Source organism: Armigeres subalbatus, chromosome 1 (assembly GCF_024139115.2).
Source record: "Armigeres subalbatus isolate Guangzhou_Male chromosome 1, GZ_Asu_2, whole genome shotgun sequence".
NCBI classification, from domain to species: domain Eukaryota; kingdom Metazoa; phylum Arthropoda; class Insecta; order Diptera; family Culicidae; genus Armigeres; species Armigeres subalbatus.
Window position 1 is genome coordinate 299,806,251 of NC_085139.1, and position 138,686 is coordinate 299,944,936.

Here is a 138,686-nt window from a genome sequence, read left to right on the forward strand (position 1 = left end):
GTCTTCGACGTGTCCGATCTCTTCAGCCTTCAGCCATAAGTCGTGTAGCCTTCGGGCAATCGGATTATATTTCATCGGTTACCTATCTGAAAACTGAATACTAATACATGCTTTTTAGTCTAGTTTGAGACGTCGACCTAAACAGTTGGTTTTTCACCCCACCATTGAAGAAGGGAAACCCCGTATAACTTGATGTCATAAAAGTGGCGACGATCATTAGAAAGGACAGTTATTCCGTGTGCAGCTGAAGTGATTTTTCTACCGTGGAGTTGGCCAGTTAGGAGCCGTACACTAGTTACGTAAGCAATTTTTCTAGGTTTTTCAAACCCCTTTCCCCCCCTATTAAAACTTTTCCCATACACGCAAAAAAAAATGTTGCGGTCGAAACTACCATTCCGAGGGTTAATTTAAGAATACGCACCGACGATTTTTAAGCAGACAACAAACCCGTTTGATTTTATCATTATTTATTTTATTCATTCAGACTAAGGCCGAAGTGGCCTGTGCGGTATATAAGAGTCTTCTCCGTTCGGCTCGGTCCATGGCTACACGTTGCCAACCACGTAGTCTACGGAGGGTCCGCAAGTCATCTTCCACCTGATCGATCCACCTTGCAGCGACACCTCGCCTTCTTGTGCTCGTAGGATCGTTGTCGAGAACCATTTTCACTGGATTACTGTCCGACATTTTGGCTACGTGCCCGGCTCTCCGCAGTCTCCCGATTTTCTCGGTGTGAACGATGGATGGTTCTCCCAGCAGCTCATGCAACTCGTGGTTCATTCGCCTCCTCCACGTACCGCCCGTCATCTGCACCCCACCATAGATGGTACGCAGCACTTTCTTTTCGAAAACTCCAAGTGCGCGTGGTCCTCCACGAGCATCGTCCAGGTCTCGTGTCCGTAGAGTACGTACGATTTCCAGCCACTATGCGTCTCCGAATTTCTCTCCTGGTGTCATTTTCGGCAGTCACCAGTGAGTCCAAGTACACAAATTCTTCTACCACCTTGACCACCAAACTCGCGGTGGGTGGCTCACATTGTCTTCTCTTGAACCTCTTCCTATCATGTACTTCGTCTTCGACGTGTTGATGACTAGTCCGATCCGCTTAGCTTCCCTCTTCAGTCTGATGTAGGCTTCCTCCATCTTCTCAAAGCTACGTGCCATAATATCTATGTCGTCGGCGAAGCCAAATAGCTGGACAGACTTATTGAAAATTGTACCACTCTTGTTAATCCATGCTCTTCGTATTACCCCTTCCAAAGCGATGTTGAATAGCAGACACGAAAGACCATCACCTTGCCGTAACCCTCTGCGAGTTTCGAAGGGACTCGAGAATGCCCATGAAACTCGAACTACGCACATCACCCGATCCATCGTCGCTTTGATCAACCGTGTCAGTTTATCCGGAAAACCGTGTTCGTGCATTAGCTGCCATAGCTGGTCCCGATCGATTGTATCATATGCAGCTTTGAAGTCGATGAATAGATGATGTGTGGGCACGTTGTATTCGCGGCATTTCTGCAGTACTTGGCGAATGGCGAACACCTGAGCGTTCTCCCATAAAACCCGCCTGGTACTGCCCCACGAGCTCCCTTACAGTTGGTGCTAGTCGACGGCATAAAATTTGGGAGAGTACCTTGTAGGCGGCGTTCAGCAATGTGATTGCGCGGTAGTTGCTACAATCCAGCTTATCGCCCTTTTTGTAGATGGGACACACGACACCTTCCATCCACTCCTGCGGCAAAACTTCCTGCTCCCAAATCTTGGTAATGACCCAGTGCAGCGCTCTAGCCAGTGCCTCACCATCGTGTTTAAATAGCTCTCCTGGTAGTTGGTCAACCCCAGGGGCTTTTTTGTTCTTCAGCCGGCGAATCTCCTCCCGAATTTCCTGGAGATCCGGAGCCGGTAACATTATGTCCTGCGCGCGTTCTCCCAGGTCCATCACCATACCACCATCTTCGTCTGCCACATCGCCATTCAGGTGTTCTTCGTAGTGCTGCCGCCACCTCCGGATCACCTCACGCTCGTTCGTAAGAAGGTTCCCGTTTATGTCCTTACACATATCAAGCTGTGGCACGTGGCCTTTACGTGAACGGTTTAACTTCTCATAGAACTTTCGTGTGTTATTAGCGCGGTACAGTTGCTCCGTCTCTTCACGGTCTCGATCTTCCTGCTGGCGCTTTTTCCTCCGGAAAATCGAGTTTTGCCTGTTCCGCGCCTGTTTATATCGTGCCTCGTTCGCCCTCGTGCGGTGTTCCAGCAATCTCGCCCATGCTGCATTCTTCTTTTCCACTAACTGCTCACATTCGCCGTCATACCAGTCGTTTCTCTGATCCGGGGGCACCGTGCCAAGTGCAGCGGTTGCGGTGCTACCAATGGCGGATCGAATATCTCTCCAGCCATCTTCAAGACTTCGACGCGTGTTGTACACCGTCGAGAGTTTTTAGCGCAGGCGTATACTGCAACGAGGTAGTGGTCGGATTTAATATTCGCACTGCGGTAAGTGCGGACGTTCGTGATGTCGGAGAAGAATTTACCGTCGATTAGAACGTGGTCGATTTGGTTTTCCGTTTCTTGGTTAGGTGATCTCCATGTAGCCTTGTGGATATTTTTGCTAGGAAAGAAGGTGCTTCGGACTACCATTCCGCGGGAGGCTGCAAAGTTTATGCATCGTTGGCCGTTGTCATTCGATACGGTGTGCAGACTATCCGGTCCGATGACCGGTCTATACATTTCCTCCCTTCCTACCTGTGCGTTCATGTCACCGATGACGATTTTGACGCCCCGCTGTGGGAATCCATCATATGTCTGCTCCAGCTGTGCATAGAACGCTTCTTTCTCGTCGTCGGGTCTCCCTTCATGTGGGCAGTGCACGTTGATGATGCTATAGTTGAAGAAACGGCCTTTAATCCTCAGGTTGCACATCCTTGCGTTGATTGGCTGCCACCCAATTACGCGTTGGCGCATCTTTCCCAGCACTATGAAGCCGGTTCCCAGCTCGTTGGTGGTGCCACAGCTTTGGTAGAAGGTAGCCGCTCGATGCCCGCTTTTCCACACTTTCTGTCCTGTCCAGCAAATCTCCTGCAACGCCACGACGTCGAAGTTGCGGGGATGTAATTCATCGTAGATCATCCTGTCGCAACCTGCGAAACCTAGCGACTTTCAGTTCCATGTTCCAAGCTTCCAATCGTGATCCTTTATTCGTCGCCTAGGTCTTTGCCGATTATATCGAGTCACATTATCTCTTATGTTGTTCGTAATAATTGGTTTTCCAGGCGGCTTATTGGGCCTGCGCAAACCTCCTGTCTCGTCGGAGGGCCGTCGTGTCAGGGCTGTTTAGCGTCCCACCTAACACCAGGACTTGGGCTTGTGCGCTTTTAGCGGCACACGGTCGCTTTGGTGGGGCCTACTTGCGGATACATGCAGCTTTTTATAGGAATTTAACAGGGCCCACTGTCAAACCCCACCACATCCTACACTGAGATCAAAGCACCGTTTTATTTTATGTGCGTTAATCATATAAAGGATGCCCAACTGCCTTTAGCACGATTTTATGTACATCATTTGAATATTATTTGATGACAATGGTTTTTAAAAACCTTGCATAAACAGTATAGTGAGAATTTATTTATAACATATTTGACCTGCCAATAATTTTTATGTGCAACCATTCATAGTTGATAACCATCAATGCTGGCACATCAAATTTAAAAGTGCACAATAAAAGAGAAAAAGGCTTTGAGCAACAAAATGGTCGTGGTGGTTGATGGCAGATCCGTGGGAAATTCATTTAACGCAAACAAAATATTATGTCAGGTAAGCGAAGTTAATTCTCCATTCAAAAAAATCTTCTATATGAACTGTTCTTCAACCATTAGGATCACGGAGAAAAAAATATAGTAGAAACAAACAAATCTCAGTTTATTTCAACCAAAATCCCGGGTTGAATATAGCCCAACCATAATTTCAGTTTGAATTAACCTGAACTGATAGTTGAACCAACTTATTTTTCTAATTTGCATTTCTTGAGCTTCTTTAATTAATTTTAACAAAGTTTTAGTTGAAACAACCATAAATTTGGTTGTTTCATTTTGACAGCTCTATCAACAAACAAAAGTGTGGGTTGAATCAAATGTAAATATTAGATTGATTTCGACAAAAACTAGTTTGGGACAATGTAATATGTTAGCTTGTATTAACCATCGATTTGGTTGTTAGATTTCAAGAAAGAGTTTCGTTTCCGTATTAATTAGAAAAAAAAACTGAAAAATGAGATCAAGATTGAAATAATTTATTTGTATTGCAATGCAATTATGCAAAATAGGATTGTTTTTCTAATATATTTTCTAATATAATCAAGTAGTCCCTCGTAGATGTCGACTCCTTGGCATATGTATCTCCTACGCCAATGACGAATTGTTCCAACTTCCAGAATATGTTTCCGAACGTTTATCAGCATAGCTCCAACGTACTCGCCAAGTTCGAGAGCTTCTGCTGTCTGAATCCATCTAGAACGTATAGAATTTGTCAGATAAGAAAATGGTCTTCATTTTTAACTGCACTTACCTTATTGCAAGAATATCTAAGGTCCCGGAAATAACTCTGTAGCCATAGTAACACAAACATTGTTTTCTAAACGAAAACATACCTATTTAATATTAAAATTGCGGAAATCTGTATGCGAAGGAAGTATGCAAAACCAAGTGCAAAACAATAAAGTTTAACGACACCGAACTCACAAAAAAACAACCTGCAATATTATTTATTTCCAAGCCAAAGCAAAGGTTGTTTTTCTGTACAACAAAAATTCGATTTGCTTTAACTTGATAATTTTGTTGAATCTACCTAAAATTTTAGATTGATTATTGCAAATGAAATGTAATAAAAACAACCTCACTTATGGCAGAAACAAGCAAAAGTTAAGTTGGTATGAAATAAAATGTTAGTTTGAAACAACCACAATAGATGTTATATTGACGTTAAATTATAGTTGAAAATAACCTACGAAGTACATTTATAATGAAATAAAATTTTAGTTTGAAATTTAACCAACACGTTGGTTGTTTCAAACTAGACTGTTTTATCTCCGTGATGCAGTCAAACAAAATGTGGTACTCGGATGTATGCATGGGATAAAAAGTGGTTAGCGAAGCAGATCCCGTAGCTGCCGTGACGCAGATCCCGCACTTTAGCATGATTCGAACAAGCTTCATCCAGATAGCGTAAGTATTGGACACTGCTTCATGTTCCGATTTTGATGCCAGCAACTAGCAACAATTTATTGTTAACGTTGTCCCCATCCATTTGTATTTTTCTTATCGATATTTCGTATCAGGTTATGGAATCAATCAAACAACGATGCTGTTCAAAATTGTGTAGGAATGTTTTTGATTTAGTGATGAGAAAAACATTTTTCTTAAGATGGTCTAGTAGCCGCTGCTGGCATCATTTGCCGAAAACTGTTCGGTGACACGTTTGTAATATCTTGTCTCAGCCTAGAATATTTTTTTCCCTAAAGATACCTGACCAATGTTAATATCTTCTTCTTCTTATAGGCATTACATCCCCCACTGGATATTTCCGCCTTGTAGCTTAGTGTTGAATTCCAGCACTTCCACAATGATGTACTGCAAGGATTCTAACCCAAGGAATCATTTTTGCATTCGTATACATATAATGAAGCTAACATGATGATACTTTTTTGCTCAGGGAAATCTAGAAAACTTCCTAGACCGGACCAGGAATCGAACCCAGCCGCCTTCCCGATGGTTATAGCCTGTTTGCAATAAATGACATTTATTCTCATATATTTTGTGTTTATTATACTTGCAACTATTTCAGATTAAGAATATTTATCTATTTGGTTTTGAAAGAAAGTTTTATGAATACCTCGGAAAATACTATTCATCGCTGCACATAAAATATATTGGAGAGATGGTTTAAATAACATTAATCATGCATCTATTTTATTGCGTTGCACATAAAACTGAAGAGTCGAAAAATCTGGAGTTTTATGTGCAGGAACAATAATGTTTATTTGCGAAGCTTGATTGCAAAAATCTATGTGCAGTGCACATAATATATACATGGTAAATCAGCTCAGTGTAGGCAAGCCCCACAACTCGCAGATGGCCTGGGGAGGGATCGTCAAGCCCTTGGACATAGTCCCTGCTGCTCTGGCAAACATCTTCAAGTCGTCCATAAAGAAGGTGTGGGTAATGTTTGTACTCCTTTCCCCACTCTTGAAATGATAGCCATAGTTGTATTGGTTGAGTGCTCTGCTAAGAGGGTTCATGGCAAGGCAAAACTATACACGGAAGAAAAAAAGTACCCAACGTTGAGTTTATTTTTTCTATTCTCTTTCATCCGCTCTTTCTTTTGTTATCAAAAACAAAAGAGCGAAACAATCCAACGACGCCAGTTCAATACGAGAAGCCAACTTTTAAGTTCATTGCCTGAACTCAAAATTGAGTAAATTAAACCTCCAGTTGGGTAAATAAATTTTCCGTTGGGTACTTTTTTAACATGGGAGTAAAGGCAAACTACTGCGACCCCATTTAATCAATTTTGGCTTCCCGTACGGATGTTCGAGGTTGGGTGAATTGAACTCACTTTTGAGTAGTTTATTTCTTCCGTGTAGAGCAGCGGTTCTCAACCTGGGGTGCATGTACCCCTGGGGGTACCTTCGCTGTTCCCAGGGGATACCTTGGACAAAAATGCGTAATGGCGTATGTATTACAGTTTGATCCGAAACCTATTGATAAAGTTTTGATTATTTTTATGCTCAAAATTTGTATTGCACATTTTGGCAAGGCGATTAGTAAAGCAAAGACTTCTGAATCCTTACCACCCCAACCACCAAATGAAGGAAAGGCACTGTGTAAGAAACAAAAGATCAAAAGGTCAAAACGTCGAATGAATTTTAAAATGTATGTATATGGTATTATGGTAAGAATATGCTTCTGAACTAAAATCTTGATTCTAAAGGGTTCGGAAAGCTATATTTGAGAAGCATGAAGGCCTTTCTCCGAAAAGCTCGGAAGCCTCCTTTCAAGAGAATCGGAAGCCTCGTTTCAAGAGACTCGGAAGCCTCCTTTCAAGAGGACCTTTCAGGACCGCTTTTCATATATCTTTATATGAGGGGGTACCTCAATGAGCGCAAAAGTTCGAAGGGGTACCTCTCAAGGAAAAGGTTGAGAACCGCTGGTGTAGAGGACTAAAGGTATCGCCTTGGAATATGCCCTCCTGATGCTGAGAGTCCTGGACCATAGCACCTTTTCCTGGACCATAGCGTACTGCATTAGCCTGATGACGTTACCGTCTATCTTATACAACTGCAGTATCTTAAGAAGATACGAGTAGAGTCGGTACTGAGTCGTATGCCTTTTTATAGTCCATATACGCCATGCTCAGGTTTCTTTGCTGCATCAATGATGACCTGATCCTTGCAACCTCGTGTGTTGCGTCGACAACCTTTTTGTTCCGCGGTCATCAGGTTGTTGACGTCGCAATGATTCTGCACCCTCCTCGCTATTACCGGTGACAGCACTTTGTACGGACTCGAAAGGCACGTTATTGGTCTGTACTTGGATAGGTTCAGAGTGTTCCGATCCTTCGGCAGAAGATAAGTGACACCCCTAGTGATAAATTCCGGTAGCTGCCCGGGGTTATTTAGTACCATGTTGAAGCATGCCGCCATCCGCCCGTGGACCGTTGTGAGTTTTTTATACCAGAAGTTATGCACAAAATCGGGTCCTGGTGCAGCCCAACTCCTGGTATACCGGGTAGCCTCCCGTATGTTTTGGGCGGTCACGTTGATAGCGGTCATGTCTCCAATTCCACCACAATATCGCTCTTCTTCTGCCATCCACACTTCATCGCCGTTGTGTATGACGGGGTTCTCCCATAGACTGGACCAAAACTGCGTGACTTCTCCAATCTCCGGAAGCCCCTCGCCAATGTCGGCTTTGTCGTTTCGGATGTTGTTGTAGAACTCCCTTTCGTTGATGTTGAACATTCGATTTTGCTCCTTCCTCTTCGAACAATCTCCATAACGTTGCAGTCGTTTAGCAAGAGCACTCAACCGCTGTACATGGGTGTCAAGGATCTCAGTTATGTTCGCCTCGGTGGCAAGTACTGTGCGGTTTCCAAGTACTGTGGCAAAATATCCATTAAAATGGGTAGTGGCACTTTTTCAAGAAAATGGGTGAATTTTTCACGGTGGGAATAATATCAACAATAACATAGTACCCATTAATGGGTAAAGTCATCTAACCGTGTAATCAACCCAATTGGGTTGTTTAGCAAAAAAAATATGAGGATTTTTATAGTTTAACATAAAAAGCATGCTGGTTTCCAACATATTTTTATTTTGTTTGTAAACCTTTTATTTACATTTTTATACAGCAAACAATAGACGAATCCAAGTAAAAAAAAGAAGAAGACACACGACGGTGTTAACTTTGACAGATCCTACAGCACAGCATAGGAAGATCATTTTAAAATGCTTATAATAAATTCTAGACAAAATGTAATTAAAATCTGATTGAAGTATAATACGGAAAAAGTTCCGAACTGTATGATAGATACATTTTTGGAAAATATTCAAAAAATTGAGATAAGCTTCCGAATGTGTAATTCCTGTAATTCAGAACTTTTTCCGTACCCTACATTAATCAGTTTTAAATTACAATTTGTCTAGAATTTATTATAAGCATTTTAAAATGATCTTCCTATGCTGTGCTGTAGGATCTGTCAAAGTTAACACCGTCGTGTGTCTTCTTCTTATTTTTACTTGGATTCGTCTATAAGCCATTTCAATCGATAGAATGACACTACACTGAGAAAAATTTTATAGTAGAAACTACCATTTTAGGGGTAATATTGAGAACAGTACCGACGTTTTTCAACTGAAGTGTCAATCGTCTTAAAATAACTAAAATATGCTCTATTTTACGATAAAAATAGTATATTCCACCGCTTACATGGTTATTCTTACTAAAAATATAGTAAAAATGTGTGGTAAAATTAACTATTTTGTTTGAGTCTATGCTAAATAACAATTTTTGTGGTAAAATTGAAAATAATATTAGTCAGATTTACTACATTTATGATGAAATTAAGCGATTTGTCCCTTCGGTTGAAAAACGTCGGTACTGTTCTTAATTTTACCACAAAATTGTAATTTCTACTACAAAGTTTTTTTTCAGTGTAACATTCATAGAATGACAGTTGGCCCATGCAGCCTAAGAACAAATTTTCTATCCCATATAAATTTAAAATGCAAATTAAAAATAGTTCCGGGGCTCAAAAAATTCTGAAAAAAATGGGGTTAGGCTCAGTTTTTTATGCAGATTCAGAATATGTTAAAACATATATACCCCTAAAGGTATTTTATGAGACGTTTCGTGGCGGCCCGATTATTTACATTTAATGTTTTGTTTTGGTATGATTCTGCGTGAACATTTCGTTAGGTCCAAACACAAAATAATTGTTCTAACGTTTTACTTTCAATGCATGTTTTCTTCAGTATTTTATGCTAACAATGTAATAATATGAATAATCTAGCAACACGTATAGGAAATCGTATGAAAAGCTTTGTTCTTAAGGGTTCATTCACAAATTACATAACGCAAAATTTGGCCATTTTCAACCCCCACCCACCCCCTCGTAACGTTTTTTGTATGAAAGGGTTTTGAAAATTGTATGGGCCGTAACGCTCTGGCAGGTACCCTCCCACCCTCTAAAGCGTTATGTAATTTGTGAACGGGCCCTAAGCTCTAGAAACCGAAAAGAAAAATAGGTAGAATTGGGTTGTTTAGCTCAAAAAAATATCGAGTTTTTTGCAGTTTAATATAAAGAGCATGCTTTTCTGATCTCCGACATATTTTTATTTTGTTTGTAAACCTTTTATTTACATTTTTATACTGCAAACAATAAGCCGATATTGATATCGATAGAATGACACTAACATTCATAGAATGACAGTTGGCCCATGCAGCATAAGAACAAATTTTTAGTTCCATATAAATTTAAAATGCAAATTAAAAATAGATCCGGGGCTCCGAAAATTCTGAAAAATTGGGGTTAGGCTCAGTTTTTTATGCAGATTCAGAATATGTTAAAACATTTATACCCCTAAACAACCCAATTGGGTTGTTTAGCTCAGAAAAATATCTAGTTTTTTGCAGTTTAACATAAAGAGCATGCTTTCCTGATCTCCAACATATTTTTATTTTGTTTGTAAACTTTTTATTTACATTTTTGTACAGCAAACAATAATCCATTTCAATCGATAGAATGACACTAACATTCATAGAATGACAGTTGGCCCATGCAGCATAAGAACAAATTTTAAGTCCCATATAAATTTAAAATGCAAATTAAAAATAGTTCCGGGGCTCCAAAAATTCTGAAAATCTGGAATTAGGCTCAGATTTTTATGCAGATTCAGAATATGTAAAAACATATATACCCCTAAACAACCCAATTGATGATCCGACCCATTGGAATGTTCAGCGCGAATTGGGTTGTTTAGCAAAGAAAAATATGAGGTTTTTTATAGTTTAACATAAAGAGCATGCTTTGCTGATCTCCAACATATTTTTATTTTGTTTGTAAACCTTTTATTTACATTTTTATACAGCAATCAATAAGCCATTTCAATCGATAGAATGACACTAACATTCATAGAATGACAGTTAGCCCATGCAGCATAAGAACAAATGTTTAGTCCCATATAAATTTAAAATGCAAATTAAAAATAGTTCCGGGGCTCCAAAAAATCTGAAAAATTGGGGTTAGGCTCAGTTTTTTATGCAGATTCAGAATATGTAAAAACATATATACCCCTAAACAACCCAATTGATGATCCGACCCATTGGAATGTTCAGCGCGAATTGGGTTGTTTAGCTCAGAAAAATATCGAATTTTTGGCAGTTTAACATAAAGAGCATGCTTTTCTGATCTCCAACATATTTTTATTTTGTTTGTAAACCTTTTATTTACATTTTTATACAGCAAACAATAATCCATTTCAATCGATAGAATGACACTAACATTCATAGAATGACAGTTGGCCCATGCATGCATTCTCCATAAGAACACATTTTTAGCCCCATATAAATTTAAAAAGCAAATTAAAAATAGTTCCGGGGCTCCAAAAATTCTGAAAAATTGGGGTTGGGCTCAGTTTTTTATGTAGATTCAGAATATGTAAAAACATATATACCCCTAAACAACCCAATTATATATGTTTTTACATATTCTGAATCTGCATTAAAAACTGAGCCTAACCCCAATTTTTCAGAATTTTTGGAGCCCCGGAACTATTTTTAATTTGCATTTTAAATTTATATGGGACTAAAAATTTGTTCTTATGCTGCATGGGCTAACTGTCATTCTATGAATGTTAGTGTCATTCTATCGATTAAAATGGCTTATTGTTTGCTGTATAGAAATGTAAATAAAAGGTTTACAAACAAAATAAAAATATGTTGGAGATCAGGAAAGCATGCTCTTTATGTTAAACTGCCAAAAATTCGATATTTTTCTGAGCTAAACAACCCAATTGGGTTGTTTAGGGGTATATATGTTTTTACATATTCTGAATCTGCATAAAAAACTGAGCCTAACCCCAATTTTTCAGATTTTTTGGAGCCCCGGAACTATTTTTAATTTGCATTTTAAATTTATATGGGACTAAACATTTGTTCTTATGCTGCATGGGCTAACTGTCATTCTATGAATGTTAGTGTCATTCTATCGATTGAAATGGCTTATTGCTTGCTGTATAAAAATGTAAATAAAAGGTTTACAAACAAAATAAAAATATGTTGGAGATCAGAAAAGCATGCTCTTTATGTTAAACTATAAAAAACCTCATATTTTTCTTTGCTAAACAACCCAATTGTCAAAGTAGATAAACACGAGAAAAACAGCTGATTCAATCTGTCTCATAAAATGCCTTATTGAACTCAAATTTTGGGTTGATTTATCTGTTCGTGTACTTCCTTTCCGTGCCTGAAATTGAGGTGTGCTTCATGGGCAACTGAGCAACTGACCTTTGATGATGATGATCAAAATTCAAAACAATCGTCATGAATTTGAATTTCATAACACACAAGTGAGAAAGGTGTCCACTCGGTCCACTCGTTTTATTTGTTAACTGCGTTTAATATAATATTTAAAAAGGTTCTGTAATTGTAATTTATTAATCATACTGTACCCGGTCGGTTACACCCTATTTCAGGTCAAGGAATTCTAAATCGTGAAAAGTTATAAAAGTATGATTTTAGAATCCATCGGCGAAGCGAAAAAATGTTGAGATTAGCATCGATAAAACCCCAACTCGCCGGACGACTGTCCAGCTCAGCTCTGAGGACACTTTCCTCGACTGGAAACAACCGCCCCACCTCTCAAATTACATTTATAGTCAAAACGACCACCGGTTTCCAGCAGTTAAGCCGTGTCCAAATATGCCAGCTGAGGGATGAATACCGTGCTGTTTTCCAGCTGTTCTCTCGTTCCTACGGAGTGCCTCACCATATTCTGAGTCGCAGCCTGCATAGTTCGGTGCGACGATTCCAACAAAATCGAGATGAAGGCAGTTCCTCCTCTGGATCCGGTCCGAATGGCAAAAAACCGAAGAATGACGACGACAAGGAGAAGATGATGTCGGTTGTAACGAAGACCCTGTTCTGGATGGTGACCGTCTACATGCTGGTGGGATTCCTAACGATGGTTGTTCCGAACAAGAACCGACCGGAGACAACCACTCGGTACGTAAGCTGGCATGAATTTGTGCACCACATGCTTGCGGTGGGGGAGGTGAAAGAAGTAGTTATTCATCCCGATATGGAAATGGTGACCATTCTGCTGCATGACGGGGCGATTATTAAGGGACGGAAGGCACATTCGAACATTTTCCACATGGCTGTGGCCGATGTGAACAAATTTGAGGAGAAGCTGAGACTGGTGGAAAAGCGACTGGGGATTAAGGATGGCGTTTCGGTTCAGTTTGAGCGTAGTGGGGACGTCAGCGGGCGGATCCTGTTCACGTTGATTGCGACGGGAGTGATCATTGCGCTGCTTAGCCGGATGAGGGGCATCCGAGGTCCGATCAGCATGGACTCGTTTGTAAGTATTCTGTTTGGCAGAATGGCCACTGAAATGTCAAATATTTCAATTGTTAACATTTGGGACTCGTATTTTTTCAGACGCAAATGGGTCGCGCCAAATTCACCCTTGTAGATCCTATAGAGGGGGGACGCGGCGTGTTTTTCAAGGATGTTGCCGGACTGCAGGAAGCTAAGCAGGAAGTCATGGAATTTGTTGACTATCTGAAAGCTCCGGAACGCTATCAACGATTAGGAGCAAAGGTTCCGAAGGGGGCGCTTTTACTAGGTCCACCCGGATGTGGCAAAACTTTGTTGGCTAAGGCAGTGGCCACAGAAGCGGCCGTACCGTTTCTCAGCATGAACGGTTCGGAGTTTATCGAAATGATTGGTGGATTGGGAGCGGCTCGAGTGCGAGACCTTTTCAAGGAAGCGCGGAAACGATCACCTTGTATTATCTACATTGACGAAATCGACGCCATCGGAAGGCAGCGAGACGGTGGTGGGAGCTTCGGTGGTGTCAGTTCCGGAGAATCCGAGCAAACATTGAACCAATTGTTAGTCGAAATGGATGGAATGGCCTCCAAGGAAGGTGTGCTGATGTTGGCCAGTACTAATCGAGCGGACATTCTGGACAAGGCCTTGCTTCGACCGGGACGTTTCGATCGACACATCCTCATCGACTTACCGAACCTCATTGAGCGGAGGGAAATCTTCGAAAAACATCTGTCAGGAATCGCTCTGGAGGCATCTCCGGAGAAATACTCCGCTCGTTTGGCAACTCTAACGCCGGGATTTTCCGGTGCGGACATAGCCAACGTGTGCAACGAAGCTGCTCTTCATGCTGCACGATCTAGTCAAAAGACGGTTATGACAAAAAATTTGGAATATGCCGTCGAGCGGTTGGTAGGCGGAACAGAGAAACGTTCGCATGCGCTGTCCCCGGTGGAACGGAGAGTGATTGCGTTCCACGAATCCGGCCATGCGCTGGTCGGTTGGCTGCTTCCGAACTCGGACGTGCTGCTCAAGGTGACAATTGTTCCAAGGACGAGTTTGGCGCTCGGCTTCGCTCAGTATACGCCGAAGGAGCAGAAACTGTACAGTAAGGAGCAACTGTTCGATAAAATGTGTATGGCCTTAGGAGGGCGCGCGGCAGAGAATATTACCTTCAACAGGATAACCACTGGGGCCCAGAATGATTTGGAGAAGGTCACCAAGATGGCATACGCACAGGTTAGTTACTTCATATTAATTGTATTCTTTTTTTCAGGCGCTACATTCCACTTTGCGAAACATTTCGTGAACAGCTTAATATTCTTTGATCTCAAAATTCACTTTCTTATCATGAGTTTCACGTCTATCCTTGAAACAACTAAAATTTCTAAAAAACTTTACTATTTTAAGGTACATTGTCCTCTATGGATTAGTTGTAAACTGCCGTCGGACGCATAAATGTCACATGTTACAAACGATAAAAATGAGAAAAACGCATTTAAAGTTTCAAAATACATTTATGCTGTTATAGCATAATTTCCCTTTTTTATTGACTTAAATGCAATAAACTATAGAAGAATACTCATATTTATTGTACCTTATTCAAACATTGTCAAAAACAACTATTTTTCCGCTTTTTTCAAATCAGAGCCCGCATGTGACACTTATGCTGCGAAATTCACTGTCCAGGCGAAAAATTTACACATATTCGTCACACCGTGAACTGAGAGATAGTTGTTATTGTTAACTTGTTTTTACATTTCGCTAGCGAGGATTGTATTTCTTTGGAGTGATTTTTCGCTGTCGGTAGAAGTGGAACCGGAAATGGAATATTTGATTCAATACGGACAATCCAGTGGCGCGGAATCGGAAGAAGTTTTTCCTCGGGTTCGAGTTCAAAAAATGACACAGGTGAGCATTTTCCATTTGCGCAGCCGGAAAACGTTCCATTACCGGGACCAGAGGTCGAGAAATTGATTCTCAGCGGCAGTGGCGTAGTTTCCTTGCCGGGAACGAAGACATGCACTACATCTTCAACGTACAAAGAAATCACGACTGTCTTTCCGAGATGGTAATGACCAAATGCTGCCAGAGGTAGCAGTTTTTACCGTGGATTTTGAAGAAGTAAGTTCTCAATTATTTAAACGTTATGGTTTCCACGGTTGGATTGCTTCAAGAGCATAATTTTCTCGTGAAGGTTGCTGATCTTTGCGTCTGAACAGAGCTTTGCGTCTGTTACACACGCCCATACACACGAGCATTCTCGTTGTTTGCGAGTATTTGGTCCGAGTCGGTTAATGGTCGCACAGCCAATGGAATCCTCAGCTGATTTTTTCAAAGTTATTATGAAGTACGCTGACCTGAAGCACCCGCCCTTCTCATAATTCCGGATGACGTCCGCACCTCCACTTGTCTAACACGACCGACCACGGCTGCAATCACTTTGGCAACTCTACCTCGTATCCATTCATTGCGCTTCTTCTCACCGACAAGCACAACTAGATCTCCAGGTTTCACTGGTTTTCCGTCATTAAACCACTTGGTTCGTCGAGTCAGATCAGGCAGATATTCCCGCGTTCAACGTCTCCAAAAATAATCCAGCATACACTGTGCCAGCTCGTAATCGTATTTTAAGCCCATTCTGTCTTCTGTAAATGTTTTGGGTGGTTGCTTAACACCACTAGAGCTGAGCAATAAAAAGTGGTGGGGGGTAATTGCTTCTTGGTCCTCTGTATCCAACGGCACATATGTCAACGGGCGAGAATTGACAATGGACTCAGCTTCAACTATTACGGTAGCTAAGGTTTCTTCGGTTGGCTTCCTGTATGCTGGCATAGTTTCAAGTGCAGTTTTAACCGACCGAACCATGCGTTCCCAGATCCCTCCCATATGAGGGGCTTTGGGAGGATTGAAAACCCATTTGGTGTTTGCATTGGTAAATGTTTCGGCGATTTCGTTTTGATTCAGTTGTTGTAGCAATTCGTTATTTGCACCACGAAAATTAGTTCCATTATCGGAATAAAATTCCAATGGCGCACCCCGTCTGGCAATGAATCACCTGATTGCCATTTTGCATGATGCCGTAGACAACGAGTCATTCAAAACTGTGTTTTTGTTGGCATGCAGGTAAAGACGATGGTAATAGTCTAAAACCAATGCTGTTACGGCGTGATCCTTTGGAAGTATCACTGGAAATTTGGTGTCCTTCATCAGAGTAGGTGCGTTTCCAATGCGCCCATCCACGCGAATGATTCCATTCTCATCTACAAACGGTGATAACTTATATAGCTGACTTGATTTCTCCAGGACATCTGTTTCACGCGTAAGCGTTGTCACTTCATCTGGAAATCCAAAATTAGCAGAATAGCAAAGTTCTTCTTGGGACAGGGGTCCCTTCATTCCTGCTTCTTTCTTACACTTTTTCTTGCAGTTGGTAACAAAACGATAGACATATCCAACCGTTCGCCAAATGCGTTCCCACTTTGAAAACCTTTTGCAATCGATTACTTCACTTGCATCTTTCACCTGGTGGACAAAGCAAATTCTTAATTCTTCCTGGGACTCTTTGGTAGACTGTGCTATTTTTTCCATTGGCCATGATTTGGGGTTGGTCTGTTGTAAAAAATCCGGCCCTGTAAACCATCGGCTCTCTGGGTTAAAAGATGATACCTTGGTCCACTTCGTTGCATCGTCAGCCGCATTGCACGTAGTTGGTACATATCGCGATTCCTGAACTTCGGATTTGTTTAAGATTTCTCCGATACGAAAGGCCACAAATTGTCGATATCTTCTGCTATCCGAACGCCATGCCAATACCGTTTGCGAATCACTCCAGAAATACTTTTGTTTATTTGCAATGTATGGCTCTCACATATACTTTTAGCCAATCTCACGCCCAAAACTGCGGCTTGTAACTCTAGCCTTGGGATCGATATTGCTTTCAGAGGGGATACTTTAGATTTTTCTTCAACCAAGGTGCATTGCACTGTGCCTTCCACAACAGCTCTGAAGTAGGCGACGCAAGCGTAGGCCAATTCACTCGCATCCACGAACACATGTAGTTCAATTTCTGTTGGTTGCTTAGCTTAGGACACTATTCTTAGTGGATCGAAAACACTCATTACGCATCGTAACAATTCTCTTTTTGTTGGAACTTTATCGCCAAAGACAATATCTTGAAGATCCGGTCTAACTTCCTTAGAAAACGTTAACGTATCCGTGTTGGGGATCCAGATTATTCCCAATACTCTTTCTTTATTTGTAGTTTTGTCGAAGCTCAATTTTCTCTCCATTTCAGCACAAGTTTCCCCGACTCGTTCGAGCACATCCAGACTGTTAGACATCCAATTCCTCATATGGAACCCTCCTGCAGCGTGGACTCTTTTCACTTGAAGAATAAGATCTACCGCTTCATCGACGGTATCACAGCTCTCGGGAAAATACTAGTGTTTTCAGCTGCATTTTTATTTATGATACACTGGGCTGAACTGGGGGAGCAGTACGAACCAAAAGTTGCAACGTCCATAATGTATGTTTTTGGATGTTCCTTAGGAGAGTTTCGGAAAAGGAAGCACTGCGCTGACTTGTCCTGATCCATAATGTAGAACTGGTGATACATTTCTTGAATGTCTCCTACCTCAGCTACACATTTTTGTCGAAAACGAGCCATGACAGCAGGTAACGGCTTCAGGAAATCGGGCCCTTTTAACAGCATACTGTTCAAGCTAACACCATCAACGGAAGCACTAGCATCCCAAATCAAGCGAATTTTGTTAGGCTTCTTTGGATTGATAACAACTCCTAAGGGCAGGTACCAAGTGCGCTTTGGATCCATTTCTGCTAACTCGCTTGACGTAGCTTTATGCGCATAACCCTTGCGTTGATAATCTCCTATTTGTTTACGCACATTATCGTAGAGAAACTCATTATTATTCAATCTTTTTTCCAGGCACTGTAATCTACGAAAAGCCATCTTGAAACTTTGGGGGAAATTGATATCGTCATAGCGCCAGAGTAGCCCAGTTGAGAATCGACTCTCGACGCGTACCGTTGTTGCATTCAAAATGCTTTTTGCACGCTTTTCTTTTCTGATTCCGGTCGGAAGCTTTCTACACCGCTCGCATCTGCAGCAAAATATGTTTTGACCAGCTCATGTAATTTCTCATCGGCTTGACAGTCACACAATGACAGAGCATGATAGTTGACGAAGCTTTGATCCTTACTGCCGCCTCCAAATAACGACCATCGAGACGGGACTTGACTGCGATAGGTTCACCGATCTGGCCTTCTCTGCATGGCCACTAAGAGATAAGCGTTATTCGATCCAATTAACACTCGAGGAGTGACGTTTGTATAATCCATTATTGGCAATCCATTTAAATGCGCAAATTGCTTGAACAACTTACTGGTATGTACTGACTGCTTGGGTAGTGCCAATTCTGCAACTGTTCTAACATCAACTAATGGATACTTTTCCGTTGTGTTGTAGCCCGAGATTTGAAGGTTAACTCTACGAGAATTTATCTCCGATCTTGACATGTTTGCAGTCCAAATCAAGCATACGGGATCTAAATCACCGCTTATACGCAACTCATTAACCAGATTTTCTTCAATTAATGTAGCCGATGATCCATCATCCAACATGGCATACGTATCAACCACCGAGCAGGGTCCGTGTAGTCTTACGGGAATGATGCGGAAAAGGGTACTGTTCAACAGTCGGTAATGGGTGATCACTTCCGCTGATACACTTCCTTGGTGTTTAGGAGATGATACAGAATGCAATAATTCATGATGTGTTTTTGTACAACTATTCGTTCCACATATGATTCCACTGGGACAGTTCCCTTGCCCTTCGATTTTTCCATGTCGACCCAAACACTGGCGGCATAGTTTTAACTTATGCACCATCCTCCAACGCTCCTGCACATTGAGCCTCTGGAATGCTTGACAATGTGCGACACCATGTTTTTCATTCTTACATCCCACACAGAATAGAAATTTCTTAGCTGCAGCATCGTTGTCTTGTGATCCCATGTCGTGTTTAACGCCATGCACGTTAGCAAACGGCTTGTTTTTAGGAAGTTGATGATCTCGCATCGCTCTGAACTCGGGAAACACTTGCATCGTGACTGAGTTGGCTTCCAGGACAAGTATCTCCATAAAATCTCCAAATGTCCGTAGATTAACAGTAGAATATTGCTTCCGATATCTTGCCCAGTCCATCTTGTATCCAGCGGGTAGCTTGTCAATCAGCTCTTGCAATAGAACAGGATTGCACATATGCGATGGCAGCTCTGCTGCTTCGAGGTGATCACATAAAATTTGCACCGCCATACCAAATGCTATCAACATATCCAGACGTTCCGACTTGGGAGATGGCACGTCACGAACCTTCCTCAGCAGCATGCTTACTACGAGTTCGGGTTTCCCAAACAGCATTTGTAAAGTTTTTACTATCGATGGTACAGCCGATGGAATCAGCAGGCGGCTCCGTACAGTTTCTAATGCAGGACTTCGAAGACTACGTTGTAATCGCTTGAGATTTTCCACTTCAGTAAAGCCACATGCTTCTGTCGTCATCTTATAGCAGCTCAAGAACACGGGCCATTCTTCCGGGTTACCATCAAACACTGGTAAGTCCTTGGGCATTACCTGACGAGCAGCGATTTTATCGCGAGTCAATTCCACTGAATGTCTAGGGACATCTTCTTGATGGGCCTGTCTCCTCTTATCAAAGCTGAAATCCTGTCGTTCTACATTGTTACCAGTTGATGGTTGACGAACGTTCTGCGGCGTATTAACTCCTACATAGTAGGGACCGTTGCTCCTATCGGCTAGACTCAGCTTCGACACACGACTAATGACCGGGTGGAAGTCCTGTTGTACTAGCTTACCTCCTCCTGGAGGCCCACGATCGAAATTCGAATTAAACGCTCGTTGCGCTAAATTACCCCCGATTGTTTCAGTGTTAGTTCCTGCATAATGCGGAGCAAATCTCCTGTCGGTTAGGCTCAACTTCGACACACGATCCACATTCGAGTGGAAGTCCTGTTGCTCTAACTTACCTCCGGATGGAGGAAACGAAAGATAATTTGTATGTTCACTAACACTACTCAAATTCGATCGTTTATCTGATTCCCTGATAATCTGTGCTACAGACCCAACTGTTTCTTTATTAACGCAACCCAAAAACGATCCCTTACCTGCAACGCCTTGATGCTGATCACAAGGCTCCGTCATTTTTTGGGGTATCGGCTGTGGTTCCTGATGACGTGTGATTTGACGCTCGAGGCCGATTGGATCCGTCAAACGAAACTCCTCCAATTCGTCCAGCTTAGCGGCCGACTGATGCTCCAGACCAGCTTCTCCTCCACTAACCTGCACTTGTTTCGAGATCCATTCTTCGACCTTGCTTACACTGCTCCTCACACTTACATGGCTTCGATTCTCTCTTTCCTCCAGTTCTTCCAACTCCAGGTCATGCTTCTGCGATAAGTGCGTTGCTTCTAGGTAGTTCGATGTTTCGTAGCCGTTGTTCTTCCTCTTCCTCTAACAACTTCAAACGAGCTTCACGGATTGAACGTTGCACATCTTCATGCTTCATCCTCATCGCTTTTGCTTCTTCCAGTTGTTGCATTTTCAATAGAAGCTTTTCCGTTCGTGTGGAGGACGAGGTGCTTCGCACACTTCTTTCTCGTTTTCTCTCGGGAAAAACGGGCTGGCATGAAGCACAGATGAACTCTTCGGATTGCACCGTAGTAGGGTTGATCGATGGACACGAGTAATGCAACCATTTATCGCACTTATCGCATGCCACCATGTCTTCCGCACTGTCCGGTTTGTCACATCCTGCGCAGCTATACTCCTCCGGAACCTGACTTCCTCTTGCTTCCATTTTTTTGGAGACGACGTTCAGTGCAAAATAAAGTCTTTGAAGATTGTTGGAATTTCAGAAACTCTTTTAGTCAAACTCGTTATTGTAGTTGGAGTTGCTTCAAAGCTGCATTTCATTAAAAAGGTTAACATTAGTAGTTACATAAACATTACGCTACAAATAAAATCTTACATTTTAGTTCCTCCTTCCATACAGTCTATTTTAATCGTCCTCAAGCACTGAAAACTTAACTGCGACTTCTCATGTATACAAAGATCGATTTGAACAAAATAAAAAATGGCGAATTTTCTTCATTTCCTGTTCACCTCGCTCTTGGTAACGTAGCAATGGGCGACCTCGCAAACAAATGTTCATTGGGCATATGCATTATCATTTCGTTACAACACAGAGCCTGTTGATGTTGTAAACAAATAAACAAACTCATATGGACTTCAAGGATTTATACATGTAGAGAATTGAAAAAAAAAACATGTTTGGAATTTTTCGAGGAAATGGTCTGGAAAGTCAAGGAATTTTATTCTTAAATTTGAGTCGACACCCTGTATGACCTTTCAGAACATTGTTCAAAAACCCAGATTAATCCACCTAGCATCGGTGGTGCCTTTCTCGCATTTGGTTAAGACACCAACCTTATATGGGGTTTATATGGTCCAATGTACCATTTTCTTCATAACTTTTAAACGCAATGACCGATCGTTATAAAATTCAATAGTGATCAACAAGGCTTTGTCCCCTGCCGAATGAAACTTGTTGCGAGAAAATCGGTTAAGGATTACTATACGAAAAGTTGACTAATGTTTTTTATAGCTTTTGTGCACACACATACACACATACATACACACGGACAGACAGACATGTGCTCAGCTCGTCGAGCTGAGTCGATTGGTATATAATACTATGGGTATCAAAGCCTTCTATAAAAAGTTCGTTTTCGGAGTGAAATGATAGCCTTTCGGTACAACTTAGTTGTATGAGAAAGGCAAAAAAAAAGTATTCATTGTTAAAAATATGCAGATAACGGTATCCGTCAGTATCTATTCTTTAGTCGGAATAATATGCCCCTATAGTTCGACCCTGGAACTTCGTTTAGATTTTGCTTTATGATTTTTAGTTCACATACAGGCTCCCCCAGACCTAAGCGATTTCATCGCCGCGACGGCGACAACTAGTCGCCGCGATTCTATCGTTGGGTCGCTGCAGGCAATGTTCTATTTACGCTTCCATACCAACGGCGACAGAATAGCTGTCGCCAAGCAATAGAATCGCGTCGCGACTAGCACGTCGCATGTGTTTGGGGGATCCTCAAGTCATAATTCCGTTGCTTTCTATAATATGAACAATATTTTGAGAGAAAAATGCATTGCATGGGTAATGTTAAGCTTCTTTTTCTTCATTGGCATTAGATCCGCCACTGGGATATTGCCGCCTCGCAGCTTAGTGCTCTTTAAGCTCTTTCACAGAGTAAAATCAGCAGTGATTCAAATCGTTCGGGGCTGTCATGTGTCTGAATGTGTCATTTTACGTACGGATCAATCCACTTTGCATTTACCGCGCCTTCCTCAGCAGCAACATAATCAATTCATTTAATGAAAAAAAAATCAAACATGAATAGAACACTGCTGAGGAAACCTGTGAGTTTGTTCTATTTTGGCTCTTATTCAAACTAGAATAGTGTTCGAAAATTTGCAACCAAACTGAATCACTACTGATTTCACTCTTATTAACTATGAGGTTTCTAAATATTTATAGACCGGACCAGGAATCAAACCCAGCCACCCCCTCAGTATGGTCTTGTTTTGTAGCCGTGTATTCTATCGCACAGCTAAAGCAATGTTTAGCTGGCGTATTAAAACAAGTTTTAATTTTAGAGACATCATGTATGAAATACTTAAATTCCACTATCTTTCACATAGGACATCTTCAAATATTTGTTCAACATAAGGCATCTAAGGCACATTAATACATTATTGAAAAAGCTGCTATAGTTTTATCCTTGGGGGCTGTCCACATAGACCGAAATTTCACTTTTTCAAACCCCTCCCCCCGTCCCTCCTAGTAGACTTTCTAAGACTTTTCTGAAACTGCTCCCCCCCTTGAAGTCTACGTAGACTTTTCCAAATTTTACAAAACATCAAATGTGATTGGAAAAATATGGAAATCAACTATCAAATCAAAAAACACTTTTGCATCGGCGCGCCACTGCCTAAAATATGTCATTTTGAGGTGAACTAACCTAGGGCTAAAAACCTTACTAGTAAAGATTGAAAAAAAAAATTGTCACGCATCTAGCCTATAATTCTGAACGCCGGTTCAAATTTGTGAAAACCGAAAAAAAAATCAGAATTTCGAGAAATTTCGTGTTGAAATTCCGAGAATGTCAAGTCTACATTCTAATAAGTTTTGCGTGGAAATTTAGTGAAAATTTCCCAATTGATAACCTTGAAACTTGTCATAAAACGAGTTTTTCCAATCCCATTTAATTCCACCACTTAATTGTACCTTGACAGATACGTATTTCGACCTCAACTTCAGTGTCGTCAGTGTCGAGTCAAGTACGAGACTTTTGGTATACCCCCCCCCCCCGTCCCCCTGCGTAGACTATCGTATCGAAACCACTCCCCCCTTCAAGAGTGTACGTGGTTTATGAACACAGCCCCTTGACAGATTAGCATCATTTTTCACATCGGAATTAAAAGCTGTTGAATTTTATATCAGTCGACGTTGGCGGTAATCCGCCAGGAAATTAGATTCAAAGCATATGAAATGAACTCTTCGGGTTCTTTTTTTTATTCCTTTATTTATTTGACAGGCACTCTGTGTTACTTAACCGCTACTGTGCCGAGATCTACTGTGCAGTATTCTGCAGCCAGAATCCACACAGAATCTATTTTTAGATTTTTCCGTTATTAATTCTTGTTGTCGTTGCTGGTCCATGTCCATCATTGTGTTCGTTTTGTCCATGTCGTGTATTCAATGATCGTTGCATTGTCCGGTTGCCATTTATCCGGGTAACGTTGGAGGAATGCCTCCGAGAAGAACAAGTTGTCAGTCGTCATCAGGCAGCCGTGACGGTGAGGCGTGCACTTCAATACGCCACCGCATTGGCTGCGCATCCGTCGACTGACGAGGGTTTTTTTTTTGGTGGTGGGGCTGGGAATCGAACCCATGACCATTCGCTTGAAAGGCGAACGTGTAGCCAACTACGCTACGGGACCCCCTGTCTTCGGGTTCTATTCAGTGTAAAATTGTCGATTCCTGTGCATCATATTGCTCAATGAGTAATGCTCATGTTTCGTTAGAATGTTGCAAATGAAACTTCGAAACAACAGTAAACAAAGTTAGGCACCCTTATTTAGCGCCAATAGGTTTCTAATGATGTACAAATTCACAACATATTAATTCCATTTCTTCATAACCTTCTTTTTTCCAGATAAAATACTTTGGCATGAACAAAACGGTCGGTCCTATCTCGTTCTCCGATGAGTCAGAATCCAATCCGTACGCCGGGAAGCCGTACTCGAAGCAACTGTCCAACATATTCGACGTCGAGGCCCGCCAAATGATCACCGAAGCGTACGACAGAACGGAAAAAATCCTCCAGGACAATGCCGACAAATTGCGCACCCTGGCTGAGGCGTTGCTCGAAAAGGAAACTCTCAACTATGACCAGGTGGTGGAGCTGATTGGGCCTCCACTGTATGACGACGCCAAGCGAAAGATCGAGCCGGTAGAATTTGAAGACAGCTTGAAAAAGCTGGCCAACGGCGGAGATGAACCCAAATGAATAAAATGTAAATAATTAGAACTGTGTCGTGTTGATTATTGATTAAAACAAATGATTATACTTACCCAAAAGATTCAAGGTGATTGGAAATTCTTTCAAATTGATGACATCCGAAAGCCATTTTGCATGCAACATTTATTATGTGAATCGACTTCTAGTTACTAGAGTTCATACTGTAAGTATGCATAGAGATAATATCTCTTACAAGCAGAAAAATCTTAAATTTACACAATAAGTGTGGCGGTATAGCCATCGTCTGAAGAATTACAACTTAGATCCTTATAATACGAACAAAAGTTTAAAAATGGTAGGTCACAATTGTTTTGCTTAACTTAGTTACAAAAAAAATGTATAATTTACTCCCTAAAGTCTCGACGATAGATGTACTCGTCATCATCCCGGTCTCGAGAGACTGCTCGACGGACATCTCGTTCGATTCGCGCCGGAAAACGGCTCGAATAATCATAATGCGGATAGCGCACGTACGATTCGTATCGGTCGTAACGAGATGGTCGCGGTGGATAATCATACCGTTCGTAGGCAGCAGCCCGCGCGTAACGTTCCCGTTCCTCGTAACGATCATACTCGGAGGGACGAGCAATGGCCCGACGATAATCTGGCAGAGGGGACGGCGAACGCCTAACGCGCTGCCGTTCGACCGAAGGGGACCGGCGACGTTTGCGGTCCCGATTCGGGGACAAAGAGCGCGACTTTCTCGAGTTGGAACGCGACCGATGCGAACGGGACACCGAAGGTGAAGGCGATCGTCGTTTGACCGCACGAGACCCACGGGAAGACGACCGTGAACGTCTCGAACGGGAAGGGCGAGATTCGGGAGAGCGGCCCCGGAAGGGAAGCGGCGAACGGGAGCGCCTTCTTGAGCGAACCGGCGAACGAGAACGCGACCGTAGTCTATTACTAGGCTCATCAACGTCTTCGCCTTTTTCTTGTTTAATTTTAACATCCAGCTCTTTGTGGCGTTTCGTTTCCTGCTCATAAAATGCCCGCTTTTCGGCGGGTGTCTTCAGGGTAGCCTTTCGAATGATTTTAGCCTGGGCGCAGTATTCTTGCGGATTATAGGCGGGGATACGTAAATCGTCCCAGCACTCGTCGTCATCGTCGCGCACCTTCTGCGGTGCGATCGGATCTTCCTGATTGTAAATCAGTTCCGGTTCCTGCGCTTCCGACGAGTTGTGCGTTGCCGCAGCCGTCGTGATGCAGTATTTGTACATATCAAAGTTGGCTCTGTCTTCGCAGTTGGCTGTGTGCATTTTGAGCTCGGGCTCCGCCACCTTGTGGGCATGATTGAAAGGGCACGTCACAAATTCAATATTGGGATGCATCTTACGGCACTTGAACAAATGCCTGGCCATGGCCGTGGCCTGCACTCGGTGCGATTTGTTGTATGGACATTCCAATAACGTTCCATATCCCATGGGGGTAGCCATTTTCTTTCTTTCAAAAATTTCAGTTCAACGTTTGTTTTGAACGAATTTGCAGCAGTCGCCAATGGCTAAAATATAAGCAAACTGCTAGGAAAAACGAAACCCAAAATTAGATCTTTAAGAACCCCCAGATTTACAGCAAAATTTCACCGAGACGCAAAATAATCATAAAAAATTACCTGACTGTATAATATGGCGTAGTTGGATTTCCTTGCTTCTCTCTGCAGGCAACACGCTTACCTTCCTCACATTCACTGCAACAAAACGAACAAAACAGACAACGAAAACGCGTCACGAACTTTCTGGAGACGAATGTCAACTGAACATGAACTAACAAAAGTGAAGAAGTGTGCGAAGAAAACATCGACGTTGAAAACACCGAAACTTGACAAACTTGTCAAATATTAGCTCAGTTGCCCATGCAGCTAATTACAAGAAACGGGATGTTTACACACTTAGCTGACACGCTTATAGTTCAGTTCACCCAAATATGGGTGAACAGTACCTATAATTTCGAAAAAGTGCACATACGTATTTATGGGTGAAGTTTCATTTACCCATATTTGGGTACAGGTGGTTCAAGGAAATATTGGTAACGTTTACCTATTTATGGGTGAATTGTTATGGGTGAAATTTACTTAAATATGGGTGATATTTTTTTGTTTTCGGTTTTGAAAATCCTGTTGGATCAAACTTATATTATTATATGAATATTAAGCAAAACTTTTTATTTTCAGTATAAATATAAAGTAAAATAGGGTAAAGTGCCCTATAGTGGACCCCCAACCAATAGTGGACCCTCCAGCCATTTTTGCATTATTGCAGCACAATGTAAACATTTCGCTATGAAATTCCATCGGGAGAACCTACCTTACAGTCCTATGATTTGATTACATGCATTGGAAATGTTATGGAAAGTAAAATTTGATGATTTTTTACAATTCTATAAAAAATAAACACGAGAGTGTCCACTATAGGAATATTTTGGGGGGTCCATAATAGGGAACTAGAACGTCCCGAAACGGAACATGAAAATCAAATGAAGTGTCGACTATAGGGAAGCAAAATCCTATTATGGACCCCCAGGGTGTCTACTATAGGGCGAATTCAGTCAGACTTTAAAATGTTAATTTCAAGGAACAACGTCGTGTATTTGAGTGTTTCATGTATGTATCGTGAAGAGGAGGTGCAGATATTGTTATTAGCTATCAAGCATAATTAATATGTTGAAAATGTCTACTCCTTATGACAGGAAGAGCAAAATTCCGCTACTAGGGGGTCCACTATTGGGCATTTTACCCTATTTTATTGGTTCAAACATTTTGATAAAACATTTTACATAAATAAAATAATCATGTTGCTCTATTACTGCATTATCAACAGCAGGAACAGATGGCAGTTATCTTGGACGACCCGAAACATCCCTCAGCAGCGGCTTTGTGTCAGTATGGTGAAATGCACGTTAATCTCAGCAAGCATTGGTACACTAATTAGCGGGCAACAAATGCACTAATAACTAATGATAAAATTTTACGGCATGTCATTGCGGAACTGGTGACAGCTTGTTCCGGACAAATATTCCGTGTATAGTAGAAAATCGAAAATTTGTTTTCAATAAAATGAAATATCTGCAGTTATCAGACGTCGCAACTCATTTCTGATGAGTGCGCATGATAGTACATCCATGCGTGCATGATGCGCACTACTAATGAAATATTTCAAATTGTCGCGACTCGCGTCGCAGCGCGAGTGCTCAATCGCGCGGTCCGGTTTGGTGGCGGCCCGACAATATGTTGTTGGTTGCGACAAACCGCAAAAAGATCTGGAAAATATTGAAAGTCAAAATTAAATCTTACTTTTTGTCAATAAAGTATTAAATTTCACTAAACTTACCAAATAATCTGCAGTCCGGGTGTTAATTCCACCAGCCGCACCAGTTGACAGCAAAACAAATAAGTTCTTGTATCCTGTAAACAATTTCGGGCAAACTTGAAGAGCCGAGCCAACCGACGACGAGGCCATCATTCGTATTATTGTTTTCCTCCCACTCAATACGGAGGAGACTGCTTTCGCAATGAGATGATCTATTGTTGGCTCCGGTCTTTGTGTTCAAAGCTTCAGGCCAATCATACCGATGACAACGTCCATGATGATGACGATGACGGGGATTTGCCGGAAAAATAGAATCAAAATAATCTGGCGGCTGGAGACTTATTTTTTCCTATTCGAGCTTAGCTGAATTAATAAAAAGCAACAACATCCCCTTTCGTGCTCAGGTTGCTCCGTCGGCTCCGTCGTTTCGATTTTTCCTTCTCTTTTGCCACTTATGCTACGTTTAGACAAGGCAAGTGAATTGAGCAAGTCGCTTGAATCGAACGCGAACTGAACGTGTAAACACCTTGATTCAATTCACTTGAACGAAAAGAAAGTTGAACATGTTCAACTTTTGGCAAGTCAATTGAATTCAACTGAGTTGTTCAATTCACTTGCCCTGTCAAAACGTAGCATTAGTTCGATCTGTTGCTGTTCTTTTCGCCATCGCGGTCACTTCAAAGCTGACGATCGCAAACAACAAGGCAAGGAAACATCCGGTTTTTGCGTTCGCTTGGAGCTTTTTTGAAACGCGTTCATCTTGGTGTAGGGAATAAGACAATAATGTTGACAGTATAATAATGCATTAAAGTAAAATAATATTAAAAAGAAAATAAATAAAATATAACCCAAATTTGTTATGTAATGTATTAGAGTGCAGGAGCGAATAATTGATTGAGCGGAGAGGAAAGAAGAGCGAAAAACTGCGATTGGGTTCGATGTTGGACGACGCTTGGGAAGAGGAAAGTCAGTTTTGTGACAGAAGTCATAGTGATCGGTTTCGTGGGTTTCGTGTGTGAAAAAAAAGAAACATAATTTGAAAAAATATACACAATATTGAAGTAAACTATAATTATGATTGTGTCTTCATTTTAAATAAAAGAAAACCCGACAATGGCATAGTCGGTAAAGTGAATTTGCGCTCCCTAATTGTGGTGTTTTTTTGTAAATAAAGTGATTGTAAGTGATTGTGTCTGACGGCCATTTTTTTGGTTTCTTTCGGCTGATGCCCCAGCAAATATGGCTTTGTTGTTGCCGCATTTTCCAGGCATTTTCCAAGTAAGTTTCCTTGTTTTCTTTTCTGAACGGTATGTGAGTTACCCGGTTGCCTAGTGACGTGGCTTAAGATGTGCGTACAGGGTTGTTGAAGATTCTGATAGAAAATGACAACAGCACAGGGCTGTTGAAGAATGTTATTGTTATGAATAAAAATTGATTATTAGCTTAAATTACGTAAAATCTTTAATAAATCTAATGAGAACGTTGTATTGGACATAAGATTGGTATTGCATTCAACTTCTTGGTGGCGCTAGTTTGTATGAAAACGCCATTTGGGTAATAAAGCTCGGAATTTATGAGATTTTGAAAGTCGACATCTATAATAAAGTTATTCGGAAAGTCGTAAACGTTGTATTGGAGATTGGTTTGGTATTGAAACTAGCCACTAGGAGGCGCTAGTTTGAATGAAAAAAACAATTTGGGTAACATAGATTGGAAATAATGAGATTTTGAAAGTTGATATTTACAATAAGCTGTTGGGAAGGTCGAAAACGTTGTATTGAAGATTAGTTTGGTATGAATTCACAATATTTTGATAAAAACGTTGTATTGGAGATTGGTTTGGTATCCAATCTCAGAGTGAATTGGGTTGTTTAGCTCAGAAAAATATCGAATTTTTGGCAGTTTAACATAAAGAGCATGCTTTTCTGATCTCCAACATATTTTTATTTTGTTTGTAAACCTTTTATTTACATTTCTATACACCAAACAATAAGCCATTTTAATCGATAGAATGACACTAACATTCATAGAATGACAGTTAGCCCATGCAGCATAAGAACAAATTTTTAGTCCCATATAAATTTAAAATGCAAATTAAAAATAGTTCCGGGGCTCCAAAAATTCTGAAAAATTGGAGTTAGGCTCAGTTTTTAATGCAGATTCAGAATATGTAAAAACATATATACCCCTAAACAACCCAATTGGTGCGTCTCTGAGTGGACGTTCGATCCGGGTGGATCACATGGATGAAATCCAATCTCAGAGTGAATTGGTGCGTCTCTGAGAGGACGTTTGACCCGGATGGATCTTATAGAAGCAAATGAACAAGATCAGCTGTTGCTTTGAGTACAGTGTTAGAAAGTGTAAACTGAGATGAACTTAGAATATTGTTAGATATTTTCTGGTTTTGATGCAAGAGTGATTTTTAAGAGCCTGGTAAGCTCTACCCATGATTGCATGAACAAGATCAGCTATTGCCTTGAGTAAAGTGTTAGAAAGTGTAAACTGAGATGAACTGAGAATATTGTTAGAAATTTTCTGGTTTTGATGCAAGAGTGATTTTGAAGAACCTGGTAGGCTCTACCCATGATTGCATGAACAAGATCAGCTATTGCCTTGAGTACAGTGTTAGAACCAGGCTGGTAAGCTCTACCCATGATTGCATGAACAAGATCAGCTATTGCCTTGAGTACAGTGTTAGAAAGTGTAAACAGAGATGAACTTTTTGATGCAAGAGTGATTTTGAAGAACCTGGTAGGCTCTACCCATAATTGCATGAACAAGATCAGCTATTGCCTTGAGTAAAGTGTTAGAAAGTGTAAACTGAGATGAACTGAGAATATTGTTAGAAATTTTCTGGTTTTGATGCAAGAGTGATTTTGAAGAACCTGGTAGGCTCTACACAGAAAGAAAAACCATTTGTCAAATTAAAAAAACCGTTGGTTAAAATAAAAAGTTGCGTTGGTTCTTTTTCGTAGAGAGTCGCGAACATTCAGAATAAAAGTTGACAAACTTTTGTTTCGAACGAGGCTTCGAAAGTTGTTGTCTACTCTGGAATTAAAAGTTTCAACTTTCAAAACAATGTAGCAGAAATGTCAGATACGCTGTAAAATTAAAAGTTTAATATTTTTAGATTGAACTATGGCAGTTTTGCAAGCAGTTTTGATTCTTGTAAATAAAAAAACAAATCAGGCATATCTACATTTTGAAAAGTCTGTAAGTCCAAAAACGACTCTTTTGCAAGCTCTTTTGTCTTTGAAATATAGAAGTTAATTTTAGACTCACAAACTATTCAAAATCTATGCATGACAATATTGGATTTTAAAATGGAACGAATATTTTTATTTACATCTGGACATAGTAGAAATTTTACAGGAACAGATTAAACCGGATTATCTTTTTGTCACTATCATGCATTAATTGCGCTTGATGTTCACGGTGATCTACATTATTCCTATATAATACAGGATATCGTCGGTTCCTCCTGGCCGTTCTCACGTCACGCCCACCACTACATTTCAATCTCCATCACTTTAGCCTGTAAACGGTTGCGGTATATTTTTTTTAATTTATAATGGTTAAAGAGAATTTAAATTACGCGTATACCTGTTTAAGGAATTTCCGGGCTCAAAGAACAATTGCCCCAACCTCATGTTTGTCCGGATTTCTGGGAAGAAGCATCAGAAGCATGGAGTTTCTGCAATGATAAACAAAACAATATGAGGTAAAACCAAGGGTAAAACCTTCTCGAAACTGAACCTCGGACAGCAGCACATTCAGCAAGATGTATGTTTACTTACCTTATAAAAAATGGCTCGATAGGATGAATCGAAACCGAATCGTCTGCCTTTTTATCGGAGGCACAACGAAGTAGATTTGAAGACATTTTTAACGAGTTTTCGCGCGGTGATAAACTTGTTATTAAATATTTACTGTTGATGTGAATGTCAACAGAAGACCGAGACAGTCTCGTTGCATTGTGGACCTACAGCAAATCAGTTGATGGTCAAAATTGTATTTACTCGTGCACATTATACATTTCAAATTGTTTTATGTATATTTATATAAAGGTATTATAGACTTGATTATAGCATTAAAAAAATTATGATGCTTTGAATCGAACAATGAGCTATACTGCCGTTCTACGCATAATTGTCCCATGTTACCTTTGATGAAAAAATTCAAACTCGAGTCAATTTGTCCCACTGAAAAAATGAAGTTGTTGTTTGATGATAATGAAACTGAAAATCGTTTAAATAAGTAGTGATTCGTTTTATGTCCTGGAAAAGTGTTGCATACGCTCATAACATCCCAAAAACATTTGTTAAATTTCGAGATCCAATCGATTCCGAAATTAGTGGGACAAATTGACTCGAGTTTGGATTTTTTCATCAAAGGTAACATGGGACAATTATGCGTAGACGGCAGTATAGTTGAAATACATATTAGAGTAAATATTGTTTTCTTATTTCTTATGAGTTTTTTTGTGTTGAGCCATCCCATAGTGATCCAAAGTTGAGTTTTTTTCTTTGTTCTATGCCAGCCATGCAAGCTAATTTGACAGTTCTCCAATTCTCAAGTTGAAAGAGAAAACTTTTAAATTCACACTTTCAACAAGGGAAGAATACTTTCAAATCAAATACAATACTTTGGTTGAAAGCGGTTTGACTTTTATTTTAAAGAAAAATACTCACTCTTCAGTTACAAAGTACAACATTTTTAATTATAACAATATTCGTTTTTTCTGTGTAGCCATGATTGCACGAACAAGATCAGCAATTGCCGAGGGGCGATTCACTGTTATCGGATTTTGAATCGAAAATACATTAATAAAAAAAATACAAATATTGCACAAAAATACAAATATTGCACCAAAATACAAATAATGCACGGAAATATATTATTACACGAAAAACACATTTTAATGCAAATAGTGTAACGAAATGTTTCAATACATAAAAATATGGGTGAAATCGTTCTTATCTATTATTACACTGAAAGAAATGTCATAGTAAAGCCCCAAACGCAATACAACGGAACGGCGACGGAAACGGAAAATTTGACAGTTAGCCCATATATTTTCTGTCAAATTTGCCGTTTCCGTCGCCGTTCCGTTGTATTGCGTTTGGGGCTTAACGCCTACCATATCAAGGGTAAAACTGAATGCATTTCACCACTTGATTTCGGCAGAACGCGAACCCTATTTGAAACTACTATGTTTGAAGTCAACTTTACTATGCTTCGCTAAGCGAGGGATTATAGCATGGTTGACCATATATGTTGTTGATTTTACTATGTAAGTTATAACATGAACATGGTAATCTTAACTGCAAGGAAGCGTCTTCATAATATAGTGATTCATTTTTCAAAATAATAAACAACAGGAAATGTCTTGTATTACAAAAAAAACTCATTTTATTAATCGAAGTTCATTATGTTCATTGGTTATGGTTTATGTTAATGATTTTATATTGAGTCACAGTTTACAGGAATCATTCAGTAGGAGGTTTAAACATATTTCCACAGACAACATATTTTATTATCTGCCTGCCCCGGGATTCAATCCGTAAACCCAAAATAAGATCTTCCGCTGCCAGGATTTTTCGCATATTTGAATATCAATATTCCTACTAAATGCAGCGAAAAATATCAATCCTACTGGTGTAAACTGCCGGTCGTAGCAAAATTTCAGAGCCGTCATCTTTGGGAGCAGCAAAATTAACAGCCTCCAGTGCAGATTGGAGCTAGTTCCAGTTAGTTTTCTCACACACTCGTAATCTAAATAAAATAAACGAGAATTATTGTTTTTTTTTGTCATAAAAATGTCTGGATAAAACTACTTACTGCGATTTATATATAATAAATGTACAAGAAATGATGATGATCAGAGTGGAAGAGGTCTTGCAGCAAAATGTGGCGAACGAAATAAACACAGATTAAATTGTACTATGCTACAGTGACTGCAATCATGAATGTTCATGGTAGAATGGTAGAATAAAAATCCAGTTTACAAAATGTGTGGTTGGGATTACCATATGGTTCATGTTAGTTGGATCGTTGTCATTCCATAGTAATGCCCACTATATGATGGTCGTTTTTATATGATATCAAGATTACCTTCACAATATGCTGGCATGGTAAAGCTAAACATGTTTATGTTGTTGCATTTACTATAAGATTATTATCAGTGTACGCAAGAAAATTAACATTCGTAAAAATTATATAGCTATTCGGATTTAAATACACAGGTACAGTAAAAAGCGGGAAAATACACCCCACGAAAAAAACAAAACAACAACATGAAGGACAACAGCTGCTGCTGCTTTCCGCATTGAACGAAAGAGGATAAATAAACCTTCGAAATACGTTTCAGGAACAGCCATTCTCGTTTCAGTTTTGGGCTAGAAAAATATTAGGACATTCGATGATTATATGTAAGATCCTAAACTTAGTTTGACGAAGTTTGACAGCAGATACCTGAAATATCCACTGCAAATGGATCGTTTAAAAAATCGGTGCTTAGCAGGAAGAAAAATATATGTTTTCCATATTGGTTCTGTTGTCAAGGTTTTTGGAGTATTTTTAGGACTTGGATTATCCGAAAATAATGGCTTATCAGATGTTTCACTCTAAGATCGGTTTAAATAATCGTTTATTTTTATAATAATTTATGTTCAATAGCTATATATGAAATCAACCATGCTATGTATTTTCACTTGATCTGCTATAATTCCGCACAAGTAAAATTAAGGTTTGCAGGAAGGACTTTGGTCCCGGTTGTATTTTAAAAGGAGCCGGATTTCAAATTTCCCTTGTCGCATTCCCACCAATCCCGCTCCTTTAGTATTCACAATATTCATGGAATGAAAATTGCTCGTAAAATCCGTGGACATTATTTCCGATGTGTGAATCTACCTTCAATAATAAATAATACATCCAACTGACATCAATGTCTTGAAATATAAATTTCATCTTCATAGTATTATCCTACTTGTATTTGAATGAAATGACAAACAAAATGCAGAAAAAATGCATATATGTTCAACGAAAAACACGCTATAATTGGATTAATTTTTTTTCGGCTCCAATTGAAACATCAAACATAAACACTGAAACGTCAAAATTGAGGTCAAAATATTCAAATATTCGATTTTAATCCGTATTTGTGAAAAAATACGCTAATATTACCTTAATACACAAATAATTACATTAATTCAATTTAATGCATTATTTCATCCAATACGTAGAAATACACAGAAAATACATCAATACATCATTCAATACGTCGGACTGAATCAAAAATACACAAGTGAATCGCCCCTCGGCAATTGCCTTGAGTAAAGTGTTAGAAAGTGTAACAGAGATGAACTGAGAATATTGTTAGAAATTTTGTTTTGATGCAAGAGTGATTTTGAAGAACCTGGTAAGCTCTAGTCATGATTGCACGAACAAGACCAGCTATTGCCTTGAGTACAGTGTTAGAAAGTGTAAACAAAGATGAACTGAGAGTATTGTTGGAAATTTTCTGGTTTTGATGCAAGATTGATTTTGAAGAACCTGGTAGGCTCTACCCATGATTGCATGAACAAGATCAGCAATTGCCTTGAGTAAAGTGTTAGAAAGTGTAACAGAGATGAACTGAGAATATTGTTAGAAATTTTCTGGTTTTGATGCAAGAGTGATTTTGAAGAACCTGGTAGGCTCTAGCCATGATTGCATGAACAAGATCAGCTATTGCCTTGAGTAAAGTGTTAGAAAGTGTCAACAGAGATAAACTGAGAATATTGTTAGAAATTTTCTGGTTTTGATGCAAGAGTGATTTTGAAGAACCTACACTCAAACCAAACTGCTGATATATTCTATGTGCACAAAGCGCATAGTTTATAAAATGGGGCGAGAATTTTCATTCTATGTGCGACTAATAAAACATATGAGTTGTAATTATAAAGTATATTATGCCTAAAATAGATTTGAAGTTTACCAACATAAAAAGCATGAGCAAAGTAAACAATGTTTGGGCGGGAGCGACAGTCTTGAAGAACATTAAATTCAGCACAATTAGAATTATGAAGTACGGGAGAAACTACTCGTGGAAATTATTATATTTTACTATTATATCCATTACTCAGCTTTCCGTAATTGTACTACAGGCAGCACCCGCATAGGAATACGATGTCATCAATTGGGCTTCGGTGAGAATTCGGCGGAATCAGCAGTTTTCATCTCGCGACAGTTCGGTAGGAAGTAATCGTAAGTTGAAGTTAATATTTTTGTGAGCCAAAACACTTCAACTCTTTATATTGCAGAACAGCATAGTTCAAATCAACCTGAAGCCAAATATGAAAAACTAAAAAAAAGGAGCTAGGACGAGAATCCGAACTGAGATACATCGAGCGACATATAATATTTCATGAAATCGTCCGATCAATTTGCCCGGGCCGGTGAAATGGAAGGGCTCAGAAGACCAGCAGAAGAAAAGGATTTTATTTGAGTCGTGAAACCTCCATTGAAACGATTGGCTCTTATGTCGTACACTGTCGTACATATTCGGATCATCGTCGCCCCCTCATTGAACAATCAAAAATCACCGCTCACCATATTATCCGCATTCGTTCGGCTCCTGAAGCATGGCAAGATATAGGTGTCAAAGAGGTTAAAAAAATGAATAAATTAACACTTTAATCAAATGTCTATTTCCAACATGATTTAATTAATTATCTGCTCCAAATCCGAATAAAGCAATGCCCGAGGCAGGGCCATTCTCGGGGCCATTACACTATATTATTTTCATTACTCTAATAAATGTAAACCATTTGAGCGTTTTAATATGGATCAAAAGGCTGCACATAAAATCCATCTTGACGATATCGGTAATAATTCATTAGCATTGCACATACTTTTCATGTCCGAATGCAACTGGTCATTTTTTAAGTGCAGGGCATATAATTGTAATGTGCGTTTTTATTTGAGTGTAGTAGGCTCTATCCATTACTGCACGAACAAGATCAGCTATTTCCTTGAGTAAAGCGTTAGGAAGTGTAAACTGAGATGAACTGAGAATATTGTTAGAAATTTTCTGGTTTTGATGCAAGAGTGATTTTGAAGAACCTGGTAGGCTCTACCCATGATTGCATGAACAAGATCAGCTGTTGCCTTGAGTAAAGTGTTAGAAAGTGTAAACTGAGATGAACTGAGCATATGATTGGAATTCCCACGATAGAGGACAGTAACTGTTTTTGAACACGTTTGATAAAAGTGGATATTATGAGGAAATCCAATCTCAGAATGGATTGGTGCGTCTCTGAGTGGACGTTCGATCCGGGTGGATCACATGGAAGAAATCCAATCTCAGAGTGAATTGGTGCGTCTCTGAGGGGACTTTGACCCGGATGGATCTTATAGAAGCAAATGAACAAGATCAGCTTTTGCTTTGAGTACAGTGTTAGAAAGTGTAAACTGAGATGAACTCAAAATATTGTTAGAAATTTTCTGGTTTTGATGCAAGAGTGATTTTGAAGAACCTGGTAGGCTCTAGCCATAACTGCATGAACAAGATCAGCTGTTGCCTTGAGTAAAGTGTTAGAAAGTGTAAACTAAGATGAATTGAGCATATGGTTGGGATTTCCACGATAGGGGACAGTAATTGTTTTTGAAAACGTTTGATAAGAGTGGATGTTATGAAGAAATCCAATCTCAGAGTGGATTGGTGCGTCTCTGAGAGGACGTTTGGCCCGGATGTATCTTATAGAAGCAAATGAACAAGATCAGCTGGTGCCTTGAGTAAAGTGTTAGAAAGTGTAAACTGAGATGAACTGAGAATATTGTTGAAAATTCTCTGGTTTTGATGCAAGATTGATTGTCTAGAGCCTTGTAAGCTCTTCCAATGACTGCAAGAACAAGATCGCCTGAAAAAAACAGCCCATGCTAGCAAAGACAAGATCAGCAGTTTGTTCCGAATAGAGATAGAACTTGTAGCGCTTGAAGTGGATCGTAGTCTGATAGAACATTCAATGCTTAATGTGGTAAGTAGTTTAATAAACATTTTCTGTTTTTGATGCTGGATGGATGTTCTTGAGCCTGGAAATGAGCTGGATGGACGTTCTTGAGCCAATGAAAGCGAACACAAGATCAGCAGTGGGTTAGGGATAGAACTCGTTGTACTTGAAGTGGATCGTAGTCTGGTAGAACATGTAATGCTTCAAGTGGTGAATAGTTAGATAAACAACTCAACCCATGAAAGAGAAGACTAGTTGAAGTACGTTGAAGTACGTACTATGTTAAATCGTGCCATGGTAAGTCTCGTTCCATATAAATACTGTTATTATTAAAAATAATGATATTTTTCTTTCCAGATGTATTCTGTTACAGCTCCCGTAACGCACGTTAGTTCATCAGATAACTAGTTGACTAGTAGTAAATTGGGTTGTTTAGGGGTATATATGTTTTTACATATTCTGAATCTGCATTAAAAACTGAGCCTAACTCCAATTTTTCAGAATTTTTGGAGCCCCGGAACTATTTTTAATTTGCATTTTAAATTTATATGGGACTAAAAATTTGTTCTTATGCTGCATGGGCTAACTGTCATTCTATGAATGTTAGTGTCATTCTATCGATTAAAATGGCTTATTGTTTGGTGTATAGAAATGTAAATAAAAGGTTTACAAACAAAATAAAAATATGTTGGAGATCAGAAAAGCATGCTCTTTATGTTAAACTGCCAAAAATTCGATATTTTTCTGAGCTAAACAACCCAATTGTTCCTATAACAACTATAACTATAACAAAAACAACATTGAAAATATACAGATAATTTCTATAATGATATATATTGATTATTTAATATTAACAATAATTAAGAGTAGAGGAGGTGAAGGATGTAGGGAATAAGACAATAATGTTGACAGTATAATAATGCATTAAAGTAAAATAATATTAAAAAGAAAATAAATAAAATATAACCCAAATTTGTTATGTAATGTATTAGAGTGCAGGAGCGAATAATTGATTGAGCGGAGAGGAAAGAAGAGCGAAAAACTGCGATTGCAATTTTCACAAAAAAATCTTGATAATTGGGTTGTTTAGCAAAGGAAAATATGAGGTTTTTTATAGTTTAACATAAAGAGCATGCTCTCCTGATCTCCAACATATTTTTATTTTGTTTGTAAACCTTTTATTTACATTTTTATACAGCAAACAATAAGCCATTTCAATCGATAGAATGACACTAAAATTCATAGAATGACAGTTGGCCCATGCAGCATAAAAACAAATTTTTAGCTCCATATAAATTTAAAATGCGAATTAAAAATAGTTCCGGGGCTCCAAAAATTCTGAAAAATTGGGGTTAGTCTCAGTTTTTTATGCAGATTCAGAATATGTAAAAACATATATACCCCTAAACAACCCAATACGGTGCTTCGGAGGGCTTTTTAGCCGTAGTAGTCGCTAATGATTTAGCGAACTTCTGCATTCCATGGGCCCCACGCCCTTTGGCCGAGGGCTCTTGGTCCGCTGCCTTTGAAGTTTTTGGGATGCACTGTAACCATGGTACTGCATATATTTGCACCACCTTGGCAACCAACTGTGAAAGAAATTGAAATTCTAATAACTATGAAAATTTTAATAATCTATATTAACTAACAATAATTGGGTTGTTTAGGGGTATATATGTTTTTACATATTCTGAATCTGCATAAAAAACTGAGCTTAACACCAATTTTTCAGAATTTTTGGAGCACCGGAACTATTTTTAATTTGCATTTTAAATTTATATGGGGCTAATAATTTGTTCTTATGCTGCATGGGCCAACTGTCATTCTATGAATGTTAGTGTCATTCTATCGATTAAAATGGCTTATTGTTTGCTATACAAAAATGAAAATAAAAGGTTTACAAACAAAATAAAAATATGTTGGAGATCAGAAAAGCATGCTCTTTATGTTAAACTATAAAAAACCCCATTTTTTTCTTTGCTAAACAACCCAATTGGGTTGTTTAGGGGTATATATGTTTTTACATATTCTGAATCTGCATAAAAAACTGAGCTTAACACCAATTTTTCAGAATTTTTGGAGCACCGGAACTATTTTTAATTTGCATTTTAAATTTATATGGGGCTAATAATTTGTTCTTATGCTGCATGGGCCAACTGTCATTCTATGAATGTTAGTGTCATTCTATCGATTAAAATGGCTTATTGTTTGCTATACAAAAATGAAAATAAAAGGTTTACAAACAAAATAAAAATATGTTGGAGATCAGAAAAGCATGCTCTTTATGTTAAACTATAAAAAACCCCATTTTTTTCTTTGCTAAACAACCCAATTGGTCCTCGATTCAGTCCATTAGAGGCGATTTTCGGCAATGTATCAGGTTTCGTATTGCAAGCGATTACAATTGCTGAGGTGCTCAAATTTCTTTCAACCCCCTTGCTGCATCGGAATATTGGTAATAAACCAGATGAGACGGCGACCACTTCTGTACGTGGTTCATCCGTGAATTACAGAAGAAGAGATTGGATCAGTCTCAGGTCAGGCATCCTACGATTGTCTTCTCAAGCCTGGATGTGTTTGCTGCAGTGCTGTGGTGGTGCTGTTGCAACGGATGGGGAAAGTTCGTCCTGTAAAGAGAGTAAAACAAACTGGGATGAACATTTTCTTCTAATCAGCAATATAATCTTACTTACCGTTTATATCCAACGGCCCGGAAGCAATCCGTATTAGCAATATTAGTCTTTCCAGATAAACTTTGCATTTCGATCAGCTTTCCATAAAATCTGAATGCCTGCACAAGTCTTAAATCCGATGACTGTCGTTAGTGCACGGAAACCGGAAGACATTGGTAAATGCTGTAATGGCTCACACTAATAACGGGGGAAAGCGATGGTCATCGCGACTATGACGGGAAGCGATGGCGTAAAAAGAATATCTTGTTTGCGATTCTGGAGCGACAAAACTTTGGATGATTCGAAAATGTTTTTTTTTGTTCCGGCTTGCTGTTCCATCGACGAGACCGATTGCAAGGAGTTTATCCTGGTGCTACTGATGGTCAGAACGGGAAACAAGTTGGTTGCCGTCTAGAAGCTTCCACAAAAAAAGATACAAGGCCAGTATTAGCGAAATATAACAAACAACAACAATATAGTTACCTTATTTCCCCTATTTTACGAACTATGCATCTTAGTTTGCGACCGGGACTGCGTGAAAGAATGAAAACCAGGGCGAAATTTCAAAACTTGTTGGACGACGTCGCGACAGTCATGAATCCGGATTTGTTTATGTTTATTTTTTCAACCATATATGGGTAAATGCGATTACTCAAATATGGGTAAAGTCGATTTGTTCGAAATGTCAGTAAATTTTACTGATATTTTAGGTATGTTTTACCAATATTATAGGTAAAATTAAATTTACCCTTATACACGGAAGCTGACAAGTACCCATTTAATGGGTTTCATATACCCATTTTTTGCTTCAATACCGACATGTCAAATAATGGGTGATTTTTTATCAACACAAAATGATTATTTTCACCTCATTATAGAGAATGTCCTCTGATAATAAACAATGGGTAAATCGTACCCTTCTAAAAGTTCAAAAATAAAAGCAGCCATTTTGCATGCCTTCTGCTGTAGAAAAACAAATCTCTTTAATATCGGCACAAAAAACTAGTTTAATGTTCAATTATGGAGGAATTGCAACGCTGGGCTGTCAGAATAAGGTATGTGTAATTATTGGCAGCTGAAATAGCTGAATAAAAGATTTTTTGCCCATTACAGAAACACAATACGGATGATGCAAAAAGTGGCGGATCAGAACACTTCACCTGCAGCAAGTATTTTCGGAGCTGCTATCTGAGGAGACAGCATATAATCCAGAATACCGACGGAACCATAGAGATGCAGGGGATCCATAGAGTGCAGGATAAAGTGTTTAAAACACCGCTGTGCGATTTTACCAAGAAAGAAAATCAAACAATTGATGTGGAAAAATGTAAGGTTTTTTTTATCCGGATGCTGTATAAATCACTATCATGTTTAGATTAAATAAAAAGCCATGTTCCGATAAACTGTTATGTTTTGTATTTACTTAAAATTTCCTTCAAAATATTGAATAAATTGCAATTTTGAAAGGCCATTTTCAAAAAATAATGGGTAAATTTCATACATTTTCTGCCATGGAACGTGGCGTAAAATTTACTCATTTTTTGAAATTCAATGAGATTACCCATTAATGAGTAAATGCGATTTACCCATTAAATGAGTTATGCCGCTTTTCTTCGAAATGGGTACGGAAGTAACCATTAATGGGTAAATGGAGGCATCCGTGTATGCGTAGAACAAGTACCCATAAATAGGTAAACCAATCTAAGCGTGTTCATCTCTTTTTTATCCCCCATGCAGCCCATGCAGCTTGCTCATGCCCAGTTGCGAATGCGATTTCCTTTAAATTCCCTTTTTACAAATTTGACGTTTAGTGCAACGGCGTGATTGTTTTTATTCTGCGCATCGATTTTTAGTTCACGTATTTTTGAAAATTATAGCTTATGATGTGTAATTTTGGATAAAAATTCTGCTATTAAAGCTCTCTAGAACTAGCAAAATTTAGTGAACATAAAGTTGTCAATCCTCTTCGGAACTCAACCGTAAAACAGCGATTAGAAGAAGGTACGTTCCTTTGCGACTGACCCAAATCCCTAATGATCCATTTAAAAATGGCTGCTGTTGAGCAATCATTGCTTTCGAAGTGCATTTAAATGAAAACAAAACAACGATCCCCCTGTCGAGTCATACTGTTTATTACGGTAATCTAAACATGTAGAAATAAATAGCTTTCCATCGCGAACTGCTAGACGAGCGTTCGAAACATGGTCGTGTAGATAATAAAAAATCTAAATCGGATATAAAAATTCACACACAAACATCCTTTTCTCATCCTTGTCCTTGCCCACAACTTTCCGACGCACTGCGACCGCTTGCAACCAAACGGGTAGCATTTGCGTGCACCAGTGCAAGTGCACGATTCTTCTGCGAGCTTAGGTATGGCATTGTTCACCTCTTTCTGACCTTTTGGTTTCACGTCGATGCCCCGAATCTTGAAATGTACTCAAAGCAATATCTTTTTAGGAATGTCCCTGCTTTCTTGTTTTATGTTCATCTAACTCAACTAATAAATAACTTTGTTTTTTTTTTCTTGAATCCTTTTTTGCCCAATCCTGGTGATTTGTACTGTCGATTTCTGCTTCATTGATGTAGTCTAGTGGTGTGTTGTTTCACTACTCGTGTTTCTTTTCGCGATACAAATTTGATTTGATTGTGACGTTCGCTCGTTTGCTGCATCACTTGGTGCGCGCAAATCGATGCACGCAACGCTCAAAGGCGGATTGCCTTGTAGTTCAAACCTAAGCTTAATCATATTGTTGCTCACTTCAACTAGGACAACGACGGAACGGGCTTCAGGATGAGGCGTCTTCGATCCATCGTCGACTGGGGGTTGCGGGAACGTGTGGCCGAATAGATCTGCAAGGGGTACGGTAGATGGGAGGGGAGGATTTTAGTGATGATGAAGCATGTATTGCATTACGAAAGCTATTCATTATATAAATTGCATATATCCACCACCGAAGCTATATGTATCAAAGATTGATTGCGTAAAGTGATTTTATTCATTAGGAATTGGAAAAAAATAAAGTATGCATCGTAACCTTAACACCTTAGTATTTAAATAATGTGTAATTGGAAGTGCTGCGCGAGTGGAGATTCTCCGTTTGCTTGTAAAATACATTGACTTTGTATAACGGTAGAATTGATGTAGACGTTTTCAATTAGACTTAAAATAATTTGAAAACGTTTGAAGTACAATTGAACCGTTTTTTGAGAAACTACATATGTAACATTTTTGGTTTAAATGAGATTTTTATCAGACAATGTGAGCCACCCACCGCGAGTTTGCATCGGTGGTGACGAAATCGAGGTGGTAGAAGAATTTGTGTACTTGGGCTCACTGGTGACTGCCGAAAATGACACCAGCAGAGAAATTCGGAGACGCATAGTGGCTGGAAATCGTACGTACTTTGGACTCCGCAAGACGCTCCGATCGAATAGAGTTCGCCGCCGTACCAAACTGACAATCTACAAAACGCTAATTAGACCGGTAGTCCTCTACGGACACGAGACCTGGACGATGCTTGTGGAGGACCAACGCGCACTTGGAGTTTTCGAAAGGAAAGTGCTGCGTACCATCTATGGTGGGGTGCAGATGGCGGACGGTACGTGGAGGAGGCGAATGAACCACGAATTGCATCAGCTGTTGGGAGAACCATCCATCGTTCACACCGCGAAAATCGGACGACTGCGATGGGCCGGGCACGTAGCCAGAATGTCGGACAGTAACCCGGTGAAAATGGTTCTCGACAACGATCCGACGGGCACAAGAAGGTGAGGTGCGCAGCGGGCAAGGTGGATCGTTCAGGTGGAAGATGACTTGCGGACCCTCCGTAGACTGCGTGGTTGGCGACGTGTAGCCATGGACCGAGCCGAATGGAGAAGACTCTTATATACCGCACAGGCCACTTCGGCCTTAGTCTGATTAAATAATAAATAATAATCTAATCAGATAACACTGAATCAACAATTTGACGCCACAATACACGGTTCGAGGCCGCATCTCTCCATCCTCGAATACGCCCCACGCTGGCCAAGTCGTTTTGAACCTGGTCTGCCCATCTCGCTCGCTGCGCTCCACGTCGTCTCGTCCCTGCCGGATCGGAAGCAAACACCATCTTTGCAGGGTTGCTGTCCGGCATTCTTGCAACATGTCCTGCCCATCGTACCCTTCCGGCTTTAGCTACCTTCTGGATACTGGGTTCGCTGTAGAGCTGGGCGAGCTCATGGTTCATTCTTCGCCGCCACACAGCGTCTTCTTGCACACCGCCACTAAGCACTCGTCTCTCGAATACTCCGAGTGCTTGCAAGTCCTCCTCGAGCATTGTCCATGTTTCATGTCCGTAGAGGACAATCGGTCTTATTAGCGTCTTGTACATGACACATTTGGTGCGGTGGCGAATCTTTTTTGATCGCAGTTTCTTCTGGAGCCTGTAGTAGGCCCGACTTCCACAAATTATGCGCCTTCGTATTTCACGACTGACATTGTTATCAGCCGTTAGCAAGGATCCGAGGTAGACAAATTCCTCGACCACCTCGAAGGTATCCCCGTCTATCGTAACACTGCTTCCCATGCGGGCCCTGTCGCCCTCGGTTCCGCCCACAAGCATATACTTTGAGGCATTCACCACCAGTCCAACTTTGTTGCTTCACGTTTCAGGCGGGTGTACAATTCTGCCACCTTTGCAAATGTTCGGCCGACAATGTCCATGTCATCCGCGAAACAAATAAATTGACTGGATCTGTTGAAAATTGTACCCCGGCTGCTACGCCCCACTATAGGATTTCGGGCGGTCATTAATCGAAAATGTCATGTCTTCCGAATTATTTTAAAATATTTTCTCTCCATTGTCAATACTCTAATTAAGAGAAATTCTGAATTTGAAGTCTCTAGGTGCACTAGTTCCAAAGATATAAGGTGTCAAAGTCAGAAATGGGTAAAAAAGTTAACAAATTTCCTGAAAAAATATTTTACTTTCAACTATTTATTCTTAATGTTTTTTCTTTAATGTTAATACATCATTACAAAGGTAATTGTATAAGCTTTAAAATGGTATGCAAAAACTAATGGTTACATTGTGAAAAAAAAATGAAAAAAATGCGGAAACAATATTTTTTTCCAAAAACGACGCTATTTTCAACTTTGATAGTGAAGAACTTTTTTTCCTCAGAAATCCCCGGGTTCTTTTATGATGCACATCAAGGACGAAGCTTCGACTAAAATTTCCCGAAATAATTTCTTGCCAGTATTTGCAATTAACAGAGTTAAATCACTTTGATTTTTTTTTTTTTACTGTGTTTTGCCTCTCTCGTACTCCAAGGTTAATGCTCATTCCAAAAACGAATGTTTGATAGAAGGCCCGGAGATCCGTAGTGGTATATATCAACTAACTCAGCTCGAAGAATTGAGGTGATGTCTGTATGTGTGTGCATGCGCGTCTGTATGTATGTGCGCAAATCGCCATTTAGACGCTTATTTGTGTACGATTTTCTCGCAACAAGTTTCATTCGACGGGAAATCTAGTCCCATCGTTTCCTATTGAAAATGGGCCAGACTGAACTATGGGCTCAAAGGGTATGGTCAAAATACATGTATTGGTAATAACTTCGACTTTATTTATAACAATTTTTTAACTTTTCAAAGGAGTGAATGAATAAAACCCCCAATACAATGCAGCACAACGGTAACGGTAACGGAATTTATATATTTCCTGTCAAATTTTACTGGTTCCGTCGCCATTCCGCTGAATTGCGTTTGGGGCTTGAGTGGTTTGAGTCATTTCCCTAAACCTATTTTTCTGAGCTATTCATTAGCTACTGATGGAGAACTAAATATGAGGTTTCATAGCATGTAAATATTTATAAATCTCATGGAATCAATAATTCCCGACATGTTTATTGCAAAAGTAAAGACGAACAATATCTTAGTTAGTACGGAGAGTATGAAATTCTTGCTAGTGTTCATGAATGTCTGGCTAAAGGTAGGGAAATATTTATTCACTCATCTACACTTTGAGGTTCACTGGCTGAACAACCAGCGGAAAGTCAATATAAAAAAGAAGAAATTTAGAACTCATAATGCAAGAAAATGATCAAGAGAGGCAAATGTTGACATTTTTCTTCGTGCCTTACATGAATCAGATCTATTTTAAGCTCGATTTGGATAACGAGGAGACATTGGAAAAAAAATTCACTTAGTTATTCTTATGCCATGCGTAATTTTGTAATATTTGAAGATTTTTAAAGTTCTTTATCCTCTGATACTTTAGATGAATTCATGTCATCTTCCATCGTTGATGGAATTGAAGAAAATATCATTAAAGATTTAAACCTTCACACAGAAAAGAATGATGCTATATATAACTTGTAGAAATCATGAAAACAAATCAAAAATAATTTAAATAGTGTTGTTATTCAAATTGAAAGAAATTTGCTTTTCGGAACAATGGAGCATTGTGGAATGAATGAATGTTCACATTTTTGAGAATATATTATTCTCATTTATTTTTGAATAACTTGTACAAATGTCATGGGATTGCGATTTCTAATTTGCTAATACCCTTTTTCAAAAGTTATTTCCAATTCTGATTCTTTAAGAAAATTGTTTAACTATTTTTTAGTGGAATGTTTTCACTGTCATAAGACGAGTTTAGTAAAATTCCATTTTATTCCACCAACTCGTATTAGTTCTACATATACGTATTTCGACCTGTTAGGACGTCTTCAGTGTCTCGTACTTTACTCGTTCTTGACTTCTGATTCTTTGATTAACATTTAATGCTTTAGGATCCTTCAGAACCTAGTACTTTGTCAAACAGATTGTTCTAAATACAAATTGTGAGGCATGAGAGTAAGAACAAAAAAATATCACTGAATGTCATGAAATTAATGTCTTTTAACATTAATTCGGTTCTCTCGCCGCCAACTTCAGATTTAGAGCAATGAAAAGTTATTAGATTTATTGGTAGGGGAGGCGTTTTGTTACTTTCTTCCCACAAAAATGATTACCTTCCGCAAAAAATATACAAAAATATATAGACGACAGTCCACAAATGAGGATGGAGAAGGGGGAGGGTTCATGATGTCCATAAATTGCTGTACTTAGTTTTTGTACAACCCCCTTCCTTCTCCTCAAGAAAACATATAAAATTAAACTTCCTAAATTGGATTGCTTTGTCACGTTAATCGAATTTATGAAAAAAAATATTACGTAATTCATAGACGATCCCTAAAGGGGGGGGGGTGTTAGAAATTATATATTCATGCTATTTCGACCATACACAGCTAAAGCAAAGTGGAAAATCACTTGAAAAGTCCAATTTTATTTTTGACCGCTCGCTTGTATGGGGATCCCCCATAGTGCGCAATGTTGAACAACAGGCACAAAAGTCCATCACCTTGTCTTAGTCTCCGGCGCGATTCGAACGAACTGGAGTGTTCGCCCGAAATCTTCACACAGTTTTGCACACCATCCACCGTTGCTTTGATCAGTCTGGTAAGCTTCCCAGGGAAGCTGTTCTCGTCCATAATTTTCCATAGCTCTATGCGGTCTATACTGTCGTATGCCGCCTTGAAATCAACGAACAGATGGAGCGTTGGGACCTGGTATTCACGGCATTTCTGAAGGATTTGCCGTACAGTAAAGATCTGGTCCGTTGTCGGGCGGCCGTCAACGAAGCCGGCTTGATAACTTCCCATGAACTCATTCACTAATGGTGACAGACGACGGAAGATGATCTGGGATATCACTTTGTAGGCGGCATTAAGGATGGTGATCGCTCGAAAGTTCTCACACTCCAGCTTGTCGCCTTTCTTGTAGATGGGGCATATAACCCCTTCCTTCCACTCCTCCGGTAGCTGTTCAGTTTCCCAGATTCTGACTATCAATTTGTGCAGGCAAGTGGCTAGCTTTTCCGGGCCCATCTTGATGAGCTCAGCTCCGATACCATCCTTACCAGCTGATTTATTGATCTTTAGCTGTTGAATGGCATCCTTAACTTCCCTCAAGGTGGAGGCTAGTTGGCTTCCATCGTCCGCTGAACTGTAGTTATCTCCTCCGCTGCCTTGACTTTCACTGCCTGTACTCTCAGCGCCATTCAAATGTTCTTCGTTGTGCTGCTTCCACCTTTCGATCACCACACGTTCGTCCGTCAAGATGCTCCCATCCTTATCCCGGCACATTTCGGCTCGCGGCACGAAGCCTTTGCGGGATGCGTTGAGCTTCTGATAGAACTTGCGTGTATCGTGAGAACGGCACAGCTGTTCCATCTCCTCGCACTCCGCTTCTTCCAGGCGGCGTTTCTTCTCCTGAAAAAGGCGGGTCTGCTGTCTCCGCTTCCGTCTATAACGTTCTACGTTCTGCCGGGTACCTTGCTGCAGCGCGACCGCTCGCGCTGCGTCCTTCTCCTCCAGCATCTGTCTGCACTCTTCGTCGAACCAATCGTTCCGTCGACTTCGACCCACATACCCAACGTTGTTCTCCGCTGCGTCGTTAATGGCTGCTTTAACTGTATTCCAGCAGTCCTCAAGAGGGCCCCATCGAGCTCACCCTCTTCCGGCAACGATGCCTCGAGATGCTGCGCGTATGCAGTGGCGACATCAGGTTGCTTCAGTCGCTCTAGGTCTAGGCTTCAACTTGCATAACACTGGAACTCGCGTGTTGTAAAAAGTACAACAGTCCTAAAATCCGTCATAATGGAGCCAATTCAAATGTGTTTATTTGTTTATTTGTTTACAACATCAACAGGCTCTGTGTGGCCCCAATGATGGTCTTAAAATATAAAGTAATCACAATCAATTCAAAAAAGTCACAGTAGTAAAATTGCTATCTAAGTGTGTTAAAAAAAAAGACAAAAACCTCCGACGTAACATATTACGCGATAAATGGAAGTCAAACAATGTTGCAACTCTGTTGAATACGCGTTGCAAGCCACCTAAGCATTCCGCTATTGCGGAGTGTCCTTGGTCGAACATTCAAATTTATCTGCTCCAGAATACCTTCGCAGTCGATTCGTCCCTGTAGTATATCGGCGATCGTCATCGCCCGGGTGGTATCTCTCCTAGCACGAAGAAGCTCCAGATCAATTAGCTGGCATCGGCCCTCATAGATCGGTAGGCAAAACGGATCCCTCCATGGCAACTTCCGAAGTGCAAATCGCAGGAACCGACGTTGGACCGATTCGATACGTTCGGCGCCATTGTTGTACGCTGGGCTCCAAACTGCAGAGCAGTACTCTAGGGTAGAACACACAAGAGAACAGTAGATGGCTTTCAAATGTCCTAGAAGTCTTATCGACAGCATACGAGAAGTACTGCTTAAATGTTAGCTCTGAGTCCAGGACTACACCAAGGTCCTTGATGTGATTCGTGCGTTCGAGTGTCGTGTCAAGTAGATTTTAGTCGAAAATTATCGGTTGTTTCTTTCGAGTGAACGTTATGACGGAGCACTTGGCTGGGTTTACGACCATACGGTTTAGAGAACACCAGCTGGCAAAATGAGTTACCTGCCGTTGTAAATTAAGACAGTCAGTAGTTGAACTAATTCAGTCGAGGGCTTTCGATGACTAGATGGACGTCATTGAAGTAGAGCAGGAATATTAGTGGCCCTATGGCTTCCTTGCGGTATTCCAGATGTTGCTTAGAAACTATTCGATTTGCAGTCATCTAGAGTTACCATCAGTTGAGTTTGGCAACAGCGATAGCATGGTTCAACTTGTAAAATGCGGCAGACAGATCAGTGCAATGAGCTACACTTTACTAAGGTGGCGCAGGTCAGCACTGCGTTCCACTAGTTGTCTCTTTTATTCTCCTGCTGTTCTTATGCAATGTAAATAGTGACGTCACTATTTGCGTTGCATAAGAACAACGGGAGTGTAAAAGAGAAAACTAGTGGAACGCAGCTCTGATCTGCGCCACCTTAGTAAAGTCTAGTCCCTTGAGATCGGTGTAGGTAACATCGGTTTGCATCCTTCTGAGCGTGCTGTTGGTGATGTACGAAGTAAGGCATAGCAAATTGCTAGTGGTAGAACGACCGGCGGAAAAGCCGTGTTGGTCGGGGCTGAGATGTTGCTTGCAGTGCGAATGTAATGGTTCCATGACAACGAGTTCGAACAGCTTAGAAACGGCGCTTAATGACATGATTCCAAGCGTGATTCCTAGATATTGTCTGATTTTCTCGAAATTGCAATCTGACAATAATTGTCTACGTTGCGACTTTACTTTAAAATACTTTTCAATATAAGATCTAAAACGAACAAAACCACAATCTTCAATGTTTGGCTCCGGCCCAATATCGATGCTATAGACCAATGCCAGTGGCGTAGCCAGGGGGGTGGTTTTGGACATAAAACCCCCCTAGAGACAAATTTTTTAGAAGAAATTTTTTTTGGCGAAAAAAAAAGTTCAGAAAACCCCCCGAGACCAATTTTTTGGCTACGCCACTGACCAATGCAAACTCTACCTTAACCTTACTTATTTTGACAGTTCACAGATCTTGTTTACAAGGTGTTAGAAGAAAAATCGATTAGGGGAAAATTAAAATTCATACATTCAAAACTGCTGTGATCCGAATATTTCAGTGATATTCTTTGCATTAAAAGTATGAAATCAATCGCAATGAATTTCTACATGCGAATAAAATGACGAAACAATTTTATCGGAAGCTTCGTCGTAGACTAAGTCCTGGTGAAAAAATTTCGTGTTGTATACAGGACACGACCGCTCGATGTAAACTACGTAAATCCAAATATAGTACACTGAACCAATTATTCCACTCTATACAGAATAGAAGGAACTATCCCATCGACACGTAATACCCAGCTTTAGCAGCATCTCCCACTCTGCGAGGAAGTAGGGACCCTACTGTCTAGCAGCTGTGCCACCCTATTCATACACGCCAGATCAACAATTGATAATACCCTAAAAGTAGGCAATTGGGTTGTTTAGCAAAGAAAAATATGAGGTTTTTATAGTTTAACATAAAGAGCATGCTTTTCTGATCTCCAACATATTTTTATTTTGTTTGTAAACTTTTCATTTACATTTTTGTACAGCGAACAATAATCCATTTTAATCGATAGAATGACACTAACATTCATAAAATGACGGTTGGCCCATGCAGCATAAGAACAAATTTTTAGTCCGATAAAAATTGGGTTGTTTAGGGGTATATATGTTTTTACATATTCTGAATCTGCATAACAAACTGAGCCTAACCCCAATTTTTCAGAATTTTTGGAGCCCCGGAACTATTTTTAATTTGCATTTTAAATTTATATGGGACTAAAAATTTGTTCTTATGCTGCATGGGCTAACTGTCATTCTATGAATGTTAGTGTCATTCTATCGATTGAAATGGCTTATTGTTTGCTGTATAAAAATGTAAATAAAAGGTTTACAAACAAAATAAAAATATGTTGGAGATCAAAAAAGCATGCTCTTTATGTTAAACTATAAAAAACCACATATTTTTCTTTGCTAAACAACCCAATTGAAAATGCGAATTAAAAATAGTTCCGGGGTTCCAAAAATTTGGAAAAATTGGGGATAGGCTCAGTTTTTCCTGCAGATTCAGACTATGTAAAAATATATATACCCCTAAACAACCCAATTACCAAGGATTGGAACGCGCTGCATAGGAGATGTATGATGCATGAAAGAACTAAAATTTTCAATAGTTTAGTTTCAATACTTCTGGCAAATTGGTGGAGAGTTTGCGAATCGATTGATATATAAATCTTTGAAATCCCTTGAAAGATAAAGTACCTAATAATGTTACAGATCTTACATGATTTCGTGATGGGCCCCAATTTTGAAATTTTAATTTAAACATTCTGTATCCGAGTCTTCCTCTTAGACGTAGTTTACGTCAAAAGCTCTGTGAACTGTCAACCTACGTCATCATGCACTGGTCTTTTTGCACCACCCAGGTTAGGGGAACCGAATGCATGCTGTCATCAGAGGAAACGTAGAATCTCAATAATTTAAAATAATTTTAGAAATTACGAACTGAGATTTTTGTGGAAATGATTTATTACATTGGGTTAGAAATTCAATAAGCATCAAAAGTAGTACCTTCTCCGGTATCAATTCAAAAAAAATATCACTAACAATCAAACAAATTTAATATATGTATAAATGTAGATAACTAAAACGTTTAATTTCGTACTCCAAATCATTTTCAAATAAATGTTTTGAAATTTAAAAAATTATTTCATTTAGCTGTCAAAGCCCATAATATAAACATCTCTCTTGTAGTAGCGCGCTTTGTTATTCATTTATATTCTATTCCTTGGCTCCGTTATTGGCTTATTGGGAAAACTTTCCACTTTCCAGCGGTAAGCCCGCAACCGGCACTGGTGAGGATGCTGGGCCGGTGGGAAAAGTTAATATTATTATTCGCAAGAATTAAGAGAAAAACAAATTGCGCATAACCCCATCACAACAAATCGACATATTTGTAACATTTGTAACATTTTTTACCACAGATAAGCAAGATAGTGAAGCCTATTTTACTGTTGTGGGGTTAGATGCAGTAAATTTAGCTTTCTGAACGATTCACAGGCTTTCTACAAAATCAATAAAAATGCGAGTGTTACAAATATGCGATAATGGGCAGAGTGTTGGGAAACTCGTTAGTGCCGTACCTGAACTCATTTCGTACCTTACTGATGTGGAATGGTGCCAGTGCAAATAAAGCGGATAGAACTGTCTTCCAGGAGTACATGTCATCGGATTTCTATATCAATTATCCAGAGTCTTCAACAAGTCACCCACTAGGGAGAAGAAGGTCATCAACACTAGATCTCACCCTGTCAAACAATCTAATCCAAATCAGTAAGTTCCGATCGTTCATACTGAACTGTCGTCGGATCATCTTCCAGTTACCTTCAGCATAACCATCGACACTCCAATAATGGCGTCTCCAGGTCGCAGTTCTCGTTCCCGGTTCTACAAACAAGCAAATTGGAGTCTTTTCTCCAGGATGATCAAAGAGAATGTCGACCTAAATTCCCTGCTTATCAACAACCTAGTTACCCACAACAAAATAGACGAAGCTATCACCAGCGATGCCATATTGCTTCAACATCAATTCCGTAGATTAACTCAAAAAATTTGGCCAGCCCTATTTTGGCGCTCATCCACAATACAAGATAACAATAAGACCACAAAACTTCAACATTTATAGTTACTGGTCTTGTTATATCCTAATTTTCATGAAAATCCAAAAACGAAAGCGATTACTAGGCGCCCTATACAGATTTCCACACTCGTCATAAAGGCAATTGGCAGATGCTATACATATTTTTGACAGTAACTGTTTCCAACGCTGAGATTATCATTTTCTCATTTTATTACTCCAACAACTCCAATTATAAAGCTGATTACTTGTCTCTTTAGTGCTAATAGGCTTGAGCATTCTTGAATATCAACCCTACATGGGTACAATTCCGAGAAAAGTTTTCCTATTTTAAAGACGGAAATGCTCCGATGACAATCCGTAACTACGAAATAAGCAAGGATAGCGTTGGGCCGAGCCCAACACAATTCGCAAAGGTGTATAAGAGTAAGACTGTACAGATAGAAAAAACTAGGTCCTTTCTACTGATTACACCAGTTGGAGTGAATCCAGTTGGGCTATATAACTGGTAGTTTAGTTTTCTCAAATTTAAGCAGATCTCTCTTCAGTTTAGGCAGATGATGTTTCAATCACTTAGGAGATCATCTTGAGTCTTGACCATTGTAAATTAGTACTGGCGGTGCCAGAGTTGTGATAATGTTCGTTCATCCATATTTGGTGCAAAACTTCCTTGAAAAAAATCTTTAATATATTCATTCTGGTGTTATTTCATAAATGTATCAAGAAATGGTTCGGAAAGTCTTCCAGGAAATATTTAAAATGATTCTATATGCAATACTCCCAGGAATTGATTCGGTAAGCCATACACATATTTCTATCTTCAACTTTTTGTAAGGAATTCCTTCAGAATTTAGATATTTCATTAAAAATTATTCCAGGAATTCATTTTAAAATTCCAACATGATTTCTTTTGAAATATTCTCCGCAAATGAATTCAGAAATTGTTATCGGAAGCTCACTAACTTCCGGAAAATTTCTTCTGAAATTTCTATAGGAAAACCAAATTCTGCAAGGAATTCTTCTGGAAATTCGTTCAGAAGTTCTAAGTATTTTTTAACGAAAATCTTCCAAAAAGTCCTTTTGTAACTTTTTCAGAAATTCCTACATGAATTCCTTAAGAAATAATTTCATTATTTCCCAGAGCAATCGCTACAGCGAAATTTATCTTTTTTTGAAATTTATCCAGCTGAATTCTCTCCAAATAGAAATGATTTTTTTTAGAAATGGATGAAAAAATGTTAAGACGAAATTCTAGGATTTTTGTAAAACAATTCTCGAAATTCTTAACCTTCCGGGACTCGCATGGTCCTGTAGCGGTCACGCAGTTCCGCCTCTGTTGTAAACGACATGCGAGCTTTTTTCGGAGGTGTTGTATTTTGTACAACGATGCGAGTCCTGGAAGGTTGAATTTCTTCAAGAATTCTTTGGATATTCAGCTAAGTAACGGGCTTGGTGGTCATATGGCTACCGCTTCTGCCTCATACGCAGGAGGTCGTAGGTTCAATCCCAGGCCCGTTCCATTCCTCCTACTTTGTATCTTTTCATATATTTCTCATGTTCTAGCAATCGCTAGATCTAGAAATGGGCTTTCATACCGTTTCCATCTTCTATCTCTATAAGGTACACTGGGGGAAGTGGAAAAGGAAAAATCGATAGTGCATGTTTGAATTAGTGTAAAACCAGTTTAAATGATCTAAATGGGTTCAATCAAAATGGGCTATCAAAAACAGTCAATTTTGCACCAACTGTGCGGTAATTCCTACCATTTTGGTCGCTTGAAATTTGTGGAAAGAGATTTAAAAATAAGGAGTTGTTTTTCCACTTAACCCAGTGGGATGGGGTAAGTGGAAAACCCATTTTACCTTGATCTTCAATTGTGATGAGTAGTTACATATAACTAAAATAACTAAAATTGCTCTGAGTATCTTTTGTGGAATGATTTCATTACCTTAAAGGAATAAATACTCAAGGAATTCTCGTAATAGCTAGGGAGGGCTGGTTTTGCGTTCTCGAACACTAAGTGAACGTAAAATCTATATGTTCGCCCCAAAGATGAACTTTTTATAGGAAAAATGGGACTTACAGGGTTATAAACTAATCAACTTAGTTTAACGAATTGAGATGATGTCTGTATGTGTGTATTTGTATGTATGTGTGTGCGCAAAGCACGTTCAAAATTATCAGCTATTCTTAAGCACTTGTCCTTAACCAATTTGTTCGCAAAAAAATTGCATTCAACGGCGATACTTGTTATGAATAAAAATTAATGCGAATTATAGAATATAATTACCTATCAGTGCTATTTTTAACTTTTTTATACATTTTTTTTCATATGTAAAACATGTGAAAGGCATCAATACCGATAGGTGGATTAATCAGGCATTTTCTCATTTATATTAGTCCAATCACCACTGGAATCACAATGATAACAAAGAAGGAACATATTAAGATTCACAGCTATCGAAATAAACCCTGGAGGGAAGAAAAAATTTGCGTTATTAGAGCATTATCCACTTCCCCCGCAGTGTTTGATACCAGGGGTAAGTGTAAAATCTTTGAATTATTTGCCTTCATGGTACAAACCACTACAAATTGAATGGGATTAGTTTAATTGTATTGTAATAGTAACCTGTGATATAAATTCACTTGAAAAAGGGACAATTGGTGCAAATAAGAATTGATTTTATGAATGCAAAAATCAACTTTTCGCGAAACCTTAAATTACAGTTCAAGCGTTAACCGTGTTAGTGTATGTATTATACAAATTTCAACATAGTATTAGTGTGAGCATCAAAGTATATTCTTGCATTATGTTATGATGCGGTAAAAACTGTAAAGTATGTACAATTCCATTTTTTCGAGTCGATTTTTACACTTACCCCTTTTTTCCACTTCCCCCAGTGTACCTTACATACAACTTGATTAGTTGTAGCAGGAGACTGTTAGAATTCGAAATGAGCCAAAAAGCTCGTTTCGGCATCTAATTAGAATATATACCACCCTTTCATTACTATCACATTGGCAACCCGTTAACAAAGACGAACCTTTGCCATAAAACCTAACCCCAGATTCCAATACAATTCCGCAGGAACTCGTGGCGAGTGCAGAGGTGTTCTCGGCTTGCAGTGAGCGAGTGACTGCATCATCAATTCCTTCCCATCCCTGTGCAATTGGGATTGTTCTGATCGATCACGGAGTAGCAACTACGAAATGCACGGTCATCATGTTCATGCTCATGCTCATGCTCAATTCTTTGGATATTCAGCTAAGAGTTCTCCTCCAGAGATTTATTTGGAGAATCCTCACGAATTTACTCAAACAAAATCCTGAGTATTCTTGAGAAGTTTCTCCAGATATTCATTTGAAAGTTTAATAATTTGGAAAATCTTTTGGAACTTTCTTCAGAACTGCCTCCAACATATTTATTTTAGAAAACCTTAGGGAGTTTTATATGGATTTCTTAGAATTTTCAGAAGATTTCCCGTAGAATCTTTCGAAGAATCTTCTGGAGAAATTCACAAAGGATCTTGAAAGGATGGAAGAATGTTCAATGGAAATTATTTGAAACTCCTGGTGGAGCTCCCGAAAGTATTTCTGAAGGAATTTACAAATGATTTTTAGAAAGATTTTCCAAAGAAAAATCCGAACGGATTTTCTAAAAGTATTCCTAAAGGAATTTCTGAGAAAATTTCTAAAGAAACTTTGGATGAAGTTTCTAAAAAAAATTCTTGTGGAGCTTCCAGATGAAATCCTGAAGGTATTTTTGAAAGAATTTACGATGGAAGATCTAATGGAATGCCTAGTTTCTCCAGATATTTCTTCGAGAATTACGTCAGGATTTCCTCCAGTAAAATTTCATTTTTTCATTTATGTGTTCTATATTTATAGCACTAGGTAGTTAGAATTTAATGAGGTAAAAATCATTAATGAATTAAAAATCACAGATACTCCAATTGAAATTAAAAGTGCACTTTTGAATAAAATCCGTAGATTTCCGCAGAAATTTTCAAATTTCCGTAGTTTTTACCTACGGATCCGTAGATCCGTAGAAAGCACTCAATTCCGTAAATCTACGGAAATTTCCGTAGATCTGGCATCGCTGGCTATCACCGGTAATAACAATCGTTCCTCGGAAAACTGTTTTTCCCGAATCAATAAAGCCTGCTGATCCGTCTGAGAAACGTAAGACGACACTAGTAGTTACGTAACAGATATTTCAGTTACCAGATAAAGATTATCGCTTCGGTTCGCTTTGTTCTACTGACCGAAACATGTGTGGTACCTAACTGTCAAATCGTATGTATTTTTTCTTCATTGGCATTTAGATTCCCTATCCTCGCCAGGAAAAGATGTTCAGGACAGCGACGACAGCGACAATGTTTATCTTGTAACTAAAATATCTTTTAGTTACGCACTCGAGACCTGATGCTAGCAACAATTGTGTCTAAACTCAACCAACGATTCGTACTAAATCGATTCAAAAATTTTGGGGACATGCTGCGAACGTTGTTCAACGGTTGTAAACAAATCTGGAAGCTGTGCAAAAATCTCCGCAATAACGTGAAGCACAGCCCTCCCTTGAAAGTTGACGGCAGTTTACTAGTAACACCTGCACAGAAAGTTGGACCATTAGCTGCTACTTTCGCCGCAGCACACAACAATCAACTGAATGGTGACTCCGCGACGACAGTAGAAGTGAATGAAACAATTTCAAGAATATCTGACATTATCGAACCTAGTGTGCATTGGATTAACTAGCCCCAATGCCTAGGGGGGGCTATAGCCCCTTCATCTATTTTCTCTATTTTGAGCTTCTTTACAAAAAATCCCGAACATTTTACCTCACTAGATGATTATAGTAATGTGATTAATACGGTCCAACCACCTAAGGCAATTGCAGATCAATCACACTCATTCATATTCTCTTTTCTCAAGCACATGCTTTCTGTTGTAGCTCACAGTAGAGTAGAGTGGGGCAAGAGTGCGCGTGGGGTAAGAGTACGTTTTCGATTTTTTGAAGTAATAAAAAAAGATAAACTAGCAGCACTGCATCAGTTTGACAGGTATTCAGGCCAACTATTATCATGTGTTATTGTAAACGATTTGAAAAAAAACAACAAGGGAGATATGGAGTTAGATAACTTTTTGGTCATTTTGCTAAAAATAATTGGATTTCCGCAACTAGTAGATTGTATGTCATACCCCAGAAACCCATTGCCCAGAAAATGATTCCCCAGAAATGAATTCCCCTGAATGCACTACTCCCCAGAAAACCATTCCCCAGAATACCACAATCCCCAGAAAGACATTCCCCAGAATGCCCCTATCCCCCGAAAGACATTTCCCAGAATGCCTCCATCCTCCGAAAGACATTCCCCAGAATGTCCTAATCCCCAGAATGCACCATTTCCTAGCTTAGTCTAAATACTTCGTAATTGCTTCATCCCGGGCAAATGCGTATTTTTAAAGAAGAAGTCATGTACTCTTTTGCCTTATTCCGGGCAAATGCATACTTTTAAAGAAGGAGTCATTTACTCTTCTGCCTTTTTCCTGGCAAATGCGTACGTTTGAAGAAGTAGTTATCTACTCGTTTGCCTTTTTCCGGGCAAACGCATACTTTTAAAGAAGAAGTCATCTGATATTTTGCATTATCCCGGGCAAATGCGTACTTTTAAAGAAGGAGTCATCTACTCTTTTGCATTATCCCGGGCAAATGCGTACTTTAAAAAAATGAGTGATTAACTCTTTTACCTTTTCCGAGCAAATGCATACTTCTGAAGAAGTATCCGAGTAAAGATGGAGAGCAAATCGATAACTAATTTTGTTGTTGTGAAATCGCCTAATTTTGATAACTCAGCATGATATCCTTTTGGTCGTTTTAACGGTTAAAATAACAAAATGTATAGCAGAAAAATCTTACTGTGACATCAAATTGAAAACTATTTCTGCTGTCGATGAGAGCAAATCGAAAACTGATATTGATATTGGTTTTGGATAACGAAATAAGTAATCAGTTTAATATCAGTTCATATTATTCAGAAATCAACATCAAATTGATACCTAAATAAGTTATCAATCATAAATATCAAAGTTTATGTTTATGATGTGTTGTTTATGTTTATGTTTATGATGTTTATGTTTATGATTAAGTTTATGATTTCAATTTGATGTCGATATCAAAATATGTTTTCTTTTTGCTCTCATTATGATGTCAGGCTTTGCTCGGGTAGTTATCTACTCGTTTGCCTTTTTCCGGACAAACGCATACTTTTAAAAAAGGAGTCATCTACTCTTTTGTCTTATTCCAGGTAAATACATACTTCTAAAAATGGAAATCATATATTCTTACGACCCATTGCATTTCATACTCTTTTCAACGATTATGCCAAACGGCTTTATGCCAAACGGCATTATGCCATATGGGCTTCCCCCAATATGAACAACCCCCCAATATGAGTATAATTGATTATATGCTCCTTCGTATTATATGTGAGCCCTAACAAACATATCAAATGGGCTCCATTCCGGGCAAATGCGCGCTTTAAAATAAGGCAGCATATGTCGTTTTGCCTTATTCCGGGCAAATGCGTACTTCAATATAAGTATTTTTGCATAGAAATATAGTATCTAGTATTTTTAATTTATAGAAATGACAGCGAAAAACATAGTTTCTTAGACTGATACCTTTTTCTGGGGAACGGGTCATTCTGGGTTTTTGGTTTCTGGGGAATGGGTCATTCGGGATTTTTTTTCTGGGGAATGGGTCATTCTGGGGATTTCTTTTCCGGGAAATGGTGCATTCTGGGGAATATCATTCTGGAGAATTGGTCGTTCTGGGAAATGGAATTCTGGGAAATACCATTCTGGGGAACTGATTCTGGGGATTGGTATTCTGGGCATTGACATACAACCCTTTATGGTACAGAACACCAATCCAATCCTCCTTTCCAAGAAGTCAAAACCATTACTTGAATAATTTTTGGGGCTGTGGGGTAAAAGAACGCAGGAACCGGTGGGGCAAGAGTACGCATATAAATCTTCAAGTTATGATGTCAAACCCGTATCTCCAGCCGAAATAAGACTTCTTCCAAAGCGTAAAGATCCACAACTAAGAAAATAGGGACAGAATTCGAAATTATCACAAGTTTTCAGGATAAGTTGAAGTAATTCGGTGTTAGAAAGGACTTGGCGAACAAAGCACTGAAGCGAAATAATGAAATTGTATTAGGACTTGTTGTGCACCTAAACATAGTGCGAAAACACAATTTCATCTAAATGATAATTTCATTTAATTAAAAGAAACATTCATAAATTACGCAACGTTTAGCTGGGAGGGGTTGTGAGATGTGTGACGATCCATCTAATTTTTAGAGGATTCATACAAATAGTGTATGATAGGGGGAGGGGTGATGAAATAGCCAATTTTTACGTTACGTGATTGGTAGACTTTCTTTAAGGAAAATGCCTTTGTATATGCGACGCGAAACCTGATATATATTTTTACCTCTGTAGTTTTTTTGTATATATAAAAAACAATGGTTTTCCGTATGAAAGTGCACATGTTTAGGACCCCCACCCCCTTTAAGAGTTACGTAATCTTTAAACATTCCCTAATATGTGCTCATTAAACATCAATTAAATGTTATTAACTCTAATTTGTGTTAATATATACTTAAAGCACATGATTGGATAAATGCGTACTCTTACCCCACCCGATGCGCACTTTTACCCCACCGGTGGGGTAAGAGTGCGTTTTTCACTTGTCTTGTAATAAGGGTTCTACTAAAACGAATCTCAATAATTTCAATATTTTTTCCACTTGGTAACATAGAGGAAGAGTATATGAATCATCGACACTGATTTGATATGCAGAAGCTTGCTTCATAAGGGCCACATGATCGATTGAAAACTAAGTGCGTACTCTTGCCCCACTCTACTCTATCGAACTGTGTTTGTTTACCAGCCGATGACTGCTACATCGACTCTAATTGATAGCATATGGCATATGGCCGCATACTCGGATGTGACGGATCAACGTCAGGTTCCTACCGGTTCCTACGATTCTGAAACAAATCTTCGAACGATTCCGGAGGAATTACGAAGCAAATTAACGAGAGATTCCAAAAATTCTACAAATGGTTTATCATCATCCTGCACGAATGAAGCCAATTACCTAGGAATTGTATACGATTCCAAACTCACCTTCAGCAAACACGTAGATTATGTTACAAAAAAAAAAACTGGATAAAGCTCTTTGTTCTCGCTCATCAATCGTCGCTCTAAGCTGAGCACAAAAAAAAAACAAAATACTTAGTTTACAATGTTCTGAAAACTCAGATGTGAATATGTGGAAAATTTTGATTTAAACAATGAATCGGAGGTAACCATGGTAACATGGTAACCATGGCACTTTCCCTTCGATGGGACTCGAACCCACGACTCTCAGTAAGCTAGACTGATGCTTTAATCAACTAAGCTACGAAGGACCTCCGTCGCATCCGAGATTCCCTAATTGGACGCATAGTCGAGTCACTCACATTCCATTTGACAAGCCAGCCCTTCCACTTGTGTATAGTACAATATGTTCACATTAGAGGAGCGTGAGTATTTGGAATGTCTGGCGGCTACACACATTCTTCATCAGCAATTGTACTGATCAAGTGAGGTTGTGTGCGCTGTTTGCCAATTGGTCGACAAGCTCAGACCCGACCGCATTCAAAATACTTGTTAAATGTATACTTAGACCCATTATGGTTTATGGCTCACCTGTGTGGGGTGGTTGTGCGAAGTCCCATCGAAAACGCCTTCAGGTGAAACAAAATAAGTTGTTAAAAATGATACATAACTTTTACCCATTTTACCCAACTGAAGAACTACACCGTGCCAATGGAGTAGTAACTATCGACGGGTTCATCAACAAAACATCAAGGAGTTTTTGGAACTCCAGTCAGATGTCAGCAAAACCTCTCATCGAATCCCTCCATGCTGTGATATTAGATTGAGTTAATCATCAGATCTAGGGTGCCTCCTTATCCGAGCGATAAGATGCGTGGCTTTAAGGCAAGACCATCCTGAGGGTGGCTGGGTTCGATTCCCGGTGCCGGTCTAGGAAATTTTCGGTTTGGAAATTGTACTTCCCTGGGCATAAAAGTATCATCGTGTTAGCCTCATGATGTACGAATGCAAAAATGGCAACTTGTCTTAGAAACCTCGCGGTTAATGACTGTGGAAGTGCTTAATGAACACTAAGCAGCAATTTTCCAGTAGAAGGTGCAATGCCAATAAGAAGAAGAAGGGTTTTTTAGACAACTTTTTCCCTAATTTGTCCAATTACAAATGTAAATAAAAATGCTCAAGACAGAAATTGCGTTGCACGCAGCTTGAAAGGTGAATCAAGTCTCTGCGATTGTAACACTAAGTGTCCGTATCATTGATCTGATAACATTCAATAAACCAACCAATAATTAAAATTATTGGAAGAATTGTATCTCATATTTTGCTGTGGAAAATTTTCCGTGATTTTACTTTTCTTTTGATAACAGCGTTCATTCTCCTTCTAGCGTATTAGCGAGATCCGGACTATGAGTCGTCGTGTATCAATAAAATAGTAAACGACTTAAAGCCTATTCAGGCTACATATTTGCTTTATCACTTAATAAAGAGTATCTTGATGTCTACGTTTCATATCGAGATGCTCTTTATCAAGTTATAAAGCTGGTAGTCTGAATAGACATATTTTATGCGTATCCCTAAGTTATGCATATTTATTATCTTTTGAAGGCACCTCAACAAACAAGCAACAAAAATGAAGCAAAGCTCTGGTTTTTGTAAAATCAATAAAATCAGCATTTGAGACTAAGACGTGCGAAAGCGAAATATTCCCAGCACGTTTAGCACAAAATCACCGCACTTAACTGAATAAATCATTAGTCCCGCGGCGAGAGCCCCCTCCATTAAATAAAGGAGGATTTTCCTACTATATGATTAGTCACCGAGATAATTTTGAGTTAGAAGCACATACTAATTAGAAAGAAGACAGGGACACGATTATTACACACATATAAAGCCACATAAAGCATAGGAGAAGAAAAAGACGTCCACTGCCAATGAATGATGATAATCAATATACTCACGGAATAGGAACCCAACGCGTGCCGACGCAACCCCTATTAAAACCAATTGTAGCGATGCGACCTCCCTATATCGTACTCAAAACCTGGCCGGACGAACATGACTAACATACACAGCAAACAACACGCACCCGATGCCGTTCCGGTTATTTTATGTTTAATGCGCAAACCGAAGTTATGAAGGTTTAGGATTTCTTCTGAATAAATTCCAGTCTCAGTCACTCGCTTCGAGCACGAGCGATTCGTTTCGCATTAATGTATTGATTTGGCACATTGATTGTCTTAAATAGTAAGAGTTGTATGCTCTCTTTCTTAGGAATTAAGTGTCTAACTAACTACTCTACTAAACAGTGATGAGAATAAAAGTAATGCGTTCGATTGGGTTTCTTTTGGCGTGCATGTTGTGTTAATGTATGCTGTAGAAGTCGTACTGCAAGGTTGAAAAAAAAACATGGGGGAGAGAAGAGAACAAAAACGAAATCGTCCGGTTAGTTTGATGGAGGTTCACCTTCGGTGTCCCAGTCCCCTGAAGGGGTGTCCCACCCGGTTAAAGGGAGGGAGCATAGACTAGATCAATCAATCACATCCGTTCGTCAAGTTCCACCAGAATCCCGACTAAGTTTTGGCTGCGATCTTTACCTGTAGGCACTTGCAGAAGTTGTGATCGTAGTATGACCCGCTGGTACAGTCCGTCGGATCCAGACATTCGCACAGACACGTTTCCGGGTTCCACTGCTTGAGTTCATTCTGCTGCAGACACTTGGATCGATCGTCCAAGTTCTTGCACTCGCACCGACAGTTGCGGGCGTTGTACTTCTGCAGGGCAGTGCAGTGTTCTTCCTTGACACGGCACTGACAAGCGCAGCCCACGTGCTCCTCGATCACAGCCAGATCGCGGTTCTTGAAACGGGTCTTGGTGCCGGATACGTATTCGAGGACGTTGACCTAAAAGAATGTTAGTGTGTGAGATGAAGAAACTGGTTGAAACATTCAAGAACATACCGAGAAGGACCTCAGTCGAGTTGACGTTGGTTGACAGGACAGACGTTTCGATACGCAGCACCCGCTGCAGCGATCCACTCGAGTACATGAGGGACTGTAGATTAGACGAGGATCGGTGTTGTTCTCCGGTCGAAGACTCACGATCGTTGCCTGCGTGTTGCATCCGGCTGGCTTAGGCACTTCCCCGCCAGATCGTTCACCATATCCTGAAATTAGAATAATAAAAAATCGTAAACAATTTTTGCACTTATTAAATATTTAATTTTTTTATATTTATTGATCCAACATTTCAGATGAGTGGCCCTCGCGAAGTTCTACTCCAGTTCCTGAAGCTGTGTGCGGACGGAATCCACCAATTGGATGGCCACCTGGCGTCGAATGCCATCCTGGAGTGGACGGGAGTCACCGTAAAGGGGAAATCGCGAATCGTCAAATTTATGCGGCACAAGCAACAGGACGGGATGGTGCAAAAATTCGAAAATGCCGATCTGGTGCAGCCCTTCGAAGAACGGGATACGCACATATCTACGTAAGTAGTTCGAGCTTGAGCACTTCCAAGACCAACTCTTAAACAGCTATTCTACTCGATGTGACGATGGCCCACGGTCGAATTTAGGGAACAAATACATAACTCCTAAATATCTCAGTTGGCAAAGCAATTCTAGATGGGCCATTCATGGTTTGACAATTGTTTTCTATTAATTAAATGATTGAACATCGTATAAATTTAATTGCAATATATAAAATTTCGTGGAAAAATCTCTTAATATTTTAGGGAGATTTTAAACAGAGAAAAGGAAAACATTAGGAGATTTTGAACGCATGGCGCTTTAGCACCAAGTAGAGTAACCATTTCTGCTATTTCTATTATTTTGTTTTTTCTTTTCTTTTGTCACAGTATGTGCACACCGCTGGAAAACTTGATCACACCATCCACAGAAGATGATTCTTCCCATTCGGCGATAACCAAATCCTACAAAGAACCTTCCTCCCCGAACATGAATCTGAGCTTTGAGACGCCCCCTCGACTACATTCGATCGCAACGGAGCCGCCTCCCCTGACCGCAGGCCGCCAGTTCCTTCCACTTTCCTCCAGTGATGAAGAAGACACATCACCGCCTCATCTCACGCCAGAAAGTCCCGCACCGCCAAGCGAACCCCGACAAAACATCTATTCCGAGCTACAGTACCTGGAAGCGATTGGCACCGTACGAACGTGCTATGAATCAAAGCACCGTGGCACCCGTACCTCTCATCACATTCCCCGAGAAGAAACCTCTCCATCAGACGACGCAAACTCATCGAGCGCCACAAACCCCGATTCCGTCGATCCCACCCTCAAGCGAACCAAACTCAAACTCTCCTACCGATATCACCTACAGACCACCGAACCGCAGTTCGCTCTCATCATCTACGAAGACCTGACGACACGTTCCAGTAAAGTGCGACGCAACTTGTTTTCCGATGCCATCGATTCCGATTGGGCGGAACCTTCCTCCCCGGCCAACAACCCGCCGGCATCGGCTAGCGGTGCTTCTCCGGAAGCGCGTCCCCTACCGGACACCCCTCCGCCGGCGCCATCTCCGCCACCCGGAGAAATAACGCCCCCTCAGACCCCTCTGGAACCACCAGGAACCCCCCATCGACAACGCCGTATTCCACCGGTTGGATTTCGAACCTCACCTCGACGATCGCGGGCGATCATGAATTTCACCATAGCCGCCGATGAGCCCAACGGAAGCAGTTCTACTAATGGCGGGGGCAACAACAACAACAACAACCTACAAACGTGGCCTCGCAAGACGCACCCCGACGGAGGAAGCCCTGGTGGTGCTTCTGCTGCCAAACACCGAAAGCTTGGCACCGGAACGACAACCGTACGAAAACCGTTGCGGTTCTGATTGGTTTCTACCTGGATAGCGCCATAGCGCATTCGTTTCAGTATCAATTTGTTTAATGTTAATATATTTTGTAAATATATTTTAATGTATATTTTTCGATGCAATGGATTCAATGTCTGTGAAAGAAATTCTAAGGGCCGCTCACCATTACTGAAGATACGATGATCGATGGAGTCCTCCTCGACCAGTCCCTGATTGAACACGTCGTCGCTGGTACTGATATTGCCCAACTGCAGGGCGAGCTCCAGTGGGATCTGGAAAACAAAGCGGAGAAGAACAAAACGTTTGGGGATTAGTTGAGGATTAGCTAATAGTTGAATGACTAACACGCATTTGGTTCACATTGTCTGCGGGACGATTGTGTCGATTCATAAACAATTAAACAGTTGAAATGGGGAGGGTATTTCCAGGTGGGTTCACCTTGCAATGAGGCACTACGCTAGAGCAATTAATCCAAATGTAATTCTATTTAGTAATGTAGTAATCCTACTTAAGTATGGTACCAGTAACAATATCACTTGTTCGAGTTTCATTGTTGCAAAAAGTGAGAAGAAAAAGGAAATTAACGCTTTAGTAATGAAGAATTTGTTTTGTAAATTGTATTCAGCAGGTAGCTAGAGCATTGTTGAAAGTGATGGAGAATTCGGGATAGATTTGAATGAGTCGATTCTATATCAGGATTATCTATTTAGGAACAGCATACAAATTATCGAATCTCTTACGCGATTCAAATCAAGCACGAGACAAATCCCATCAGACTCATGGTCTCCTGAATCGTTCTTGATTTGACTCGCGATTTGCATCATTGCGTGCTTTTACGTGTTCTCCTTTGCTGTATGCAATGAATTAACGCGGATAGTAAAGCTATCTGTAGACAAAAAAAACTAATTAATCTACCTAGCGGTGTTTTTGTGCCTGTTGGAATAATAGATGTATGTTAGTTCGTAGTTTTTTTAGATCGTAGTAAGCCATCAGTAGCATTTGTGTTGCGGATCAAGCAATCGTTGGTCACTAAGGGTGACTACCAGTTGTTTATACCAACTAATAACTACGGATTATTTTATCGTTCCGATTCAAACCGTTAATCCGGTTGAGAATAAGATTGTAATGTCGCTCCTGTTCGCGTGACTAATATCTAGGTTACTTCGACCTGGCAGTCAAAGTAGCTCCCATTCCAGTTCGAGACAGTAGCACGAACGGACGAGTTTTTCGCTCGCGCATTTTTCTTTTTTTTTTCAAGTGTTTTTTCTCGTTCGTTCGCTGTTTTCGCTTCGTCGCGTTGGCGTTATTTTCTCCCGAACCCGTCATGGGAGACTCGATGGCCAATAACCGCGGGTAACCCCTCCAAGCAGCTTTTACAGAGCAACGTGTTCTCGCCGTTGCCGCTTGATGACGCTGAAAATCCGCCGAAAAAGAGGAAGAAGCAGCAATCGCAACTGCCGCAGGTGCAACCAGAGCAGAAGGAGAAGTGCCCGCCCGTGTTTGTGAAGGGCGATCCGCCGGATTTACGCCCAATAATTCGCCAGCTGATCGCTAAGGAAATGTAAATGCCGGCAAACAAGGACCATCATCAATCCGTCGTGGAGTTCCTCGAGGTCCACAAGTATGAGTACTACACTCATGACCACCCCGGCACGAAGCCGCTCAAGGCTTTGCTTCAAGAACTCCTCGACATGAAGGAGGAAGAGCTCAAAGCAGAGCTTGAAAGTTACGGACTGAAGCCAGTAATCGTGCACAAGATCGCTCGTCACGACAAGGCGAGAAGATATCGCGACCAGCTTTATCTGATCCATCTGGAGCACGGCTCCACTACCTGGAAGGACCTGAAGCTGGTTGGCGTTATAAATTACACCGTCGTTGACTGGGAGCGATATCGGTCAGTGCGCCGCGACGTCACGCAGTGCACCAACTGCTTCAATTTCGGGCACGGCACCAGGAACTGCCGCATGAAGCCGCGCTGCAACAAGTGTGGCGAACCCCATCCGCCTGACGAGTGCGACAAAATGGAGGTGGCCGATCCCAAGTGCGCCAACTGTGGCGACAAACATCGGGCTGCCTAAAGCAAACCGAGTTCCTGGAAATCCGGAAGAAGGATTCCACCAGGACCATTCGAAGAACAACCGTGTTCCTGTAATCAACGAGATGAACTTTCCAAGGCTCAAGCTCCAGCATCTTTGCCACCATCCACCCGCGAATAGCCCCCAACCCCAATTGATTTACTCACCAAAGATTTGATCCATCTGCGAAATGTCACTCGCAGGCAGTACCAACGTACTGGGTGCAATCGCATGACCAAATCGATTATCCAGGCCAGAATGGTGGACTTTAGAAATAGTGATTTTTCCAATAAGATCCGCGCTCTCCCAGACTGTGCTAAGCCGTTCTGGAAGCTAACAAAAATTCTAAAATCTAAGCCTCGATCCATTCTATCTTTGGAAAGAACATCGTCAGTCCACACGAAGCAGCCGTTAATGAGCATGCTAACAACATCCATCTTATTCCCAACGACTTCTCGAAGGAGTTGGAGATCTCAGCTGGCGAATTGACGGCCTATATCAAGTGATCGAAAAACATGAAGGCCCCTGGTTCTTCGAGCATTTTTCGCTGATCTTTAATTACTGTCTCCGGCTCAGCTACTTTCCATCGTCCTGGAAGTCAGCGAAAATCATCCCCATTCCACGTAAGCCTGGGAAGGATCCTTCCTCCCCCAAAAGTTATCGTCCTATCCGCCTTCTCTCAGGATTATCCAAGCTATTCATCACAACATCGTCGCAGTCGTCCCCCAGGACAGTATCCTTTGGCCCCTGCTTTTCAATCTGTTCACCTCCGACATGCCAGAACCTCCAGAATGCGGCATTCTGTCTCTGTTCGCAGATGACACCTCCATCGTCTACAACGGTAGAGTGATCAGAGCGCTAGTGGATAAACTCCAAGGAGGCCTGGATGCCCTGACAGAGTATCTCACCAGCTGGAAGATCTGTATCAACGCGGCGAAGACCTAGTTCATCATTTTCCCCCACTCTAAATCCCCTAAACATGTTCCGCCTGGAGACTGTAAAATCATCTTCAATGACACGACTGTCGAATGGGCAAATGATGCCGACTACCTTGACTTGACCCTCGACTGCAAGCTTATTTTCCGCCAACAAGTTGACAAGACGGTGACGAAGTGTAACGTTTCTTTGAAACTACTGTACACTTTGATCAACCGTCGGTCGTCATTGTCTCTGAAAAATAAGCTTGCTGACTACAAGCAAATCATCCTTCCCTTGATCGAATATGGCATGCCGGTCTGGGAGAGCTGCGGAAAAACTCATCATCTGAAACTCCAACGAGTTCAAAACAAGTTCCTGAGAATGATCATGAACACCCCTCCCAGGACACGAACTTCTGAGGTCCACCTTCTGGTCGTTATTAAAACTCTACGCGAACGCTTTGGAAACGAGGAAAGGTTTAGACCACTAGGACGCTAGTTCCAATTTAGGGTATCAAAATATTAGTATAAATATTAGTGTACATAGTAATTAGGTTATCAAATTTTCTAAATTAATTAATGCATCCTTAAGGCTATTCTGATACATTAGAAAAACTTTATAAATTACATTTAAATTCTCACCATTGCTAGTGAACCGAATCAAAGATAAAGGGCCAAGTGGCCAAACACTTGAAATGGTAAAAATAATGTAACAAATGAAAATAAAATATAAACTAATTTAAGTCAGCAGAGAGATTCATTATCATTGTAACATTCAAACGCTGAACATCGAAAATATATTAGTGAAACGTTCCTGTCTCGTTTTATACCACCGAAGGAGTATCACTACCATTCCTCACTGTTGGTCGCTGCTGCTGCTCCAACAGTCCATCGTTGGTTGCTCATCCGAGGCCCCACCCAGGTAAATAGTATAGTGTACCCTCGTTCCCATCCATTATCTGATCCCTCCAGTGGTAATCTGTTTTGGACACCGGTTCGACTGCACACGGACAAACTATTTGCACGTCATCAATTCTTCCTGGAGCACTAATAAGGAATTGAGTGTTTGTTCCATCAGTCCGATCCGCTCCCAGACCCTTCCGGTAATATGTTGTGGACACCGGACTGTTAATGTTAACGGACACATGGAACGTTTTAACCCTAGCCCAGCAGGGTAAATTGGCACAACTTGCCAATGAGGCACGCCGCATGAAGCTTGAGATCCTGGGACTGAGTGAAGTCCGTTGGTCAAACTTTGGAGAACACAGAACGCCGTCGGGACAAGTTCTGCTATACTCTAGTTTACGAGGTGAACACGCTCCCCGGCATCGCGGAGTTGGCTTCCTACTAAGCGCTCAGGCACACTTTGTGCTTATGAAGTGGGAACCTATAAGTGAAAGGATAATCGTTGCCAGATTTAGAACACGGGTCCGAAACCTTACTATAATCCAATGTTATGCGCTTACCGATGCTGCCGATCTGCAAGACAAAGAGAACTTCTACAGTCAACTCAATGCCGTCGTAGATAGAATTCCGAAGGGTGATATCAAGATCTGTTTGGGCGACTTCAATGCAAAGATCGGATCCGACAACTCGAACCATGAGCGCATTATGGGACGCCATGGTCTCGGAGAAATGAGCGAAAACGGAGAGCTGTTCGCAGAATTTTGTGGTAATAACGACATGATGATCGGGGGATCGCTCTTCCCTCATCGACCGGTTCACAAGGTCACGTGGGTCTCCCGTGACGGCTTTACAGAAAATCAAATCGACCACATCTGCATCAGCCGAAAATGGAAACGGAGCCTTCTTGATGTACGGAATAAACGTAGTGCCGATATCGCGTCTGATCATCATCTCCTCATCGGCGAAATACGCCTGCGCATTGCGCGGATTCGTCGGCAGGAGGAAAGAGTTGGACGACGATTCAACACACGCCGACTGGAAGATGCCACAGTGAAACGGTCCTTCGTTGAAGAACTGGAGACACGTGCTGCAGATATTCCGGAAGGTGGCAGCGTGGAAGACCAATGGACCGCCATCAAGAATGCCTTCATCGCCACCAGCGAGAACAATCTGGGCGAACTACTCACCCAGAGAAAACAATGGACCACCGATGAGACCTGGAGGAAGATAGAAGAGCGATGAGAAGCCAAAGCCGCGATAGAGCGATCGAAAACCAGAGGAGCCAAAGTCTTAGCCCGTCAACGATACGCGGCTCTTGAGAAGGAAGTAAAACGCTCATGTCGACGGGACAAGCGAGCGTGGGCAGACTCTCTGGCCGACGAAGGATGGAGAGCCGCCGCAACCGGGAACATTCGCCTCCTCTACGATATCTGACGACGCTTAAGCGGGGCGAAGATGAATGCAACGATGCCTGTGAAAGACGCGAATGATCGACCCAACTGACCAGTTGAAACGCTGGTTCGAGCACTTCGAACAACTTTTTCAAGTGCCAGCCAGGCCATCACCACCTCGCCATGATCTGCCTAGGATACGACGTATAACACGCGTCAATACCGAAGCTCCATCACTGCTAGATATTCAAACAGCCATCCAAAGCATGAAATCGAATAAAGCTCCAGGGGTCGACCGCATATCAGCCGAGATGCTCAAAGCTGACCCCATGACATTCGCTCAACTACTGCATCGTTTATTTCGTAATATCTGGGACACCGCAACTTTCCCGGTCGACTGGATGCAAGGTATCTTAGTGAAGGTGCCCGAAAAGGGTCACCTGACTGTATGCGATAACTGGCGAGGCATTATGTTGCTGTGTACCGTTCTCAAAGTTCTGTGCAAAATTATCCTAGCCCGGATTCAAGAGAAGATCGATGCGACTCTCCGGCGGCAGCAAGCCGGATTCCGTGCCGGAAGATCCTGTGTGGACCATATTGTTACGCTCCGCATCATTCTGGAGCAGGTCAACGAATTCCAAGAGTTCCTTTACTTGGTATTCATTGACTACGAAAAAGCTTTCGATCGTCTCAATCACGAGAATATATGGGGCGCCCTGAGACGCAAGGGGGTTCCTGAGAAAATCACCGGCCTCATCGAAGCACAGTACGAGGCCTTTTCGTGTAGAGTGCTGCACAATGGCACAGCAAGACATCGCAGTAGAGGCAGACCCAGAGGCTCATGGCGGCGAAGCCTCAATAAAGAAATAAAATAAGTCGACCGAAATCTAACCTGGCAACAGGTTAAAGCGATAGCCGGGCAACACTCAGGATGGAGTTACAAGCAAAGTGATACAAATTGATTGCCCATCTCCGAAGAATAAAGATTGAGTATCCGTCGCCCTCCGTTCCCGCACCTTGTGCACTGTCCCTTTCGACTTTTTGTCATTTACACGTTTTGTCTCTTTTGACGTTTTGTCCTTTTCGACCATTTGTCTCTTCAGAAACCTGGCTTAGAAATCTCGCGGTTAATAACTGTGGAAGTGCTGAATGGAAACTTAGCAGTGAGGTAGCAATGTCCCAGTGGGGGATGTAATGCCAATAAGAAAAAGAAGAAGAATATGTAAGATAGCGATGTATAGAATAAAAAATAGATGATTTCTTGATTCGACTAGGTTAGAAGGTGATTCAGAACATCTGCCATCTCATATGAGTTGATTTCTTTTGCCGCAAATAGAACCAGCAGCAGTAGTGCTACAAAACAGTCGACGCACCTTCCCAGAATTTGGATTTTCTTGATCCGAACAGGTCCGATAACGATTCCGACTTTCAATTGACTCACTGGAGCTGGATTTACAAAAAATATATATTTAGCAATCTGCTTAAATCCATCTGGCAACCCTGTTGCAAAGTAAACAAACTGACTTTTTTTGCACGGCCTTCAATAATCGAGTTTTTTACAATGTTCTAAAAACTCAGATGTGAATATGTACATTATGTGGAATATTATGGATTTGAAAAATGTATTGGAGATAACTACTTTGGCAACGTCCACAAATTACGTAACGCTTAGAGGGGGGAGGGGGGTTCAGTGAAGTGTGACGATCCATACAAAATTGTCAATAGCTTCATACAAAAAGTGTGACATAGGGAGGGAAGCGGGTCGAAAAAGTCCAAATTTAGCGTTACGTAATTTATGGATCTTCCCTTTCCTGCGATGGGACTCGAACCCTCAGTTCTCAGTACGCTAGACTGGTGCTTTAACCGACTAAGCTACAAAGGACTTCCGTCGGCCCTCGCAACTTAGCGGCTACTGAACGAGCCCGAGTTTCCTAAATTGGACGCATAGACGAATCAGTCACAATCCATTTGTCCGACCGACACGAACGAGCAAGGCCATTAAACTATAGGAGCTGAGCAAGGTAAGATCAGTCTTCAACGTCATCGTGAAGTGGTGCTACTGTGAACGTCGACCTACAGATGCTGTGCAACGTCATCGTTGCCAGCGATTCGGGCATGGTATGCGGAATTGTACCATCTTTCAGCTGAGTGCCAACTTCCAAAGAACGCAAATCGATTAGATGTGCCAATTGTAGCGGCCAACATACTGCAAACTTTCGCGGCTGCCCAACTCGCAAGAACTACACTACTAAAAATCCACACATATTTATTGGCAAAAATCCATAGATTTAATTTATGATATATATCAGCGCACACATATCCATTCTCCAAGCGAACTACTAAAAAAATATATTTCCAAATAAACTTTATGTGTGGTCTCGAATTAGCAATTATTTAATTTATGTGTGGTTCTATTTCGATTATATTAGGGTGAAGCTATTGCAAAAATTTATAACGGCGACACATATATCTTATATAGATATTTTTGGCGGGGTAGGTATGTTGGAAAATTGACGCAAATGCGAGCCGAGCGCAGAAACGCTGCCCACCCACCTGATACACCACCACGTGCTCGCCAAGACCGCCCTAGCAGTTCTACAACTACTCCCTCGGCGGGGATCTCTTATGCCCATGTGCTGCAAGGCCAAATCAACAACAGCAATCTATTCTCAATGTCAGAATTTCTCGTCGTGGTGAGAGAAATGTTTGACCTTCTTGCCCACTGACAAACAAAGCAGCAACAACTTCTTGCTCTATTCGAGCTTACAGCCAAGTATGTCTACAATATTAGTGTAGCCGACTTGCAGATCGTTAATTGGAACGAACACTCCGTTCATAGAAAGACTCTTGAATTCTTCGACTTCTTGGGCGCTAGTCGCAACTTCAACTTAATTCATTTCCCAAATTTCTTCACTTTCCATCTCGCTGGTCGCCGTCGGCCATCTACATTAGATCTGACACTCTCCAATAACCTACTGGACATGAACAAACCGGTCACTTTTAACGAACTCCTATCGGACCACCTTCCGGTAATGTTCAATATTAGTCTTTCATCTCCAACCGAACAGAGTGTACAAAATTGTCAAAACTACGCCCGTGGTGACTGGCTTCGTTTCCAACGCGAGGTCAACTCAAAGTTAAACCTGTTAGACCCAGCCACCAGAAATTTGCGTCAATGGTACAAGAGAAGAGACCCCATCTATCAGGATATAGTAAAGGCACTGAACCGTAGGATTCGGGAGGGTGGAATGTGTCGTGTGTCCCTTTTACAAAACGGGCGACATGCTGGATTGTTGCAATCACCGCGCAATTGCAATCATGGCTGAACGCTGCCTATAAGTAAATACTCTCTCAAATTTTGTGCCGCTGACTACCATTAATTGCAAGAGAGTTCGTGGGGCAATGACAGGCGGGATTCATGGTCCAACCACGGACTGCTTATTCACCGTACGCCAAATATGGCAGAAATGCCGCGAATCAAATTTGCCCTACATCATCTATGAGAAAAATGCATCGGACTGAAGAGGGAAGCTAAGCGGATCAAACTAGTCATTAACACGTCAAAAACAAAGGATATAATAGGAAGAGGTTTAAAAGAAGACAACGTGAGCCACCCACCACGAGTTTGTATCAGTGATGATAAAATCGAGGTGGTTGAAGAATTCGTGTAGTTGGGCTGGTGACCTCCGAAAACGATATCAGCAAAGAAATACGGAGGCGCTTTGAGGCTTGAAGTCGTACATATTTTGAACTCCGCAAGACGATCGAATTGAATTCGCCGCCATACCAAACTGACTACCGTCGTGCGGGGCTTCTTTTGACAAATCAGGGGTTACTTTAGACATTTTAAAACAAGAATTATAACGAAAATTACTATAAATGTGTCATTATCACCAATCGGGTGTCTTGTTGATAGTTGGATGGCCACTTTCTGTTTCAAATTTGGTGTTTTTTCGGTTTAATTTTTTCAAAAAAATCAAGAATCCAAAGTAGCCCCCGGAGTCAAAAGAAGCCCCGCACGACGGTATCTACAAATCGCTCATTAGACTGGTAGTCTTCTACGGACACGAGACCTGAACGGTGCTCGTGCCTGTTGGGAGAACCATAGCCAGAATGTCGCACGGGAGAACATTCTTATGTACTGCACAAACCACTCCGGTTTTTGTGAGTAAATAAATAAATGTATAGATTGATGGTGACAAAACTGAAATACTTTCGCCTAATCTTCTGCCAATTACTAATCTGCTCACAATCGCATATTTGTTCTCGCTTATATAGTTTGAATGAATAGGAAATCCAGCAAAGACGGGACTGTCATAGATGAAATTGGACATTGAACTGCGTCAAAAGCTACTGTGAACTTCTGCAATTACTTTACGGAGAGGTGAATTCTAATCCTTGATTTGATCATCTACGAAACCAATGAAGTAATACAAACAAAGGCATTTAATGTCGCTTATAAATAATTTCAACTTGAGCCGTGAGTTCACTTATAGAATAGCGGAAGCACAGTTAGACACGTCTCTCCCTCCTTATACCATTACGCCATTATCCATTATGCTGTTTTGTAAATCAAGAGCGGCGCAATATCACAAAGCAACTAGACAGAACCGGCGTGCTTTCAATTTTAATAAGCTTGTTAATCCCACGTTGCAATGACCGACGAGCGGACAGCGGTTGTGGTTGATAAATAAATAGTAGAATTATTCAGAAACAGAAACAAACAGAAGCAGTATTGAAGCAAAAACACTATTCTACAATCAACCGCTAAGAGAGATATCCACAGGACAGAGGTGTGCTTAGCGAAAATAACGACAACGTAATCACGAGATGTGCTAACTCAATAAGTCTCGCTTGATTAAAACGTACTGTCGCCGTGATAATTTTCGCAGCTTTACTTAGCATCGGTACCACACATTTAGCGCCAATATAGCACTCGAGTTCTCACTCGTAACAGTTTGAATAGCGTTGATTGAACGACCAGATTATATGTAGTGAGCCAGCCAGCAGTAAGTTATTATCAAGTCAACAGGCGTTCGACCGCCAACGTTACCTTGACTGGAATCTGCAAGCAAGCGCCCCGGCAAATACCCTACGTTGAATCGCACAAATAAAGCGTGCCTACCTATACTTCATTGCATAGCTAATAACACGACTCCTGTTGTTGTTTTTATCGGTATCTTCATTTTTGGACATCGAAGAAGGTTGCGCAAAATGAGTCATCATCCCAGCAACCGGTCGAGCGGCACTTCCACATCCAGTGGAGTTTCTTCAGTGGAAATTCTTCGCATGCCAATCGTATAATGATGTTGCATTGCTGCACTGCCATGGCCTGCTATATGTAACTATCCGAGGAACACCTTTTTCGCGATGTATTGCTTGAGAGGTTGTTGGCACACATCTCAGCACGTGGGTCGACTTTGTACTTTGCTTCGAAATACGATTTAGCTGGATTAATCATCAACCTACCTCCGGGCGTTGATCAGAATGTCGCAGAAAAATCCCACACGACAGGGATCAACGTGACGTTGATGGGTGGCGCCTCTTATTGACTCGAGCAAGGTATCCACTAATGGTTGTGCGAGAAACCTTAGTCACGATCTAATTTGCCTAGAAGGGAGATTATGTTGCCGCCGGAGTGATCGGTTTTGAATGGAGCACAATTTTCTTTTTTAATTTGCATTGCAATATTTTGAAAGTAGGTTTCCGATCGACGGAGAATGTGTCACCACCGCCTTTCGTATGCCATTCCAAACAACAAGAGCGCAACGGGGAACGGCGAGCGAGATGATGCGAGCTGCAATCAGATGTATCCGGTTGCATAAATTGAAGGACAATTTCGTTCCACCGTGCTTGACTCTTATGACCACCACGATCGGTCGATGAGTCATCGTTTCGTGGATCGAGACTATAGAGACACACGTGAAATAATATCTCACGAATAGGTACCGTAAGTGCGCCCACATCCGTTACTTCCGTATAAACAACACAGTTGAAGAAAACGTGTTATGAATTGCTAGGTATAAAAAGGGGGCTTTGCTCGATTTATCGATTTCAGTAATGCTTTGATTGGTTCATAAAACATCTTCCGAAGTAGGTAGAACCGGTTTCTCTCGACCGGAGACGTTTAGTATCAAGCCAAATTACTTTTTTTATTGTCAAGGTCGCTTGATTATAATACAGTAGACGTTCGATAACTGCAAGTCATTTAACTGCAATGCTTTTTAACTGCAATTCGATAGTTGCAGCAGTTTTGCAGTTATCGGACCGCTATACTTCAAACTAATGTCAGCCTCAATGACCGCTGCATTGCGCTGCACATTTAGATGCACTTTTATTGCATCTGACGTCGATTGACAACCATTTGACGTCTAGAATGCGTTGCAGTTATCGAACGGCATTCGTTAACTGCAAAGTAAACATTTTGCAGTTATCGAACGGCTACTGTAAACTGTTGCTGGTCGTAGGGTATGTAAGATTTCTTCTTCTTCTTATTGGCATTACATCCCCCACTGGAACATTGTCGCCTTCCAGTTTAGTATTCATTCAGCACTTCCAGTTATTAACTGCGAGGTTATTTATCAAATGCTGCGAGGTCAAATAACTATTTTGTTGTATTCGTATATCATGCGGCTAATACGATGATACTTTAATGCCCAGGGAAGTCGAGAAAATTTCCAACTCGAAAATTTCCTATATATACCGGACCGGGAATCGAACCCAGCCACCTTAAACATGGTATTGCTTTGTGGCTGCGCATCTTACCGCACGGCTAAGGTAAGCCCTTGTGGGATTTGAAGAACTCAATTTATTTCAACATTCGGATGCATTCACACAAAAACACGAGTCGTGGCATGCTCAAGTCGAATAAAGTAGACATCCTGGATACCGTTGATACCGTACATATACAGTATTAAGTACTATCACACCTAACGAGTGGATGGCAGATTTCAATTAAACTCACTCATTGTATTATATCTCACAATTCTGTATAATTTTAATACAGGAAGCATACATTTTTTTGTATTAAAGTTTTGCAGAATATGTATAAGTATAACCAGATTTTATACAGAATTGTAAGATGTTGCACGTTTATGTTGAAGACCTTTGCGCAGGAGTGGTTGCGATAATAGTAAAATTTACTCCCACTTCTGAAATCGTAAAATCTGTCTGTTTGGTGAAACAATAGAGGTAATAAACTATATCTCGGGTATTTATTCAAAAGGACGTATGTGATTTTGTAAACAAAGATTCAAACGTCGATTTGTCCGATCTGATAGCCTTCTTCATTGGCATTTCATCCCCCACTGGGACATTGCCGCCTCGCAGCTTAGTGTTCATTAAGCACTTCCACAGTTATTAACTGCGAGGTTTTTAAGCCAAGTTATTATTTCTGCATTCGTATATCAGGCTAACACGATGATACTTTTATGCCCAGGGAAGTCGAGACAATTTCCAATCCGAAAATTGTCTAGACCGGCACCGGGAATCGAACCCAGCCACCCTCAGCATGGTCTTGCTTTGTAGCCGCGCATCTTACCGCACGGCTAAGGAGGGCCCCCGATCTGATAGCGCTCCGACGCAAATCATCACCATAAACAGATGAGGGGAAGCTTCGGCTACCTGTTGGTGTTGTTGGCTTGCGTGGGAGTGCCAACAGATTGCACAAATCAACATTCGAATCTTTGTCTACAAAATCACATACGTCCTTTAGAATAAGTATACCGAGATATAGAGGACGATTGTCGCTGCGGTTCCCTTTGTTCTCGTTCCCAAACATGTTGGGTACACAACTGTCAAAACATAATGATTTTTTTCTTCGTTGACATTTAGTGCCCTATCTTCGCCAGCAAAAGATGTTTCCCCCGTGACGACAGCGACAATCTTCCTCTATAGTTTATTACAGTCAAACCTCCATGAGTCGATGCTCTATGACTCGATATCGACTCATGGAAGTAAATTATGCCATATTAAAAAATATTTTCTGGACTACTGTGATGATCCCTTCAAACAGCTTTCCAGGGATTTTCTATTCCATATCTCGATATTTCTATGAGTCGATGGTCCCTTCAATATCGACTCATGGAGGTTTCACTGTACCTCTATTGGTGAAACAAATCAAAATCTTGAAAGAAAACTTTTATCAATGATTCGGCCAAATTAATAATTTGCTGCTAAAACAAGATAGACACCATCCATGGAAATGAATTCTCGCAGTGTCTCCCTGTAGGATCTAAGCAACACTTGACTTATGTAGGTAAATAATTAAGAGCAGGCCAATAAATGATTCATTCAATACTTTACCTCAGACCCGAGTAGACGTCTCTACATTTTGGCGACGAGGATAAAAGTAGAAAAGGCTTACATCAATTCGAACGCTTCCTGGAAAATTCTATTCCGATTTATGAAGATGGCGTGGCCTATGGTAAGTCAACCGCAAAGAAAAAAAAAGTTCTAATTTCCTTAGGGATGGAACGTATATGCGTACAGATAATCCTGATTGTATCATGTATGGAACTTCTTAGGGATGAATTTACCCGGAATTCCGGAACATGATATCAGATTTCTGTAAAATATACGACCCGGGATTAGAAACTTCAGGGTAACGGAATCACTTAGGGATGTTTCTTGCAGTTTGTCTACTGTTGACGTAAGACCCGGTGATTGTTAGGAAAAGTAATAAGTTCGCGGAAACCATAACAACGGTATGAAGTACGCAGAGAGAGAAAAAAAAATAAAACGATCATGTGTAACCCAACGTATCGGGATGCAGTACGCAGAAACAGTGTTAATATCTGTCGAGTGCGGAATTTGATGTGTGGACAAGAGTACGCAGGAAAATATGATATTTCATAGCGGAATCCAACATTGAAAGATTTAAAATCCAAGGTAATGCGGAACCCATACGTTTGGGATGAAGTACGCAGAATGATACGTTTTGAGCTGAATGTACTTCATATACGTCTTTATGTACACATGCGAAAAAAAAACATTCGTAGAATTCTTCAAATATATCATATTTTAGGTCAACCAACTGATTCCGCCGTTCCTCGAGGAAGCTGAGGGACCAGTCTCTGCACGTTGGGAAAAATGGCGTGACCAGTTTGAGGCTTATCTGGCATGGAAAGATGTGGACGATCGAGAAGCGAAATTCAAAACCCTTATGATGTTCGGTGGACCCGATATCCGAAATGTAGTGAAACAAGTTGAAGTCGATGAAAAACACGCTGTGGACAACCGTTATCACGTTGCGATGTCAATCCTGGATGACTATTTCATACCAAAACTATCAAAAACGTATGAGCGCCAGAAATTTCGCGAAATGAAACCAACAGCCGGTGAAAAGTTTGACACGTTTGTCAACCGTCTGAAACGACAAGCAGCCTTCTGCGACTATGGAGACCAACTAGAAAGCATGGTGGTGGATCAAATAATAACCACCACGGCGGACAAGAACCTGAAGCGTAAATGTCTGGAGAAGGATTACAAATTCGAGGAGATTGTTAAAATTGGTCGCACCCACGAGTCAGTTCAAATGCAGATGAGTGAATTGGATAACCGGAATGAAGCTGGTACTCTACAAGCAATCAGTATTACTGAGCCAGAGAAGAATGAAGATATGGTTTTAAAGTTACGCTCTCGACCCGGTGGACCGCGGCGTTTCAGATGTTTTCGATGCAATGGAAGACACAATCCGAAAAGTTCATCGTACCCGGCCAGAGAACTGGAATGCAGAAGCTGTGGGCAACGAGGGCATTTCTCTCGATGTTGCTTCCTGAAACGAAGAAAGCCAGTCAAACAACTAGCACAACCACCCCATTTCGAAGCTCATCAGAAAGCCAAGAGATTCGTACGAGAAGTATCTAGCGGCAGCGGAAACATAACACAAGATGTGGTGGATCTTTTTCACCTCGGCACTAAGGGAAACCAAATATCAGTATCAGTCGGAGGAGTCTGGGTTCAATTTGTGATCGACACTGGAGCAGATGAGGATGTCTTGAGCGAAACGGACTGGATCAAGATAAAACAAACTGGATTTGACGCATACTCTATTCGAAGAGGAAGCACAAAAGTATTCAAAGCATATGGCTCGAACACACCGTTGAAGATCCTAGGCGAAGTTGACTCGACTGTTGCGGTTGACGGGAAAACCATCGATACTACGTTATACGTAATCCAGAGCGGCAAATGTTCACTTCTCTCGGGTGATACAGCAATAAAACTTGGATTGATCAAATTTTTGCGGACAGTTGACAAAGAAACATTTCCACATATTACAGGTAAGTAACAATTTAATTAAAACTTGAATAAACCAATTCTGAATTCCATTTATGCTCAGGCATTGTTGCAAATATAAAAATTGACAAAAAAGTTCCTCCAGTCCGCCAAAGCTTACGTCGCATACCATTTCCGCTTGAAGAAATGACTTTGACAAAACTTAAAAACTTAGAAAAGCTAGACATTATTGAGCGCGTTAGTGAAGCATCAGAATGGGTTTCACCGATGCTGGTTAAGCGAAAAAGCTCTGGTGAGATCCGAATCATCGTTGACCTCCGGGAGGCCAATAAGGCCATAATAAGAGAAGTTCATCCGCTCCCAAAACTAGAACAAATTACGAAAAAGATAGGTGGTAATCAATTATTCACTAAACTTGATGTTCGGCAAGCTTTCCATCAAGTTCTCCTTAGAGAAGATTGCCGCTACATCACCACATTTATTTCTCCCTTGGGTCTTTATCGTTATAAAAGGCTCATGTTTGGACTTTCTGCCGCCCCGGAACTATTCCAAAAAGTCATGGAAACTATTTTCGCTGATCTTCCTTGGCTTATAGTATTCATTGATGACATATTAATACCCGCCGAAAACGAATCTGAGCTACATGAACGGACGCTGATTGTATACAACCGGTTAAAACAGCACAATATTCTTTTGAACACCGACAAAATTGTCTCTTGTGTATCACAAATTGATTTCTTGGGATACCACATCTCCGCACAAGGAATCTCCATTTCACGTGATAAACTAGAAGCAATAGAAAAAATGCAGCCCCCAAAACTGCGGAGATGGTTCGAAGCTTCCTTGGTTTGGTAAACTTCGTTCACCGACACGTTCCAAATTTGGCAACCATTACCTATCCTTTGAACCAACTCACACGGAAAGGAGTTGTCTTCGATTGGAAACCTATTCATCAACAAGCTTTTAATCAAATTAAAACATTACTCATGAACAAGAACACCCTCGCCTATTATGACGTTAACGATGAAACCTTTGTTATTGCCGACGGAGCCCCGTGGGACTTGGAGCCGTATTAGTTCAAAAGGGAAAAGACAACGAAAATCGTATCATATGTTACGCATCAAAAACTTTAACACCAACAGAACAAAAATATGCTCAAACTGAACGTGAAGCATTAGCGCTAGTTTGGGCATGTGAAAAGTTTCACTATTATCTTTACGGGAAATTCTTTCATCTAGTCACTGATCACAAGCCACTAACGGTGATTTTTGGAGACCGACTTAAACCATCCCCAAGAATTGAACGATGGAAGTTACGCTTGATGTCCTATGATTTCGAAGTTTTATACCGCCCTGGTAAAAACAATATTGCTGATCCTCTATCACGATTATGCCAATCTGTACCAAATAATGGCCCGAGCTTCGACGAAGAATCTGAACGGATCATACGAATGTTTGCTAGCGATGTATGTCCAATAGCAATAACACTCGATGAAATAACGACTGCCACCGGTTCAGATGAAGAACTAAAGGAACTCATCAAATGGCTACCATACCCCGCTCGACGGTGGCCTAAAACCTTATCACGATATTCTAAACTGGCAAACTGTTTGACGACTGATGGAAATGTTTTGATGAAAGACCAGCGCATAGTAATCCCACGAATTCTCCAGAACCGAATTTTGCAACTGGCTCACGAACCTCATCTTGGAATTTCGGCAATGAAACGTCGATTACGATCAAAGGTTTGGTGGACAAGAATGGACTCTATGGTGGAAAATTTCGTACAATCCTGTACAGGATGTGCACTTGTATCAATACCTGACACACTTCCGATAACAAGGACTGAGATGCCTGACAAACCGTGGGAAAAGATAGCAGCAGATTTCATGGAAATTCCAGGCGGTTATCATTTGCTCGTTATCACAGATTACTTTTCACGTTATGTCGAAGTTACTGTTCAAACATGTATGACAGCAAAAGTAACAATTACCAAGATGAGAGAAATTTTCGCAAGATTTGGATATCCATCTGAAATTGTTTGTGACAATGGTCAACCGTTTTCCTCAGCTGAATTTTCTCATTTTTGCACAACAAACGCAATCAATATTAAACACACTGTACCGTATGCCGCTTTTCAAAATGGATTAGTCGAAAGACAAAATCGAACGCTGTTGAAAACACTCAAGATAAGTTGTACTATGGGACGAAACTGGCGCAACGATTTACAAGATTTCCTCCACTCTTATCGAGCAACTCCTCATAGTATCACAAGACATTCGCCGTCAGAATTGCTTTTTGGATGGAACATTCGAGACAAATTACCAGGAAACTCTAAGCCAGTCGACATCTCTGAAGCAAGACATAATGATGAGAAATTCAAAGAAAAGGGTAGAGTGTATGCAAACTTGAAACGTAATGCGAAACCGAATAATATCGATGTAGGAGATTATGTGATTGTGAAAAATTGTATAAAAAAGAATAAATTAACAAAAACGTTCAACCCAGATCAATACCTCGTGATACAACGTAAAGGTACACGTCTTCAACTAAAAAATATTAAAAGCGGAGTGATTTGTAATCGCCACGTCAATCATACCAAGCGGATTCTAAATGCAAACCCTATGCTAGCTATTGGGAGCGATTCGGGTAAGCAATACATTTATTCTATAGACATAAGTTTCGTTTCAGGAATATTTTCAGAAAACTATTTTACAATTCCCGGGGGTACGGAAGAAATCGATTCTACAAATCTGGCAGACTCATCTTATAACAATTGCAATCAAACAATGCAGCAGGCTTCAACAAACCAACCATCAATGACGGCTGAACAAACCGTACCAATCAAGGATGGCAAGCGCTCCGGAGGACCTCTTAGAGCTACCAGCAAGAGACCGAAACATTTACCCGTATACTTATCAGAATACAAACTTTAGCATAATAAAATTCATTTTCCATAAAACGTAAGGAGGGAATGTAGGATCTAAGCAACACTTGACTTATGTAGGTAAATAATTAAGAGCAGGCCAATAAATGATTCATTCAATACTTTACCTCAGACCCGAGTAGACGTCTCTACACTCCCTCCGACGAGCACTTGCGCTGCTACCGACCCCAAACGATTTTGATTCGCAATTTGAAGAAATTGACCCTGGACCCTGGACCCAGCTGGTAGAACCACGTCCTCGTTCTCGTTCACTTGAAGCTGGTGTATTTGGTGATGCCTTTGATTCCCCCCAAGATCGCGTGCTTGGCTAGCTCGCCCGGCAGCAAAAGGTGGAATCACGCGGCTGGTGATCGCTTGTTGTACTACGCCAAACGGAAGGCTTCAGCCACGATACGCTCGAAGATGTCGTGTGTGAAGAACTCCACTACATTACACCCAGGAGCACATTATTTCTTCTAGCCCTGAGGTAGGGCCCTGAAAACGGGCCGTTTGTTTCTGTTGGCATGAAGCCATTTGAAATTATGTTAATCGCGTGCCGATTTAAATGTAATCAGCAGGCTGATGTCTATGAGGATGAGGACCACAGGGAATCAATATTCGAGCAACGCCTAACAATATACTCTTTGTCATCAACAGAATTTGTTACTGACAAACAAAAGATATTTTAGTTACTAGATAAAGATTGTCGCTGTCGTCGCTGTCCGGAACATCTTTTGCTGGCGAGTATAGGGGAGCTAAATGTCAAAGAAGGAAAATCCATACAATTTGACAGGTATGTACCACTCATGTTTCGGGCAGCAGAACAAAGGGAACCGAAGCGACAATCTTTATCTAGTAACTAAAATATCTTTTTGACAAACGCACCTAGCGACAAACGAAACCGAACACAATATGACAAGAATCATTTGCCTTGCATGCTCTGATATTTCCGAAAATACGATGCTAATTTTGTAATCATTGTTCGATTCTCGAATATTTCCATAAAAGAAGAAGCTATGATAGCATAAAACCGAAATTTGCTCTAGAAATAATGCAAAATAACGGGATGAAAAGCTAGCAACAAGATTGTATTTTTTTTTTGTTGCTGACAAAATTTTTCGGATCTTTGTCATTTATCTCCGACAAAAACAAAGCTTTGCCGCTGGTGTTCTTTTTTTTTTTTTTAAACTGATTTTATTTGCTAATTATCTAATACATGCATTCATCTCTTAGACTAGGTGTTCCGTGTTTTCTTAACACTATCATCCTTATTTGCTATGTCATATTTTTAGTTATTATTAATACATTTCAATTGCCTCTGGCAGTTAGAATTTTTCCTCTAGTTGAATTGAACCATGTAGGAATTACAATGTTTTCAACTTAAACTAATCTTAACCTATTTTATACTAAGGGTACAAGGAGTTAATCGTTGCAATAGAAGATTGCAACGGTTTTTGTCTAAAATTGGAAATTATTTTGTTGGACATTTGTTGCAATGTCTCAATATTAGAAATTCTATGAAGTTCATTGGTACTATACCACGGAGGCAACTTCAGAATCATTTTCAGAATTTTATTTTGAATCCTCTGAAGTGCCTTCTTTCTGGTATTGCAGCAACTAGACCATATTGGCACAGCATACAACATGGCAGGTCTAAAAAATTGTTTGTAAATCAAAAGTTTGTTCTTAAGACAAAGTTTTGATTTTCTGTTTATAAGTGGATATAGACACTTAATATATTTGTTACATTTGGCTTGAAGGCCTTCAATGTGATTTTTAAAAGTTAATTTTTGATCTAGCAGAAGTCCTAAATAGACCAATTAATTGGAACCCCATTCATAGTGACAATATGTCTGCTAGAAGGTTTCAAATAAGAAGCTTATGTGGGAAAATTATAAGCTGAGTTTTGGAAGCATTCGGGGAAATTTTCCATTTTTGCAAGTAAGTGGAGAAAATATCCAAACTTTTTTGCAATCTACTACAAATGACACGAAGGCTTCGCCCTTTGGCTGAGAGACCTGTGTCATCTACAAACAAAGATTTTTGACACCCTGGTGGTAAATCAGGTAAGTCAGATATAAAAATGTTATACAAAATGGGCCCCAGTATGCTGCCTTGGGGAACACCAGCTCTTACAGGTAATCTATCAGATTTAGAATTCTGATAGTTTACCTGCAGTGAGCGATCTGATAAATAATTCTGGATCAGTTTAATAATGTACAGAGGAAAATTAAAATTCATCAATTTTACAATCAAACCTTCATGCCAAACACTGTCAAATGCTTTCTCTATATCAAGAAGAGCAACTCCAGTCGAATATCCTTCAGATTTGTTGAGCCGAATTAAGTTCGTAACTCTTAATAACTGATGAGTGGTTGAATGCCCATGGCGAAAACCAAATTGCTCATCAGCAAAAATAGAATTGTCATTAATATGAACCATCATTTTATTTAAAATAATCTTTTCAAACAGTTTGCTTATTGAAGAAAGCAAACTGATTGGGCGGTAACTAGAAGCCCCAGCTGGATTTTTGTCTGGCTTCAAAATTTGAACAACTTTGGCATTTCTTCATTTATTTGGGAAGTATGCCAATTGAAAACATTTGTTAAATAAATTAATTAAAAAGGATAAAGAGCTTTCAAGAAGTTTTCTGATAAGTATGTAGAAAATACCATCATCACCCGGGGCTTTCATATTTTTAAATTTTCTAGTAATAGATCTCACTTCATCCAAATTAGTTCCCAACGAAGGGTCTTGATTGAGAATGTCTTCGAAGCTCCGTGTAACCTGATCCTCAATTGGACTAGTGAGACCTAGACTAAAATTATGGGCACTCTCGAACTGCTGAGCAAGTTTTTGAGCCTTTTCGCCATTTGTTAATAAAATTTTATTTCCCTCTTTAAGCGCTGGAATTGGCTTTTGAGGTTTTTAAGAATTTTCGTTAATTTCCAAAAGGGTTTCGAACTGCGATCCAATTTCGAGACATTATTCTCAAAGTTGGTATTTCTCAAAATAGCGAAACGTTTTTAAATTTCATTTTGCAAATCACGCCATATAACTTTCAACGCGGGATCGCGAGTTCTTTGGTATTGCCTTCGCCTCACATTTTAAGACGGATCAGTAGCTGAAGATCGTCGTCAATAATAATGGAGTTGAATTTAATTTCACATTTAGGAATTGCAATGCCTCTGGCTTCGACAATTAAATTTGTCAAAGATACGAGCGCATTGTCAATATCACTTTTGGTATCCAAAGGAATATTAACATCAAAATTCCTATCGATATATGTTTTATATAAATCCCAATCAGCTCTATGATAATTAAAAGTAGAGCTGATTGGATTATAAATGGCTTCTTGTGAGATTTCAAATGTCACAGGAAGGTGATCAGAGTCAAAGTCAGCATGAGTTACCAATTGGCCACACAGCTGACTTGAATCCGTTAAAACTAAATCAATTGTGGAAGGATTTCGACTGGAAGAAGGGCCACAAGTAGGGCCATTGGGATATTGAATAGTATAATATCCCGCAGAACAATCTTCAAATAAAATTTTGCCGTTGGAATTGCTTTGAGCATTATTCCATGAACGGTGTTTGGCATTGAAGTCACCAATTACGAAGAATTTTGATTTGTTGCGAGTCAGAATTTGAAGATCAGCTTTCAACAAATTCTTTTGCTGCCCATTGCATTGAAAAGGCAAATAGGCTGCAATGAAGGAAAGTTGACCAAAATTTGTTTCAACAGAAACACCCAAGGTTTCAAAAACTTTGGTTTCAAACGAAGAAAATAATTTATGTTTGATACGTCTATTAATGACAATGGCGACCCCACCACAGGCGCTGTCAAGACGATCATTTCTGTAGATAAAATAATTTGGATCTCTTTTAATGGAGAGTCCGGGCTTTAAATAAGTTTCTGTTATAATGGCAATATGCACATTATGAACTGTTAGGAAGTTGAATAATTCATCTTCCTTACCCTTTAGAGAGCGGGCATTCCAATTTAGAACTTTCACAAAATTATTTAGATCCATTAAAACGGAGTCCGATAACAATTTTTTGTGTGTACTTTATACCAACCTGAACAGCTTCTGGAATGGTATTTGCTTTGAACATTGCATCAATCATGTGATGCAATTGTTCAGTTAAAAAATCAAAATCGGAAGCAGTCATGCTACCTGAATTGGCAACATGACCGTTATTTCCCGTTGGGACATGGGTATAAACCTCATTTTGAGAAGAGAAATTTTGTCTACCAGCAGCGATGTTTGCATACGTAGGTATATTGGAAAAATTGGAATTTACTGAAGTGCTTGCTACCCGTTGACGAGCGGCAAAATTTGTTTGTGAATTGTGGTGGGTATGAATTGCTCGACCGGTAACTGGTTTCGAAATTTGAGCGTTTGAAAAATTTCTACCCGTCGAATCTGGGATCTGATTGGAATTTCCCGTTATCAATTTTGCACGGGAATTCAAAACTTTTTTGCGTGAAGGGCATTCCCAGAAATTGGATTTATGATTGCCCCCACAATTTGCGCACTTAAATTTATTGGAATCTTCTCTCACAGGACATGCGTCCTTGGCGTGAGAGGTTCCACCACAAATCATGCATTTAGCATCCATGTGACAATGTTTGGTTCCATGACCCCACTTCTGGCACTTACGGCACTGGGTGGGGTTTTGAATTTCCCCAGGCCTGCGGAAATGTTCCCATGTAACACGGACATGAGACATAATACAGGCCTTTTCCAAACTTTTCATATTATTTATTTCACTTTTGTTAAAATGAACTAAATAAAATTCTTGAGAAATGCCCCTCTGGGAAGTACCAGAGTGGGATTTCTTTTTCATCTTAATTACTTGGACTGGTGAAAATCCAAGTAATTGAGAAATTTCAATTTTAATCTCATCCAGTGATTTGTCATCACTGGGGAGACCTTTCAATACGACTTTAAATAATCGCTCAGTTTTGTCATCGTATGTGAAGAATTTATGGCGCTTCTCAGTTAAATACTGAAGAAGACGTTTGCGATCGTCAAAGGATCCCGGCAAAACGCGGCAGTCACCCTTCCTAGCAATCTGAAATGGAACCTTGATCCCCTGAAGGTTACTCAAGATTTCATTCCGAAAGCCAGAAAACTCGGCAACAGATACCACAATTGGCGGAATCCGTTGTTTCTTCGCATGAATCGAATCACCTGGGCTAGAGATAGATTCGATTTTCTCAAATTCGTCGTTAATCAAATCGAACTGATTGCTCAGTTCGATAGGAGATGAAATAATGTCAACACACTTAATTTTATTTAACGGGCTCGGTTACCAGATTACCGATTTCTCAACAGCTGAGCTCTCGGTACCCACCTCGGTAAAATAGTTCAACACAGTACCGAGGTCCCGGTTCTGAGTGCGCGTTGGCGAAATGTCAATTTTTACTGACCACTCGGTAAAACATTACCGAGTGATCTGCAAAATATAGTACGGACTATGGTAATAAAAAATACCGAATGAATTGTATCTATGAATTTGAAGAAATAAATTGAAAGTAAGAAATGTTTGATAGAATTATTTATGATTATTTATTTGAAAAATACTATTTTTCCGAAGCGTTTCAGAACAAAACCGACTGACTGGTGAAGATTGTTCCAGAAGGTAGCGTTCCACCTCACGAGATTTTGCTGTTGGATGTATTTATGATTAGACGTCATTTTCGATTCCCGAGGTGTAAGGCTACATCAGAGACCCGACGGGTACTGCTGCTGAATTCATCAGGAGAAAAATTATATATGGACCTTGGCGGCGTGCAGCGTCGGACAAGAATACTCTCGAACACTGGCTTCTTCTGTATCCGCTTCCTCGTTCCCGACAGATGCAGTCAACAACTTTATGAAAATTCAAGTAGTTAACTTTTTATTTGGTCTGGTTGTAGTTATATCGCTTCTAAACTCACCTAAATACCATTATTGCACAAAATACTGTTTGATAAAAACCTCCAACCCGCGCAAATAGTCGAGCAAAAATTAATACGTAATTTAAAAATCAAAAAATACACAATATGGCGCCACATCAAGCGTCATGACAGTCGAGGGTGAACTGTTAACTCGCTAAAAGTATTACCGTAAGCTCAGTAATACGTATTTTTCACTGAGGTCTCGGTATTTTTTCTGACAACTTCAGTCAGAATTTGTTGAACAGAGCAGCCCGGTAATCTATTTTACCGACATCCTGTAAATTTGATTACATGTCTGAGTGGCCGGTAGAATTGGTTACAAAACTCAGTATTTTTTTCGATATTTACTGACCTCTCGGTTCAAATAAAAGTTTACCGGGTAAAACCGGTAAATTTTTTTACCGAGCTGAAGTTCTCGATTTAAGTGTGAACGTTAGAGTTAGAAGGAATATCTGAACTCTCCAGCTTCCTTCTATTTTTTCCGCGCTTGGGGAGGACGGTCTTGAAACCTTGTTTCTTGGAAGGAAGTGGAGAATTCAGAGACTCCCCCTTCCTCTTGTTTTTATTAATGCTCATTGCTGAGCGTGGAGACGTGACCTTCTAAGAGGTTTTTTCCCAGAACGGTGTCCCTGCAGCATTACCACCTCTTGTCGGAATTTTACTTCCGCAAACGGGTCCAACGTAAAACGAAGGCACGGGTCCTTGCAAAGATCGTAACGGGATCAGTGGGTACAAATAGCGCTGAGAAGCACTGTTGAAATTAAAATAGCTTCGGGTAGTATTAAAAACTTCCTTCCGCAAAGAGAGAAAGAACCGCACAGCACGAAAGCACGATGCGGTCTGACCTTTCCTTCTTTTATTTACCATAAGAACAGGCTCAATGAGCTTTTCTTCGTGACGTCTGGGAGGTTTTTGATCAAATTGAATCTAATGCTATCCATCCCCGGAGTGGAATTGTTACATGAAAGGAGACTAAGCGAGAATTCAATGATTAAAAAGGAATTATCCATATTATCCTAGGCAGCAAAAGTATCACGTGACACGTGCTTCGCCGGAACCGCTTATGGACAAACTTTCTTCGTGAACGGTCGACACGTTGCGCATTCTCCTCTTGAAGGTCCAAAGAGTTCCACCTTCTATAAAAGTTTAAAAATCCTCGCGTTTCTTACCTTACCTTACCTTAAACTGTATTTCGAGTGCGATGTACCATTTGTAAAGAACGATCGAACAATGTTTCCGAAATTCATTAAACGCGGCGGATTCCTCGCGATAAAGTTGTGTACACTCGATATCCCACTACGGACTGTGTGGTTTTCTTCTAACCGAAGTTCCTGGCAGTGGCCGGCGTCTGAAGAGCGCTGTCAATGATCAACTGCGATAGAAATTCGTACTCATCTTGCGGGGGAAATACTTCTATCAACTGTTACGGTTATATGAGAGGTCGATCAAAACAGACTAATTATGTCCATTGGAAATAGAGACTTTGATCGACAAATGATCACTACCATGGGTGTCTTTGCTCAGTCCAACGATAATGAGCTCGAACAACAGTGTCAGGATTAGTGTCCAGATTCTCGTCCAGATTCTGACGGAATCCTTTTAGGATTCTGATAGAATCCTTGTCAGGAACCAGGATTCTGATTCAGAATTCTGATGGTATCCTCGTCAGTATTCTGACGAAAGCCTAGTCAGGATTCTGACGGAACCCTCATCAGAATGAAATGAAATCTTATGAAATCCTCGTCAGGTTTCTGGCGGAATTTTCGTTGGGATTCTGATGGAATCTCTGTCATGATTCAGGAGGAATTCTCGTCAGGATTCTAAAGGAATCCTCGTTAGGGTTCTGACGAAATTCACGTCTGGATTCTGACGGAATCGTTATCGGAATTCTGATAGAATACTTGTCAGGATTTTGACGGAATCCTTATCAGGATTCTGACGGAACGCTTGTCACGGTTCAGACAAAACCAGGATTCTGATTCTGACTGATTCAGGATTTTGCCGGAATCCTCGTCAGTATTCTGACGAAAGCCTAGTCAGGATTCTAACGGAATCATTGTTAGTATTCTGACGGAATCCTCATCAGTATTCTGAAGAAATTCTCGTCAGGATTATTAAGGAATCCTTGTCAGGATTCTAACGAAACCCTTGTTAGGATTCCGACGGAATCCTTGTCAGGATTTAGACGGAATCCTCGTTCGGATTTTGATAGAACCCTCGTCAGGATTGTCATGGAATTATTCTCAGGGTTTTTATGGAATCTTCGTCAGAATTCTGACGGAATCGTTGTCAGAATTCTGACATTTGATTCTGAATCTTCGTCACGTTTGAGACGGATTCATTGTAGGGATTTAAACGAAACCCCCGTCAGTATTCAGACGGAATCAATGTTATGATGCGGGATTTTGACGAAATCGTCGTCGGGATTCTGCCAGGACTCTCTTCAGGATTCTTACACAACCCTCATCAGAATTCTGACGTAATCTCTGTCAGGATTCAGTCGAAATTCTGGTCTTGATTCTGACGGAATCCTTGTCAGGACGCGAAATCCTTGTTAGGACTCTGACAGAACCCTCGTAAGGATTTTGACAGAACCCTCGTCTGGATGAAAATATCTAATTTTGGAAGAATACTTCGACAGTTCCACTGCAGAATCGAAATCATGGTAGCCTCATCGACTAAGTTCGCCATCGAAGGATACGAATGACTCGATGAATGGCATTTTTGAAGCCAGCTGCTTCAGGAGAGGAGCCAGAATAGGAAGAACAGCTTCTTAATTTAACAGTTCTTAATTTAATTGAGAAATTCTTCCAAATTTCATTGATAAAATCTACCGAGCTTCATCGGGAAATTGTTCCAAGTTTCCTCGGTAAAATCTTCCGTACATATAAAAATATTTCCTTTAGAAAATCTTCCAAATTTGCTCAGGAAATCATTGGAAATTTTATCTGGAAATTCGTACAAACTTCTTCAGGACATTTTTCTATTGTCCTAAATTCTATTCCGCATCTGAAATTAGTTATTGGCTGAATACTAAATGATACTTAAATGATCAGTTCTATCCCTGCTTGCAACTAGATAGGTTGAGGTTTTATACCAGCAAATTTCGAATTATCAAATTTCCTATTCGAATCAAAAATATTGATACCCTCACATCATAAATCACTTCTTGATCTGGAACTACTCTATGGCCCAAATAAATGGTGGTTGTGTGGCGCTTGTTATCAAGCGAAACATTTACCAAAAACCTTCCCCACTTACCAACATAATAAAAGGCTATTGATGCACAAATGTCTGCTCCTCGTAGCGACTACGCGATATTTGAAAACACTTCACGAGAAAGTCCACAGTTACCCTTTACTGATGCAAAAAAGGGATTTCGTTCGATGATCAATCCACACAGATTGACAACTATCTATGAATCATAGAATACAAGCTTATCCCGGGAAGATCATTTTTAATAATTACCTCACGTCAATGAACGCTCCTCGTCCCGAACGTTTATTATTGAGTTCAGCAACTCTCGTTAAGGTCGTATTGCGTAAACAAATCGAATTTGTCTAATTCCTAACAATAGCCAATCACATTAATATTTAGACACATGGTAACAATTCATTTAGATTAAACGATACGTTAGGTTCGATCATGATAAATAGTTAAATTATGCAAACGGAAAAGACGCGTGACTGTAGCAATCAATAATAAAGATAAGAGCGTGTTGCCCAAGACACCTGAGAAGTTGTAAACACAGTGACACGTAAGGTGCATTACAATTTATGCCTCTATTAGGTACGATAGGAATCTAACACGGTGTATGATGGCCGGTTTCACTTAATAATTACTCATCACATACCTAACGTATTCAATTCTTCGATGAACGACGCAAATGAAAGAAATGCCTTCTCTCCAGCTAAGACACGGAACGGAATGACTCTTGCCACCTGTTTTATTCGACCGCTGTGCGGGTAAATACCTGGATCTGGATGAGTGGCAAAGATAAACAGACATAATATGGAGAATAATTTTACTTTTCTATACCGATAGATCAAGACGTTAAACAGTATTTAAAGTATGGTGCAACCACTAAACGTTTTTATGAACAAGAACAATACAAATATTTTCCTGGATGAATGTCTGCTTATCTGTGCTTGAAGGGAGGAGTAGCTATGATTAGATTTATTGCACGTAACAGAAGTGGAACTGGAAGTAAAACAAATCGAAAAGCCCCTTTATCTACAAAACAGACGGCTCGTTAGAAGGGGAAACCGCATTCCACGTGCGCGACGGCACTCAAGATATCCCCGACAATAAGTTTGTAATAAGGAATGGAATGTGCTCGTCACATTGTTATAAATCTAAACACCTTGTGAAAGTACGACAACTAGACTTTCACAAGCTTTATAACAATAGTGAAGGTCCCCCGCAGCCAAGGGCAATCACATCGATTGATAAGATATCGCTAGACGTTTACTTACATCATCATAGAAACAGCCGTCGTCGCTTTCCGCCTCCCGTTTCACATCCTTGCTGATGACGTTGTAGCGTTCCTTTTCGGTGGGGAATACCATCCGGTTGGCGTTGCTGCCACCGCGAAACCGCCGCCCGTAGTAGGCGGTGCCTTCCAGTGGTTCTAGGGCGGTGCCATCGGCCCAGCTGGCAACACTGATCAGCAGGACCACCAAACTCACCAGCGCAAGGCTTGCCCGGTGCACTTGAAATCGCCACATTTTCTTCTTCTCAAACACTGACACTCGCCGACGATCGATCGCACTCGATCTCGTTTTTCTCGTCTCTTGGCCGAAACGCACCTCGGAAAACACGATAATTGCACTTGTGCGCCCCACTGATGCGTGAGCGATATCTTGAACCAATTTGCAGTGATTTTGTTGTATTCTTTCCCCTCAATTAGCATGCATCATCTTGTGAGGGCAGCCACTCGACTCGTATCGCAACTAAAAATAACGGAAAACAAATCGATGAACCATACCCGTCAAATATCATTCTTTTGATTCGAAAACTGATCCGCGGGGGTGGCGGCGCGTTGGGCATTGCGAACAGTTGGCGCGAAATGTTTGCACTAGTTTCTATAGCTCCTGAGCGAACGTAAACAGAATCTGGTTGAACCTGTGTTGTGCGGCGGACGCGGCTTATAAGCATGCAGATCTTCGAAGGCGGCGTCGTCATCAACGACGACGACGATAATGATTAGTCAAGTGGATATACGCACTTGACGTGCCTTCCGTTGATTGTGGATGAACATCCAACACAATGGGAAAAGAGCGCTACTTTTTTTTTTTTGCGAAATTGGTGTTCCCGGACCAGTTTTTCGCCAGTTCAATTTGTAGCACGCGGGCATCTGGAAATTTGTGTTTCCTTTGTGGTGCGCAAGAAATGGATTCGACCTGGATCAAAGTAGGCATATTATACAAGTCAAATTATACAAATGCAAGTTAAACATTAGTCCAGAATGACCACTTACATAACTTCCTTAATAAAATTCTTGCATTATCCCGATATTTTTTGAAAAATTCCCGATATAATTTTGAAGATTCAAAATAAAACCCTGATTAATCCACCTAGCAGTGATGGTGCCTTTCTCGTCCAAATAAAAAATAGTATTTAGGCGAGTAAATCGGTTGAAGATAATTGCTTGAAAAATAAGTGACATGTTTTTCCCAGATTACGTCAAAATCTAGTCTAAGAAGAAGACTCGAATACAATATGTAAAATGAAAATTTCCAAATTTGAGACCGTCACGAAATTGGGCGAGATTTCAAACGCTAATTTTATTATCAATCGAATCGGGAACTCTCCAGCAATTTTTCATTGAAATTATTGATTATTGAAGAGAAAAAAAATCCAACTCTTTATAAACCCAGTAAAATTTCAGAGTCTCGTTACGCTGACTGGTGCGGTTGGCTCTTGCGCTCTACTTTACTTCTACTACAATAGAACCAGAACAATGACCGGGTCGAAGCAAAAGAGTAGTGTTTATGAAAAAATGCCACAGATGCTGGACATGTTCGTGTGAGAAAGGATTAAATTATTATTACCAAGAGCAATGTCTTTGCCAATAATTCGTTAAAGCCTCCTGATGGACATAATTATTCGTCAAATTTTCATTATAATCCCTCTAAATGCAGGTTTATGCTAAAAACAGGTTTATGCTTAAGGCCAAGACCGCAAAATTGAGGACCGTCGAGAAATCATGTAAGGGACCATCCACAAAGTACGTCACGCTCTTAGGGGGGAGGGGGGTTCCGAGCAGCGTGACGATTCATACAAAAATTTTAAAGTTTTAATACAAAAAGTGTGACGAAGGGGGGAGGGGGGGGGTGTTAAAAATCGTCACTTTTTGCGTGACGTACTTTATGGATCTTCCCTAAGATTTTTAAAGTAAATATTTTAAATTGTCGTGTCCAACCATTTTCATCTTTTGAGTTACGCCAATTTCGATCGAAACCAGTGGTAGCTAATAAAAGAATTGGTGCGCGATCGAACATGGTTTGGATGTGCAGAACAGTCTCAAGACTCGCGTTATTTTGTTCTGCTGTGTGCGGTCAAAAAGTTATTTAATTGGTGCGCGATCGAACATGATTTCGATTATCCCATTTGATTTCACCACTTGATAACTTTAACAGATTCGTATGTCGTCCTCAGCAGTAAGGTCGTCTTCAGTATCTCGTACTTTTTTGTACATCAATAGCACGAACTCGTCTTATGACAAGTGAAGAAATTCCACTAAAAGCTCGAAATAATGGAGTGCAGAACAGTCTCGAGCCTCGCGTTAATTTGTTCTGCTGTGTGCGGTCGAAAAGTTAATTAATTGGTGCGCGATCGATGCAAAATAGTCACGAGACTTGCGTTATTTTGTTGAACTTGGTTCGAAAAAACTACACATTACAAGCCGCAAAACGTTTACCAAAACGCTACATCTCTACCCCATATAGGGTAATTCGCCAATTGTTGAACACTACCTAAATGTTGAACGGTGTGAATAAAAATCATAATGGATTTCACTATAAACATTTTCCTAGAAATATAACAAAAGTCGCAAATGCGCTTGAAACGTTATGACATTTTCTGGTGATATTTTGCTTTGCATCATGGTTTTTACTATGTGAAAATTAATTCCGAAAATATTTTACACTTGATGTTTCAACGATACCTAATATCTCTAAATTAAAAATTAAATTTTTGCTCTCACTATTTAAGCTTTACAACTTTAATTACTTTACACATCACTACCACTATTTTTTCAAATTAAATCCGAAAAGTTTCTCATATGATTGACTAAATTTATATTACTTATTGTTATTAATTTGATGAATTTAATGAATATTTTAATTGCATTTTTATTCTTGCTTATGTGGCCATTTGTTGAACACTAACATAACCTAAAGCAGCTGGCTTCGTGCCAGAGGTGCCAGATAGTTTTCCATTTCACTAATAAATGCTCCACAAAATATGAAAAAATATAACCCTTTATTAGGTAGTACTGATGTAATTGTATCCAATGGTTTATTAAAAAGCTTATTATTAAGCTTGTTTAACAATATTCGCAATAATATTCATAGAAAATCCAAACTTTGGCATTTTTAATGAATAATTTCTGGCCACACGGTCCATGACATTTGCCTTGTTTACAACTTCAGTTCGTGTAGCAATAAAATTATTTGTGTCGTTAGATAGTTGCTCTCTTCCCTCAAAATGGACATGGATAATACGGTAAAATAATCATTTAAATGATGCATTACATACATTATTGATCTGTTGAACTTTTCTTTTATTACAGGAAACACTTACTGAAAAGCAAGTTGCTAAAAATCGAAGCAAACAAAAACAGTATCCGGAATCTAACCTCAATCATGCAGTAGCCGCTGTGAAGTCAAAGATGATGACGTTGGGAAAAGCTGCTAGTCACTACGGCATACCGAAAGGAACGCTTCATTTTCGGCTAAGCTCCAAGTGGTCAGGAAAAATTCCCCGTGGACCTAAACCAGTGCTTTCCCAGCACGATGAGAACAAACTTGCGCAATGGATTAAGGAGATGGAAAAACGAGGATTCCCTTGCACGAAGGACGCTCTGTTTTCGAGAGTGAAGACGTTTTTGGACTCGACGAACCGGGACACAATTTTTAAGGATAACACTCCCGGTAATATTTTATATAATATTCCTAATAAATGATTCAATATTTATGTATTTTTTCCCTTCCTTTGTTTCACAGGTTATAAGTGGTTGGAACTATTCTTAAAACGTCGAGGAGTGATCGATGCATTGTCTATCCGGAAGCCCGAAAACATAAGTCATGCGGCTGCAACTGTCTGTGAATCCGATATCAGGAAGTGGTTTCAATTAATTGGAGACTACGTCGCAAAGGAAAATCTGTCAGATATCCTGAAAGACCCGCGGCGAATTCTGAATGGAGACGAAACGATGTTCCTTTTCGATCCAGAGACGAAGTCAGTTATTGCAACGAAAGGAAATCGAAATGTGTACCTCGTTCAGAAAGCAGACCCAAAGAAGAATATTACGGTTTTGTTCACCTTTGATGCTGATGGGTATATGTTCCCGCCGGATATCATCCTGCCGTACAAGCGTCTATCGAAACATATTCTGATGAGCATGCAATCCGATTGGGGTGTTGGCAAATCTGAGCGCGGCTGGATGGACAGAGAAAATTTCCAGGCTTACATTCAGAACATTCTGTATCCATCGTTAGTGCGCCGCAATGTTCCGTTTCCGGTTATCTTCTTTGTAGACGGCCACTCTTCCCACACTGGCATTGAAGCAGCAGAGGCTTGTGCTACTTTGGGAATAATTTTAATCGCATTATACCCGAATGCAACGCACATAATGCAACCCTGTGATGTTTCAATATTCAAGCCCCTTAAAAACCAGTGGACTAAGGTAATCGACCAATGGAAGATGGAGAACGATGGAAACACCTTCACGATTGACCATTTTGGAGGTGCCCTAGATACTGCTATCCGAACCGGAATAAAACGGCTACTATCCGCGCTGGATTTCGTAGGTGTGGACTTTTCCCTTTGATGTGGATGCCATTGATTACAGTAGATGTTTGGCGAGATCATCGGAAATAGAAGCTGTGCCGAATGTTCCAGTAGTGCCTGTGGGTTCGTTAACCGGGTCCAGCTTACGAGATCCACCAACTTTGACAGTAATTACATACTCCACAGAAAACTCCAATGAGTCCTCGGCGGAAAGTCTCTTAGTAGCTTCAGGATTTTTGGCAACACCTCCATCTCCGAAAATAACGCTTTGGTCATCTACACCGGATTCTGATTTTGAGCCAAGCCTGTCTCCGTTACCACGCCAGCTGTCGCCAATTCCGAACACACCGCAAATGGTAGGTACTTCCCCAATGCTACTGCACACCTCGTCATATGCTGAAGATCCTATCAATTCGGAAACTGCACTAATGGAAAACGTCAATACAAAATCGGCAATAAGTCAAACATCAATCGGAACCCAATTTTCAAGAGCTGAAGGTGGGTCACGAATTACTGACCATGGTCCTCGTCGCATTAGTATTTCTAATTTCCTACAACTCCCACCAACTCCGAAACGGAAGCAAATAAAACGTAACTACAAACAAAAACGCCATTTCATCCTAACTGCTGCAGAGCGCATTCAAGAGCTTGAACAGAAGGAGCAAGAAAAAGAAAACGCTGCGATTCGTCGTCAGGAAGCCGTCGAACAACGGGCATCGAAAAAAGCGGACGTCGAAAAAAAGAAACAAGAGCGGAAAATTTTGCTTGAGCAGCGACGAGCTTTGAAGAAAGTTGAAAATGAGAAAAAGAAAGAACTGAAGGATAAAATGAAAAATCTTAAATTGAAAAACAAACGAAATATGGATAAAGTGGAGGCATCTGAAGAAAAAGGAAAAATGTCCAAGCGGATCCGCAATTGATCGGTATCACACGAAGAACTACTTTAAGCATTTATTAATCATTATTTTTTGGAAATCGGCTATTTAAAATACCTAAACACAAAAGTTGAAATGTATGGATTCTATACAATGAATTTGAAATAAAATGAATGACATTTGGTTACCATAATAGTTTGTTCGTTTTATTGGTTTTAATTTTCGAATTCAATTTTCATCGTGTAAAACAATGTAAAACATTTTCCTATAGATATTTCCCGTCTTGAATAACAAACTTATTATTTATCGTCTTGAGCAGCAAACAACAACCGTTCAACATCTAACGAGGATCGTTCAACATTAGACTTTTATAGGTTATGGATGCGTTCAACATTTAGGTTCGAAAGGAGTCATATAAAACAACGTCTGTGTATCCAACGATAAATATTATTTATTTGAAACATAAGAGAACGGACACTGAATCACTGGCTTTATAAGATGACCTTATGTTACGAACCCTGAACTAAGTATTCACAGAACAATCAATTAAAAACAAAAAAGTCGAACTTAACCGTTCAACATTTAGCGAATTACCCTATCCAACATTCCAGTGACTTCTCGTGGAGGTACAGATGACTAGTTGTCCTCTAATAATGCGAGTATCACGTAAACATATTCCTACCAATTCCTGAATCCTGAATTCGCATACGGCCGGCGCCGGTATTACTTAAATTTGGGTCACCAGTTCTTACACATTGAAGGTGATATTAGTCCCAAATATCATCTGTTGATTCTCTTTGTATTTACAGCTGGCCTGGCAGTAACAGAGTAACAACCGTTAGCAGTAGGATGTCCCGTGGGCAGTACAGTGTCTCCAAAAGAAAAAAAAATCTACGACAACTCTGAAGTTTAGGGGTAGCCCCGAACTTTTTATGAAAAAAAACGGTATATCGGAAAAAATCGATGAAACCCATCCATTTTGTATTTTTTTACATTTAACCTCAGACATATACTTTATGGTAAGACATTGAAACGGCATGTATTACAATAACCATGGAACAACAAATATGATGTTACTACCGCCTTTAAAATGCCTTTGTGTGTTACCAATAGTGCTGTGCCCCGGGACAAAAAATCCCGGGAACTATAAAAATCCAGGATTTCCCGATTCCCGGGATATTATATTTGAAATCCTGAAAATCCCGGGATACCCGGGACAAAAAATCATTAGAACAATTAAGTAATTGTCGAGCACCGAAATTTCTTTTCACTTAAAATCACCAACATTGTAACTTAAGAAACGCTTTTTATTTAGCCAAGTAAATCCTACAAACTGACTTCTAATTTCTAAAATTTTCTTCTATCCAACCTACTATGATTTCGTTTTTTTCTTCTTCTAACAAACGTCTACCGCGGTCCAGATTTGAATTCACTTTCAACCGAACGCCTATTGCGATCCAGATTTGAGTTCTCCCAAACGGAGTTGTCAGTGCATCAGTCATGAAAATAGTGAAGATAAGGAAACCCTCTCACAAAGCAAACGCAATAATAGAGTTACCTTTGCTTCATGTCGGGCTACTGACTGATACTTCTGGAAGCTTGTGATGGACTTATTATTTAAAAAAATCGCAATAATAAAGATACAAAATGGTACTTCTGCCAGCAGCTGCAGCTCTCTTTTTTCTCTGATATTCTAACACTCCTACATAGTGTGCACGCCTCGCTGCTCCTTAAACTGAGCCAGTGGTCCTGAGTTCTTTGTCTTTAAAACAATAATTGTTTTTGGAATTATTCCAGGTTCAATCCGTTGTCCGCATAATTATTATTATTATTTATTCAGACTAAGGCCGAAGTGGCCTGTGCGGTATATAAGAGTCTTCTCCATTCGGCTCGGTCCATGGCTACACGTCGCCAACCACGCAGTCTACGGAGGGTCCGCAAGTCATCTTCCACCTGATCGATCCACCTTGCCCGCTGCGCACCTCGTCTTCTTGTGCCCGTCGGATCGTTGTCGAGAACCATTTTCACCGGGTTACTGTCCGACATTCTGGCTACGTGCCCGGCCCATCGCAGTCGTCCGATTTTCGCGGTGTGAGCGATGGATGGTTCTCCCAACAGCTGATGCAATTCGTGGTTCATTCGCCTCCTCCACGTACCGTCCGCCATCTGCACCCCACCATAGATGGTACGCAGCACTTTCCTTTCGAAAACTCCAAGTGCGCGTTGGTCCTCCACGAGCATCGTCCAGGTCTCGTGTCCGTAGAGGACTACCGGTCTAATTAGCGTTTTGTAGATTGTCAGTTTGGTACGGCGGCGAACTCTATTCGATCGGAGCGTCTTGCGGAGTCCAAAGTACGTACGATTTCCAGCCACTATGCGTCTCCGAATTTCTCTGCTGGTGTCATTTTCGGCAGTCACCAGTGAGCCCAAGTACACAAATTCTTCTACCACCTCGATTTCGTCACCACCGATGCAAACTCGCGGTGGGTGGCTCACATTGTCTTCTCTTGAACCTCTTTCTATCATGTACTTCGTCTTCTACGTGTTGATGACTAGTCCGATCCGCTTAGCTTCCCTCTTCAGTCTGATGTAGGCTTCCTCCATCTTCTCAAAGTTACGTGCCATAATATCTATGTCGTCGGCGAAACCAAATAGCTGGACGGACTTATTGAAAATTGTACCACTCGTGTTAATCCCTGCTCTTCGTATTACCCCTTCCAAAGCGATGTTGAATAGCAAACACGAAAGACCATCACCTTGCCGTAACCCTCTACGGGTTTCGAAGGGACTCGAGAATGCCCCTGAAACTCGAACTACGCACATCACCCGATCCATCGTCGCTTTGATCAACCGTGTCAGTTTATCCGGAAAACCGTGTTCGTGCATTAGCTGCCATAGCTGGTCCCGATCGATTGTATCATATGCGGCTTTGAAGTCGATGAATAGATGATGTGTGGGCACGTTGTATTCGCGGCATTTCTGCAGTACTTGGCGAATGGCTAACACCTGTCCCGTGGTGGAGCGTTCGCCCATAAAACCCGCCTGGTACTGCCCCACGAACTCCCTTGCAGTTGGTGCTAGTCGACGGCATAAAATTTGGGAGAGTACCTTGTAGGCAGCGTTCAGCAATGTGATTGCGCGGTAGTTGCTACAATCCAGCTTATCACCCTTTTTGTAGATGGGACACACGACACCTTCCATCCACTCCTGCGGCAAAACTTCCTCTTCCCAAATCTTAGTAATGACACAGTGCAGCGCTCTAGCCAGTGCCTCACCACCGTGTTTAAATAGCTCTCCTGGTAGTTGGTCAACCCCAGGGGCTTTGTTGTTCTTCAGCCGGCCAATCTCCTCCTGGATTTCCTGGAGATCCGGAGCCGGTAGAATTATGTCCTGCGCGCGTTCTCCCAGGTCCATCACCATACCGCCATCTTCGTCTGCCACATCGCCATTCAGGTGTTCTTCGTAGTGCTGCCGCCACCTTTGGATCACCTCACGCTCGTTCGTAAGAAGGTTCCCGTTTATGTCCTTACACATATCAGGCTGTGGCACGTGGCCCTTACGTGAACGGTTTAACTTCTCATAGTACTTTCGTGTGTTATTAGCGCGGTACAGTTGCTCCGTTTCTTCACGATCTCGATCTTCCTGCTGGCGCTTTTTCTTCCGGAAAATCGAGTTTTGTCTGTTCCGCGCCTGTTTATATCGTGCCTCGTTCGCCCTCGTGCGGTGTTGCAGCAATCTCGCCCATGCTGCATTCTTCTCTTCCACTAACTGCTCACATTCGCCGTCATACCAGTCGTTTCTCTGATCCGAGGGCACCGTGCCAAGTGCAGCGGTTGCGGTGCTACCAATGGCGGATCGAATATCTCTCCAGCCATCTTCAAGAGACGCTGCGCCTAGCTGCTCTTCCGTTGGAAGTGCCTGTTGTCCGCATAAATGACATTCCATTCAACGTTTGAACAACAGCCTCTCTAGCACATGTGCCGGTACAAATTGCTCGACTGCGATACTTGCACAGCACCTGAATGCGTTGGTCCGAGGTTCCTTCTGGACTTCTGCTGACCAAACCTACCAAACTTTCTAACTGCCGATAAAATCTGTACAACGGTACCCACGAGTAACGCAGCCAATTCATGATCCCGTGGTGCCACGAGACTTGTGTTGTCGATCCACGGATCCCGGACTGCTATTACGTCTTTGAGGCCATTTCATCGACACTAAGTTGTAGATCCAGAAGCGTTCCTGAGCCCATAACGTGTTGAAGATAAGAGAGAGAGCTACATATAGCTGCCAGCAAAAGCCAGTACGTTGCTCTAACAGGGCATAGAATGCAAACCCATCAGCTGTCTAAATCCAATACATATTCGAAACATTGCAAACAATCAGGACAACTTTGACCGACAGCCAATGCGTCTTTTGGACTCGTCGAACATCGTTCCTAAAATCGCACCCTAGCTACTTTTCGATAGAAACGTGAATATTATTTTCTTCTTGAAGTCGTACTTAGAATGAATCAATTCAAATTAAATATGAATTGAGTTTCAATTTGAATTCTGTATTAGCTGCTCATTATAAAATTTGAACTTTACTGCTGAACATTGAATAAAATTATTTTCAAAACAAAATTAGTGATATTAAAAAATCAAACATCCTGGGGACCTGGGATTTCTCAGGATATACGAAACATTGTACCCCGAATCCCGGGACAGCGAAAATGATCGGGAAATGGAAACTCTAGTTACCAACGATGCAGCGAGCGAGCCCTCGCAGTATAGCAAAGGCACGTCATTTCCCAGAGTTGTCGTAGAACAATTTTTCTTTTGTTATACCCTAAGCTTTCATTTGAAGGTTGAGCTAACATTCCAGACTTTGTCCAATTTTGGGACACCCTAGTGCTTATTAGAGTGATTCTAATTTTGACTTTTTCCCTCCCCTATGCTTAAACGATGGTATCAGTTGTTTTTAAAATCCTCCCTTATGTTTAGCTAATTTGGTTGTAATGTGACTAAGCACGCGCGGTTTGAATTTGTATGAAAAATACTATGGAAACAGTAACTTTTGTGGGAAACCGTTTTGCAACGTTGCTCATTAAGCTTTAAAAATTTATGAGTACGTTGGAAACATAAGAAATTTAGCAAGTGAACCAATCGTCTTTGATGCGAAACAATTTGACGCTTGCATTGACAATGCCTACGTCTACTGGCACACACCTTGGAACTGTTGGACATCATCCTCGATAATGCCGCAACGGCAGTCGAAGCCCTCTTGCACGCATAGATGACATGGCTGGCGAAGGCCAGCTTGTCGTCTATTACGACCCCAAGAAGCTTCAAACTCCGCTTTGATGCGATCGCGATTTCACCCACGTGAATCACTGCATATGGAACCGACTTGCGGTTGTTGACGATAACCACCTCCGTCTTATGTTGAGCGAGCTGCAGGCCTCTAGTGCTCATCCAATCCTGCTGATTGCGTGTGCTGCAGTCAGTTCTACCTCGGGAATTGACTTCCTGTAGACCTCCAAGGTTACGTCATCTGCGAAGCCGACGATCTCAACACCAGGAGGGAACTTCCGACCGCTTCACAAAAAACAACTGTCTTATAGATTAGAAAGCATTCTATGAAGTCTTCGGGTTGGCTATATATACACCCATATTCTTGTTTACGTACGAACGTGCTTTCGAACGAAAGTTGAAGTGCATTCTCGTTTACGCCAGCAAAATCAAATGGAGAAACGGTTCGAACGAATCACATTCGTTCGAAAGTATCGTTCGTGCGTAAACAAGAATAAGAATGATAAATAATTAATGGGCCATCTCACGGAATAAGGTTTCACATATGTGGCGATGTCTATAGTAATTTCCTTACATACTTTAGACTACTCGTGCGAATTTAAATTACAACTAATCCAGATAAAAATTTAGGAGATTTATTAAAATACCAAATGTTATTGTTCAAGCATAGGGGAGCACTCTAAGCTCATGCGCAAACCAGTGACATGCGTAATCAAATGAATTATCTTATAATCAGTTTTACGTAGTTTACATCGGGCGGTCGTATTTTGTATATAACCCTTCTATATATTTTTTTCAACGAAGCGATTTTTGTTACGTCGTTTTTTCAAACAACGCGTTTTTTACGTCGATACCGCGTAATAAAACCTCTGTACTGAAATAAGATTTTTAGGAATCATTTATACAAAACGTGCCCTAACTTGTGACCAAACCCGTATTTGAATTTTGTGTGTTGAAAAAGATGCTCCAATACACATTCTCTACAACATTGCAGAGGACAATTACTGGGTTTGTGCATTTACGTGACACACCGCCCTTCAAAGGTGGATAGATAATTAATACCATATCATCATGTGCAGTGCCTATAAAGTAGTGGTCACATGAGGAAATATCAATCCGGAATTCAAATCTTCTACAGTTCAAATTGATTGAATTTTACCTCAAGTACGTTGGTCTACGTCCCTTTTACTGTTAGTGATAAGATGATATCTATCGTAAACATCATCATTGTGAGGCTTCGTCAAGTGTTATACACGACTGAGTTCTGTGACTCGATATTGACCCATTGAAGCAAATTATGCCATATTAAAAAAATATTTCCTGGGTTACTGTGATGGTCTCTTGAAACAGCTTTCCAAAGAAATTCTCATCCACATCTCGATATTTCCATGAGGCAATGGTCCCTTCCCTTCAATATCGACTCATGAAGGTTTGACTGTAGTTGTTTTAAAGACATGCATTTCTAGTTTTGGTCAGGAACATGTCATGTTAAAAACATCATTTTGAAAATTTAAGTACGATTATATATTGCGTAGTCTGGACATTTTTATGACGATTTCCAACGTGATAAAATTCTAGAATAACGAATACTGCTGCGTACGGTATAATAATCGTAATTTTCGTCGGAAATATTCAATTCACTGTCACTCATTATACCCACTGAGAATCATTGATGTTGATTGTGATTTGTTCCAATTGTGATGACTCTACGACGTATGTTCAGAGGTCAAAGAGAATGCTGTTAGGAATTTTAGCGTTGTCTTGGTTCAATTGGACAACATACTTTCAAGCAATAATACAACAATGCTGTTTGTTGCAAAGTTCAATATCATTCCACTAAAAGATTGTACTTTGATTTAGTTGTTGAGCTTACTATTAGCCTATGTGTAGGTAAATACAAACCGAATGAAAATGACTGGTGTATTAGTCATTGTTGAAATGGAATTAAAATGGTTTTCCCAAGTAGCAAACACTCACCAATTAACACTTCTTGATTCATACTTTTACGCAGTATTACTTGATAAGTAGATTTAAGTGAATTAGGCCCAGTCCTTTACTATTAAACTAAACATCAAGGAAACGTATAGTGTCGTTTATCATTTCCTCCAAGTCATCCAAAATTATTCGATTAGCTCATCCGATGCTCAACAACATTTGCAAATCGCTTTCAACTTTGAGTCCCGACTAAATAACAACGCAGCAATAAAGAAACCACAATTTCAAAAAAAAACATCATTAAGTATTCATGGATCAATGGGGGATACATTCTAACCAGTTATGGAGGTACCACCCGCACCATCTCATGCAGCACCACCGGCCCCAGCGCCAAACCACGCTTATTGTCAGTTTGTAAATATATGGATAGAGCTTTCCGCTTGCGAGACTTGATTGTTGTGGCGAGGCGATCCCTCGAACGGAGCTCGCTCTCGCGCAACAATAAACCAGTCTATGGATCCAAGCAGCTAGCAAAAACCGGGACGTGATGGTCGTGAAATTCCGTCGCGTACCTACAGCCAGTGGTCGTCGTCGTTGGCTGTTGACAACGGCGGGCGGCGATGGCGAAGATAGTTATGACGGACGGGTACCGCACGCCACGAGCTACGTCCGAAAACAGGTGCGATGACTCACCGCCACTGAATTGCATCGCGCTTCGATCTAGTTACCAACAGAGCCTACCAGTTTTGTCGAATGCATGCACGCTGAGGTGACTTGTGTCTATCATAGCCTACTCATTACGCGACCATGATGGATGAACCGGACTTGTGTGCACGCGAAATATGGCATTTACCGTTCTCGGTTTAAGAGCTCCCCTCCTTCAGTATGACGCTGGATTGTTGGTGGACATTCGAAGGGGAACATTTTACGAAAACAGAATGACAACTTGTTCCAGTTCGCTCATGAAGAGATATTTACAACTGTTTGCCACGGTCTACCTACCGGATGGTGACAATCTAAAAAGCATATATGAGATAAGCGATGCGCGCAGCTGCGAACTCACGGATAAGTAGTCAAATTAACTTTGGTGGGATGCTGTGACTTATGATGACGTCGTTTGCTTTGCGGCTAAGTACTGCTAACGTTGTTTTTGCCCAAAAGCTCGTTACTTTGTTCATGATTTTCATGTTTTGAGTATGGAGAACACATGACAACTATAAAAGAATGTAGATTCCAACCCGAACATAGGTTCACAAATAAGATCAATTCAAAATTGTGGAAAAAGAACTCTATTTATTTCAGTACGCGTTACCGCAGTGATAAGCATTTTTCCGACAACATTAGTCATCTTGTTGCTGTTAGTTGGTGACAGCAGCGTCACGTGTTTGTTCATTACCTACCACGTGGCTCACCCGTTCGGTACGGAACTCATTCTTTTCATAATGTTTAAATAAATCAAAAGAGGAAGTAAACAACGATTACCTAAAAAAAACTTTTCTACACCTTTTTTGCACTACATAAACTAGGAGGAAAATACACAACGAAAATTTTTGTGGAGCTTTGTCCATATGTTATCAATTTACAATATGACAATAGATCGTATTTCTCAAGAATATTCAAGCAAGAATGCTTTGCCGAAAATGAATAAGTATAAACTATATAAAAGACATTTGTACAATTACACTGTCACGAGTCTCTGGGTTTCCATCTGCGGGGTTCCAACCAAACACCAAACGCTAATTTGCAGATCATATTTCCATCCATACGTATAAGGTGTGGCGAAACCAGCCCCTTTTTTGCTTCCGAATTTCATTTGCTAACGGCCTCTGGTAAGGCCGACGATGAAGCTCATTGTTTGAGATCCATCGGTTGATGACCACCTGCAGCCGTTGATTGTTCTCATCATGTTAGAGGATCAAAATCAATTTGATTGGAACTTTCCATCATCAAGCGATTTGTATGTAAATCTCCTGCGTCATACAAGAAACCTGACTTATAGTTACTTCCAACATGCGCAGAGAAGTCACTGGCGCAGTACGAAACGTAGGGGCGAGTTCCCTGAAACTTATCCAAAACGATGTATGTGAGTGGTTTTGTTAACCCTCTAAGACCCGGGACGAACGGATTTTTTTCAAATGGCTCGCATTCAGCACCTGATCGTCGGAATTCCTCGCGGTTTCGTTTGTGCTCAATGGGAATAGCTATATTTTTGCTCTGATACATTTTCAAATAGAAATTTTTGTTCAGGTCCGAGTTATTGCTAAAAATAAGTGTGCGCGGGGGTGTTTTTCCTATAATTCAAACATCTCTTCAATATTCTGGACGTATTCATGCCCAAAATTTATCAAATCACCCATCAAACCAACCCAAAAAGATATTTGTAAAGATTTTTAGTCGATTCCGATGTTTTCACCATTTGAGTAGGGCAGGATTGACTGAATTCAGGGCCGCAATCAGGGGTTACAATGGTAGAGTAAAGATTCTAAAGATTCTAAAGATTCAATTACAATGAAATGTGCATGAGGTAATAAGCATGCAGCTGCACAAATTTTACAAATCAGGAGTTTTAAATATTTAATTTTCAATTGAAATTGACCTTCTGAAATTCTTATCAGGGCCGGATTTAGGGGTCAAAATGGAGGTGACCAGGGGCCATATCACCAATTGCAATGAAACTGGGCATGCGACTACTCAAACTTCATGAAAACACATTAGGACCTCAAAGAACTCTGTTTGGGTTTGAAATTGACCTTCTGAAATTTTGACCAGGGCCGGATTCAGGGGTCCAAATGGGGAGAGCAAGGGCCATATCACCAAAAGCAATGAAACTGGGCATGCGACTGCTCAAACACCTTGGAAACACATCAGGAGCTCAAAGAAATCTGTTTCAAATAGAAATTGAAATTCCTCCGGAAGTTCCTCCATAAATTCCTCCGGAAGTTCCTCCAGGAATTCCTCCGGAAGTTCCTCCAGGAATTCCTCAATTCCTCCGGGAGTTCCTCCAGGAATTCCTCAATTCCTCCGGGAGTTCCTCCAGGAATTCCTCCGGAAGTTCCTCCAGGAATTCCTCCGGAAGTTCTTTCAAGAAATCCTCCAAGAATTTCTGCCGAAGTTCCTCCGGGAATTCCTCCGGAAGTTCCTCCAGGAATTCCTTCGGAAATTCCTCCAGGAATTCATTCGGAAATTCTTCCAGGAATTCCTCTGGAAATTCCTCCAGGAATTCCTCCGGAAGTTCCTTCTGGAATTCCTCCGGAAGTTCCTTCTGGAATTCCTCCGGAAGTTCCTCCAGGAATTCCTCCGGAAGTGCCCCTTCTGGAAAAATTCTTAAAAGAACTTCCGGAGAAATTAAAAAATATAGCTATTCCCTTTGAGCACAAACGAAACCGCGAGGAATTCCGACGATCAGGTGCTGAATGCGAGCCATTTGAAAAAAATCCGTTCGTCCCGGGTCTTAGAGGGTTAATAGCAATCTACGTTTGCTAGTAAAAGGGAATCTTGTATGTTACATAAATTTATTTGGATCTTATTCATCCACAATCGAGGATGTGACCCCTCTACAGAAGTACAGGTATAGGAGTGGAGTGAATGAAATTCTCTGAATTTCGGAAGAAATTCTCCGAATATCGAAAGAAATTGTTCGAATTTCGAAAGAAATTGTCCGAATTTCGGAAGAAATTGTCCGAATTTCGGAAGAAATACTCCGAATTTCAGAAGAAATTCTCCGAATTTCGGAAGAAATTCTCCAAATTTCGGAAGAAATTCTCCGAATTTCAAAAGGAAATTCTCCGAATTTCAAAAGAAAATTCTCCGAATTTCAAAAGGAAATTCTCCGAATTTCAAAAAGAAATTCTGCGAATTTCAAAAGGAAATTCTCTGAATTTCAAAAGGAAATTCTCCGAATTTCAAAAGGAAATTCTCTGAATTTCGGAAGAAATTCTCTGAATTTTGAAAGAAATTCTCCGAATTTCGAAAGAAATTCTCCGAATTTTGAAAGAAATTCTCCGAACTTCGAAAGAAATTCTCCGAATTTCGAAAGAAATTCTCCGAATTTGAAAGAAATACTCCGAATTTCGAAAGAAATTCTCCGAATTTCGAAAGAAATTCTCTAAATTTCGAAAGAAATTTTCCGAATTTCGAAAGAAATTCTCTAAATTTCGAAAGAAATTTTCCGAATTTCGAAAGAAATTATCCTAACTTCGGAAGAAATTCTCCGAAGGAAGAAGTTTACCGAATTTTGGAAGAAATTCTTAGATTTTCAAAGAAATTTTCAGATTTTCGAAAGAAATTCTCCGAATTTCAAAAGAAATTCTCGGAATTTCCGAAAAAAAATAATTGTCGATTGTCCGAAGAAATTCTTTGATTTTTAAAAGTAGGTAATTCTCCGCCTTTAGAAAAAAATCTCAAAATTTCAAAAGAAATTCTCCGAATTTCATTTCTTTTTTATATTTAGAAGAAATTCTTCTAATTTTGGAAGAAGTTCCCTGAATTTTGTAAGAAAATCCCCAAATTTCGGAAGAAATTCTCCGTTTTTTCAAAGAAATTCTCTGAATTTCAAATTCTTCGATTTTCAAAAAAAATTCTACGATTCTAGAAAAAAAATCTCTAAATTAAGATCTCCAAATTCTTCGAAATTTGTAAGAAATTCTCCGAAATTTGAAAGAAATTCTTCAAATTTCGGAAAAAGTTCTCCGAATTTCAAATTCTTCGATTTTCAAAAGAAATTCTCCGAATTTCTTTAGACAATCTTTGAATTCTTTCAAGAATTTCTCCGAATTTCGGAAGAAATTATCCAAATTTCGGAAGAAATTTCTAAAATGTCGTAAGAAATTCTTTGAATTTCAAATTCTGCGATTTTCAAAGAAAAAAATTCTCCAAATTTCTCCGAATTTCATTTTTTTTTTAATATTTAAAAGAAATCAGAAGAATTGTGTAAGTCTCCGATTTTTGGAATTTCAAATTTTCTCGAAAATTCTCAAAAATTCTTCTTCGATTTTCAGAATAAATTCTCTAAATTTAGAAAGAGTTTCGGAAGAAACTCTCCGAATTTAGAAGAAAAAATCTCCGAATTTTGATAAAAAAAATTGAATCTTCTTTATAAAGAAGTTTCTCCGAATTTTGCGAGAAATTCTTCGAACACAAATCTCCCAATTTTGAAACAAATTCTCCGATTTTGTCCAAATTAATAAATAAAATATAACGAATTATAAAAGATATTCTCCGAAACTCGAAGCATATTTACCGAATTTTGAAGAAAATTCTCAAATTGCCCTTAGAAGAAATGTTTTTAAATTTTGTAGATATTTATTCATATTTAAAGAAATTATGCGAATTCCTGAGTTAGTTGACTTTATTCACAATACACTCCAAAAATCCTACAAAATATTAAATCACTCCTGCTGATTTTTTTTTCAATCATCTCATTGATAGGTCCCTACCGTTTTCAGTTAATTCTCATCAAACAAGATCCATTTACTGAATATGTCTGATCATCCGCTGACGCCAGTTCTTATCTTATGGACCTCTGCTTCCAGAACCTTCAACCACACACATCTTGAGACAATCAAATATAAAAAAGGACACAAAACAATCTGCCTATGGTGAAAATATTTTACCGCCTTTTTCATTCAATATTATGGGTGCGGGCCGCACTATGGCAGAAGCCTTGCACAACGAAATAATTGCTCCGATAAAAAAGTCGTCATCGTTGGAGGTGCCAATACTCGACCCGATCGAACCCGTATTACCTATGAGGTTTATCACCATTAGCCGCCTTTTTTTCGGTCTTTATCTATCATCACCTTCCGTTGTTCAAATACGCAACGTGTGCGACCGACCGACGACAACTCTGTTCCCCCGGAGTAGCTGCTGCAGCGTTTATAGAAATGTACACATCAAAGCCGTAAAACTGACACCCAAAGACGCCCGATAAGAACATTCCTCCGTTACCCGTGCGGATGCAAGGCGGCCGGCAGCGGGCCATGCGCCGCACACACCACACCGCCTCTTTGTAGATCCGTGTACAATAATATTTGAAGTGACGGTGGCTTGCGTGCGACGAACCACCCGCCGCGACAGGTAAACCTCGCCGTCGGTCACCGCATGAGCGAAGCTGAAGTGAGGCGAGGGCCTTCAGGATCGCTTCATTTCGTCGAAGGTCAGTCACATTGCGTGTGGTGACGACGACGGCGGGTACTTGTTTTGTTTGTCGCTTCCCCGCGCATTGAAGTTACCCTGCGACAAGTCAAAGTCGAGCATATCGTCGCTCCCGTTTCCCGTTCGACGCATCACATGCTGGTCACTCTAACTGGCCCGGAAATCGCGCACATATTGATAGAGATAATGCACACACAATTATTCGTATCTTGCTAGCTGTGGAACCTGCCGCTGCGGTCGTAGTAGGCGGTCGCGGTGATACACATTTCCAACGCACTCCATACCTACTTCGATCCCGATCCCGATCCGCTCTGTCTAGTCGGGAGTGGAACACGCGAATAAAGTGCGATGTGTGGACATAAATTCACTTGATTTAAAGCTGGCCCTAATTGGGTTATTATTCAATTTAGGATTTACGAAAGCAGCTTATCTGCTCTGCTACTGGCAACGTCACATCGAGCATACTAAACTGTTAGTAGCGCATTGTTTTGTTTCTGTTTTACTTAGCAGCACTTGAGCAAACATTTCGCGTGGCCCTGTTATCGATGTTCATCAGAAACTGCACCTTTGAGTCATTCTCAAAGTACCGGTCTACACTTGTTTTCTTCTACGTTTTCAAAGGCATCACCTGAAGATTTGATTACTGTTCAGATCGAACAAGCCTAAGTGTACAAATGACTTGTAAAATCTCCATTGCTAATGTACAACACTGCCACTTTTCTTCACCACACCGCCAAATGCCCCCTTGCGAATCGTAGCCCTCTCCCAGGAATAGGTCACTTTACTTACAACGCTCCCCAACACGGTACAAAAATGATATCAGACAGAAACACTTTTATCACTACCGGCCAGTAACTACACTTGGAACTTCTCGTTTGTTCGACCGAACAGGTTGCTCGCTAGATTCGTACTAACCGTTCGCCTCGGATGACCGGGAGGTATACTAGCGGCGGAAATTAAGTTGCGTACGCGCACTCCTCGGTGGTCTTCGCTCGAGCTCGCTCTCACCTTAATACCTATTCGTACCTACTTCACTGCACTGACTGGCTCGACTGGACGGTGTTCGGCGAAAAGAGTGAGATTTATAAATTTGATTGGGATTGGGTGGTTGGCGCAAAATACATACACACACGTGTGGTTGCCAACATTCTCACCTGAGAGGAAAATCGAGTTTGTGACGCATATCGTGGGTCAACTGCGCTGCGAAATAGTGGGCGATTCGCGAGCGGTAACTTGGGTGACATTAGATGCACTTACCTTAGGCATGCATGCAGCACCTATCCGACCGATGGTTGTGTTGGTCTCTACGAATGTAAGAGATAGTAGCCGTTAGTAAAACCGATTGTAGAAGTTTTAAAATCATGCATTGCTACAGCTTATTTTAAAGAAATCATGCTCTATTTATGGTATGTTTTAGCATATTAGTTTTGTAAATTTAAGTGCCTGCAAAATGTCTAATATAATCCAAATTTTATTCGTCAAATCAAGTCCACGTCCTCCTAAGATACGCAGAATTGAAATATTCAAATGTCTAGTCATCAATAAAACATTAAGCATCACGGAGAGTCAAACGTTAAAGAAGCAATTCAGGTAAAAACGAAAACGGTCTAGTTCACAACTAAGGAAGCACGTACATCATGGTAAGAGATTCTAAAGAATTGTGCTAATCATCGTGCTTATTGTATACCTGTGAATTTAAAGAAGTTGATTATTCTGTCGTTTGACAGTTTCACTACCGCGCGTTCCTTAAGCGCTCAACCGAGCCGTTGGCTCCAGAAGAGAAAATGAATACACGGACCTCAGTCCACTCTGAAACCTAGAACTAGAACTGTTTAGTAGTGATTTACAACACCAGCAAGAAACCCCCAATAGTAAACTGGTTTATAGTCCGCTTTAGTTCCCTATAATTGGTAGACACCTTTTAACAGTGCTAATATATTCGATATACTGAATAGAAACTTATTTTTTATTTTTTTTCATGTAACCCGTTGGCAGTCTCTCGACTCAAACTCTACTCCGGGTCCATCCCTGTTATTCCCCACGATAATTAAATTTGCTTCTATGAGCCTCTATTTTAGATCAATATCAGACGTTCCTAAGCCACGTTGCTCAAATGGTCACTGTTTTAGGCCTGATCCAAATAGTTTTATTAAATAGTCCCCTTCAATAACATAACTGATCACCGTTTTCACCATTATAACTATCACTCATCACTCCAACTTAACACTAGGTCTATTCCCTGTTGATCCGATGATTAAATTTGCTTCTACGAGCCTCTATTTTTGATCATTAACAGACGTTTCTAAGCTACGTTGCTCGAATGGTCACTGTTAAGGCCTGATTCAAATAACTCTAATTTTAGCTCTGATTCAAATAGTTTCCTATAAAATAATCCCGGTAGCATCACTTATTATCGTTTTCACCACCATCACTATCATAATTACTATTGTCCCTGCCATCACAAATATCTTATTTACAGTCATGAACACACACATAATGAATCGATCTTCAAAACAGCGCTGTTATATATCATATAAGAACCGACACTTCTACTAGCTTTCATTGGACATGTACCGAATATTTTACATTATTTCTAGTATAATTATAAAATAATTCTCACTTCTAGCACCTCAACTCAATATTGCATTTCATTCTTCATACTCACTGCGAACATGTTCCCATCCCAAATCAACTCTATCTTTTACCTAGCTTCTTCTGTCACTATGTCTACACCACCAATACCAACTTGTGTATTAACCTTTTCACTAACAATTGCATAACCACACAACATCATCATTTTCATATCAACAACCATTTTTTTCACAATTTCATCGAGATCAGCAATCATCACTACTATACTGCCGTGAATCGCATATCTGTCCCATCTTTGCTGGGTTTCCTATTCATATGGGACAAATATGCGATTCACGGCAGTATACCTACTACAATGTTAACGCAAACAAAAACTAGTCAGTCATTTTTTTCTTCTAAATTTGCAGTTTCCATCAAAAATAATAAGCTTATAATCTATCGCGAGAGTCAGTCTTTTTGTAGATATGATGACAAAGAGTGAAAACTCGAATAGAAATGCATTTTGAAACAATAAAAACGCACTAGATTTTGATAAATAAGACTCGTTTAAAATTTATTTTGGAATCTATTTAGTCTATTTACCAGGCCACACTTCAGAATCGTGCGCCCAGCAATCATCAAAAATTCTCAATTTAACAACACCGAATACTGTTGCTATGGGCCTGTTGGTCTTCAAAAGCTTCGAAAACGCCTCCGAATAAGATTTAACAGGTAATAATTTTAACGACATTGCTTGAGCTTCGAATTTTTGATAGGCTTAGGAAGTCTTATGGTAGATCTTTATGTCTATGGATCTACTGTCAATCTAGTCATAATTATGTCGTATGTTTCTCACTGTGTCATTATTACTCTGCCTGTCTTAGTTATCTTGTTTCCTACGTTATTCAGTTCAATTCTATACTCATTGTAGATTTTGTTACGTTTTGATGTCAGTTCATTGTCTCTATTGCTAAAGGTCACTCAAGGTATGGGGGTTGCTAAAGGTTGCTAAAGGTATCCTAGTTCAAGCGTATAAGTAAGCACCGCTTAAGAGTTAAACAAACGTGAAGAAATGGTCTTTAAGTTTTCTAATAGTCTCAAAGCCTTACATACAAGCGTAGCATTACTGTAATTTTATGGGTCGTGGTCAGCTATAGGATTCACGTTTCGGTGGCAAAGTACGGCTTCATCACGCCTATTCCCTATCTATTAGAAAAAAATATCGATAATGAAACCAATGTAAGATTGTTTGCATACCATCATTATAATTTGTGATATTTTTAATTATGGCTCGTTAAAGTGAGACATAACAAAATAAAAAGGTGCCACGTTCTTAGTTTTGATAAAACTTCTACTCAGTGAATTTAAGAGTCAATTCCCTATTAATATCTTGATGATATTTTCTACTGGTTAATTCGTACCTAGCTATGTTTATGCGTGGCTACGACTCATCATCATCAGGGAACGCCTCAGAAAAGTATTGCCGCCTAACAGAGATCATTATCACTGATGAAAAGGACCTCTACCTGTCTGCACCACCATTCAAGGCTCCAAGATACGATGTCCGTTGAATCACATGCACATGCGTAAAATCAGTGCATCAATGCCGGATTATATGTGACGCGGCATTAAACCAAAAATAGTCTACATGTGATATCGACAGGATATGTCTTTGGTTGCCATATCAATGCTAATGACGTAAGCCCACCCATCGCGGCAAGATAACATATCCGAGGGGAGGGAGAAATAATGTAAGAAAAATGCTTGAGAATATCATTTCAAGACCAAAGTCTCCAAACTACCCATACGCTGCTGCAAACAAAGACCCAAACGACGACCCGACGAATCCAACAGCTCTCCCATGCAAACCAACAACATCAACACGCACGCGAGGGTCTCTGCTGTTGACAGTGCTGGTCCGCGCGAGAGCGCCACCAGACTCCCGAAATCGACACTCGAGCTCGAGTCCCCGCCCACAAAGACAAGTCACTGTTCAAACGAATGTTGCCTTAATTGACTCCCCCATCCCGGGCACAGATTCTTTCCGAAGGATACTCAATATAAGTTCTCCGGGAAGCAAAGCACCAGAGATTGAGGAAAATCAGAAAATCCAGCATCAGGCGTCTCGCGTCTGTTATTTAAGCAGAGAAGATGTTATAGGTGATATTCTCAATACGGCCGTTCAGAATGGTTCAGCGGATGCAAATTATGGATCATTATTAGGTCTTGTAATTTTAAACAAAACGTTCTGACTACACGCGATAAACTATGAATATTATTATATCGGAGTTTTTAATTAGGATCGTGAATCAAGTAAAAATACTGATAAGTATAAGTTTGTAATTACTACCGACATTGTATTTGTGATCAAAACTGACATTGTGTTTTTAGTTAAAACTCAAGTATACTAAATACGTAACAGAATAAAGTAGTGTTATTAAAAAAAAATATAATAATTTACATTATAAATTCTGATTAATATCAAGATACTGATCCAACATCACATCTTCAAGAGCTCCTCACAAGCTACACATTTCATTCAGGCACTTTAGAACGTCCATGTAGTAACTTGTTCACACTTGAAATCTGCCTCGACCAAGTTGGCAGAACGCGCCCTTACCCTTTCTGAACCAAAGGGCAGGGAATAGAAACTTATTTTAGAGTTTTACAGTGAAATGTCTTCACTTTTCATAAGACTACTTAGTACCTGTTAGTACTATTCCACTTAAATCCACCATTTGATGCTTCGTAAATACCTTCACGTGATGTGTAACGGAGTAAATCTGGCCTGGTCATATCGTGAGACTCAACGTCATAAAGTTGTCAAGCTACCAGTGCTGAGGGAATGCATGATCTAAAATGGCGCTAACGGAGCCTACCGGGGCATCCTCCCTACAATAAGCTGTTCCTTATCGCGTTCTGCAGGGTGGACCTGTGCGCCACACCGCTGCCGTCGACATTTATTGAAGTACGCCGATGCCGGTCAAAGTGTCGGCGGCGCGGCATACGCCAGTTGGCTCAATGCCGCCGAATTTCGTATTTCACGCCGATGATTTACTTACTTACAGTATTTATGCAGTACGTTCGCATCTGCCGAACCAAGACAACCCATCAGGCATTAATCATTTAGCTATAGAACACTGAAGGACTGCTTTGTCTCTTTTTCGCTGCAAAGAAATTAGAAAACAACAAGGCCAGTAAATGTCAAAATTTATGAAGAACGAAAGAGAAAGATTGCAGTGCCCTATTATACCTTTAGCAGATTTGTTTGCTTTTATCTCTGTCTCTTTTAACCTCATTGACGTGTTAAATGTTGGGTCATCCAAGAACTTCTTTGCTTCAGACCTACAAATCAACGAGCGTAGCAATGAACTTCTAATCTCATATGTAACTTCAAGTGGAATAGCTTCATTCTGGTCGCATTGAGTGGTTCATCATCTTTTTAAAGGTTTGAATGTTACATATCATAATTGGTCTAGTGCTTATAAAGGGGAAATGTTCGGCACTTCATCTCATAGCTCCAATTTCCATCCCATGAGAAACAAAGCAATGAGAAGGAATTTGATTTGTTTTTTTTTATTTTGACGTAAACTACATCTAAGGGGAAGCCTCGGATACAGGGTGCAAAATGAGAATTTCCAAATTGGGGACCGTCACGAAATCAAACATTGTTACCCACTTTATCTTTTGACGGATTTTTAAGATTTATGTATCAATCGATTTGCAAACGAATTCGATAATTGTATTAGAACTATTGATTGTCAACGCCAAACTATTGACAATTTTAGTTCTTTCACACCTAGTAAAAATTTCAGAACCAACCAATTCCGTTCATGCACCCCCAACACGGACATCAGATTGATGTAAGGTACGCACCTTTTGGCCCACCGCTTCATTTTATTTGTGTAAAGCCGTGTCTTGCGCACGCGCGTCATTTTCGTTGGAGACTTCACGGCGAGCGGCTCCGCTGGAGCGGAGACCGTCTGGTAGCTGTCTAGTAAGAACGGCTCGGAGAAGTTGGCATTCGGTGGTGTCTGTGGCGATCGTGGCAGCAGTGCGTAATTTATGGTCGAGATTTCACGGAGCGTGTACCAGCCGGCGTCCGCAGCAACGGACGGTCCTTTGTTAGGATCACCATTATGCACAGAAAACCGTCCAGCAAAGCGAAAATATATCCAACAATGGCGGACATCGGCGGTGGTTGCTGCAAAAAACACGTCGTCAGTAGGAACATCATTCAAGTGAAATCGTTGCTCGCATGCTGTTAGTAATTGCAAAGGCGTACAATTTTGAAAATCGGTCCTTTGTCAGAACCATTACTATACAAAGAGAAGGATTCGATTTGTCGTGTTTAAATTTGACGCTTGAATTTGCGAAAAGATTTCTCTTTATACTGCCGAATAGTTACAGACGATAGCGCGACAACTTTTTTTGTGGCAACCACCGCCGACGGACAGCTCTAATGCTGCTGGAACAGCTACTGACGCCAGAATAGCCACTTTCAATTTGAAGAGATAATTCGTCTCAAATCAACTATTATCCGATCAAAATGGGGATCATGAGAGGGCGCGATATACGCGTCTTGATGCACCTTCACAATCACTGACAGCATCCAAACGATTATTCGAATTTGAAGAGAAAATTTCACTTCGTACCGCTAAATGGCTGCAGCCCTAATGAATTTTCTACAGCAGCCTTCGCCGACGGCCATCATTGATGCCGTTGGGATCGCTAACGAGAAAATCATAGCCATTTAATTTTATTTCACTTCAAAGAAATTTCGTCTAAAACCAACAATTTTCCGTTTCAAATACAGGCTTAGAGAAGAACCGATTTACGCTTCTTGAAACCTTGTTGAGAATTTACAATATTGCGAGAAACGTTCACTTTCAATCATTAACTGAGTCGAGTGACTCGCGCTCGGGAATGCAGCTTTCTCTTATCCAGTAAAATAGATTCATCATTGGAAAGTCGGATCTTGGATCGTGAGAATAGAATGAACCCGTACGTGCTGGGCTCCTGGTTCATGAGCTGCAGAACGTCGTCGTGAGTGTGGCAGCCATCCAGGAAATACGGTGGCCCAGAACTGGAGAACGTGAATTCCGGGCGGTGGATCCCATCATTCTGGATCCCATACTTCATTCAAGTACCATATCTACTATAGCGGCGGAGACAGAGCAGAACTAGGAGTTGGCTTCATGATGATCGGGAAGCAGATGAAGCGTGTTATCCGGTGGAAGCCGATAAGCGACCGCATCTGTGTGTTGAGAATGAAGGGCAAATTCTTACGAGTGGAGACACTTACTAACAGATAGACCACGACATTTCTCGGATGTTATAGATGTAAGGTCCTTCAGAGGTCCGAACATCGACTCGGATCACTACCTTGTAGCTGCAAAAATTCAGGCGCAACTTTCCTGCGTCACGAATTCACGAAACAACAGAGCGATGCGTTTCAATATCCAACGCTTGTCAATTGGAGGAGTTGCTGAACAGTACCACCAGAAGCTGGACGAGCGGATAGGAGATGTCACCAGATCTGGCGACCTCAACAGATTGTGGGAAAATATCTACGAAGCTGTGACTACAACAGCGCAGGAAGTGTTAGGCACTGTACAGCGACGCCAACGAAATGATTGGTTTGATGAGGAGTGCCGGGCGAGGTTTTACGCAACTGTCAATGGCGCGCGGCATAAGAATGCGCCAGTGCTCGCCATGTGCAATGACCGAGAGGGGAATTTCCTGACAGACAAGACTAGGGTGGCTGCCAGGTGGAAGGTGCACTTCGAAGATTTGTTGAACGGTGAAAATGGTGTATTAAAGAGCAATAAGATGGACATAGTCAGCGACGCTCAAGCTGTGGAACCACCAACGCTGGAAGAGGTTAAGAAGGCTCTAAACGAGCTGAAAAACATTAAAGCTGCTGGGAAGGACGAGAACCCGATCGAGCTTCTCAAACACGGAAGTGTGCAGCTGCATCGATTAATCCACCACATTATCCAAAAAAATATTGGAGGATGAAGTACTGCCTGCCGGCTGGTTGAATGGCCTCATATGCCCAATCTATAAGAAAGGGCACAGACTAGAGTGTGCCAATTATAGAGGGATCGCCATTCTGAACTCGGCGTACAAAATCCTGTCGCGATGTTTAGCCTGCAGATGATCCTTGATAAATTCCGGGAGTACAACTGTTCATTGATTTCAAAGCAGCGTACGATGGCAGATAATGTCCGAACATGGTTTTCCGGCGAAACTGATTAGACTGATACGTGCAACGCTGGATGGCTCGAAATCAAGTATTCGGATTTCAGACGAAGTGTCAACCTCGTTTGTGACCTTAGACGGATTAGAGCAGGGTGATGCTCTTTCGAATTTATTGTTCAATATTGCACTCGAGGGCGGTATCATCACACGGTCGCATATGCTCCTGGGCTTTGCGGACGTCATAGACCTCATTGGAATCGATCGCAAAGCAGTAGTGGAGGCTTTTGTCCCACTGAAGAGGGAGACGGCGAGGATTGGCTTAACCATTAACTCTACCAAGATAAAGTACATGGTGGTAGGTAGAGACCGAGGATGACCTAGTGGGGTTGGTGTTGAGGTAGTGCTTGAGTGGGATGTGTTTGAAGTTGTTGAAGAATTTGTTTACCTTGGAACACTTGTGACATGTGACGATGACGTTTCCCGTGAAGTGAAAAGACGTATTGCTGCTGCGAATAGGGCCTTTTACGGATTACGTAACCAGCTTAGGTCCCGCAACATGCAGACGGAAACGAAATTTGCTCTATACAAAACTCTGATTCTACCAGTGGCCCTTTATGGACATGAAGCATGGACATTAAAAGAGGCGGACCGGAGAGCTTTCGGGGTTTTCGAGCGAAAAGTGCTGCGTACAATACTCGGAGGGAAACTAGAAAATGGTGTGTGGCGCAGACGCATGAATCATGAGCTGTATCAAGTACACAAAGAAGAAAATATTGTGAATCGTATAAAATACTTCAGTAGGCTGGTCACTTAGTGCGAATGTCGGAAGAAAGAATAGCGAAAACAATATTTAACAGAGAACCAGAAAGGGGCCGGCGACTTCGTGGAAGGCCACGAACACGCTAGCTGCACGCGGTGGAATCGAACCTGGGGACCTTGAACGTTCCGGGAAATTGGAGGAACATCGCCCAAGACCGACGGTTATGGAGCTCTACAATACGTTAGGCATAGGTTTAACGACGCTGTAGCCTACCAGATATCCAGGTAGGTAGGCTAAGCCTGGCGAAAAGGAGCGCTCTGCAAGAATTGAGTTTACAATGCCTATCAGAACGCCATTGGGCTAAGACTGCAACGTCATCCATCAATTGAATGACTTCGGTGCTCCTTGGTTATAGACTTGGTTTGATTCACGGTCAACCGCACCTACCAGTATTTCATCAAATCACGCCGGCTACGACCCGGATGGTGTCGAATAAGACCCCGTTGTGCAACAACCTACGTGAGAAGTCCTCGTAATGCGCCTCGATAAGACCGGTGATTTTCTCAGGAACCGCCTTGTGTTACAGGGGCCCCACATATTCTCGTGTTCCCGTGATTGAGACGGTCGACAGCTTTTTCGTAGTCAATAAATACCAAGTAAAGGAACTCTTAGAATTCGTTAACCTGCTCCAGAATGATACGGACGGCGTGACAATATGGTCTACACAGGATCAGTCGCATCGATCTTCTCCCGAATCCGGTCTAGGATAACTTGACATAGTACTTTGAGAACCATTTTTGGGGACCTTCACTAAGATACCCGACCGGGAAAGTTGCGGTGTTCCACATATTACTTAATAGACAATGCAGTACTTCAGCGGATGTCATGGGGTCAGCTTTGAGCATCTCGGTTGATATACGATCGACCCCTGGGGATGAGTGATCAGAGGGCAATGCTGAACAATAAATTCGAAAATGCATCAACCTGCGTCAATCCATCTTATGTTGTACGTTGTACGTATCAGTCTAACCAGTTTCGCTGGAAAATCATGTTTATCTACCACAGGTCATTTTTTCTGTGTAATTGGCACACACGAGCATGTGCCCTTACTTATAGATTGGTATCCATCCGGTAGGCAGTAGTTCATCCTCCTATATTGTTATGAAGAATGGAGAGGATCGATTGATTTTCGAGTATGAAAAGCTTGACCGGGATGCCCTCATTTCCAGCAGCTTTATTGTTTTCAGCTCTTTGGAGCCTTGTTTACCTTATCCAGCGTTGGTGGTGCCACTGCTTGATCGTCGCCGACTATAAAAGTGCTCGCTAGTCGGATCCAAAACTCTGGTTGCACTTCTTAGGTCCATCTCAGACTTTAATCAAACCTGTATGTGCGTCTGACCGGTAGCGGGCGGCTGAACAAAAAATGCGGTGTCACGTCAGCTATTTCTAAGATGGCAGCCTCATCACGTGCCTAGGTATCACACCCCTGAGACGTTGCGTTGCGTTGCGTTGTAACGGAGTATTTCGTAGATTGCATACTGATAGTTGTCATGTATATTCTTTATCTTTCTTACCCCAATTGCTTATGGATTTCCATTTGGGATTCAATGGAAATCCAATTGGGGGTCCAAAATGATAAAACATGAAAGCTATCATTGCCGGCCACGCCCATCTTCTCCGTTACTAGGAAAGGGAAGGAAATGATGATATGACATCTACTTAACGAGAGGCCAGCGACTCACCGACGCCCTCATAGATGTCAAGGAATTGGATGGTGGGTAGGGTATGTGGTTTAGGAGTATCATTATTCACACCCCTGAGACGACAAACCGAAAAACTAACAATTGCAAGACGGCTGTTATTCGACTGAAAAACCAACGAAGTTCCTGGGGTTGACCAACTGACATGAAAACTACCTAATAGCCACTTCTTTTAATTCTTTCAATACTGTTAAGAGGAGAAGAAGGAGGACTGGATGAAAAATTTCTGGTGTTGAACACTGCTAAACGCCAATAGACTGCAATACTGTAACGGAGAGAAATTTCATAACTTCTGTAAAATTTCAGGCCTGTTCGGATACAATGACTACGTCACCCGCAGGGATTTCTTCATTTTTCATCTTGAATTTGCTTTATTCTTATTTTCTCAGTGATTTTGACCTATCGGGCTGGTATTTCCCTTAGCAGCATCATCAATTGATCATCATCATCATATCAATAAATATGACATACAGAGATATAATAATCAGAATAATAATAATAATAATGGGTTTAATGCAATTTGAAGTTTGCTTTTTTCTATACAATTTGAAATAGCGCTTGGATTTTTTTTTTTTGTTATTGTGATGCTTTTTTGCACGCCCAGCTTCGATTTGAATGTTTTTAACTTGCTCTTGCGGTTGTTTTCTTTTAAGTTAAATAAATAATTTAAACTTCTTAAATTTAATCTTACAATTTCATTAAAAAGACGACTAAAAGACCATTTTCTCAGTTGTGTGTAGAAGTTGTAATATTTTGTTTAATTTAATAGTTTTTTTTTCTTTTCGGCTCCCTATCTTCGCTAGGTTTCCTCAATTATAATAGCTTTACAGCGTGATAAAACGTATAATTACAATATTTTAATATTATAATAACATAAAATTTGACTAGCTAGAAAGTTTTCACTTCTATTTTCTTATGCTTTTTTTGTTTGTTTTACACATTTCCCGTTCCGCTTTTTTTTTTGTTTATGTAGTATGCACGTGAATCGCTGCAGACGTTTCCGCGAGAAAACCGTATCTTGTTCTATAGTCAGTTATAATTTTAATATTCTTATGTTGCATATGGACAGTGACGGCCCTTTAGGCTACGGCCGTACAAAATGGCTAATGGAAAAAACACGAACATAACAAAGAAACAACTTTTACTCTCATGTTACACAGGCATACATCGAGCTAGATGCAATATAGGATACGAAATCAGCAGCTAGGGTTGTTTCGGATCGAATCGTCGAAAAAAAAAGCGTTCGCTGATCTCTTATTCTAATTTGTGTCAGTTGATATCCGCACCTTACTTTTTTCCTTTCGTCAACCGACAAGAGGAGGGGAAGTAAGGTGGATCTCCTTATCACGTAGCATCCGGCCGATCTTCATCAATTTTGTTTATTCATTTCAAACGTCGAAGGAAAGGAATAGATCATAATGGGAAGGGGGGACAAGTTAGGGGAAAATACGTACACCGATAACGAATCAACAAGCACGATGGAAAGAAGGGTATTCTACACTAGTCACTACGAGTCACGATTTTTTCCCCTTCTTACTCAGGTAACCATTTTGTTATTTTTTAGATTCAGGACTTTTTACAAGGGTACGAAAAACAAATCTTGACATGTGAAAACAAGCCTAACCTAAGAGAACCGGTTCAGTCCGTGGATTTTCCGACGACGCGAAGCTTACCTATCTAGGGTTAGGAAATTATTGACAAAAATATCCTATTTACTACGGCTGTTTTTATTTTTGAACCACCGCAAATACGACTACTAATGGTACTACTAACAATTATAACAAAGAGGGATAAGGGAAATGGGAGCACAGCACTGCAAGGTAGCTTTTCACGTTGGATGACGAGGGTGAGAGAAATGATTTAAATAACTGATGATGTTTAATAGATTTATGATTTGATTGGACCGAACCTTGATATCGTAGATCCTTCGACGTACATGCGCTGATGACAAGGCATAAATGGGAAGCAATGAAAATCTACATTCATATTAAGATTACGCAGGACGAGACAATGTTTTGGCACATCGTCGCCAGCATTGACCAGAGTGTTATCTGCCACATTTCGGACCAACAAGCATCAAGCAGTTAAGGACCGGCACATTGCATGGTTCATTGAGTAGCTGCTGGAATCTAGCGATTGAGGTGACCGTCAGATCTTCTCATTCGCATGCACGAAATCGCTAAACACATAAGGACATTGTTTCTACAACGCATACCTAGCCACGCCCGTAGAATTTTATCCATCAGTGACGGCAGTCTCACCAAGTTGACCGAAACAGCCGATAGAATGCTAGATTCTTCTGTACCAAATGTTGCCAGCTGCGGCTTTGCGCCCGACCCCTCACTCTCAATTAGGTATTATAGTACATACTCTCAAAATGGAGATAGAAATTCGTCTGTGTGATCGTGCTGAGCACTGGTGAGCCTCTTACAGAATAGTCAAAAAAAAAGTTAACTAACGCCTTCCTGAGTTGGCGGTGAGAATGGAAGTCGACTACTTGTGGTTTTCGGTAAAACCAGCAGTGCTAGATTTCTGTTCGATACGGCCTCGGACGTTTCAATAATTCCTGTATCACGAAGTTACAAGCAGAGAGAAACTATTGACTTTGATTCAAACTGCAGTTTGGAGTTGATAATCCGAAATTCCTCATAAGCACATCTAAAGGTCATGACATCGCTGTACCTTGGACGTAACTGATTTGCGTATATTCGAACTAACTTACGACGACCCAAAAAAAACAACCAGAACTCAGAAGAACATTGTAATTTATATTTCCAATTGATAAGAGTAATTGTACCAGGCTGTCATTTCCAATGTGAAGCATTCTTGTGTATCTTCGCATAGACAAATGCACCAGCTCTTAAAATAGACACGGAAGACTGTTGTGTGCTTGATGTTGATGCAGTCTTTGAAGGCCGAATCAAGTCGAGAGAAGTCTTCATCGGAAAACCAAACATTACTCCTGCTGGAGATTTTGTTTCCAAAACTGGGCTGGGTGTTGAACGATACACTTGGAGGAATTAGAGCATTGGCTGATTATACCCGTCTGTGATTTTGCACAGTGAACGTTTGAGGGTGGTCACAAAACGCTCCACCTGTCCATTTGATTGTGGATGATGGGGGCGGTGGGGATGTGCATGATACCTGTCTGGAACTCCAAATCTTTCAAAATTTTCTTCTATGACTCGAATAGTCGATGCCGATGTTGTTGATTTTATTTTGAAAATTTCAAGATAAATGAATTCGTATCCTGTGACCTTCTGCGTTTTGCCACGGCTGAGATGATTTCACTGCACTGGCACATAGAACGTCGAACGAAAGCTTGAATTTTTCATCAATTCCAGGCTAGAAAAAATACTCCACGATGTATTTGTTTCGAAATCCAAGATAAGAACGTAATTGGAATGACGGCACGGTGGCTGAACATTACACAATCGTTATAATGATTGATAGAGATTCTTTCCAGGAAGAAAATTTCTCGAGGAGTGGATCAGAAATTTGCTTGATTGAGGGCCAACCAGTTTTAAAGCTCGTATCGCATAGGGTGATGTCCATTTCTTCTTCAAATCCGACTGCGGCAACTACAATTTCTTCATCTGGTTTTTCATGATTGTTGACTAGCTGACAGCGATCGTGTACGTACACGCACGTTTCACTCACACTTTTACTCGGTTTGTTTGCAACCACGAGCAACTGTCACGGCAAAATCAAATGGGATTGTTTGCAACCACAACCGTGCGTTCGTGTTGGTGAGAAATGTCGGCGAGACCCTAATGCCCGAACTAGTCAGTTAGGATGTAACGATTGCATGCACAGAAATGGACAAAAATTGCCCATTTGTCATGGGTTTACTTTCACCCGCACTGACGAAACTACCCATGCAGCATAAATCATAGTAAACCATGAGCCAGCAGAGAAAATTTGACAGCTCTATCAGTGGAACTCCTCCTTAGACGTGCGGTAAGACGCGCGGCTACAAAGCAAGACCATGCTGAGGGTGGCTGGGTTCGATTCCCGGTGCCAGTTTAGGCAATTTTCGGATAGGAAATTGTCTCGACTTCCCTGGGCATAAAAGTATTATCGTGCTAGCCTCATTATATACGAATGCAAAAATTGTAATCAAGCTCGAAAGAAGAAACCTCGCAGTCAGTGTTGCCACAAGTACAGATTTATCTGGAAAGGTACAGATTTTTTAACAAATTTTGGTACAGATTCTGTACGGTACAGATTACAGATTTTTAACAAAAAGTACAGATTGGTACAGATTTTTAACACAGCATTAGAAAAGTAAATTTACTTCTGTTAATCATTCTCTGACGATAGGAATGATTGCGATTTTCATTTGAGATTTTTCCAGTGTTCAGTGTTGGGAAAAACTCAAAATCTCAAAACTCATAAACGATTCAAATCACTCGTGAGTTGAAACGCACCCAACTCAGCACCTGAAAAATCATGGCTGAGTTGAATCATCCATTTGAATCATCGTAGGTTTTCTTTTGTTCTCCTTCGTAAAATAACAGTCAACTAGCGTTCAACACATAGAACAATGGATACTCTTGCGTTTGTAAACAATAAATTGCCCCCAAATTGATTATAAACACTTTTTAGAGCGAAATGATTTTTTGGGAAATGAGTGAAATTATTCGGTTTAGCATGAAAAACTCAGACGTGATGCATAATTTTAAAATCGCAAATGAGTTAGTTCGCGCGGGAGCGCTCAATGATTGAGTTTTATGAATGATTTTACCAACACTGGGCAAGTTATCACCGACTATAACTTCTCATCAAACTATAATAAACACAAAATTATAATATAAACCTTATTAACACAGAGAACAGACATGGATGCTCGAACAAAATTTCGTTCAAAACGTGTGTAAAGATTTAAATCGCACCTCAGCGCCGCCAACGCAGGCTGCCCGACATAAAAATTCAATCTCACTAAGCGATAGCGTTAGTATACACTGCATAAATAATATAGTGCTGCCATCTAGGAGCGAACCTAGGAGTAATTCGGATTGAACACTAGCGCTAAAAATCAAAATTGAGGTCTCCAAGCAGATTTTACCAACACTATCACAGAGTGAATTTTTTTTTGCTGCACACTGAATCAAAATGAAAGTTTTCATTTTCACCTGATGTCTAGTTCAAATTTGCGATATTTTTGTTAGTGTTTCCACGTATTGTTTGTTGTTTTCTAACAGCAAACAAGAAAAATATGACAGTTCTAACAGCAAACAAAGGAAAATTTTATAAACACGGCACCAACACTGATGGGGATGGAGAGGGCTATACGGCAATTTTCAACCATATTCATCAGCACACTAGCACCGCGCCACGGAGGCATAACGACATACTATAAAATTACCAGTACAAACTTTTACACAACCACGCGAATGAAGATGAACGTCTGTTCTCTGTGTTATTAATACCAACTAAATGTCAACACTGTCAACAGTACCGTTAACCCGTTTCGGTCTGACCTAGAAATGAAAATTGAAATAACCCGTGTAGACTCATTTTTCGTCCGATTGCCATGAAATTTTCAGAGAAGAAGCGTCATCGTGTCTATTTTTTGGTACATAATGATTTGACCAGGGTGCCAATCCGGTCGGATTTATTAAGGGGGATCCTGGGTCAGGTGCAGTCAAAAACGGGTTATTTTTTTTAAAACCATTGATAAATGAATGCAAGTGCCTAGAATGTTGATGCAAACGTGGTCAATCATCATTAACCAGCATCAGAAGTTAGTTTTGATACAATTGAATCACTAGGACATGGTTCCGGATGTTCCGGGAACCTGGTTCCCTAGGGTAGTGGACACTTTTCAAGTGGTGTAAAACCCAGTCTTGCGACATATCAAACTTCATGGTTTGGGAAGACAATCTCAATAGATGAGTTTTTGAGAAGTTTTTGACACATTGGTCACATCCGGAAGTGTTCCCGGGAACCTGGTGCCCTCAGGGAAGCGGTCAAATTTCGATTAGCACCGAAACCCATCTTGCGACATATCAAACTCCATGATTTTGAAAGACAAACTCAATAGATGAGTTTTTGAAAGGTTTTGGACACATTGGCCACGTCCGGAAGTGTTCCCAGCAGCCTGATTCCCTCAGGGAAGCGGTCAAATTTCGTTTAGCGCCGAAATCCATCTTGCGACATATTCAACTCCATGATTTTGAAAAACAAAATCCATGATTTTGAAACACAAGCAAAATAATAAAGTTTGGTATGTCGCAAGATGGGTTTCGGAGCCAAGCGAAATTTGACCGCTTCCCTGAGAGAATCAGGTTCTTGGGAACACTCCCGAACATAACCAATGTGTCCAAAATCACTCAAAAATTCATGTATTGTGCTTGTTTTTCAAAATCATGGAGTGGGACATATCGCAAGATGAATTTCGATGCTAATCGAAATTTGTCCGGTCCCCTGAGGGAATCAGGCTCCCGGCTACACTTCCAAATGTGGCCAATGTGTTCAAAACCTTTATTTATGGGTAATTTTCCATATTGTCTGGTACAGATTTTGGTACAGATTTTTGAAGATTTTGGTAAAGATGAAAAAGATTTTTGAGGCCATGGTACAGATAAAAATGTGGCAACACTGCTCGCAGTTAATATCAGTTATCGCTCAGCTTCTGAGACGCACGGACGTTTTCTCGATTACGTTTATCGTTTACGAAGTCAAGCAATCAAAATCAGTGTAAAGTTCTTTTCATTGACTGCCGCGTCGCGTGTGTTTCGATTCCGCGATGAGGCGTGAAAATACTTTCAAAATTGACTATTCAAACTTCCCCTTGAAACCATCTTACGAGAAACTACACGCTTCCTGTCGTACGGTTCTTGATTTGAAGAGGGAAGAAGTGCAAAGACTACAGTGTCATAGAGGTGGAGCATGTGCGTTCGTGAAGGTTAATAACCTTGTACTGGCTCAAAACTGGCTCAAGAACACGACGAAAGGCATGAAGTAGAAAGTGGAGGGAAAAAGTTCAAGCTTCGAATAACGCTAGAAGATGGTAGTGTTGAGGTCAAGGTACACGATTTGCCCGAAGATGTATCGGAGGCTAAAATTGTCGAATTTTTGAGTGCCTTCGGAGATGTTCTCTCAATCCGAGAGCTGACGTGGGGCGAAGGGTACGAATATGGTGGTGTATCCCTCGGTATCTGGTCTGTACGCATGGTGCTGAGACAAAACATTGACTCTTGGGTCACAATAGACGGAGAACAAGCATACATTCTCTACAAAGGTCAGCTTCAATCGTGCAAGCACTGCCACGAACAAGCTCATGCCGGGATCTCGTGCGTCCAAAACAAGAAATTGTTGGTGCAGAAGAGTTACGCGAACGTAGCAAAACAAGCTCCAATAAGACAATCGCAGAAGAAGCCGACTATCAGCAAACCGCCTAGCTCGAAACCCATGAGCACAAAACCATCCGACCGTCAATCTATCCCTCAGCTCGCTTCATCCGAACACTTCCCCGAAATGTCACAAACGCCGATTCAGAGCGACAATCCCAGAGAGTCAACGCACACTACCGTGCATCGTCCGGCGGCAGCAGTAGAGAATCTCGATGCGGACAAACAACGTGCTTCAACTTCATCTGCACTGCCACACAGCTCCATCAACCATCATTCTGCCCAACACAGCGCTAGATCTCTTCAAGAAACCCACAAACCTACAAGCTAATACACACAAAAATAACGGAAACGAAACAGACGAATCCTCTTCATCATCGAACAGCAGGCGAACCCGCCGGGCAAAGAAAATTCGCATGGATGGAGCCGAGAATGAGGAGAGCACCCAGCATTAAAATGTCTGTCACATCCTACTACATAGCTACTATTAACATCAACACCATCACGAGTCCAACAAAAATAAACGCTCTTCGGAATTTCATCAACAGCCAATGGATCGATATTGTCTGCCTGCAAGAGGTGGAAAACGAGAATCTTTCGTTGCCCGGCTACAACGTTATCTCGAATGTAGACCACTCAAAGCGAGGTACAGCTATTGCACTGAAGCAACACATTCCATACTCCCACATTGAAAAAAGTCTTGATGGTCGGTTGGTCGCTCTTCGAGTTCAAGACACAAAAATCTGCAGCATCTATGCCCCCTCCGGTACGGCGAATCGTGCCTCTCGAGAAGCGTTCTTCAGCAGTACCTTTCCATACTACCTTCGTCACCGCACTCAGCATACTATCCTAGCAGGAGATTTCAACTGCGTGCTTCGGACGTGCGACTCATCTAGTACCAACTCAAGCCCCGCTCTGGCTATTCAACAGCTAGGAATGATCGACGTGTGGGAGAAACTGAACCCACGAGAACCTGGCTACACCTTCGTCAACCGTAATGCGCAATCTCGTCTCGATCGGATCTATGTCAGCGGCGGCCTTCGTGATCAACTAAGAGTGGCAAATGCTCATGTCTGCTCATTCTCCGACCATAAAGCGCTTACACTCAGGCTATGTTTTCCTAATCTGGGACAAGAACACGGGCGAGGCTTTTGGTCCCTGCGCTCTCATCTTCTCACCCAGGAAAACGTAGACGAATTCCAGCAGCGTTGGCAATACAGGACCCGACAACGGAGGAACTATAATTCTTGGTTGGAATGGTGGCTATCGTTCGCAAAGCCCAAAATAAAGTCATTTTTCAAATGGAAATCGCATGTTGTATTCAACGATTTTCACAACGAGCACCAGCAACTGTATGCTGAACTACGGCTTGCGTACGATAGCTACTATCAAAACCCTGCTATGCTAACCACCATAAACAGGCTTAAAGCAGAAATGTTGTCTCTCCAGCGCAACTTTACGCATATGTTTATGCGAAGCAATGAAACATATGTTTCAAGTGAGCCGTTGTCAATATTCCAACTGGGAGAAAGGCGGAAGAAAAAACCCATCATCAGTCAGCTGAGGACCGAAGGAAATAACATCATAGCAGCACCACAGGAAATTGAGACGCATCTTGTAAACTACTTCTCTAATCTCTACACTGAAACAATGGAAGCCGGAACAGAAGAACGAAACAACTTTGGCTGCGAGAGCTCCATCCCGCCGAACGATGAGGCAAACGAGGCCTGCACAACAACAATCACAACAGAGGAGATACTTTTCGCCATCAAATCGAGTGCACCTAAGAAATCGCCCGGCTGTGATGGAATCCCGCAAGAGTTTTATCACAGAATGTTTGACGTAATCCACAGAGAGCTTAATTTGCTGATGAATGAAGCCCTCGCTGGTAACCTTCCTTCTTCATTCCTAGATGGTATTATCGTGCTTGTTAAAAAACGAGGAGGCGACGACACAGTACGGTCGTATAGACCAATTTCGCTGCTAAACGCAGACTATAAACTCTTTTCTCGCATCCTGAAATGTAGATTAGAGAGAGTGATGAAGACCCACCGCATACTGAGTGACGGGCAAAAATGCTCGAATTCGGAACGAAACATCTATCAAGCCACGCTTGCATTGAAGGACCAAATAGCAAGTCCACGTCACCATCGTCGGGCTGGAAAACTAGTAAGTTTTGATCTCGATCATGCTTTCGACCGCGTGCGGCACTCTTTTTTGTTCGAAACCATGCGCTCGCTTGGATTCAACCAGCATTTTGTAACTCTTCTCTCGCAAATTGCAAACCGCTCAACCTCTCGATTGATGATCAACGGGCATCTGTCCCAACCGATCGATATCCAACGCTCGGTGTGACATGTACCTTCATCCGCTGGTCTATATGCTCGAACAAGTATGCGAGGATGACCTGCTTGTAGCTTACGCTGATGACATCAGCGTGGTTACTACCTCTGTTAGGTGCGTAGAGGATATGAAATTATTATTCACGGATTTCGAGAGAGGTGCAGGGGCAAAATTAAACATGCACAAAACAACTTCCATCGATGTGGGTTTTTACGAGGGAGGCAGACTCGAAATCCCATGGCACTTCGAGAGTATAGTATCTGTCGTCGATTCTTCCTCCCCTGGCAGTGCACACAGCGAAAATCACTTCGTCAATGGGTTTATTTCTATGGAAAGGGACAGTCGCTCGAATTCCGATCATACAATTAGCACGCAGCAAAGAAGAAGGAGGACTGAACCTACATTTGGTAGCACTAAAAAGCCCATCACTAGCAGCGAACAGACATCTGAAGGAGATAGATTCGATGCCTTTCTATAGAGATCATTTTCTTCAAGCAAATCCACGGCCTATTCCTGTTGATCTCCCTGATATAAAGAAAATCGTCGCAAACATTTCACAAATGTCGCAACTCGTATTGCAAAATCCTTCCGCTTCTCGAATGCACCGCTGCCTCATTGAACGCACCGATCCACCGAAAATCGAAAGGATCTACCCGAGGAACAATTGGCCCCGTACGTGGAGAAATATAGCGAACAAGCAGATTACATCATCTAGACGAAGTCAACTGTACATAGCAGTAAATGAGAAGATAGAGCACCGAAAACTATGGTTCGTTATGCGAAAGGTAGAAAATGAAAACTGTATGCATTGCAACAATCGTATAGTTGAAACAGTAGAACACAAGTTTTACTCTTGTCCTCCTGTGGCACCTGCTTTGTCAATTCTTCAACGGAAGATAGGCAGTATCCTGAATGGATGGAGAAGACTTTCATTCGAGGAGCTAATCAGGCCTGTTTTGAATGGCATAAATAGAACGAAACGTGTTAAAATTTTAAATGTCTTTTGTGAGTACATCTGTCATATTAACGAAAGTAATAATAGAATTGATGTAGGAGACCTTAATTTTAAACTAAACGTAATGTGTTAACTAGACTATGGAATACTTTGAATTACAAAACTATGACCAATAAAACTAATTAAAAAAAAAACTGTGGAAGTGCTTAATGAAAACTAAGCTGCGAGGCGGCTCTGTCCCAGTGTGGGGATGTAATGCCAATAAGAAGAAGATCTGTCGAACTCTAATCGAACGGCAAAAACAGTTAAGCAATTCCGTTCAGAAATGTGCGCGTCGAACACGGACATCGTGCGGCACTCTGTGGACACCGGACACGCCATTCCAGGCATCTACAACATCTTGGCACTATTGAACAACAATCAGAGTATAGAAAGAAAGCTCGGTTTCTGTCGATCTTCAGTAGCGGGTGATGATCGTTCTGGAGCTTGTAATGGCGGAATTTGGTTACTGCAAACACTAAAGCGAGCCTTTCTTTTTCTATCTGACTGTAGTTTTGTTTCGATTGCGTGAACATCCTTGAAGCGTGAGCAAAATCCTGCACTTGACCGTCCAAGTACTGATGCATGATGACGACAATTCCGTTCCGACGAAACCGTTCCGACGAAACCGTTCCGAGCATTCTAACTAATGTGCAGAAGGTGCTGATGAAGTGAATTCAAGCCTTCTTATATGTCACATTGATCAAAATGCCCCATGCATATTACCCCAGTTAACCCTCTTTGTGTATAAACAATAAATTGCCAACGCTTTTTGGAGCGAAATTATGTTTTGCATTGCTTCAAATTCGCAAACGAATTTGCTCCGGCATAACTTGTAATAGAATGATTGTTATTTTCTGCTACCGTTGTCATCTTGGTTGCGTGCTCAATTCATGTCTTGATTGAGATTTGTGAATGATTTTACCAACACTGCTCAAGATGGATAGCACCTAGATAGCACGTCACTTGGATTCCGCATTCTGTGAAGATCTATTATTCCAGATTTCTCAGCGATTCTAAACTTGCAAAAACGTCTGTAATGCTGCCTAAAAAATTGTTTAATCGTAAATTTCCATTGCTACTGAATAGTTTGTCCTCAACGCACAACAACGAAGGCTAACAAAAAATGATCACGGTTACAAACAACGTAGGAAATGTGTGAATTTAGAACAGGAAAAATGAAAGGAAGTGCGGATGAATTGATGGGGAAGGAGGTTGTAAAAATCACAGCATATTTGAATCAACACAAGTATAATATTTATATCATTAAACTGCTCGTCCTATTTTCTCAGCAAAAATGAGAAAACAATGGATACACCTTCTTTCTACTCGAAACTCAAAAAAAACAACACGCAGCTGCTTCTCTACTTACGCAACAATGCTACCAATAATCTACATCTTCCTTCCTATATACCGAATTGCCGATGATGTTTAATCTCAATGGAACTAAACTGCGATGCGATTAGAAGGGGCGGGGCGACGATCGTCTACACTCTATATAGGCTGGGAAGTGGGAGTGGTACAACCGGATTTTAGACAGGGTGCTGGGATTAGTTTTGATACTGATCTAATATTGAGCATTTGATTTCCATACCGATTTGATGGGGCTGTCACTGTGAAAGCACAGTGACTATGATTTCACTTATTATTTTTTTATCTTCCTGATGTAAGTTTCGAACTCGCGTAAATTGCATTCAGATGTTGAATGTCCAATCGCACATTTTCACCGCATTAGAAGGTTCTTCGCACTATTTAGCCTTAGTGGCTGCGTTAAACCGATCCTTCCAGATCCGTATGCCAACCTATTGTGCTACAACAGCGCAGCCAGCGGGTAGCCTCTGTATTGATCAATCTGATGATCATATATTTGTGATTTTGTTGTTCTAGATGCTGTTGCTTGTTCGTCACAACCGAAAAATATAGATGGCATTCAATGTTGCGTTACTTTGATAGATATTTGTAATCAATGTAATACAGCGTTTCCTTCTTCAACACTAGAAGGGTCGCACTGAAATTGACAGATTTCAGATTTCTGCTTCAACTATTCAACTATGAATGGTTTGTCATGTCCTTTGTAAATTAATGAAAAACCAGAAGTTTTTGGAATTTA

At 40.7% G+C, this 138,686-nt stretch overlaps 7 protein-coding genes and 3 long non-coding RNA genes across 17 annotated transcripts; 6 read left to right on the forward strand and 4 right to left on the reverse strand.

Moving 5' to 3' along the window:
- Window positions 1–12,102: 12,102 nt before the first annotated feature.
- On the forward strand, window positions 12,103–24,868 carry LOC134207799 (paraplegin). The gene is made up of 3 exons (XM_062683717.1): window positions 12,103–13,137; window positions 13,218–14,348; window positions 24,437–24,868. The coding sequence occupies exons 1-3, from the start codon at window positions 12,319–12,321 to the stop codon at window positions 24,788–24,790; spliced, it is 2,304 nt and encodes a 767-aa protein (XP_062539701.1). The 5' UTR covers window positions 12,103–12,318; the 3' UTR covers window positions 24,791–24,868.
- Window positions 24,869–24,910: 42 nt separating this feature from the next.
- On the reverse strand, window positions 24,911–26,573 carry LOC134207800 (serine/arginine repetitive matrix protein 2-like). 4 transcript variants are annotated; one of them, XM_062683719.1, is made up of 2 exons: window positions 26,415–26,573; window positions 24,911–26,319 (listed from the first exon to the last, which is right to left on the reverse strand). In XM_062683719.1, exon 2 carries the CDS (start codon window positions 26,236–26,238, stop codon window positions 25,147–25,149), a length of 1,092 nt encoding a protein of 363 aa, XP_062539703.1. In that variant the 5' UTR covers window positions 26,239–26,319; window positions 26,415–26,573; the 3' UTR covers window positions 24,911–25,146. The 4 variants fall into 4 exon arrangements, with proteins under 4 accessions (XP_062539703.1, XP_062539702.1, XP_062539706.1 ...); XM_062683718.1 differs by having other exon boundaries at window positions 24,911–26,322; XM_062683722.1 differs by having other exon boundaries at window positions 24,911–26,303; window positions 26,415–26,563.
- A 2,514-nt stretch (window positions 26,574–29,087) lies between these two features.
- On the forward strand, window positions 29,088–67,041 carry LOC134207805 (serine proteinase stubble-like). 2 transcript variants are annotated; one of them, XM_062683734.1, is made up of 3 exons: window positions 29,088–29,385; window positions 65,335–65,570; window positions 65,940–67,041. In XM_062683734.1, exons 1-3 carry the CDS (start codon window positions 29,347–29,349, stop codon window positions 66,940–66,942), a joined length of 1,278 nt encoding a protein of 425 aa, XP_062539718.1. In that variant the 5' UTR covers window positions 29,088–29,346; the 3' UTR covers window positions 66,943–67,041. The 2 variants fall into 2 exon arrangements, with proteins under 2 accessions (XP_062539718.1, XP_062539719.1); XM_062683735.1 differs by lacking the exon at window positions 29,088–29,385 and adding an exon at window positions 42,564–42,775.
- Window positions 31,422–32,076, reverse strand: LOC134216358 (uncharacterized). The gene is made up of 3 exons (XR_009980631.1): window positions 31,908–32,076; window positions 31,714–31,804; window positions 31,422–31,645 (listed from the first exon to the last, which is right to left on the reverse strand). It is a non-coding gene; the product is annotated as an uncharacterized LOC134216358 (long non-coding RNA).
- On the forward strand, window positions 35,983–36,773 carry LOC134207807 (uncharacterized). Of its 2 annotated transcripts, none has more exons than XR_009978428.1 (3): window positions 35,983–36,178; window positions 36,237–36,357; window positions 36,414–36,773. It is a non-coding gene; the product is annotated as an uncharacterized LOC134207807 (long non-coding RNA). The 2 variants fall into 2 exon arrangements; XR_009978427.1 differs by having other exon boundaries at window positions 36,258–36,357.
- On the reverse strand, window positions 39,689–41,386 carry LOC134216365 (uncharacterized). The gene is made up of 3 exons (XR_009980637.1): window positions 41,258–41,386; window positions 40,796–41,192; window positions 39,689–40,729 (listed from the first exon to the last, which is right to left on the reverse strand). It is a non-coding gene; the product is annotated as an uncharacterized LOC134216365 (long non-coding RNA).
- Window positions 42,883–115,645, reverse strand: LOC134207806 (uncharacterized). 3 transcript variants are annotated; one of them, XR_009978426.1, is made up of 7 exons: window positions 115,379–115,645; window positions 95,796–96,272; window positions 67,088–67,196; window positions 65,042–65,247; window positions 64,679–64,984; window positions 64,043–64,469; window positions 42,883–43,627 (listed from the first exon to the last, which is right to left on the reverse strand). XR_009978426.1 is itself a non-coding variant. In XM_062683736.1 (6 exons), the coding sequence occupies exons 2-6, from the start codon at window positions 96,045–96,047 to the stop codon at window positions 43,541–43,543; spliced, it is 960 nt and encodes a 319-aa protein (XP_062539720.1). In that variant the 5' UTR covers window positions 96,048–96,272; window positions 115,379–115,645; the 3' UTR covers window positions 42,883–43,540. The 3 variants fall into 3 exon arrangements, 2 of the variants coding, with proteins under 2 accessions (XP_062539720.1, XP_062539721.1); XM_062683736.1 differs by lacking the exon at window positions 64,043–64,469; XM_062683737.1 differs by lacking the exon at window positions 64,043–64,469 and having other exon boundaries at window positions 115,505–115,609.
- LOC134216372 (uncharacterized) lies at window positions 80,973–82,633 on the forward strand. Its single transcript, XM_062695276.1, has 2 exons — window positions 80,973–81,102; window positions 81,239–82,633. Exon 2 carries the CDS (start codon window positions 81,377–81,379, stop codon window positions 82,499–82,501), a length of 1,125 nt encoding a protein of 374 aa, XP_062551260.1. The 5' UTR covers window positions 80,973–81,102; window positions 81,239–81,376; the 3' UTR covers window positions 82,502–82,633.
- LOC134207500 (uncharacterized) lies at window positions 98,959–100,375 on the forward strand. The gene is made up of 3 exons (XM_062683210.1): window positions 98,959–99,048; window positions 99,116–99,476; window positions 99,549–100,375. The coding sequence occupies exons 1-3, from the start codon at window positions 99,031–99,033 to the stop codon at window positions 100,373–100,375; spliced, it is 1,206 nt and encodes a 401-aa protein (XP_062539194.1). The 5' UTR covers window positions 98,959–99,030.
- Window positions 100,397–101,375, forward strand: LOC134216384 (uncharacterized). Its single transcript, XM_062695286.1, has 2 exons — window positions 100,397–100,458; window positions 100,522–101,375. The coding sequence occupies exon 2, from the start codon at window positions 100,689–100,691 to the stop codon at window positions 101,253–101,255; it is 567 nt and encodes a 188-aa protein (XP_062551270.1). The 5' UTR covers window positions 100,397–100,458; window positions 100,522–100,688; the 3' UTR covers window positions 101,256–101,375.
- Window positions 115,646–138,686: the final 23,041 nt, after the last annotated feature.

Excerpts from the sequence above, each read along its gene's own strand:
- LOC134207805 (XM_062683734.1), top strand. The coding sequence starts at position 29,347 with ATGGCTTTGTTGTTGCCGCATTTTCCAGGCATTTTCCAA. Across the intron at positions 29,386-65,334 it reads ATTTTCCAGGCATTTTCCAA|ATGAGTGGCCCTCGCGAAGT; the intron begins GTAAGTTTCCTT and ends CCAACATTTCAG. Across the intron at positions 65,571-65,939 it reads CGGGATACGCACATATCTAC|TATGTGCACACCGCTGGAAA; the intron begins GTAAGTAGTTCG and ends CTTTTGTCACAG.
- LOC134216384 (XM_062695286.1), top strand. The coding sequence starts at position 100,689 with ATGGTAGGTACTTCCCCAATGCTACTGCACACCTCGTCATATGCTGAA.
- LOC134207800 (XM_062683719.1), bottom strand. The coding sequence starts at position 26,238 with ATGGCTACCCCCATGGGATATGGAACGTTATTGGAATGTCCATACAAC.
- LOC134207806 (XM_062683736.1), bottom strand. The coding sequence starts at position 96,047 with ATGTGGCGATTTCAAGTGCACCGGGCAAGCCTTGCGCTGGTGAGTTTG. Across the intron at positions 64,985-65,041 it reads CTCGACTGAGGTCCTTCTCG|GTCAACGTCCTCGAATACGT; the intron begins GTATGTTCTTGA and ends ACATTCTTTTAG. Across the intron at positions 43,628-64,678 it reads ACTTCTGCAAGTGCCTACAG|ATCTATTCGGCCACACGTTC; the intron begins GTAAAGATCGCA and ends TACCCCTTGCAG.
- LOC134216372 (XM_062695276.1), top strand. The coding sequence starts at position 81,377 with ATGATGTTCGGTGGACCCGATATCCGAAATGTAGTGAAACAAGTTGAA.
- LOC134207799 (XM_062683717.1), top strand. The coding sequence starts at position 12,319 with ATGTTGAGATTAGCATCGATAAAACCCCAACTCGCCGGACGACTGTCC. Across the intron at positions 13,138-13,217 it reads CGATCAGCATGGACTCGTTT|ACGCAAATGGGTCGCGCCAA; the intron begins GTAAGTATTCTG and ends GTATTTTTTCAG. Across the intron at positions 14,349-24,436 it reads CCAAGATGGCATACGCACAG|ATAAAATACTTTGGCATGAA; the intron begins GTTAGTTACTTC and ends TCTTTTTTCCAG.
- LOC134207500 (XM_062683210.1), top strand. Across the intron at positions 99,477-99,548 it reads TTTTAAGGATAACACTCCCG|GTTATAAGTGGTTGGAACTA; the intron begins GTAATATTTTAT and ends TTTGTTTCACAG.